The sequence below is a fragment of the Gossypium arboreum genome, chromosome 12, assembly GCF_025698485.1.
Source record: "Gossypium arboreum isolate Shixiya-1 chromosome 12, ASM2569848v2, whole genome shotgun sequence".
Taxonomy (NCBI): Eukaryota; Viridiplantae; Streptophyta; class Magnoliopsida; order Malvales; family Malvaceae; genus Gossypium; species Gossypium arboreum.
This window is the reverse complement of record NC_069081.1, coordinates 114,723,862-114,849,352: the sequence shown is the minus strand read 5'-3', so window position 1 is coordinate 114,849,352 and position 125,491 is coordinate 114,723,862. Positions and strand designations below refer to the sequence as shown.

General features: G+C 32.9%; 10 protein-coding genes, 1 long non-coding RNA gene and 1 other non-coding gene across 16 annotated transcripts; 9 read left to right on the top strand and 3 right to left on the bottom strand.

Moving 5' to 3' along the window:
- The first annotated feature begins 7,435 nt into the window (after positions 1 to 7,435).
- LOC108478594 (21 kDa protein-like) lies at positions 7,436 to 8,318 on the top strand. Its single transcript, XM_017781058.2, has one exon. The coding sequence runs from the start codon at positions 7,500 to 7,502 to the stop codon at positions 8,178 to 8,180; it is 681 nt and encodes a 226-aa protein (XP_017636547.1). The 5' UTR covers positions 7,436 to 7,499; the 3' UTR covers positions 8,181 to 8,318.
- Positions 8,319 to 17,766: 9,448 nt separating this feature from the next.
- Positions 17,767 to 21,657, bottom strand: LOC108480007 (scarecrow-like protein 22). Of its 3 annotated transcripts, XM_053022898.1 has the most exons (3): positions 20,852 to 21,657; positions 18,420 to 20,752; positions 17,767 to 17,915 (listed from the first exon to the last, which is right to left on the bottom strand). In XM_053022898.1, exons 1-2 carry the CDS (start codon positions 20,885 to 20,887, stop codon positions 18,446 to 18,448), a joined length of 2,343 nt encoding a protein of 780 aa, XP_052878858.1. In that variant the 5' UTR covers positions 20,888 to 21,657; the 3' UTR covers positions 17,767 to 17,915; positions 18,420 to 18,445. The 3 variants fall into 3 exon arrangements, with proteins under 3 accessions (XP_052878858.1, XP_017638390.1, XP_017638391.1); XM_017782901.2 differs by lacking the exon at positions 17,767 to 17,915 and having other exon boundaries at positions 18,049 to 20,752; positions 20,852 to 21,655; XM_017782902.2 differs by lacking the exon at positions 17,767 to 17,915 and having other exon boundaries at positions 18,049 to 20,752; positions 20,871 to 21,655.
- A 4,654-nt stretch (positions 21,658 to 26,311) lies between these two features.
- LOC108478994 (uncharacterized) lies at positions 26,312 to 27,709 on the top strand. The gene is made up of 4 exons (XM_017781440.2): positions 26,312 to 26,565; positions 26,650 to 26,842; positions 27,205 to 27,260; positions 27,358 to 27,709. The coding sequence occupies exons 1-4, from the start codon at positions 26,449 to 26,451 to the stop codon at positions 27,523 to 27,525; spliced, it is 534 nt and encodes a 177-aa protein (XP_017636929.1). The 5' UTR covers positions 26,312 to 26,448; the 3' UTR covers positions 27,526 to 27,709.
- A 628-nt stretch (positions 27,710 to 28,337) lies between these two features.
- Positions 28,338 to 34,143, bottom strand: LOC108477164 (uncharacterized). 2 transcript variants are annotated; one of them, XR_008275714.1, is made up of 6 exons: positions 33,710 to 34,143; positions 31,825 to 31,902; positions 31,660 to 31,744; positions 30,275 to 30,363; positions 28,868 to 29,232; positions 28,338 to 28,760 (listed from the first exon to the last, which is right to left on the bottom strand). XR_008275714.1 is itself a non-coding variant. In XM_017779630.2 (5 exons), the coding sequence occupies exons 1-5, from the start codon at positions 34,007 to 34,009 to the stop codon at positions 29,089 to 29,091; spliced, it is 696 nt and encodes a 231-aa protein (XP_017635119.1). In that variant the 5' UTR covers positions 34,010 to 34,143; the 3' UTR covers positions 28,338 to 29,088. The 2 variants fall into 2 exon arrangements, 1 of the variants encoding a protein (XP_017635119.1); XM_017779630.2 differs by having other exon boundaries at positions 28,338 to 29,232.
- A 14,785-nt stretch (positions 34,144 to 48,928) lies between these two features.
- LOC128285916 (small nucleolar RNA R71) lies at positions 48,929 to 49,035 on the top strand. Its single transcript, XR_008276463.1, has one exon. It is a non-coding gene; the product is annotated as a small nucleolar RNA R71 (small nucleolar RNA).
- A 13,771-nt stretch (positions 49,036 to 62,806) lies between these two features.
- Positions 62,807 to 64,192, top strand: LOC128285635 (uncharacterized). The gene is made up of 3 exons (XR_008276152.1): positions 62,807 to 62,886; positions 63,356 to 63,442; positions 64,069 to 64,192. It is a non-coding gene; the product is annotated as an uncharacterized LOC128285635 (long non-coding RNA).
- A 14,546-nt stretch (positions 64,193 to 78,738) lies between these two features.
- LOC108478309 (L-lactate dehydrogenase B-like) lies at positions 78,739 to 80,507 on the top strand. The gene is made up of 2 exons (XM_017780755.2): positions 78,739 to 79,535; positions 79,883 to 80,507. The coding sequence occupies exons 1-2, from the start codon at positions 78,927 to 78,929 to the stop codon at positions 80,324 to 80,326; spliced, it is 1,053 nt and encodes a 350-aa protein (XP_017636244.1). The 5' UTR covers positions 78,739 to 78,926; the 3' UTR covers positions 80,327 to 80,507.
- Positions 80,508 to 94,315: 13,808 nt separating this feature from the next.
- Positions 94,316 to 94,645, top strand: LOC108477869 (putative lipid-binding protein AIR1). Its single transcript, XM_017780347.1, has one exon. It carries the CDS (start codon positions 94,316 to 94,318, stop codon positions 94,643 to 94,645), a length of 330 nt encoding a protein of 109 aa, XP_017635836.1.
- A 1,741-nt stretch (positions 94,646 to 96,386) lies between these two features.
- On the top strand, positions 96,387 to 98,484 carry LOC108477197 (NADH dehydrogenase [ubiquinone] 1 beta subcomplex subunit 8, mitochondrial-like). The gene is made up of 4 exons (XM_017779668.2): positions 96,387 to 96,581; positions 96,685 to 96,771; positions 96,918 to 97,013; positions 98,296 to 98,484. Exons 1-4 carry the CDS (start codon positions 96,444 to 96,446, stop codon positions 98,350 to 98,352), a joined length of 378 nt encoding a protein of 125 aa, XP_017635157.1. The 5' UTR covers positions 96,387 to 96,443; the 3' UTR covers positions 98,353 to 98,484.
- A 4,131-nt stretch (positions 98,485 to 102,615) lies between these two features.
- Positions 102,616 to 103,702, top strand: LOC108477021 (36.4 kDa proline-rich protein). Its single transcript, XM_017779431.2, has one exon. It carries the CDS (start codon positions 102,762 to 102,764, stop codon positions 103,434 to 103,436), a length of 675 nt encoding a protein of 224 aa, XP_017634920.1. The 5' UTR covers positions 102,616 to 102,761; the 3' UTR covers positions 103,437 to 103,702.
- A 2,628-nt stretch (positions 103,703 to 106,330) lies between these two features.
- On the bottom strand, positions 106,331 to 107,147 carry LOC108476671 (14 kDa proline-rich protein DC2.15-like). The gene has a single exon (XM_017778941.2). The coding sequence runs from the start codon at positions 106,983 to 106,985 to the stop codon at positions 106,566 to 106,568; it is 420 nt and encodes a 139-aa protein (XP_017634430.1). The 5' UTR covers positions 106,986 to 107,147; the 3' UTR covers positions 106,331 to 106,565.
- Positions 107,148 to 116,943: 9,796 nt separating this feature from the next.
- Positions 116,944 to 120,122, top strand: LOC108478479 (protein NRT1/ PTR FAMILY 6.3-like). 2 transcript variants are annotated; one of them, XM_053022523.1, is made up of 6 exons: positions 116,944 to 117,179; positions 117,316 to 117,493; positions 117,823 to 117,862; positions 117,995 to 118,569; positions 119,061 to 119,650; positions 119,841 to 120,122. In XM_053022523.1, exons 1-6 carry the CDS (start codon positions 117,068 to 117,070, stop codon positions 119,888 to 119,890), a joined length of 1,545 nt encoding a protein of 514 aa, XP_052878483.1. In that variant the 5' UTR covers positions 116,944 to 117,067; the 3' UTR covers positions 119,891 to 120,122. The 2 variants fall into 2 exon arrangements, with proteins under 2 accessions (XP_052878483.1, XP_017636428.1); XM_017780939.2 differs by having other exon boundaries at positions 116,954 to 117,179; positions 119,061 to 120,122.
- The last annotated feature ends 5,369 nt before the right edge of the window (positions 120,123 to 125,491 follow it).

Sequence of the window (125,491 nt, the reverse complement as noted above, 5' to 3'; positions counted from 1 at the left end):
CCTTTTGACTAAATTGAGTGCTCAAACGTCAAAATTTTCGAATAAAATTTTTACGAAATATTTTCATAAATTTATAGACTATAAAATATAATAAAATAATTTTTTTTTTTTTTCGGGTTTGTGGTCCCGAAACCATCGTTCGACTAGACCCGAATCCAAGCTATTACATTTCTTCCCTTTAGGGATTTTCGTCCCTAAAATCTTACCAAAAAAGTTGTTCTCTACTTTCACGAGTCACTTATATCTTTTTCTCACAACTTACAAAACAATTCCACACAAGCTCATACTCAAGATTTCCTATAGCTTTTCCATAGTTGAGGTATAAGCCTCTGAGCTCAATTTGAAACACCGAGACCGACATTCTTGGAACTATAAACTTAGAAACATACAACTCAGTCACATCGGTTGAATAATATATCTGTACATACTAAAATAATCATGCGACTTCCATCATCAATCTTTCACAATTCAACTTGCATCTCCTTTTTCCGGAAATGAGAGACATCCCGATACTGAAATTCATAATATCCTTTATCATTTTCTTCCCACTATCATAATCGACAATAATAATCTCAATACATTTGATATTCGGCTTTACCCTATAGACAATTCGACATCCTTTGAACGAATAAACAAGATATCGCTTGTGAACTCAGACTCAATTCTCAGATACCCGAGTTTCTCAAGATCAAATCTTACTCAATTAATAGTAATAGAAACCGAAATCAAATCCTCCTCGCAATTCCAAATTAAAAGTCGAATCATGCAGTACTTGTTTAATTTACCACTTATAGCCACATTTCTATACTCGATCATCAACTGCTTAGAAACTTTACTAACATGAATCAAATGATTCCAACTTCATAGATGTGGTCTTTTATTAATCAGATAACTATACTTATAACATCTCTCGAACAAGAGAAATCCAACTAATATGTTTCCATAACATACTTTCAAGAATAAAACCCATCATTTCGATTGTACGACTACTTACCAAAGAACACGTAACAGTATTCTCGAACCGAGAATAAACTTAAATGCACATAACTCAGATTTACTTTTGCGAATAACCATTCTTTACCCTAGAAATTTTAAAAAATCTCGACATTGAAATCCCCACACTTCTATGATCGAGCCGTAAGCTTAATCATAATAGATTCTAATATCGCAAGTCAAAGATTACTCGTAAAGATAAACCAAGCTTGATAATTCTCAAACAAGAACGATAGAAAAGCCAATATAAGAAATTCCAAGATATAAAGATTATACCGTAAATCGAGAATATAATCCATAAGAAAATAATAAAGATGATCCAAAAATCCTCGAGAAAACCGTAGGAAACTACATCAGTATGCTTTAGAATTTCTCATAATAGAGATAATATAATTCTCGCATATATAAACCATAATCAATAGAACATCGAATAATCTTACATAGATTTTTATCACAACTTCATTCCAATATATCGAATAGAAATCAAGAGATGGGAAATGTAGATCATAACTAATCGGACCAATAGAACTTTTCATCTAATATCACAGTCTCCAAAGATCCTCACACAAGAGAATTCCCACTCGAAAGGGATAACTATACGTATTCCCGAATAGAGGAAAACATAGAATACTCGTAAGAGAAAGATAGCCATCACTTTTGTTTAATTGAATTCATCATACTCGGACATCCGTGCAAGTCCGACATTATTCCTCTAACTAATTTCGCTTCGCTAATCTCATACTATTCCATTTTTGTACTCTTCTGGTTTCACTTTTGCAAGCTTATGCAACATATCTCTCGAGAATCTCATCGTAGAAATCTATTCGGTAAGGGCGAAGATTGTAAAGCCTCTAAACTTTTGACTCTCAAGCAAATACATATTCAACAACAAGATAGCTTTACGATATTGATTCAAACATTTCAAATTTCCAACTTGTTATAAACACATTTTCACATATCTCAAGAATACATGTAACTTTATTTCATGCGAATATTAGCTAAACATAAGTGAATTTATCATAACTCAAACTTTTATTTCTTTTCTCGAATTATCCTTAATGTTTTATCAAATTCCATATTTAGTCTTAATCACTTGCCAATATTTATCAAATTGGAGAACGCCTTATGGTTTTGAGTACATCGCTACTTGATGCCATAGTTCAACTATGGTCTTGTACTAGCTCTCATCCATCTGTGTTGATGCCGTGTCCCGCATGTGTCTTACATCGACACATGTAACCGTGCCGACGCATGTCTCATACATGTCTTACACTAGCACATCTCGTAGCCGACGCATGTCCCGTACATGTCCGACATCGGCTATCATCTCGAGGCCGATGCATGTCCTGCACATGTCTTACATCGCTCTCATCGTGGGTGATGCATGTCCTGACATGTCTTACACTAGCCCTCGCCTCAATGCCGATGCCATGTCTCATACATGGTCTTACACCGCACACAAATCTCATGTATTGCCATGGTCCAACCATAGACTTTTCCGTCAATTCATTAGTGAACGATCGTACTCATTCCCTCGCTCCACCCAATTTGATCTTTCATTACAACTTTCATGCTATTGTGACATTTATGATTCTGTAACTGAGATTATAAAGCATAACATTATTGCATATTGACTTCATCAATCTAGACATAAATGTCAACCTCATGTATATATCGATTATTAATCATGCAATAAAAGCATTCATACATACATTCTGTCATTTCAAGAAAATTTCTTTCTTTTCCTAAACACTTGGCCAAATCAAGTTGGACATTTAACATCGTATGAATACTAACATGCATAAAAGCATTTTTCACAACTTAACTGTGTTTTACTCCACTATTTCACATTCTTTAACTCAAGAGTATCACATAGTGAATACTAGTTCATATGAAAATCATGAATATCTTTTCATACCTTTCCCATTTTTAGCATGTCACAAGCATGATTCAATAACCTCAACTTTACTCTTATCTCTATCAAGATTTGCTCGGTTCGAACTCATTCCTGTCTTAATCAACAGCTTTGTTAGGGTAGAGATATCACACTATCACGAGTAATACTATGTCATGTATAGCTAGACTCTCTTACGCTAGGTTAGTCCGAGAACCGACTAAACCATGCTCGATACCACTAAATGTAACACCCTCGCCAGCATCCGACGCCGGACGGGTTCGAGGTGCTACCGACTTTTACTAACACTTCCATACTAAACAGGCCATGAAATCTCAAATAATTAAAACTTTTCTTTTCACATGCAATTTGTCCCTTATGCGAGCTTACGAGGCCCAATACATGCATTCGGGCTTCAGACCCAATCGAGAACTCATGAAAAACTTAGAAAAATCTCTTGCGTTAAGGCTTCACACGCCCATGTGCTCAGCCGTGTGGCTGTGAATAGTCTAATTATCAAGCCTTTTGTCACTCTCACACCACATGCATAGATACATACTTATCCAATAACACACAACGTGGCATAAATGAGCTCTTAAACATCTACAAACATGATATGCTCAAGTTATTTTCTTATGTAATAAATATTATAGAATTTGCCCATATCATTACCACATACTAGACATAACTATCATTACATCACAAACCATTCATGAAGCATTATTAACTATTTACCAATCACTTAATCCTGCATTAGTTACTAGCTCATCAATGAATCTCAATTCAATCTCTAGGCATACATGTTGTAAGCCACATCACAAGAAATAATAACATAAATGCATAAGAATAATCATATGGGCCCATAACGTCATTAGCCGACATAGGCCAATTTACATGACTAATACTACCTTAATAACAAGCCAATGCCTTTGGCTAAATCATAATATTACATACTCACATTAAAACCCTATACATGCCATAGACTCAATCACTTGAGTTTACTTATCCGATAACGTTAACTCGATAGGGTGATAATATCTCTGACGGCCTCCAACCCGAGCTAACCTGGAACTCTAGAAAACATGGGAAAGAAAGGGTAAGCTTTCGCTTAGTAAGTTCATATGAAAACAATAAGCAACTCATTAACTTGTTTTATCAATGTTTACAACATATTTTCAAGTTCACTACAAGCTGTCTTTCTGAGCAACGGTCACTAAATTATTTATATCTGGAGCTACGAAACTCCGAATTAAGTTCCGTTAATTTTCCCTGAAACTAGACTTATTTTCTTTTTTCCATAAAATTTCCAGAATTTTTGGTTAAGCCAAATAGTACAGTTTATTAGTTAAAGTCTCCCTGTTTCAGGGTATGACCACTCTGACCCCTGTACACTACAAACCGAATTTCTCCTGTACAAAATTCCAACGACCATTCCGTTTATTCCCCATAAAAATAGACTCAATAAGGAATCCATTCATGTAAGGTATAACTCTTAATAATTTTTGTACAATTTTGGTGAATTTCTAAAGTTAGAACAGGGATCTCGAATTCATTCAGACCCTGTTTCACAAGAATTCAAATATCAAACAATATGGAATTCTTTTTCTTCCTCTGTTTCTTTCATGTGAAAATAGACTCATTAAGCTTTAATCCCATATTTTATTCTGCCTCTAACTCATTTTCCACTATTTTTAGTGTATTTTCAAAGTTACACTACTGCAGTAACTCAAATCTATCAAGGCTAAATTACTCATTCATGATCATTGTTCATAATATTAATACAACACCATTTTATCCATCATGGTAAGAATACATATTATGCATCATAGATCATCACATATCAAGGCATTCTCATAGGATTAGTATACATACTTGCACAACTCGTAACATAACTCGAGTGCATACTCACCAATGACTTACCTCATTGAGACCATCATTAACTCTTTCCTTGGATTGCCCGTTGAACACTTGGAATACTAATTAGATACTCGGAAAAGCCTTTGCACATAAGCGCTTCAATTGTAGCTAAAGCTACCTCATATCTCATGACATTTCAATGCTCACTCTCGAGCTAGTCATCTAGACTCATAATTCCTAGTGACATGTCACTCGATCCTATTCTATTCCTAAGGTTCAAACGGATTTTTCCTCGCCTATTAAGGCTTTGTCTTATCATATTTCTATTAATTACATACACATTAATATCTGTACAATTCATGTAATGATAACATTTAAATACATGTATAGCATGGTATTGTTTACATACTAACTTACCTCGATACCACAAATGTGAAAAGGACATACTCGTCCATAAATCGATTTCTTTCCGCTCTAGGTCCAAGTCTCAATTTTCATCATCTATAACATCACATTTAGCCTACCAATCAGTCACAATATTCATATGGGTCTAAAATCATATTTTTACAAATTTTCATTTTGACCCCTAAACTTTTGCATATTTGCACTTTTGCCCCAATGCTCGTAAATTAATTTTTATTCAATTTCTATAAGGTTTAAGACATGCTGAACATTTTTCTCTTCTATGGCAACTCCAAATTTTAACTAATTCACACACTTATGACCAATTTGTAACTTTCACAATTTAACCCATTTTGACATTTTTACCGAAATTCATTGAATAAAACTCATATTTAACACATCAAACATTCATTATCCACTATAAATCATCAAAGCACAACCATATCATGAATGGGTAAATTTTAAACTCTAATTTCTCTTCAATCAATTGGTAGAAATAGAAAATTTAAGCTTCGGGATCTCAAAATACGAAAATCATTAAAAACGGACAAAAACCATACCTATATAAGCCATAAAAGCTTGGCGAATGGAGCTCATCCATGGCTGCTATTTTCTGTTCTTTCCCACGGTTGAAGAAGAAAGAATGAAAAAATGATAGCTTTTATCATTTGTGTTATTAGGTTATTTTAATTAATTTACAAAATTACCCTTTTATTTCAACCAAATTTCAAAATACCAAACAAATATCCATTCACTAACTTATTAAAGGAATAATTGTCACATAAGGACTTTCAATTTAAAACTCATAACAATTAGGCACCTCATATATAAAGAACTCAACTTTTGCACTTTTTACAATTTAGTCCTTTTGACTAAATTGAGTGCTCAAACGTCAAAATTTTCGAATAAAATTTTTACGAAATATTTTCATAAATTTATAGACTATAAAAATATAATAAAATAAATTTTTTTTTTTCGTCGGGTTTGTGGTCCCGAAACCACTGTTCGACTAAACCCAAAATCGGCTATTACATTTATAATTTTATAAAAAATATTTTAAAACTTTTAATATATTTTTACAATTTTAATAATTTTGTAATAATTTCAACTAATTTCTTTGCAATTAACGTGTTTTTTTTATAAATTTTATTTTTCTAGATTTTTAAATAATTTATATTTTTTCTAAAATTTATATATATTTTTATGATATTTTTATGTATTTATTTCTAATTTTATACTTTTAATGTGTATATGCATTTAATAAAAGAAAATATTTTTTTTCATAAAGACATCATCTAATTGCGCTTTTTGATTGGTTATAAGTTTTTTTTTAATGTCTATTAGAAAATGGACTAAAAATATAGGAATAAATTATATTAGGATTATCTTAAAAGCATAGTTTTTAGGCACAAATGAAATAGTGTCACATCATTAAATTTTAAATATAACAAAGTATTATTATACACTCATCTATATCTACTATCTTCTCCAACTTAATTTAACTTTAATGGAATTACTTAAAATAATTAATATTTTAAATTATAAACAAACATATTTTTTTCTTTTACAATTTTTAATCATTTTATATTTTTCCGAAGTTAATATTTTTTTCCTTTTTTGATTTTAAGTTTTCTATTTCATATTATATATTTTTTAAAAGTAAAATTATATTGCTTTGAAACTTCGTAATAAGAATTATATAAATTTTAAAGTTTCTTATGTTATTTAATTTTTTATGTTAATTACTTATTTTTTTCTTTTTAAAAAGAAAAATAGAGTGGAGGGTAGGTTGAATATGAATAGGTGTATAATAATAATTTCATGTTTTTAAATTTTGATAATATGACTAAGTTTTATTAGTACTTAAAAAATTTTAGGATCATTCTAATATAAGTTATTCAAAAAAATATAAGAGAAACATAATTTTAGTACCAAATTGTGAAGTAAGTATAATTTAAATACCAAATTGAAATAAAAAAATTAGATGTCAAAGTGAAAAACAAATATACTTTAAAAGTTAAATTGTGAATTAAGCCTAAAATTATTAATATATATTTTAAAAAATTATATTTTTTATTTAATTTAATAATAATATATCACATTATCATTTATTTGAATGCATTGACAACAAATATTATACTTTAATATTTTACATCATCTATTACAAATTTGTTTTTCTTTCAACCCTATCAAATAAAATAACTTCTCATCACGTACAAAATCCAATTTGTCTCAATCCGATTTTAACCCCAAAATATTGGCTTCATTTGCTACCTTTCTTTTATCAAGCTGTTTTTGTTGGAACCACAGTCATGACTCGTGAGCTCCTTCTTTTTTCTCCTTCCTATAAATTATGTCCTCTCTCTTCCCAAACATTTATCAATCTTTCAAGCTTTTCTCCAGAAAAAGAAAAATTAAAGAAATCAAAATGGCAGTTAGTCCACACTTTTCACTGGCAGCTATTTTCACCTTATTTCTCTTTACAACTAACCCAAACTACTGTCAAGCATATAGAAAAGTTCTCAGCTCTGACACAAATACAGAGTTCATCAAAACTTCCTGTGCTGCCACCACCTACCCTGACCTCTGTTTCGCCTCCTTTTCTAGCTACGCAACCGAAATCCAAGCCGATCCCAAAATATTAGCTACCAAGTCCCTCAATTTGACACTTAACACCACGCTCTCGGCTTCCCAAAACCTGACGGAGCTCTGCAAAACGCAGGGCATAAAGCCTACTGAGGCTGCGCCTCTTCACGATTGCGTGGAAGAAATAAGTGACTCGGTCGATGAACTAACAAAGTCTATTCCTGAAATGGAAGAGATTGAAGGCAAAAGCTTTGCTTTCAGAATGAGTGATATCCAAACATGGGTTAGTGCAGCTTTGACCGATGAAGATACTTGCATGGATGGTTTCTCCGAGACTACAATGGATGGTAATGTCAAAGCCTCTGTCAGGATTGTAATCGAGAAAGTTGCACAGTTGACAAGCATTTCCTTGGCTTTTATCAACCAGTATGCCCGCACCAAGAAGTGATCTGTTATTTCAAAAGCATGTACTTGTACAATTCATTTCCTATGCAAATTGTATTTCAGCTTTTTTTCTTTTTTCTGACTTGTTTTACTTATCGATTAGCAAGGCTTGCAATAATAAGTATGAAAATACAAAGAAAAAGGGCGTTGCTAGTTGCTGCATGCAACTATTTCCACTTTGTTGAGCTTGTGGGTTGTTTAGAAGTTGAAGGCAAAATGTTGTGTGGATAATTATGAATGTACGCGCTAAATACAGAGGGCCCATGGTTCATCGCTTTCACTTTTTCTAGCAGGGCATAGCCAGGGTGGTGAGCGGGTCGTGTCCCTCTTAATTAAATGGTACAATTACAATTTCAATATTTTCCTAATTTTAATAATTTAATTTAATCTTTATTAGTCTTTTCATTAAAAATTCCAATTTTGAAAAATAATTTTTTAATTTAAACCATTTTAAAACAAAATTTTTAGCTCAATCTCTGAAAATTACTCCCTATAAAATCCCTCTTGTTTTACTATAAATATGGCCCGGCTGAAAAAGACAAGTGGGTAAGAGATCACGTGCAAGTCTCTTCTAATAAAATGATAGATAGCAAAACAAATTCTATCGAATAAGGGTTTGGAATTGGAGAATGAAGCTGAACCTTGTCTCCCCAATCCAGGGTCCTACTTATCACAATAAGGAAAGCCCAAAACAACATGCTTCCCAGGGAAACCGTGACACTTTTTGTCACCTTAGGGCTTAAAGGGCAATGGTGATCACATCTGTCTTGTATTTATTGATTCACATACATGAAACTATACACCACGTGAACATTGAGAGGCTACCAACAATTCATGGGACACTTAACACGAACATTGATTACCGACTTCTTCATCCCTGTTTATGTATCATAATTGTGTTATAATATAAGTTAATAATTTATAATATAAAAATTTTATCATATTTATAATATATTCATATTAAAAAAATATTTGCCACAGTCAAATTTTAAATTTAATATTCAATTCCAAATATATAAATTTTTATTATTTATTGTGATTGTTGAATTTGTCGAACAACAAAGTCAAATCATAATTGTAACCGTGTTTTAGTGGGGACCAATCGTTCAAAAGAGATCATGGCCGATAATGATCACATTTGGCTGGAACGAAATATTAGCCATTCATTCTTATGTAGAAAAATAAAAGTATAATGCGCTATTTATCCGTAAATGTTTATATTTTCTCAATTTTAATCTTATCTTTCTCTTCAGTTAAATTTGAATTTTATCTTTTAAAAATAATCAAATTTGATCATTAAATTGCTATTTTTAACAAATTGAGATTATTTATAAATTTTAAGATTTTTTTTACTTACGACTAAATCAATATAATATATAAAAATTAAGAGCAAAATTTATTATTATACCGATTTTTTAACGGTCGCATCACCCTTTTATCAAAGGTTAAACAGCACTTAACGAAAATGTACCAAAAATATGGTCTCAATTAGTTGGGTGACCAAAAACTAGGTGATTTATAGTATATTTATCTATTCTTAAAATTAAAACTCGAGTCATCCAAACTTCACTAAAATAAAATATGGTTATTATATTCGAGACTAGACACCAAGTCTAAATGGCTTTACCACACATCTTCTCGAAACAACGTGATTATTTGTTATTGAGGATGTTACAAACCCATTATTTACTTCTTTCATACTCTTACCATACCAGTTGCTTTTTAACTCAACTACCATTGTCTTAGTCCAAAAAGGTTTACACCAAATTACATAAAAATTTGTTGGTTTTTTAATCGTGTTGTTTTCCATACTTGTTACAACAACCTTGCAACTAAATTCAGACAATATTTCATAAATAATGTATTAAATATTTATTTCATTTAAAAAATTATAAATTATCACATTAACGAAATTAACAAAAATTAGTATTGCCAATAGCTAGGAGGAGTAGGAGAACTATGAGAAGGATTCAGTCCTCCCGATACTTTTCTCTTTATGATGATATTATATACGGAAGGTGGAATAGGAAATTTATGAAGAGGATTCGATCCTTTTTGTGTTTCTCTTTTCACGATGACATCATTAATGGCAATAGGGTTGAGATGAGAATTGTCAAGAGGATTTGGCTCTCTTAGCGTCTCTCTTTTTATGATGATATCATTAATGACAGTAGGACTAAGAGGAGAATCATGGAGAGGATTGGTCCTCCTGATATTTTAGCTAAAAAATTAGTATGAATTATGTACTAAAACACATATAAATATTTTAAATATATACTCTATTAAATCATAATTAAATTTAACATTATATATGCATCTAATTCTTTAAATTATATTAAAAAACTGAAATCTAAAATTTCCAATTAATATTATAGATGTTTTGGAAAGATATTTAGTAATTAGTTTTTAATATAAATACACTCGTGTTATATTTGATTAATTATTGTATTGGTGAGTCTCATTGAATTTAATGTAATATGAATGTCTCAATTATACTCTCTAATTCTTATGGTGTTGTTGAGAATTTGAATAATTATGTAGGTAATTTCAAACAATTACTCTTAAATCTAATTACATTATGAATTTTCAAAAAACTCTTACTTGATTTACGTTTAAGAATTTATTTTATATATTTTTTATAAAAATGTAATTATATTTTATTTTATTAATCTTATTTAGAGTGAAATTCTATTCACGAGAGATAATTTTCATATCTTTTGGGCTACTAAATTTTAACTAAATTATATATTATTTATTGTTAATTATTTATATTAATTTTAACTAAATTGTGATTCAAACTCAAATTATTCTTGAAAAAGTGAACACCTAACCAATAGTCTACAACTTAGGGTTCAATTTTAACTAAATTACATCATATTTGTTATTAATTATTTATAGTTAACTAAGGATCAATACAACAAATGAGTATATGTTTAATATAATTAAATAAAATTATATAGTATGTTTATTCTTTTTGTTATTTTATTAGTAATAGTCTTGTTGAGTAATTTTTGAATTAACATATGTAATATACAATGATTTGATTTTAATTTTTATTATTTGTTTAAATTTTTTCTCAATTATTATAAATAAATTTTATAATTTAAAATTGTACAATTAAATTTATACTACTAAATATAATATAAAATTATAATAAAATTACACTGTATTAATTAAACACATTTAAAAATTAAAATCCATTGTAATGCTAAATGTGTATTATTACCATAATAATGCACATTATTAAAGACAAGCACGTGTTAAATGCTTAACACCGTTATAAGATTCAAGAGATAGAAGTGGTCATGCAGTCCACTGGACTTTACCACTGGCTCACTCCAACTAGAGAGGAACCGACAGTGTGTGGCGAAAGCAATGGGGGAAATGGGCTTCCTATCTTTCGTTTAATTAGGTTTTCCTCTATTTGGGCAAGGCAGTAATATTAAGTTTTCTGGGTTTTTTTTTTGTAAGACGGGATAGGAGCAACTTTTTTTTTTTTAAGTGATGGCATTAAACTCTCAATTTTTTTTTTATAAAAATAACCTTAAAATATTAAATATTTTCGAAAATGATCTGAAAAAATATATATACACAAAAATAACCAATTTGTTTCGGTGAAAGTCGATGTCATTTGACTAACTGGCGGGTATCACCTCCTTTTTCCCCAATCATTACCTAATCATCATTTGTAAATAAAAAATAAAAAATAGTGTTGCCACTATGTTAGGCAACACCTGTATGTATTTTTTGAAATACCCATTAAGAATACGGGTATTAACAATGAGAAAAAAGAAAAAAATATTTTTTAATGTGTGTCAGCCTATTAGGCAACACCGGTCAAATTTATTAAAAATATATATTTTTTCAGTGAGACAAAAATTATAAAAAAAATTGGTGTCGTCGCCATGTCAGACGACATCAGTGGTTATTAGGGGAATTTTTTTTAATGGGTGTCGTCGGTGTATCAGGCGGCGCCAATGACATTTTTTTAATTAATTGGTGTCGCCATGCTATCAAGCGGCACCACCCACTATATATACCGTATCCCCGTGCAAAATCTGTATATGTTGAAGTGTTTGGTTATTTTTAAAAAAAAATTGTTTAAGAGAAGAAAAAAAGAAAGAAAAATTTGTGGTTAGTAGTAGTGGAAAAAAAAAAGATAAGTGTTCAATAAAAAGGAAGAAAATAGAAAAAAAATGCTTTTTTTGTGTTCGGTGTTAAAAATTAGGGGAGCAAGATTTATTTGTGTTGGTGTTTTAGGGGGAAATTGTGATAATTTTAAGGTATGTTTGAGTTCACGGTGATGTGATAGCGCTCGGAGACCCACAAATTTAATTTGCCATGTGGGGGGAGTGCACCATCATCTTAGAAGATGTTGCATTACAACCCGGGCTCCCAATTAACAATGGTTATTCGGTCATGAGTTCAAGTATAATGTTCAAACTTGCACAAGGAAAGCCTTATCAGTTGATGGTAGTTATGCGGTAAAGTTTAATGCCACAAGAATATGATGTTTTATAAACCTCATACATAGTTTAAGATTATAATCATTGGGAAAAAGGGGTTTAATCAACTTATTATTTTTCTCTATCAAAGTAGCACCCTTAATCTCATTGTCCAAAACCTATGTTAGATGGATGTGGAGGCAAGAAGACTTTCAAAGGGGGAGTGACTGTGACGGTGGAGAAAAGCCAAAACACTACTCGGGACGGCAACAATTGTAGTTATTAAAGTGGTGCATGAAAGAAAGGGTAAAGTGAAAAAAATAAAACAATTGAAAAAAAACACAAAGAAAAAAAAAAAAAGAAAATATGGTGGGAACGTGACCGCCACTATATCATGTGATTATTCTAACTACAGTTAATGTTATTATCATACAACTTAAAATAATAATAGGGATTATCATATTTGAATCTATTATTCATGTAACTAGAACTAACACGTCGACGTCAGCACTAAGAATGTGGATATTTTGTGATGATGTTTGAGTTGATACTTGACAGCAGGGTAGGGTTGGTAAAAGCAAAAGGATTTTGGAATATTATAAGATGAGAAAATACTAGCTTTAGATGGAACAAAACTGTCACTAACTATATAACTAAATGTTCGAAATCCATGAAAAAGACCTCCGGTAATAAAAATTTCCAGGGTTGACCTTAATCAGATGCTAATCATCGAATCCATGCAAATTGTGAGGAACAAGACGATGGAAGTATAGATTAAGGAGTTGGGACTGAGTTGTATGGTTCAAAGCAAAAGAAAATCGGTCCATCATGTGATGAGACACTGATATTATTGGAGAAAATGATATTGCAGCACTGTCAGACAATAAAGGGTAGTTGGAGTTAACTTTTAGCCTTCGAAAAATTGGATTTTAAATTAATTTAGATTTAGAAAACAATGCATATTAAGTAATAATAAATAAAAATATAATATTTATTATGAGAAAGGATTGTATGAAACAGTGACGCCACGTCATCTGTATTATTTTTTAATAGTTTTAAATCACATCAATATTCTTATCTTGAATTTCAGTATTTTAATTTAGATTTAATTTTTTTAGGATAAAATCCTAAAATTCAAGATAAAAGTACTGATGTGGCATAAAACTATTGAAAATAGATACAGATGACGTGGCGTCATTGTTTCATACAATCCTTTTTCTATTTATTATTTATCAAATCTAAGAATTTGTAGGATGTTTATTTAAGAATTTGAAATTTTGAGAAATTTATTAATTTAGAAAATGCATACTTTTTACACTTACAATTTATACAGATATTAAATACTAATCTAAATTTTGAAGTTTAAGTTCCCAAACATTGTAAAGTTGGTCCAAAAGTTAACTACTTATTTACCACGTGGCTATTAATTAATAATACGATCATTGATAAACATTGACCAATATAAATGAATGTTTACTTTACTAAGATTTATTTTCTACATGATCCAAATACTATAAATATCTAAATAATTATAAAATTATATAATAAAAAAAGTGTCGCGCACCATCATGGACTAATATATATGTATTCAAAATTGTGTTCCCATCTACTTCTTAAAATAATTGTTTTCTTATCTCTATAATTGCTCATCTCACGAGTTGCAACTTAAATTCAAAAAAAAAATTAAAATCTAAATTCATTTTTGGTTAATTTAGCCTGACCCAAAAGCTTATTTCATTAATCAAAATATTAAAAAGTAAAAATATGTTTTAAATTTATATTTATATATTTATAATTAATTACAATTTAAAATACTTTTTCCCATTTAAATCGAATTCAAACTAGGTTAAACTAAAAAGGACTTTTTGTCGAAGCCCATCCTTAGTTGGATCGAGCTTTCCAGCTACCATGCCTTTGGACAATTGCCTTTTACAAAATCAATTGATTTTTTAGACATTTTAATGATTCTTTATGATTTATAGTTTTTTAATAATTTTTACAAAATTTAAAATTTTTCATATTTATATGAATTTAGATAAATAATTATTTGAATTTAAATAAACATTGATGTCCATTTGTTTAGGTTTATTATGGACATGTTTTTTAGTATTTTTAATTTATTGAATAATTTTGACAATTTTTTAATATTTTATAATATTATTACCTACGTCTAATATGAGCCTGAACAAATTATTTATCCAAATTTGAATGAAGTTGACATTTATTTATCTCGATCAACGTTTGATCAATGTTGATCATCACTAATTAATGATCAACAATCATGTTATCGATCAATAGTTATGTCATTGATGACATATGAAAAAACTAAATATATGACACGTTAACATCCGTTGAGCGGGTCACATTTTTTTTAACACGATTAATTTTTTACATCAAAAACTATAATCATGAAATAATGTATATTCTAAAAACGAGATAAAAAATATTTAAGTATAAAAAAAAACATAAATAATTTAGAGACCATAATCATTAAATAAACAAAAGTATGCTCGGAAAAATATTTTTTTCTAGTTTTAATAGATGAAGAGTCGAGAGATTTAGCGGTTGATGTACCTGAACTCAAGCATCTCTATTACACCGGAGATGGCAAAGCAAAACCCGAAACAAAGATGGTCTAAAAAATATATAGGATTTGACGGGTGGCGACCCACTCAACATTGCTTTAGTTGGCCAACATGATTGAAGTTTAGGAGAGACAAAAGCTGGTTTTATGTCTCATAAAAAGCATCTATATATATATATATATGTTTTGTACAACCCATATCCCTCACTCGTAGGAGACTTGTTGATGACAAAAGCAGTTCCCCCACTTGAAATAACTAAAAACTACCCACCAAAAAAAGCTTCTACCTTTAACTGCTCTGTCTGTCGTCCATCACTTGATCATAGGAAAGGATCTGCAACAATCAAAGACAACTTTTGAGCTTCACTAGTGCCTTGCACGTGGATTGTCCACAATCCTGCAATGCCCGCTGTTGATAATCAAGAATACGTGCCACTAAATTTGGTTATTTTTCTCTCAAATTTCTTGAGCAACTAGCATACATGTTATAGACATATGTATGGTATTGTTGACGTGAGCAACTAGCATGACTAATGTTTAGAATGTGAAGTGGTACAACAAATGTAGTTATAAAAAGAGGCGTTTATTTGCCTTTAAGATTGTAATTAAATGATTTTGGGAAGCACATCCGCATCTAATCAACCTATTTTGGCCAATAAATATATTATACAACATAAAGAATGTAGGTACTTAAGGCTAGAAATTGGGAGGAGCAATAGGCCAACTAAGTCTGGCTTGAGGCCAATAAGGACTCAAAAATTCAACGCAAATCTAAATATCTGTTTCTAATTTGGTTTGATTGGGTGATTTTGATTTAAACAAAACCCATTTCCTAATTCACAAGGTGGCGTATTGGCATGGGCCTATAACCAAATGTGAAGATACCTTGCTTTATTCCTGATAACAGGAGAGGAGAGAAATGGGCATATCATGTAACATGTGCTATATTCATATTCACATTCTCATACAGTAATAGTAGCTTTTACCATCCATACACGTGGCATGATTTTTATTTGAACCGAAGAGGACCACAATTGCACTGCAAGGGCCAAGCCAAGGCTAAAAAGGGACCTTAAAAAATCTCTAGTCGTTTTCATCTTACCGTGCTACATGCGCTATACTAAAAACGCAGCGTTGGACATTATTGTAAGAGCACATCACATGGATCTCCATCTGTTATACCGTTGGTAAAAACTATAAAGCTGTGAAACAAGTGAAGCCAAGGAGGCTATAGTCGGCTTCAATCATCTGGGCTGGACCAGCGCCGCACCCACCTCAAGTGGCTCACAGCTAGCTGTCATTTCTCTTACACTTTGATTGGGCCATATTACTCCAGGTCCAGGCACTTGTTTTCTATTATCCTTTCAATAATAATAAATAGTAGTGTCCGCTTACTGGAACTACAGAACCCAGGGACATCGGACAGGAATAAAATAAAAGTGTCGGTCATCGATGGTATTTGCTAGGCTACGACTTCCTTCTCAATGAAAACAAAGTTTTACATTTTAGAGAAAATAATAGGCAAGGATTTATAATTTATGAGCTATGATTAATCTTTGTCGCCATACGTACTCAGCATGTTCTGAAACTAGTTATCTCCAACAGTTTTAAATTTACTGTTATGTATTTTTATAAAGTATTTTATATGGTTTAAACCACTTCATATGAATAAAAAAGATTAAAGTAGACGCCTCCACAATGAAAAAGATAATAACCAAGCAATCAAACATGACTCCATGTGACCAAGATTAGTAGGTGTCCAATAACTAATCAAAAGAAAAGAAATGGTACACCAAATTCAATGTACTAAAAGACAAGTATTTGTATGTATGTATATATATTAATACCAACATTATTCTAAATCTCCAAACCTAAAATAATTATCACCAAACAACATGCAGTACTCACTAAAGAAAACTAAGAGAACAGCCTTACGTGTTTGATGAAATACATGCAAGACAGCGCGACAAAAAATACAAGTACTCACCACAACCATATGTTATTTCGCAGGTAGGCGGCAAGCATGATTATTTAACAAAATTCGACCACCAAATATAGTTAATCTTAGGTGTCTTTGTGTTTATTGTATTCTATCCAAAGATTGCAGCCCATCAAGGGTTTGTTTCTTGTTTAGGTTCTTTCTTAGGGGAAACAATCAAGGAAGGAGCTTTCGTAGAGATGGTTGGAAAGAACTCGAGGTTCGACCTAAAGATCATTTAACTACCCCCGAAAGCCTGAATTAACTACCTCTTTAACAAACCAAGAATCTGACAAGATCAAATACTTTTTTAGAATTGGAGAAAGATCACTTTTTTTTTACCAAAATGAAGATAAGATAAGATTTAAGCAAAAGTGGTAGCTCTAATAATGGTGATCCCGCAAATGATATCAAAGAATAGAGAATCTGGGGATGCCTTTGTCTGATATTCCTAATTCTCAAATCTAAACTAGATTATAACTACACATTAATGAAGGCGGTAATGGTTGACTGAGGATCCAAAGCAAGATATAGGCATTTCAATGAGGCAGCTTGTAAAGCACCTAGATAAGGAACCACCATGTCCCCACAAGAAATCTTTTCTACTCATAAATGTTGGAACAATAAGGGGGTGTGGTTTATTCTGAGAGTGGTTAAAGGCCAAGGGCACCCCCACCTTGGACAAATTTTCCTGATTCTTTGCTTGCTTTAGCACCACTTCCATATTATCACCTTTCAACAAAAATAAGTACTCTAATTATGCACAAGAAAGTATGCATAATATGCAACATGGTAGAAAAGAAGGAATTAGCATTCAAGCATCATAAACATTATTTGAGAACTTCTGAACAGCGCCCCAGAAATATAAAACGAAATTCCAGTAAGTTGTATTTGCAATTTCAGAAGTGATTGTTGTCAAATATACAACAACTGTCACCACCTTAACCAGGAAATGAATCAGCTTCTCACCAGAAAAACAAACAAACAAAAGAAACCAGAATACCATAGCAGCAACATCAATATGTCCAAAACAAAAGGCACATACTAGAGTTTTGCAGTCAAATGTTTTCTTCTACTGGGAATTGCATCTACATTAGACAAACAAGTAGAGGGGACTCACAAATACGACAATGAATGAGTATTAAGTCATAAAAGCTGAAGAATTTACTGATTATTGGCTTAATTAATTCTTCCAGATAGAGTTTGATAGATTGTGAGATACTAAAATAAACCAACCTCCCCTGCCTGTCTGAGTTTGCTACTCAGCACCTCCAAGCTGAAGCTGAGATAAGATTCCTCTGCTGCCAGCAAAGAACAAGTGAAGCCTGGCGCTTCTCAACATGAAATCCCCTTACTTGAGCTCTCTTCACCACACAATCTGCCTGAGTTTCAGTGAAGTTACTGAATGTTACAGGGGTGAATCCAGCTGAGGAAAAAAGTGTGCTCCAAAGAGGCATCTTCTCAGGTGTTTGCAGATGCCCCAGCACGCTGCTTTCAATTCTTGGTACAAAAAGGAACCTCTCAATCTTGTTCACAGCATCAGATGTCGCATTACCAGCATCAAGTGATTCTAATAGGTTTGTATATGACTGAAAGGCATGGATCACGTGTTGTGGGAATGTCAGATCATTTCTATCACACCCTTGGTCTAAAGACACCACAATTTTTGGTGAAAGCTGCTTCACAAAGCGCATAAGATGGGGCAAAGCAGAGGGCCGATTCGAACAAGACCAAACAGGGAAATTCACAGCAATTGCCTCATTTCCATTTGATTGAAACATTGGCAAAGAATGAGGGTTCTGATCTAAAGAATCGAAATTAACCACCTCAAGCTCAAAACTTAGACCAATTTCATTAGCAAATTGCATAAGAATATCACGCATAAGCCCAAGCTCAATAGAATGGTGCGTTGAAGGGGAGGCAAAGGCAGTAATTCTCAATGAGGGAGCTCCTCTACTCCTCATGGGAAGCTCCTGCATAAAGGAAGCCCATTGAGCACCAAAACCAATATCAAAGTCCACAATGTGAATCCGATCAGTATCATCAAGAGCTTCAAGGATAGCCTGATTGCAAGTAAAATTAACGAATTGGATGAGCGGAGAAACTTCAGAGAAGACCTTGTAAGCCCCCATTTTGAAGATAACATCGAAAGCGGTGGGGCTCCTTGGAGGCGGGGGAGAGACTGGGTTATTCATGAGGAGGAGTACTTGTAAAGCCTCCTTGAAGTAGAAAGCAGCCCTTTGGAGGGGCATACCTACAGGGGAGACCTGGTGATTGAGCCGCGCCAATATCAATTGCGCGTGTGAAAAATTCCCAGTCCCTACCAACTCAGCAGCCTTGTAAAGCTGGTCCAACAATGTGGCTTGTTGTTGCTGGTGTAACTGGTACTGATGCTGTGGCTGAGCCATCTCCTCTCCTGGGACCAACACTCTCTTCTTTTCGACCATCAGCGGCTGCTGCTGAGGAACATACTGGACTCCCTGAGAAAACCCCATATGCTGTTGCTGCTGTTTTCTCGTAAATAACTCATGCCCGGGATCAGCGAAGGGGAGTTTTGGGATCTGAGAAGAAAGTTCTAAGTTACCAGAATTGAGGCGCTGTGGTAAAGGCTGGAAGAGGTGATGTTCTTGAGCCAATGGCAGGAAAAAGTTCGGATATTGGGGATGCTGTTGCGGACCAATGAAAATCCGAGGTTTCTCTTCTTGATGCTGCTGTTGATAAAGGATAGGCAAAGAAACAGGAAAGCCAAAATTGCTAGCCGGAGAGCTAAACAATGGATTTTGAATGTTACAATTGGACCCAACAGTAGCACCGAGAACCTTGCTATTGTTAACAAGCTCAACTGAAGAACAACTTGGTTCATTCTCATTGTTGGCATTCGGCACAAACCCAGAACCAGGTAAACCACCCAAATTAAGAGCAGCATTTGAAATCCCATTACCAGAACTAGAAGAAATTAGGCTACCAATTGGGTCAGAAACTGGACCCTGATCAACAGCCCCCACCCCTGCATTGCCTTCAAAATCAACACCCTGATTAGGACCACTACTCCCACTTTGAAGCAGCTGCTTAAGACCGAAGGAAGGGTCATCCACCTCACCAGCGATCCAACGCAGAAGCGAGTGATCTTGATTCAGAGACACGGCTGACTCAGACAGCATAGTCTCCCAATCTTCCAATCCGCTATTGCATCTCTGAGCGCCTCCAGGCCCTGGAACAAGGTCTAGTTCACTCGGGATAGGTTGAAGCTCCGAGGCCCATTCTTCCTTGCTATTATTGTTTGGAGCTGTAGTCTCAGGTGGTGCTATGGTGGCCGCCGTGGTGTTGGTATTTCCGGTGGAATTGACTCCGCCTCCAGAACCGGTGGCTCCGCCGTTAAAAGAAGAGAGAGTGGATGCTGATGTGGGTGGGCTTTGGCTTCTTCTTAAATGAAGAACAGAAGTTGGTTCTGGTTCGTTGTTGTAGTAAAAGCCGTTTCCAAAGTTAAAGCTATTAGCTTCTCGCTGCTTTATCCACTTGTTTTGTTGACAAATCGAAGCAAAACCCGGGAGTTCCACCGCCCCTTTAGCCTGTAACTCAAAGTGCATTTGTATTGTAATACAAACGAAAAGACAAAGACACGCTAAGTTTTTGGAGAATCAGAGAAAATAGAAAGACAATATTTTTACCAAGAGCAACATAAAAAACCTTTCTTTGCATGCCATAAAATCAATCTCCCCCAACTTCGACCAAAAAAAGAAAAGAAAAAAAGACCCATTTCACCAAACTAGCTCCTTTTGTCATCCGTCACCTTGTCCCTTCTCCCTCTTAACCTCCATCCTTATTTCCCCCTCCCCCCTTAGGCTTGCCAACAATCTATATTTTTCAGTTCCATCAAAGAAATTATTTTTTCCCTCTCTTTTGGGGGAAGTTAATGGGCTGAAGCTGCTGCTTGTTGGTCCTCTTCTACCCTTGTGTCGTAGCAGTACTGTGTACCCTTGGCTGTTCTGCCAAGGATGCGTGTATCATAAAAAAAGGAATAAAGTGCCCTTCCTCTTCCCCGTTTCTCTCTCTGTATTCCTATCTCTCCATCTCTTTCCATATATTTTCCTCTTTTGGCTTGCTTTTTCTTTAATTTTTTTGAATAATTATTTATCTGATAATAGAGTGTTAATTACATGCCCAGATTTAATCAGATTGTGTATGTAGCTTAAGTAATACTTATTAAAAAAATAATAAATACATAATAAAAAATAGGTTAAACTCTTAATTACTTGATTCCATACTTAAAAGCTCAGCACATTTCATAACGTAAGTGGTAATCTGCAAACTCCATATGATCTTGACCTTTTGGACTTTGGGGCACACTCTTCTATTGTAATTTACACAACAGGTCCCTCCTTTTTTTTAGTATTATCAGAATAGAAAATATAGGTAGCTTTTTGCTCTTTGGCAGAAACATTGAGGTAAACTATCCAATCTATATTCACTTTTTTCTTGGGTTTTATAAATTTCGTTTACTTTTTCTTTTTTCTATATATATTTTTTTGTTGGTAGTGGATCAAGAATATTTGATTTGATTAATGACTGATGTAGAGTTGTTAGAATTATTCTTTTTACCAAAAATAAATATAAAGGCCTAATAATTAAATTTACTTACTACTAATCCGTAAAACAGTGAAATGAAAAATGAAAATCTTGTGGCAATGACCGTGGCAGTGGCAGGCACATCTCTGTAATGGACTTTTCAGACTGCTAAGGTGGAGCTAAAGGCAGGGCACCCAAATCAATGAAAGATTTACACTTGTTTTTTCACCTACACTGACAGACTGACCCCTTGTTGTAACATGTAATGAAGGTAAAAAGTAAAAAAAATTAAAAAACCAAAAAGTTAATGTTCTTACTGTCCCTCAATTACCCAATCCTTTCTCTTTATTACTTGTCCAAGTGATTTGGTAATTTTGATTTGCCCCTATGATGTATTTTCTTCTGGGCCTGTCTCCTTCGCTCTTTGCAGTAGCTTTACATCTCTGCAACTACAAGCCCATATCATTGGCTTGTGAACATTGAAGGGCCCTCACCTTATTGAACACTTCAATTTTCGAAGTCAAGCCATTTTGATTATGACCCTTTTTCTTTCAATCTGCTTTGCCAGCTAAAAATGAACAAAATATCTATTGCAAAAGAAACCCTTCATATATTTTCAGCTTAAAAGGTAAGAGCGCAATGACTGGCGGTGTTGGATTTGGGAGTCAAGGCAATTCTCTGAAAAGATAAGCTCCCTTGTCTACACACTTCTTAAACAAAACAAGATTTAGGGTAATTTGTGTAGGGAGGAGGGGACAAAACTTCTTTGAAATTTATAGGAAAAACATGATATGGACATGTTTGTCAGGGTGAAGAAGGGTTTTTATTTTATGTCCAGCTCCATGTGATGCCTAACCAGACCCTCTCTCCGTCCATCTTATGAACTGGAAAGTGACACAGCTCTAGTCCTCTTTGTCCCCACAACAGTATTTTTTTATGGGTTTTTTCCCTATTTTTATTGGTTTCCTTTCCTCTCGTTGTTTTCAGGATTGTTATGAAGACATGACTTCACCAGGTCTCTTCCCTCTCATCAAGGCCAAATATTGAAGGACCCCAGTCCCACACCTTCCCCCCCTTTCTAATTTACATTTTCATAATAATATAAGATCTTTAAAGTTGTCTACCAGTCCCCATTGAAGATCTTAATGATTTTATTTATTTTTCTCTGCTTGCTGGCTTTAGAAAAGCAACTATAAATAACATGAACATACATACATACGCTGTTGTTATTGACTTTCATTCACCTTAATGAATTCATGAATCTACAAAGAACCAAATCTCAAGAGTTTTAACAAATAGATTCAATCATCATATAGGATAGAGGAGTAGGAGTAGGAGAGTAGGACCATAACAAAGCAGATTTTTTTCTTGCTGGAGTTTTCACATCATAGACCAGTAAACTTTCAAGATCTTTTTTTGAATATTATAATGTATGCCTTTAAATTATTTTGGATTTTTCATTGGAATGCTTAAATCTATGTTACCCATCTTTAATGACCTTTCAAACTGTAAAGCTGTAGCCTTTTTGTTTATAGTAATATTTTAATTCATGTAACTTTGGTCAGCTTTTTAACCATTATGATAATGATATATCAGGACTGGCTTTAAGCCTGAATAAGGTAACCAAATAAAGTTGCATTCAACCCTACTGTTTAATTAATTAACCAATTACTATTACCATACATATAAAGTTGAGAATGACCACATTTGGGACCAAAAGAAAAACTAATTAATTAACCAATTATTGCTAATGACTAGAAAGTGATGGATGGCTTTAGTAGATAAAAATAGGGCATGATGAGTTGGGTGCATGTCGGGGAATGGTCACCACTCACCAGCAAATTCATTAGCTTAACAAAACTCTTATAACCAAAGTGGTAACAAAAGGAGGAGACAAAGCTTTGCTTTCGGCTGGGTTTTTGCTTCTTGGTTTGGTCTAAATTTGCCTTTGCCTCCATTGCATGCTTGACCTTTCTTTCTTCCCCTTTGCTAAATTGTTTTGTGGATGTTGCATACTATTTGTTCCCTCTGAAATGAAGAGATTAAGTGCCTTTTTCTCCTTGTTTGTTTCTCTAACAACAAAAAAATGGTCTGAAAATGATTAGATTTGGTCAAGTAGAATAAGTAAGACACTCAAAATGAATCCTCCCAAGTCTTATATATTCGTATCCAGATAACAGGAAGATATAGACATTACTAGAAGGGATATCGGTTCATATATTTTCTTTGGGTGCCATCATTCCCATGTAAAATACGAGGACTGGAGAAGAAGGATAAAGATAGCTTTGGGCTCTCTTTTTTTTTTTTTTGAAATGTGGTTCAGCATCATTTGATCTTTGCTTTTAACATATTTCTAAAGCAGCCCACAAAAAGTTTGCTGCCAGTTTTGCTCTTAACTTGGGCTCCAATATTGGATATTCCTCTTTTTCTCCCTCTACGTTTTGCTTCCGGAGAAGCACGGAAATGACAATCTTCTGCTATTAGTCTCTGTACTCTGCATAAATTGTGAATTTATTCTCTATATTTTAATTTGGTTAAATTTTAGTTTTTATACTTTTTAAAATTTGAAATTTCAATCCAAACCAAATGGTAGTAGTTAAATCCATTTGGTTAAACTTTACTATTAGTCTTGTACTATGCCTAAAGTTGTAGATTTAGTCTATGTTCTTGAATTAAATCATTATTAGTTTTTATATTTTTAAATTTTAAAATTTTAGTTTTAACATAAACGACAATCTTTAAATTCATAGTTGAATTTTTTGTAAGTAATATGTGAAAATAACAAGTTGATATGACATTATATATATGATAATATGTTGCCACATCATATTTTAGAAATAGCATAACTTAATGAATTTAACTGTTTGATGGGGATTACAATTTTAAAATTCATAAAATATATGAACTTAAAATGATCAAATTAAAGTATAGGTATTCGATCCACAACTTACACATAATATAGGGACTAATGACAGTATTTAACCGATGGCAAAATCTTAATTCTATTACACAGTAAATGACAAACATTAATGAACTCAAGGATTTGCATGTAATTAAATCTTTTTCTCTCTGCCTAAATAACTGAGCAAACAGGTGAGTCATTAGTCTATGTTTTACTTTAACAGGGGTTGCCTCAATATTAGGATCAAATCAAACTCTTTATCATATGTAATAATTGATAAGTGTGACCATATGAATCTGAACCACCTAACTCTCGCCCTTGTAGCTACCATCTACCAAGTTGCATAAGAATTTTAGCTTCGGGTCCCAATTGGAGACCCATTATATGCAAAGGTGCACTGGATTCGGATGTGTATACATTAAGTTGGTGAGGCTCATGTTTCTCACCCTGTGTTCCGAGCCAATATGTCTTAATTCAACATGCCATGGACATAGAGAGACAAAAACTGAAACAAGAGGAAAGAGACCATAGAATCGACATGGACACTTGCTGAGGTGGTCCGTGTGAAGGGCCCAGTGACTGACGTGGCAGCATAAGATTTGTAAATAGCATGCGGTGAATGCCATGTGGCATGAGGGCGCTATGGTGGGGGAACTTGACCCTCCTTGTCCCTCCTGTGGAAACGCAAGGGGCGGTTTGGCCATGCAGCTTTGCCTTCAAACCATTGGCCTCTAACCCTTCCTGGCTTCCTCCTCCATTTCATTGTCGGTCCCATGTGTTCCATGGAGTTTGATTCAGACAAAAAAAGACCCCCAAAATTTAGACTTAAAATTATCCCTGACGAATATGGTTTGTTTACGTATGAGTTCCATACATTAATATATACACACACACACTCATAGTCCTAATCATCATCCTGTTCATAAATAAACGTACAAACGGATGTTACTCATGACTGATCTGAAAATCACTTCTTCAATTTCATCAATTCTCAAGGTTCATGTTTCATACATGTCCATGCGTGAGGAGTCTAATAAGTTTGTGATCGTGAATGAAAAGATAAGAACATAGGTACTCCAATCTAACTTTACAAGGTCAACTAAATTTGTGATTATCCTAAATCTAATTCCATCAGTCGATTCAAAAAGTATGTAATTTCATCGTTTAAAAAATATTAAAACATTTCATTGTATGTCTATTTCTTGGTCATAAACGACACTGCTTCCACACCTTCGATAAGAGAAACTATGTATGAAAAATGAAAAACAAATAATCCAAGGCCATGGGGTAATATTTCTGCCATACATTTTAAGGGTGGGGCAAGGAGTGGACTTCCTCATCACAAACACATGGTAGGACCTCTACTTATTTAGAAATCTCACAAATTCGAAGAACTTAATTAGTTCACGTAATTGTTATTAAAGAAAAGTTATTTGACAGTCAAAAAAATTATTTTATGGTGATATTTGAGAGTACATCACTATAATTCTTTCCTTCTTGATTTGGAATACGTCCCCTAAGGTGATTTAAAAAAGGGAAAAGTAAGGGACAAAGGGAGGCCCCCTAATATCTTGAATTTGGTTTTCAAGATTCATCATCCGAACACCTGCATGTTCTCTTAAAAGAACGGATTTCATTTCAGTACAAAACATGCATTTAATGCGCCCTCTTTGATAACTTCTATCAGTACAAATACCTGGAAAACCTAACACTGAACTCACACCCCCAGACCACATACAATCTTTTTCTCTGTTTCTCAAAGTTCTCATCTGAACTAAGCTATCTTTCATCATACAAATGTATTCGCTAGGTTTTATCTTATTTCTCCTTTGTCTTCCTATGCATGCATGCGATGCTCGTTGTCTAGGTTATGCTGCTGAAGGTATTGACAATCATGCCGATTTTCTTGCCAAGGTTAGCGCATAATATATTTATATATAGTGATTACGATAAATATGTATATATGTGTGACTTATAGTTTATATACGTTAAAACCAGGATGTCAATAAGTTGAAGCTCCACGATCAACTACAGATGAGGTCTTCAATCTCAAAGGAAGTACAAACACAAGAATATGGGGTTCACGGAATAAGAAAACAAGAGAATGAGACTGATGCAAATGATATGAAACAAACACTTTGCAACTTACTTCTCAAGGCAAAAGAAGCTGTTGAAAATGCTATTTCATCAGGTTATTTTTCAAACTAAGACGTCCTTTTTGTATTTGGAATAGTTTATCTTCTTATTTAACAGGAAATATGAGAGACATATCCTTTTGACTTACGCTATGAAATAAAATAAAAACTGGAAAAAGACCATCATTATTTCATGCTACAATTGAACTGCTTTAAGCTTTTTGCACCTTTCATTATCCTTTCAAAAGTCGTCCAACTTGGTTTCGCTAAGGAAATTTCAGCAGTGACCTAAGTTCTTAAAATATAACGTGTTGTTGCGTAATCATAGACCTTAGTTTTAGCTTTAGTGTTAAACAATGTTTCATATTATTGATGATGATGATGGCGCAATAGCAATTTTGCTTATATGTTCATGCAGGATATGAAATTATCTTGTCTTCTGGGGTTGATTTCCACGGCATGGCAAAAGTAGAGGTAACTACAACAGTTTTACATTAAGTCATAAATCATGCATTTTTTTAGTATGATTAATATTCCTAAGATTATTTACTGCTTGTGTTGAGTTGGGTAGGGATTGAAGAGAGTAAGAAGGTCAAGGTCCATGTTAGGAAATTCAGGTGGTGACACTGAGGAAGATGTGGGTTCCAAGGAAAAGGATATGGTGGATGGGGACATTGACGACGTTATGGATTATTCACAACCTCATCGGAAACCTCCTATTCATAATGAAAAAAACTAGACAACACTCGTTAATATTACCCAAAATGTTAATGTTTCGTACCAGCTTCTAGTTTCATTTAAAAGAGAACCAAGAAAAGGTTATTATGGTTTCTCCCCTAAAACTACCATCTTTTGGCTACCTGTTCAAGGGCGTTTCGTATGTTATTTTATGGTCAAAATTGAAATATATATGTTAAGTCCAAGCTCCACTGGAACACTATGCAAAAGACACTTGAAATTGCCAAATGTGTTCAAAAACCTCGCTGTGAAGACGGCTTATCAGAACGTGGTGATTTAAAGCTACTGTTGTCTAGACCTTATGGCCTATTCTCCACCCGTCTGATTCGACCTAGTAGATTCAATAATTCAAATTTGAGATAAATTTTAATAACCCAAGCAGATTTGAATAAAATTACCGTTCCAACCAAAAATACCTTTTAATAATCTCTATAAAGATAAATATCCAAATTATATATGAATTTTAGCTAAATATGCAATGTTATATATAAACTAAAGTTTTATTTAATTTTGTATATGAAATTTTAATTTGATTCATTTTTCACAAATTACAAACACAATTATTAATATAAAATCATTTTATGTTTACAAATTGCATACATAAATAGTTTTATTTATTTCTTTAAATATGTATACTTGTATCAAAATTAAATTTTATATATCTATTTGAATCACAATCAAAATTTCGTGTATAATTACACACAGTTAAGGCTCATATGTCACATCAAAATTCATGTGTATTTTTTAGATTTATCTCTTCTATAAATGTTCTTTTTTAACTCACCTGACCTAAATCTAAACGAGGAAAAAGAGTTATTTGGACTCAAGCTCAAACCAGCGTGTGCGCATACATATTATTATATATACTGACGTCTAATACAAAGATTATGCATGTACAGACTGATGAGATAAAGTGTTCTCACCTCCCGAAACTCCTGCATCTGTTTTTCATAAAAATAAAACATAATCCAAACCAACACGAGTTTCCCACATTTACATGGCTGAAACATGTTGAGAGAAGAGGACTAAAAACCGAGGCTTACATGTTTATTTAGGTTACGTTGGAGGAGGATGTTAAACGCAATGAACTGGAGCCCACTCTGAACTGTCCAAACGACAGTCTGCAATGTACTGTCCCCTGTATAGAATTCAATAACCAAGCCCAAAATTGTGCAAAACGTGGCCATCTGTAAATCATGTGCCACCATTGCCAAGTAATTGATCTCGTAAAACAATCTGGAAACGGGTTAAAATGCATCACATTACTATGAAAGAAATGTTCCCGAAATTTCAGGCTCTGATCCCTAAGAAATCAAATTTTCATTCCTATCTAACAATTCCACCTTACTACATAACCAAAGTACATGGCTGTCTCCGGAGGACTTAACATTTCCAATTGCGCAATTGACTTCCAAAATTTGATAACCAAAAGAAACCAATAAAAGATAAAGCATCATTCTCGACCGGATAGGATGCCCATGTGAATGGATTTTCTTGAAGGCTTTAGTAAGTTGTCTTGGGTTTAATTTCTTTTTATTTAGTTTGTGGAATCAATGGTAGATAATTAGGTACCACTGCAGCTGACAATGAAAGGTTTGACAAAGTTTATAAATTCAGAGGTTCTGATTCCCAGCTTCAAATCAACCTCGCCTCCACCCAACCAGAAGAAATCTGGAACAAGCTTTACAATGGCTTCATCTAAAATTACCTGCAATCAGTTTCAATTTTCCCGTTACTAAGAGTATGATGAAAAGCATGAAATCTTTCTTCCTGCCTTTCATGGTGTATGCATGCATGGCCATGTCTGAAGTCATGCATTTTAGCTAATCACACAGATCATACCATCAATATGAAACAATAAACTTGGCTTTTTGCTTCTTTATGAAATTTGTAATATAGTATCTCAATTCTGATTGCTAATCACCCCTTAATGTGGACTGTCACTTTTGTATTATATGAACTTAGTCAGTTTCAGGTAAGTTACATACCCTACAGCCTACATGATAAGAAAAGAAACTTCATTCTAGCACCTAAAATTTCAAAGCATCTTAGGCTTCCATCTCTAACAGTTTATGCAAGCTGTCGTCTTATGCAAAATGAATATGCTGATAAACTCCGCAGTGCATTTTCAATGTGACAGACTGACAGGAAATTATTTGAGCTGACATTAGGAACAGTGGACCAGCCAGAAAGCTGGCAGATAGATTCAAATTCATGGACAAGGAATTCATGTGTTGCTATTCTCAAATGCATGTTACAGACTTAATAAGTACTTGATTTTACTTGTTCGATTTTGTATATAAACAAGCCAAACTGGTCCTAAGCATGATGAGGATGGATATCTACCCAGGCAATTAAATCCTCAGGGCCCCATGTGCTCTTCCTACAGAAGGACAGGGATCGAAGGGGGGTACTGTCTAAAAGACAGGTGCCAAGAACATTTTTACACAACAAAAGCCTCTCAAAACAATGAGATTCCTAAAAGAAAAATGAACCAACATTTTTATTTGAAACTTCTGTTCTTGTTCCCTCTCTATTTTATTGTTCATTATACCATAATACAAATTGAACATAAATACTATATTGAACAATTCCCAATACATTTCATTTATACAGTAACAGCATACCAAGTAGAAAAAACAAACAATACAAAATCAATATACTAACAAAAAACAAATAAAAAAACAAAATTCAATACATTAGATGTTATGTAAAGCTAGCATACAAAGGTTTGCATAAAGAGCACTTACTGGAATGTCAGTTTGCATACCGATGCAAGTAACTGCATTGTGCTCATAGCCAGTCAACTTTATTGATGTTTCCTCAGGAGCAAGTCTCACTGAATTATTCAAAACATGTAATAATTAACTAAATATTTCGGAGATCCCAGCATTAAATAAATCTTCTAACCATAAAGAGAATTATAGGAGCCAATATTGAACCAAAAGTTGATTGGTTTCTTCAGCCCATAAATGAAGGGAAAAAGATGACAGCATTAAGAAAACATTAATCAACAACTTGACCATACAACAGAATAATCAAAAACTTTACAAGCTGGGTTATGAATACATCTTCATAGATGATTTAACAAAATTCAAACAAATAGTTATTGCTGTTGAATCAGAAATAAGGATCACCAGATAGTTATTAACATTAGCAAAGTCATAAGCACCATTGCACCATGTTAGTCAACAGCTTTTGCCTACAACCCAAAAATGTGACGTTGAATTGGTCACAGCTTGCAGTTTATTACTCCTTAGTTCTCTCTCAATTAATCATTCAGATGATGGTGAAACTAGTCCTCGAAAACAACAGTAAGTGAACTAATGTTTAGACCATAAATGTAACAGTAAGTTGGTGATAACTTGCAATTTATTACTCCCTAGCTTTCTCTTAATTAATCATTCAGTTGATGCTGCAACTAGTTAAATGACAATAAATGAACAAATTTCAGCCCCCGTTTAAATAAATTCTTTTTTTCTGCGAGGGATGCAAACAGCTTCAGGTTTCAACTACTTACGTTTGTGTCTACACTGACATAAAGTGCAGGCTACCAAATATAAGCAAACAAAGCTCTTGCAAGTCAGTGGTAGTAAGAATGCATTATTACCAATACAAATTCATTAGCTCTTCAAAACTGAAATAATGAAAAAGAAAAAGAAGGTGACAGCAAAGACATAAAAGGAAGGTCCATGAGACTCTGACAATTGATTTATAATATGATTCATCCTTAGCAAATTATAAGGCAACTGAATGACTAGGTTAACAAGAAAATAAGCGAAATTAGGAATCCATAGCTCTTTCCACACAAAGAGCTTAATCAAGACTTAAAGGCATCATGTATTAATGAATGAATGATGTGTACTGGCACCAACCTGCCAGAATTTAATATTAAAACAAACTATAATCAGATATGCCAGGATCTTTACACCAGACCAAGTTTATCTACTCTCTGCTACATATATGTGCTTTGAATCATCATTACAGAAACAAGTTTGTATTGGGTTTTTAGACATAAATAACTCATTTCAGAATGGCTAGAATAATCTAATAATAATTTCAATGAAATACCCTTGAGTAGGTGTCTTTTTTTTTATCATAAAGAGGATCACAGTTCACAAATAAATAAACTTACAGTTAAATTTCTTCTTTGATATCTTTCCATTGTTGAGTGTGTAGAGAAAATTTTTGACAGTTTCAGCGTTGAATCTAGCAGTATACTGCAAATATTAAAGGGTTCAAACGTAAGATCCTTTCTATATGGGGCATCATGTTGGTACATAGGGAAAAAGGAAGTTACCTGAACTACAACAACATAATACTTTGAATTGTTTCGATCACTACAATCAATTACATTGGACGGGGCTTGAGTATTAACCTGAGCAAGCAAAGCAGCCTTAGTATGGAGCCTGACAGATTAAAATGAGCAAATCAGACTTATGGTCTTTTGCACTAGAAAAAGAAAAGTCGCCACAAAAATGGGAGTGGAAGTAGGTGGGTGTCAAATATTTTGAAGGTATGAGTCGTATGACTGCCTGTATTTATTTTCATCTGTATCTCCACTACCCCTGATTCAAGAGTATGCTCTGGATGCTTTGCAGTTTAGGGTGTATTTTGTTCATGTAATGTAACATTCCATCTCGTAATCTCAAATATCACACTAAGATTACCTTGTTTGGATTCGAAACACCCCCACCACCCCATAATCTCACTTTTCCAAGTAGCATCAAGATGCCAGAATATAGGGTGTAATCTCAATACCCCTCTTCCCCCAAGTTATCTTAGATTCCGAGCATAATCTGAAATTTTGGAAAAATTTACCTTTTTTTATTATTATTTAAATCAGCGTAGTCCTTTTTTTTCCCAAATAAAATTTTAAGTCTAATAAAAACACAAAAACCTCTCTTTTATATGAGAACTATTTGAGAAAATTTTAGTTTCACTTCTCTTTTCATAATAAAAGCAACCACACTCTCGAACACAAACAATTGATAAACCATATAAATAAGTTATCATAATTAGGTTCAATTGTTCAAAACAAAAAAAGGTTCAATGGTTGTTCGATTGAATTCATGTGATAAAATTGAGGTGTAATAAAAGTGAACTTCATAAGTTATTATAATTATATGGAAAAATTGACACTAAAAATGTAAAAGGAAGTGAACTTGCAAAAAACTTTCTTTCAGATAATCTTACATTCCAACAATCAAACACCAAAATCCTACATTCCAGCCAAATGAACCAAGCAGGGTATCTAATATACCTAGTAATCTTACATTCCAATAATCCTATTTACCCAAAGTAATCTTACATTTCTTCAACCAGATGCCCCCTTAGTGTTTTAACACTCCATTAACAACCAACCACTCTTAAAAGCATCTTCAACAATCCACATGAAACCCCTTACTACAGAATCTTTCTCTTCAAACATGAACCAATTAAGCAAAAACCAAGACAGGTACTAATATATTCTTTATACTCCATACGAATATGACTTTGAATGCTAAAATGCATTACTTGAAAAGAAAATAAAAAAGGAACTGAAGCATAAAATGGCAATATTTCACTGTTCATATCAAAACTTCAAGCATTTGATCATCCTAACAACATATTCTCCTCAAGACCATTAAATTTCTACACGTAGAAGGGGCAAGACCATAAATCATATCACCTCAAAAAAGCCCATCTCAAGTTGGTGATGCAAGCTTTTACGGCCGCACAATATCAACCATTTATCCAAGATGACAAATAGGCATTTGCATAGCATTTCTCCTCCTTAACTAAAGCAAACCAACTTGTTCACCTTCTGACACAATCAAAATCACATTCTCCTATCTGCTGCTACGGCACTTCAAATAATCTTTCTTCAATTATTTAAGTTCAATGTAAGCAATATATGCATTATTATTATACATAACTAAGATGGATAGTCTTGAAACTTCATATGAATTAAAAAATTTTGAGTGTAGATTCACTGCTTAATTACTTCCTAATCTCACATTTATCGCTAATTAATTGAATCCAATGACAAAAGTCGAACTAATGACAAGGAAGTACCAGAGCAATTAAAGAAATTCACACAGATTCACTATCTCATACTCGTAGCTAACTAAAAAAAAAGGTACTAAAATGCAACTAATTGATCGATGATTATCAGTTCGAAGTAAAATAGTAGAATGACAAACCAAAACGATGCTTTTGCAAAGATGGTGAATAGAGGCGGCACCGAGAACGTCGCGGCGGGACTCGAGAGGCCAGTCGTAGTAATCGGAGGCGACTCGCTTGAAAATGAAGTCGTTGACGCCATTGGATCGTAGAATATTAGAGAGGCAAGCTTCAACATCGGAGCTAGCATCGCTGTTAGTGAGAGGGGATGAAGAAGGGATAGGTTCAGCATTTTGAGGCAGGTGAGAGAGCTCTAGCTTCGATATTCGTCGAAGGATTTGAAGCTGGACTCTCTCTAGCTCTGCCAACGCAGCCTCCATTTTCACAGGGGAAAGATCAAAGTAAGCAAACAGCTACTATTAGTATTGCCCGCGGTTTAAAGATGCGGGAGAGAGGGACTTGACGATCTCAGGGGACGATTGGTACGATCGATTTGAATTGGTGGTTATGGTTGAAAATTAAAATATGGGCTGGGTCGGATCCGCTTAAAAACGTTTAACTCATATTTTAAAAATTGCTTTTAAAAATAAAATTTGTTCTAAACATGGTATTCTAAAATAATAAATTTATATTTAAATAATATTTAAATTAGTTAATATTATGATATTTTAGTAAGAATATAAAAATAATTTATTATAACTTATTTTTAATATTTTAATATATGAAATATAAATTTGAAATATTTTAAGCAATTAATATTAATTATTTATAAAATTTAATTAGTATATATAAAGTATATTTTAAATATTTAAATATAATCATTAAATATTTGTAATCAGATATTAACAGATTTGTATTATTTTAAAAATATTTTTTATTTTTAATTAGTGATTTAATATATAACCCATATTATATAACATTAGCATTTGTAATTTAAAGTTAATGAAAATTGGGAGAAGAAAAATAGAGGGGTAAAAAAGTAATAATGCTTCCATAAGTGTTTTTGGCTAAAAAAAGTTAAAATTTTCATCTTACGAGTAAAAGTGCTTTTGAAAAGTCACTCATTTCAGCAAAAAATTGTTTATTTAGCACAACTTTTCTTCAAAAAGTATTTTTCAATCCAAAAGTATTTTTTTAAAGTATTTCTAAACGCCACATTACACAAATGATTTCACCTATTAATAGGTCTACTAAATATGTATATATAAAATTAATTCATAAAACTAACTAATTTTTAAAAGATGAAAAAAAAATGGTTGTGCGATAGTTTATTTGTGGCTTGGGATGTGGGTATTTGGTGTTTAGTGGTGAAATCTGATAGCCAGATTGTGGTGGACCTTGTCACGGCTGTTATTGGAGAAGAGATGTTGGAGCTCGTAACAGTTGTTCGTGGCTTTTTGCCTCTGTCATGGCAGGTATTAGCACGTCATGTTCTGCAGGGAGCTAATGTGGCAGTGAATGCTATCACCAAGCTCGTTAAGGATCACCTATTGGCGTTGCAATTGGTTTGGCATCCTCCTTCGTCTATCAAACTCATGGTTGAATGGAAAGAGAGACCATTCTTTGTCAATGACGGTTAATTTTGGCTAGCTTTTAGCTAGACCTAATAATGAGTCGGGTCATCTATCCTCGTAACAAGATCTACTCATTTCTACCCATATTTTGAGCTAGAATTTGTGTTTAAAAATTTTCCCATGGATGACATGCATGTGTTTTGATGTCTAATGGTAGAATATGAATGCTCAATGTGTAATAAAAGATTTTTACTAAGTGATTTTTTGGTGAAATTGTCAAAAAGGAATGTTTTGTAAAAGTTACTAAATGATTCAGCTAGGCTTAAAATGCAAGAAAATTGAATAAAAATAATTTTACGAGCCTAAGGGCCAAAGTGCAAATATATAAAAGTTTAGGGGTCAAAATGTAAATTTGTAAAAGTATGATTTTTGGACCCATTTGAATAATGTGACTAATTATTAAGCTAAATATGGTATTATAGATCAAGGAAAATGAGATTCGAGCGTAGATTGGAAATGAATGAGATTATGGACTAAATCAAAATATATAGTCGTACTCGAACCCGAGATAAGTTCATGTGATTTTAATAATGCAATATTGTATTCGAATGCTAATGCTTCGATATTACACGAGTTGTAAGTATATATATGTGAATGATTTGATATTATGTGATTATTTTGATGATATAACATGTTCTTGATGTTTTGTTATTATGATGAAAATGTTGCAATGCGATGTGATTATAAGATATTGCTATGTGAATGAAGCCACAATTCGAGTACGTCCGGTAAAGGTTTGGAAGTTTGATGGAATATGATGTTTCTTTGAAATGAATAAGTTTGCATGTAAATAATATTTCGATTCTTTTTATGTTATTATCTTTTGTAATTATATGAGATGTGGTTGCCTATAGAATGATCAATTGATGTAAACTACGAATAGGAATTGACTAAGAACGAGTTAGTAAAATGTTGAAAAGTGAAAAATTTTCTGATTGAACCTTCAGAATAGAAGAGATACAAATGATCCATTATGAGTCATGTGTGTAGTACTAAGTGCAGGCTACTACATGTATCAAATGGTTAAGTCACGTGTGTAGTACTAACTGTAGGCTACTACGTGTACCAGATTGATAGGTTGCATGTGTAATACTAAGTGCAGGCTACTATGCGTACCCGTTAACTTCGATCACGTGTGTAGTACTAAGTGCAGGCTACTACGTGTATCAAATGGTTAAGTCACATGTGTAGTACTAAGTGCAGGCTACTACATGTACCAGATTGATAGGTCACATGTGTAGTACTAAGTGCAGGCTATTATGCATACCCGTTAACTTTGATCACGTGTGTAATACAAAGTGCAGGCTACTACGTGTATCAGATGGTTAAGTCACGTGTATAGTACTAATTGTAGGCTACTACGTGTACCAGATTGATGGGTTGCATGTGTAGTACTAAGTGCAGGCTACTATGCATACCCGTTAACTTTGATCACGTGTGTGGTACTAAGTGCAAGCTACTACGTGTATCAGATGGTTAAGTCACGTATGTAGTACTAAGTGCAAGCTACTACGTGTACTATATTGATAGGTCATATGTGTAGTACTAAGTGCGGGCTACTACGTGTATTAGATTGATAGGTCACATGTGTAGTACTAAGTGCAGGCTACTATGCGTACCAGAGAGCTTCAGTTACAAGGGTGGTATATGCACGGCCACCGGGTATCTATTATTATTCCGATGAGTTCAACGAGAAATTTACTAAGTGAAAATACATATGTACATGACTATGAGATGAATAAGTGCAAATATATCTATGTGAAAAGTTGTGACCAATGTGCTCGATAGTTGAGCGAATCTTTTGGTAAGATAAAATGGAGTAAGTGAAATTATGTAAAAGTGAAATTTTGTAATAAAATAATTTTGGACAGCAGCAGTTGTGTGACTTTGAAAAATCACCAAAAATGATAGAAATTTAATTAGAGGTTTAATAAGATATTAAATAAATCTTAATGAGTCTATTTTCTCATAAAAGAAACGATGAAGGCAAAAGAATTTCATATTCTGTGATAATTGGATTTTTGTGAGACAGGGTCAGAATGATTTTGGAATCCCCTGTTCTGATTTAGGAAAATCATTAAAAATTATACAAAAATACTTATGAGTCATAATTTGTATTCTTAAAATCCTTAATGAGTCTAGTTTTTTGAAAAATTAGCGGTTCTCAATTTGGAGTCCCGTACCATGAGATAAATATTTTTTAGTGAAGAGAGGTCAAAACTGTTAGATAGTGAAATAGGGGTATATTTAATGAATAAATTGTACTTATTGGCTAGGCAAAAAATTCTTAAAATTTTATGATAATAATATATATGAGTCTAGTTTCAAATAAAATTAACGGATCTTAATTTTGAGTTTTTTAGCTCTGGATATAAATAAATTAGTAACTATGACTCGAGAAAATAACATGACCAGAAAATCAGCAAAAGTGTAGTTATGATTACATTTTCATGGAATCATGTTGATAATTTGCTTATTATTTTCATATGGACTTACTAAGCTTTAAGCTTACTCCTTCCTCTCTATTTCCTTAGTGTTCTCAGGTCAGCTCGGGGTTTGAGACCGTCGGAAGTAGCATCACACTATCAAGCCAACAACTCTGGAGTATTGTCATATGTATCTTAAATACTTTCAAGTTAGTGGCATGTATAAGGACTAGTTTTTATGTTAGATGTTGTTATGATTAGCCAAATGTATCGGCTTATATTGATTTATTGTATATCGCCATGAGATGTGGCTGAAATGGTTATGGCTTGTAAGCCTAATTATTCTTGCTATGTGTTAATGTTTGTGATGTGTTTATAATTGGTTGTTATGAATGATTAGTATAACACATGTACATGATTAATGCTCTAAGACCATTCGAGGTGGTCGTGGCCATGGAATGAATGTGTGGCATGGTAGTAAATTGATAATGATTGAATATGGAAAATTGTAGAATGTGAATTGGAATGTCTAACTTGGTGTAACATGTGTATAGGTAATAAACACATGTATGACAACATGTAAATGCTTTAATGGAATTTTACTAAAGGATAATTAATCATTAAATTGATGTTATAAGGTGTGTTTATAATGTGTATAAGTATGGGAGAGAATTAAGGACAACATAAGGCTTGGAAAATAGCCTAAGTTCTGGCTACACGGGCTGAGACATGACCATGTGTCTCAGCCGTGTGGAGGACACGGCCTAGCACACGAGCTCGTGGCTTGGCCGTGCGGATCAATTTGTTTTTCTGACGTCATAAACAGAAAGTTACACAGCCTGAGGACACGAGCGTGTTGAAGACACACGAGCGTGTCCTTGTGTCCACATGGGCATGTGACCCTGTTTCATGAAAATTTCTCTAAATTTTCCCAGAGCTTTCTAAAGTCCTCGGTTTAGTCCCGAACCACCCCGATATATGTTTTAGGCCTCGAAGGCCTGCATAAGGGATGATCTACATGTGTTTGAATAGTTTTAATTTGGATGAAATTTTATGGCCTGGTTTTGTATGTTTGTGAATGTTTAAGTCCGGTAACGCCTCGAACCCTATCCCGGCTTCGGATACAGATAAGGGGTATTACAGTTTTATGAACCACTAAACTAGACTACGATCACGACTAAGGCAAGTGCACCATCGAATGGTAGTATAGTTACGGTGAGTCTAGAGTATCGTATCCACAATGACCAAAAGTACTAGTATTAACTTTCTTTCTATTATTTAGCCTAAAATATAAGGGATTTGTTTTAATCTAAAATTAACTAAGTAATTAACTATTGAACGTGATAGAGAGTGAAGAAAGTAATCGAATAAACTAATAATAAAGACAATACCCAAGGAAGAATCCACTTAGACTTCACTTATTATTCTGATTCTGAATCTAACGATTTATTCACTTGTCTTGATCCGTAGAAATCCCTAAATTATGTTAATATCTCTTTCAAGACTAAAAATAACTGACTCTAGGTTGATTAATTGAAATCTCTTTCTAATTAAAACCCCTATTGTCGCATTAACTTGATCTATGGATTCCCTTATTAGATTTGACTCTAATCTGACAGATTTATGTCGCCCTATTTCTAGGGTTGCATGCAACTCCGCTTACTTATATGAGATATACTCTTAAACAAGAATTTTTGGTCCACTGAATAAGCACGTCAACTTGAATTAATATCTTGAAAATATTAAAACAAGAATTAAGAAAACATAATTATGAACAAGAACAAGCATTTATTATTAAATCAGAATATTAAATAACAAGATTTGTCTTAGGTTTCATCCTCCTTAGGTATTTAGGGAGTTTAGTTCATAATGTTGTAGAAAAACATCTCAAAAATAGGAAAATAACAAAACATAAAGAAATCCAAAAACTTCAAGAGAGAAATTGGAGGGAGATCTTCAGTCTTGTAGGAGATCCTGCTTCCGAGCTGAATCTGTTGGCGTTCTTCGAGTAATTCCTGTGTTCTATTCTGCGTCCCCCCTTAGATCCTCTCATCGTGTGTTTAAATAGACTTTGGAAAGCCCAAAATAGCCCAAAATTAGCCTTTTCCGAGTAGAATTAAAATAGGTATCGATAGGGACACGACCGTGTGGTACGCCCGTGTGATGGTGTTTAGGCCGTGTACAATTCTGATATGGTTTTAAGTCAACACGGCCATGACACACGGGCGTGTGGATTACCCGTGTGGAAGTGTCTAGGCCATGTGTAGCACTGAAATAAACCTATTTTGTCTGTTTTGGGCCTTTTTCTTTCACTTTTCTCTTTCCGATGCTCATCTGGATATAAAACATGAAATTAAAGGATTAGGAGCATCAAATTCACTAAATATTATGATAAATCATCTAAAAATATTCCAAGCAGGGGGTTAAAATATGTTACTTTTGAGGTTTATCAAATATCCTCACACTTAAGCATTTGCTTGTCCTCAAGCAAAATCCTCAACTCACAATTAAAATGCATTCTTCTCAACTTATAATTCTTATCAATAATGTTTCAAAATAATTCACAAATAATCATACATTGAGAATTCAACTAAAAGAACATCAAAGTTTCAAACAATCCAAGTTGAGCATTTTAATCATAAAATCGTAGGTATTTCCCTTTTATCTAAATAATTACCTTTAATTCCAAATCGACAAAAGTTAACATCCTCACTAAAGATTCACTCAAATCACTTAAAGTGTTTAAAGTTCAACAATGAAGCACTCATTAGTCAAACATGAAAAGTTATTACCATAGGCTTGCATGAAAATCAAATCTCCACCGCTATAAATGAGATGATACACAAATCAAAAGGTTTTTAGAAGGGTTGTAATGGGGCTTGGGTTAAAGGTGTGGAAAAAGGCTGAAAAAGAAGGTTGGAATCGAGATTGAATTAATAAATTAACTAACCAGAAAACTAAACTAACACTAAATAATTACATCAATATTAAAGATAAACATGAGCTTCTTCTCAGAATATGGAATCAAATACTTAAGCTCAAAACAAAAAACTAATAATAATCAACATATATGTATACTTTACTTTTTTTTTTTTTTTTAAAATGAATGAATGAATAATGAGATAAAATTATACAATTAAAATAAAAGAACATAGTTAGGCAATTAACCAAATCAAATCTCGACAAAAAAGGGATCAATAAAATAGAAAAAATTCTCAACGAATCAAAAAGTATGATGTAAGGGTTAAAATTTAGGGTAAATTAAGAAATAGTTTGTTAAATTCAAAGGGGTTCACTAAGGGGTTAATTATGAAGTAGGCTTTTTGTAGGGTAAGTGGGTTAAAACCTAGGTGCCTTTATCATCTCAGTATATCAAATCAAAAGTGTGGTCTCGACATGTATAATCGAAGCAAGTTCTAGAATAACAATTCAATATTGACACACTCATAACCAATAATAAAGTGAGCACAAAAAAAAATGTATGCTCTAAAGGCTCAAAATCTCACAAGAAATATGGCTTTTGATGTCAATCTTGCAATTTTCAAACTTCAAGCTAATACCTCAATTTAGTGAAACAACCTAAAAATTTTTATTCCAAAAAATAGACTTGTCAAGCTTGATTCTATAGTATCTTAAAGTTTAAACCATCAATGCATAAGTATCTATGAATTTAATATAAAAGATATCAATGAAAATCACAAATTAATAAGAGTTTATTCTAAAAGTAATATGAGCAAATTACTTAACCACAAGGCATAAGTCAGGGATTTTCAAATAATCATATAAATAACCTCCCCACATTTAAAATGTACATTGTCCTCAATATACAAACAAATATAAATCATAATAAAGACAAAATATCATAAGATAGGGAGATGGTTGAAATTACCCTGAATGGTGGATGAATTTCCCATACTAGTGAAAAGCGGAGTTGTAGATAAATGTAGGGGTAGTGCAAAATTTTGAGTAACTGATAAGAAAATAAACACAATGCTTGAAGAAGATTAAATGGTTACTCGTTAAGAAACAACCATAATAATTGAAATCAAGTTCAAAATATGAAAACAAAATAAACATAAAAATAAAAATAAACATAAAAATAAACATAAAGAGAAAAATAAAAATAAAAATAAACATAAAAATAAATATAAATATAAAGATAAATGGATTCAATGGTCCTCATCATCAGACTGATCCGTGTCACGAGTCGGTGGCGTTGGAGGAGCGATATAAAGATACTGACAGATCTGCTGTAAAGTCGCATTAATACCGTCGAACCTCTGAGCATAGTACTGACGAAAACTAGCAAATTCCTCGAAAGATACTCCTAGAGAGCTAGCAGCAGAGGGAGCATATCGATGACTCGATGGTGGAGGCTGTGGTGGGTCCTTGTGGTAGGGAGGAACATCATCAGTGAAGTCCTCTGGGTCATGCTGACTGTTAGGCTAGACTAGTCTGTACTATGGGGGGTCCACTCCACGTCGCCGCTCGATCATCCTCATATGATCATGGTCGAGATGCCCTGAGAAGACATCTAACCTACTAGGGTAAGGGTCGATGACTGCTCCGGTGTGTCGAGTAAACTGAAATGTCGAGCAAGACGAGTCACATAAGGGCAGAGAAAGATGGGGCCCTTCTTACGGTGTTCAGTCTCATTGGGGCAAGCAAGTGCAATGAAATATGGCACATCAAATACATGTCCAGTAGTCATGCTCCACAGGAAATAAGCGTCGTAGGTACTAACCACTCCTGTGCTCTCTCTAAAACCCGTCAAAGTGTGAGCTAGAAGGGTGTGAATATACCGTAGGGCTGGAGAGAGGTGCGTCTTCTTCGAGTGACTCACGTCATAGTTAGTCAGGCCACATATGGCTCATGATGGACTGACATGACTTGCTGGACTGAAAATATGGCGCCGAACTCTAAGGTGAGCTCCGAATAGGTGGGCTCGACGATGGTGAAGAATCTATCCCATGGGGCTGTGGTAATAATTGCGCCACATCGTCAACCAAACGTACCTGCTCTAACATGGCCCAACCAATGCAGCGACCCACATCGAGGGGTCGTACTCAATGAAACTGGTACAGTTCCTCTGTAACGACCCAAAATTTAGGGGTATCGAAAAAAATAAATTTTCGGGTCATTATTTCCGTACAATGAATTCGTAAATATTTACTAGAAATATTTACGAAGTTAGTAGTGTGGTTATTAGATTTTGGTTAAGTAAATTTAGCTTAATTAAGGTTAATTAGGTATAAGGATTAAATTGAATAAAGTGTGAACGTTTAATTATAAACTATAGAAAATTGAAGGACTAAATTAACAAATAAGCCTTATGTGGCAAGTGTGTGGTAAGTATAAATACATGTGTATTATTTTAACTGGTACAAATATATGTATATATATGTATTTGCTTATTATTTAAGAAATAATAATTATAATAAAAAATATAATCTAATAATATAAATTAAAATAAAAGAAATAATAAAAAGAATAAAGAAACAATAAAGAAAAAGAACAGAGAAATGGAACGAAATCAGAAAGAAAAAGAAAGGAGAAAAGAAAAAGAGAAAAATTAGGGTTTTGAAGCTTAAAGCTTAATTTGGTAGGTTAATTTAGTCTATTTTTTTTGTAATTTTGATGTTTTTGGAATCCTAGAACAAAGCTCTACTCAAATTATGTTTAAATTTAGGAAGTTAGTGAATTTTTAGATGTTAAATAAGTTGAATAAATAGATGAATTATGATATAAAGTGATAGAAAGTCAAGTTAGAAGTGGGAGAAGGACTGAATTGTAAAAAAAGATATAAGTTTTGTTATAATAGGAACTAAATGGTCTAAATTGTAGAATTGATGTTTTATGTTGAATATGAAGAGCTAAAACTTGTTTAAAGTAGGTATTAAATGAAAATATGAGGTTTATTTAAAGAAAAAGAATGATTATGGTGGAAAGACTAAATTGAAATTTTTGTAAAAATTACATGGAAAATAGAAAAGTGTGTTATTAAATGATATGTATTGATGATTTTAAATGTTAATTTTTCTATAGCTAACGTAGCACCGGAAACATCATCGAAAAAGGGAAAAGAAAAAGTAAACGAAGATAACGAGTAAACTCGAGAACCACGGTTTGTATTTCTATAACCAAACTTAATAGTTATTTTGATACATATTATTGATATTATGTATGGCTATTGAAATTAAGGTAAGTATTGATATTGTGGTATAGTGTTGAATTATGAATATTTGAATTGAAATGTATATTGGTTGATGATGATGAATTGAAAGTGAAATGAAAACCCTATTCACAGTGTCGGGCTAGTCGGATATAGTTGGCATGCCATAGGATTGGAAGTGTTCAGGGATATTCTGACTTTGTGTCAATGAGATACTCAAAGTGTCGACTCATCATGCTCGCTTCGGATTCATTCCGATGAGGTACTCTATGTACAATTCTTTCGCTATTATTCTTTATTCTTTATTCTTTATTACGGTGTATTCCGGCTTCAGCTAATACAACACTGTATGCTATCCCGGTGTGTAGGTTGGATCCGTGTATCCGTCTGAGTCCGAGTTATGTTAATAGGGGTAAATTACTGCACTGAAGACTGAATGATACTGGCTGAATTGAATATCTTATTGGTTTCGATCTTAATGATAAATGTTATTATGTAATTAAGACAATTAATTGAATGTTCATTATGCATTTATTTAATACTTAATCTATGGTTTAAGTATAAATGCATAAATTAAGTATTGGTTTATAGAAATACCACTGAGTGTATACTCAACATACGGTTTGTTTCCGTGCGCATGTTAAGTACAAAGTGACTAATGTCTCAACATCCAAGGCAACTCCCGAACTCAAATACTTGGTGATGTATCTTATCTTGAGGAATGGTATATACCTAGGTTATCTTAATGTTATTTTGAGTATGAATATTGCTAGTGTAAGGATGATAAAGGTTAGTCTATATAAGCAAAATTTATGTTTATAAAATAGGCAATTATATAGTTTATTTTGAATTGATTTGAATGGTACTTAAGTACAAATTTTGAAGTTACTTTGTTTAATGGCTAGGTAGTAGTGTGTTAATGTAAAATGCATAATATTGGCATAGATTGGCTGATTGGTTGGTTTTAAATCGTATATAATTGTGTTTAAATGCAGGTAATGAATGAAAGAGTGAGAAAAGTGACCTAAAACGGCCTATTTTCGACCACATGGTTAGACACGCGGGCGTGTGTCTAGGCCGTGTGTGACACACGATAAGCCCACGGGCATGTGATATGACCGTGTGTCCCCTGCTTCCTTAAATGTAAAGTCAGGATAGTACACGGGTAAAAGACACGGCCGTGTGTCTTGGCCGTGTGAAGGACACGGGTTTTAAGCATGGCTGTGTGTCAAAATTATATGAAAATAGTCTAAAAGTGGTGAAAAATCAGATTACCACATGGCCTAGCCACATGGTCGTGTGCTCCTCTGATGTCTAAGAATTTGCAAGTCAGATTTGTCCACGGGCTAGCCCCACGACCATGTCTTAGGCCACATGGACGTGTGCCCCTATCTTCAAGGAAAAGTTTCCAAAGTTGCCAGTTTAGTCTCGAACCACTTCCAAAGCATGTATTGGGCCTGTAAGCCCATATTAGAAACTTTATAGTGAAATTTGAAAAGAAATTATCTAGAATACAAGTTTATGACTCGATTTTGTATAAATGTTAGTGTATAAGTCCGGTAACGCCTCGTAATTCTATTCTGGTAACAGATACGGGTTAGGGGTGTTACATCCTCTTGGGGGCCGCAGATAATCTGAGGTAAGGATGTCGAACCTCAGCAGAGGCGCTCAAGGAAGTCGCCCTCGAGGAAGTTGCGCTAAGATCCTTCCGCTTTTTTGAAGCGGGGATGGCGGCTTTGGACTTGCCGCGTGTGTTCGTCATAATGCACCTATACAAGTAAAAGAAAGTAAATAAAGTAGTACTTAAAATAAAAAGAATCAAGTAGGCCTAAAATAACAAGTACTCCTAAACGATAAAGAAACATAAAAATCTAGAAAGTAAAATAACAAGAAGTCAACTGAATAAATTATTCTAAGCTAAAGATAAAGAACAATAGAAGAAGAACAGTAGGTAAAAAATATGTAACCAATGAGTAAGGAGTTAAAAATTAATAATCAAAAGTAAATCAAAACAGTGAGATAAGCAATATGATTGTAATGAAAACTAAGCATGAGAATGAAGGTTAACATATTCGACAACTAATTATCAAAAATAGGAATAAATAATAGAGAACGAATTATCAACAATCGAGAATCATATAATGAGTACGCTGAAAATAAAATAAAATAACAAATAATAATTAAAGAAAGAAAATAAAGAAATAAAGAATGAAAATGAAACAAAAATAAAGAAAAAGTTAAGGAATAACAAGAAACCAATGGGAGGTAGTTTGAGGAGGGTGGGGTCTGTTCGGGTTGGCATTGTGCGCAGGAGGAGAGGGGAAGTGTGGATGTGGTTTGGCCATGCTGCGGTGGTGCGGTGGTTCGAACGGGGCTGGTTTGTAGGGTGTGAGTGGGACAATATGGGGATAGAGGATGAGAAGGAGAAAGGGGAAAAGAAAGGGGTGGGAGAAAGAAGATGATGGGAATGGGGGAAGAGAGGGTTAAGGAGGGAGTCGTGAGGGAGGAAATGGGGGTAGGTGGCGGTGGCTGGAGTAGGAAAAAGGGTAGTGGCAGCTAGGGTTGATTTTGAGTGAAGAAAAAGATGAAAAAGAAACTAGAGGTTAGGGCTTTCAAGGTGACACAGTCATGTAACGGCCCGTGTTAGACCACGCGGCCGTGTCACACACCCGTGTGTCTCGAATTTCAGTCCGTGTTTGTCAAGGAAAATAATGGCCCACTCGGCCTTGGACACACCTGTGAGTCCAGACCATGTGGTTCACCGTATCGTATGCCCGTGTGCTACGTTGTTCGCTTCTCCCACGCCCGTATGTCCGAACACACGGCCGTGTACCTTGCCCGTAGAGCTCTCTGACTTGTTTAAAATTTCAAAACATAGCTCAAGCTTTCATACGGCCATGTCGTACGTCCGTGTATCCTCTTTTAAGCCCGTGTCTTTGTTGATTTTTAGGGATTTAAGCTTCAGGGCTCACACGGCCTAGGACACGCCCGTGTGTCCAGGCCATGTGGGTGTAAAACCTGCACTTAAAACATGAAAATTAGATAAACTAAGCTATTTAGTGGTGTTAGTACTCGGGTTGCCTCCCGAGAAGAGCTTATTTAGAGTCTAAGCTTGACTCACCTCATATTTGCATGGTTATGGTGGTTAACAGAGTCGAAACTCTTCTTTCCTGCTATCAATTTTATCAAAATAAGGTTTGAGTCGAGTACTGTTTACCTTGAAAGTACCAAAATCAGTATGTGTTACCTCGACTATACTGTATGGGAAGACATTTAATATCGTGAAGGGAATTGCTCTATTAGGCTTAGAATTGGTGATACAAGGGTCTACATCATCCAACAGTACCTTGTCCCCAACCTTAAATTGATTCATTTCATCGGTAGGCTCGTCATAGATTCGTTTTGGTTCCTCTTGTACTCTCGGTTTCTCTTTAACTTGTGTCAACCATTCATCTAGTTCCTCATTCTATAATCTTTGTTCTTCAAGAGACGTCCTGTTGGTATTGAATGAGTTTGACCATGGCTCCATTACGTCTTTAAGAGGAATTTCCTGCACAGAGAGTTGAGTTGTAATGATACTCACATCAAAATGACTTGTAATATCATCTCTATCACTAGAAATTTTAATAGAATCACGAGCTTAGAGAATAATTGTGTCATCTCCTACATGAAGTGTGAGTTTACCTATTCCAACATAAATGATAGATCTAGCAGTTGCTAAAAAGGGTCTGCCTAGAATTAAGGGTACGCCACTGTTCTCATCCATGTCTAAGACAACGAAATCGACTAGGAATATGAATTTGTCAATTTTAACAAGCATATCTTCAACGATACCCCTAGGAAATCTAATAGTTTTATCAGCTAATTGTATGCTCATCCTAGTTTTTTTAGGTTTCCCTAGTCCTAGTTGCTTAAACATCTTGTAGGGCATGACATTAAACTTGCACCTAAATCAGCTAAAGCATTATTAAAATTCGAACTACCAATTAGACAAGGAATTGTAAAACTCCCTAGATCTTTCAATTTGTTGGGTAGCTTGTTTTGCAAAATAGCTGAGCAAACTGCATTTAACTCCACATGTGATGACTCATCTAATTTCCATTTGTTTGCTAAAAGCTCCTTTAAAAATTTAACTGCGTTTGGCATCTGCGAAAGAGCTTCAATAAACGGTAAGTTAAAATGTAATTTTTTAAGTAGTTTAAGGAATTTACCGAATTGTTCATCTGTGTGGTCTTTCCTTGCCGCATTGAGGTATGACACACGAGGTCTATATTCTTTGCTTACCGGTGTTTGTATACCATAACTCACCTTAACCTCATCATTTCTTACTATAGCTTCTTGCCTCGTTTTAGATTTAGGTTCTGCTAACCCGTATTTGTCGCGCACAGTGATGCCATGGAGTTGCTCCATTTGGTTAGTTTCTGTATTACTGGGCAAGCCACTTTGCGATCGTTCAGAGTTTAACTTAGTAAGCTGACCTATTTGAGTTTTGAGCCCTTGAATCAACATTTACTGACTTTCATGTGCTATCTCGATATTCTGAAAACGAGTTTTTGACACCGAGATAAATTTTGTAAGCATCTCCTCAAGGTTCGGCTCTTTCTTCTGTTGGTAAGGTGGTTGTTGAAAACCTGGAAGGTGTTGTGGCCTTTGATTCCCTTGACCACCCCACGAAAAATTGGGATGGTTCCTCCAACCTGTATTGTAAGTGTTATTATAAGGGTTATTTTGAGGTCTAGAATTGTTACCCATATAGTGGACTTGTTCTCCCTCGATGCTGGAGTTGAAGGATGGATAGTCTGTGTTATGCATCCCTCCTCCATTTAAATCACACCTCATCACTGGATGTACCTGAGTAGAATCATACAAACATCAATCTTTTTATCGAATAGTTCTACCTGGTTAGATAGCATAATAATCGCGTCGAGGTTGAAAACACCAACTGTTTTTGTCGGCTTCGTTCTCATGACTTGCCACTGATAGTTGTTTAGTGACATCTTTTCAATAAATTCGTAAGTCTCTTCAGGTGTTTTATTGTTCAAGGTTCCACCGGCAGCTGCATCAATCAGTTGCCTTGTTGAGGGGTTCACACCGTTGTAGAAGGTCTGAACCTGTAACCATAAAGGTAACCCATGGCGAGGGCACCTTCTCAATAAATCCTTGTATCTCTCCCATGCATCATAAAGTGTTTTTAAATCCATCTGCACAAAATAAGAGATATCATTCCTCAACTTAGCCGTTTTAGTCGGCGAAAAATATTTAAGCAAAAACTTTTCGATCATTTGTTCCCAAGTAGTGATTGACTCTTGTGGTAATGAGTTCAACCACTGTTTAACCTTATTCCATAATGAAAAGGGAAACAACCAAAGGTGAATGCCATCTTCAGAAACGCCATTTATTTTGAAAGTATCACAGAACTCTAAGAAGTTGGCCAAATGAGTATTTGGGTCTTTATCCTGCAAACCATCAAACTGAACAAACTGTTGAATTATTTGTATAGTGTTAGTTACAGTTCAAAATTATTTGCAGCAATTGCAGTTCTAACAATACTCAATTCAGCCCCCGCTAAATTAGGCTTAGCATAGTCGTACATAGTACGAGGAGCAGGATTCTGATTCACTGGATTTGCGGCAACCACAAGAGGCAGTGGATTATTTTGATTTTCAGCTATCTCCTCGGTAGTATTGGTATCGTCCTCGTGCTCTTCCTCTATATACTATAGACTTCGCCTTATTTCTGTTCTATTTCTACGAGCTGCGCTTTCAATTTCATTGTCAAAAAGTAGAGGTCCTGACGGGTTTCTTCTAGTCATAAACTATAAGAACCTGCCAGAAGTAAATAAAAGAAAAATTAGTAAATTAAAATAAAACAAAAATAAATTGTAAAAAAAATAAAAACGGCTAAAGTAATAAAAATTAAGAGTTCCTAATATCATAGTCCCCGGCAATGGCGCCAAAAACTTGATGGTTATTTTATGAACCACTAAACTAGACTACGATCACGACTAAGGCAAGCGCAACTATCGAATGGTAGTATAGTTACGGAGAGTCCAGAGTATCATATCTATAAGGACTAAAAGTACTAGTATTAACTTTCTTTCTATTATTTAGCATAAAATATAAGGGATTTGTTTTAATCTAAAATTAACTAACTAATTAACTAATGAACACGACAGAAAGTGAAGAAAGTAATCGAATAAACTAATAATAAAGAAAATACCCAAGGAATAATCCACCTAAACTTTACTTATTATTCCGATTCTGAATCTAACGATTTATTCACTTGTCTTGATACGTAGAAATCCCTAAATTATGTTAATATCTCTTTCGAGACTAAAAACAACTGACTCTAGGTTGATTAATTGAAATCTCTTTCTAATTAAAACCCCTATTGTCACATTCACTCGATCTATGGATTCCGTTATTAAATTTGACTCTAATCCGACAGATTTATATCGCCCTATTTCTAGGGTAGCATGCAACTCCGCTTAATTATGTGAGATCTACTCTTAAACAGGGACTTTTGCTCCACTGAATAAGCACATCAACTTGAATCTATATCCTGAAAATATTAAAACAAGAATTAATAAAACATAATTACGAACAAGAACAAGTATTTATCATTAAATCAGAATATTAAATAACAAGATCAGTCTTAGGTTTCATCCTCCCTAGGTATTTAGGGAGTTTAGTTCATAATGTAATAGGAAAACATCTCAAAAATAGGAAAATAAAAAAAAATAAAGAAACCCAAAAACTTCGAGAGAGAAATTGGAGGGAGATCTTCAGTCTTGTAGGAGATCCTGCTTCCGAGCTGAATCTGTTGGCGTTCTTCGAGTAATTCCTGTGTTCTACTCTGCGTCCCCCCCTTAGATCCTCTTATCGTGTGTTTAAATAGACTTTGGAATGCCCAAAATAGCCCAAAATTTGCTTTTTTCGAGTAGAATTAAAATAGGTCTCGACAGGGACACGGCCATGTGGTACGCCCGTGTGATGGTGCTCAGGCCGTGCGTAATTCTGATATGGTTTTAAGTCGACATGGCCATGACACATGGGCGTGTGGTCTACCCGTGTGTCTCACACGGGCATGTAGATTACCCGTATGGAAGTGTTTGGGTCGTGTGTAGCACTGAAATAAACCTATTTTGTCCGTTTTTGGCCTTTTTCTTGCACTTTTCGCTTTCCTATGCTCATCTGGATATAAAACATGAAATTAAAGGATTAGGAGCATCACATTCACTAAATCTTATAATAAATCATCCAAAAATATGCCAAGCATGGGGTTAAAATATATTACTTTTAAGGTTTATCACTATAAAATAGAGGAAATAAAGCAGAGTAAACATTTAATGCTTAGTAAGTTCGTATAACAGGAAATTAACTTACCATTTAATTCACATTTAAGGTAAGCTAACTAAACATGCTCAAACCAATTTGGCCAAATGCCTAAACACATATCCTGATCAAACATGTTAGTCATGTATTTCAAATGAATATCAAGAAACATGTATGAGTTCATCAAATATCAAATTTCCATATTCATAAACTTTCCACATCTTATGTTCATATATAAATTCCATGTATTTCACGTATATACAGGTAGTGATTCACTTTTAAATTCATATATTTTCTCATGTCAGGATTTTACCCACTGAATCATTTAAAATATCGATGGATACATGGGTAGTACACATAAAGTGTACAAAATTATAATCCGTTAATTCATGTACATGTCTATTTATACAAACATGTAAATGGGAAGCTCTTCTTAGCCATATAACGGGAAGCTCATATGAGCCATGTAACGGGAAGCTCCGAAGAGCCATTAATGGGAAGATCACACGAGCCAATATCGGGAAGGTTCAAGCGAGCTAATATCTGGAAGCTCCAGAGAGCCAATTAATCGCGAAGCTCATGAAAATGCCTTTAATGGAAAGCTCCGAAGAGTCATATATCGAAGAGCTGTGGTGTGTCCACAACACATGTAGTATCACAACCAATCGAGATATTTCGAAGAGCTATTAACAGGAAACTCACAAGAACCGTATAATGGGAAGCTCATGAGAGCTAATAATCAGATGCTCTTTCGAGCTGTGGTGTGTTCGCAACACATGCAGGACCACAACCAATTCGGGAACCCTGTATCCATCGAATCTCATTTATCCAAATGAGACTTATTATTTATCGGACATTGTTGGATATGTGATCAATTTCTTATATATGACATTTATACCATTCAAAAACATAATATTCAATTTAAACATATAAACATACACAGTTTAGTTACACAAATTTACCTCGATAATTATTCGTGTATGCAAAATCTACTAATCCTACACTTTTTTTTTCCTCGATCTGACTCCGTATTTGGTCTATCCGGATCTATACGAATGAATTTAACATTAATTTAATACAATTAATACTCAATTCAATCTAATTCACACTTTAGGCAAAATTACCATTTTGCCCCTACTTTTAATTAATTACAATTTCGTCCCTAGACTTGGAAAATGAAATTCATGCAATTTAATCCTTATTCCAAGCCTAGCCGATTTTTACATGTAACATTAATAGCCCATGTATTTCATAAAATTCATAATTTTTCCATGAATTTTACATATTTATAATTTAATTCCTAAATCAAAATTTCATCAAAATTCGCTTTACAAATGTTGTTTATCTATCAACAACCTTTCATTTTCTACCATAAAACTTCATAATTCAACTATGTTCATCCATGGAAAAACCCTAGTACTTTCATAACTTTACAAATTAATCCCCGAGATAGCTAGATTAAGCTATTATGATCTCGAAAATATAAAAATTACTAAAAACAGGACAAGCAACATACCTAATTGAGCCAAATAAGTTTGCTCAAAACCCAAATTCCATAGCTAGGGTTTCCATATATTTTGATTTGGGAAAGATGATGAAATAAGATGATATTAGATTTTTATCATATTTAATTATTTCTCTTTCCAATTTAGTCCTTTTCTTTTCTTAAATTTTCAATGATGAATCATCACACTTATCTACTAACTCCACTAATTGGTCTATTCACCATATAAGGACCTCAAATTTTGAATTCCATTGATATTTGATACGATATTTCAATCATAATGCAGACTACGAAATAATATTAAATTAGTTTTCTTTTTGAACTTGGATTTGTGGTCCCGAAACCACTGTTTTGATTTTTATTGGAAACGGACTGTTACATTTATTTTAATGTTTTGATGTATTACATTTTTTAAATTTATTTTTATATAAAAAATAATCTAAAAATTAATACGGATGGGCTAGGCCAGACTCAGGTTTAGCATTTTTATCTGGGTCGGGCTTAGGTAAAATTTTAGGCTTATTTTTTAGGTCGGATTCAAGCCTAAAATTTTACATTGATTCGAACTAAACCTGGCACATGATTAGGTTTACTTTTAGCCTAGCTTTTTCTCTTTTTTGAAATTAAAAGCTAGCCACTTTTATTGAAAAAGGGAGAAAAAGTTCTTTGGAAAATGCAAAAACAAAAAAAGAAATCTAATTGTCAAAAACCATGGGCACTACCCCTGGTTTTTCACCTTCCAATGGTCAGATAGAAATAAAAGAAACCAAGAAAATAAACAGAAAAACAAAACCCTAAAAAATGTTCCCTCTTCAATTTTTATGTCGTCGTACTTTTTTTCCCTGATATATTTTAGCTTTTAGATTTGCAATCTGCATTGTATCTTTACTGCTTCGATCCATCCATTTCTGAGTTCCTCAGATTTCTTGTGACCCATTCCCTTATCCGGACTCAGCCTTCTCTTGCAATAAACATTTCCTTTTAGTCAATTTTCCTATATTCTCTGGTTATGATGGCCTCAATTTCTGGTGGTGTTTCTTCAACCCAGAAGTGTGGCGTTGCTCTTCCTCTTCCCCATGCAGCTAGCGCATGTTTTTTGTTAAAAAAAAAGGTTAAATATATAATTTAGAAATTTCGTTCTACTTGTTTTTTCTTTATTTTTTCTGTGGGTTAATTTCCATCAATGTCTTCAAAGTATGGGTTCATTTTTAAATTAGTCTATAAACTTTAAAATGTTTTAACTGAGTTCTTAGATTCAAATTAGGTCATTACATAACAAATGTTACCATTTGTCTGCAACACTCATTTATTTTAAATTCAAATTAGGTCATTCTATAACAAATGTTTTGAAATAGTTTGGGTTCAAATCATCGTTGTAAAAAAAAAAAAAAGATATAATTTAACAAATTTTATTCGAAATTTTGGTTGAACATGCTCCAAGTCCCTATGTTTTTTTGTACTTTTGGATTTTAGCCCCTCTACTTTCCTTTCTAGAATTTAATCCCTATACTTTTCATTTTTTAAAATGTAAGTTCAATTGTTAACATTGTTAACAAAACAATTTTAGCTGTCAAGTGGATCTGAATTTTTAATTTTGAAAAGTAGAGAGAATAAATTTTTAAAAATAAAAGTAATGGGATTAAATTCTAAATGGAGAAAGTATATAAGGATTTGAAACATATTTTAACCATCAAAATTTTACTTTATAATTTGTCCAAAAAAAAAAACAATCAATCAAACACAAAGAGTGAGTTGGAACCAGACTAGTAGATATATGAGAAAAAAATTTTTACTTCTAGTCTGTAACACCCCTTAGTCACAAACATGCATGCTTATCAACGACCCATCATTGTGCCAACCTTAGACCCATGTTTCAGAAATTCGAATCACATATCAACCATGTTCATTTTCATATCCATATTCCACCATAAATCATCGTAACATCCTTGTTAAGTTGAACACGTGTTCTCCTACAAGGTTGAGTCGTGATCTGTTAGTTCAGTTTGCAATATAATTTCCATACTGGAGGCATCACAAACATATCACTTTTCCACATTTTCATATATCACAACTTGTCTAGTACTAGGCTCGTGCAACAAGGAGGGTGTTTTTACATCGACAATGACCATGCTCACACATACAATATTAATTTATTACACACACGTCCAAACACAACATATCAACTCATTTACAATAGAGACAACTTACCGTAAAAAAACCACATATCACGAAAGTTTCATAATTCAAAGGAAGTAAGAAGGAACTCACCAGTAACTCTAAAACAGAATCTACTCCACTAGTTATTTGCCTCGATTGCTCGGACCTTTACTAACTTCTTGAACTAAATAAGAAAGAATTATAAACATCAAACCATTTCTCTATTAAAAATGTAACCATGCATGCATGAATCGGTTGCATGCAATCCATAATCAGGAAGTCTCTGTAACACCCCTTACCCGTATTCGTGGCCGAAATAGAGTAGGAGGCATTACCGGAGTTTACTGAATTAATTTTCCATTAATACGAGTTAAATACTATTCATTTACTAAAACATGTCATGGCGTCCTTTAGATGGGCCTCCAAAGCCCAAAACATATTTCGAGACCAAACCAGAATTAAATCAAAACCATAGGAAATTTTTCGCAAAATCCCAAAGTTTTTTTTTTTGCTCAATATAACCCCTTTATAAATATCTAACATTCCCTGCAAATTTTAAAACCGAGACCAATCCAACCAACCAATTCATTTCAATCAATTTGATACCAAATTATACTACTATTATAATTATAGTATTTAACATATTCATCATTCTTTACTTTAATGTATATTTATTAAACAAGTCTTAGTATTTATATAATCATCAAACCTTATACATGCCATATAAATCAAAAAGAAATTTACAAAAGCTACCGGAGATAATCTGGATAGTGTGATCCTCTGTGTTGATCCGATCCTCTATATACTTCCACGTCAATCTACAAGAGACATTGATTACACTCAAGTAAGCTTATAGAAGCTTAGTAAGTTCATAGGCATAAAACATAAATCTTACCAAATATTTATACACTTATACAATATACACAATTATTAAGTTCACCTGTCAACCACAGCCATTGGTGAGTTCTCTTGTATAAACTTACTACCTCTTATCTATTTCTTTTAATTCTTTTGGGCCCATTTGTCACATATCATTCTTTAACCAAATTAGGGAATGGTTACGGAAAATTGAGTACTTCACTTTCACTTTGCCATAGTATAACTATGGTCTTGCGTATGATCACTTATCACCTTTTGAAGTCATAGTCTTGCTTGGCGGTCTTACTTGATCACATTTATCACTTGTCATCGATCGAGATAAGTGTAGCTAAAGCTACCACTTATCACTTATCACTTGTCACTGATCAGATAAGTGTAGCTACAGCTACCACTTATCACTTGTCACTTGTCACTCATCACTGATCAATAGCTGAGGCTACTACTTATCAATTGTCACTGATTAGAAGTACTCAAATCCGACATTCCGCTCAATTTAATCATTTTTTCGATTTTTGGGTTGTTATTTTATTCTCTATTTATCAATAAATATATTTCATCATACATATTACATTATATAATTCATAAAATTAACATATAATCATTAAACTTCAAGCATATGAACTTACCTAGGTCGATTTGCAAAATTTGTGAAAGTTCAGGGACTAATCAGCTACTTTTTCTTTTCCTCAACTTGCTTCGGGTTTTCGATTTGCAGTAAAAATATGAAAAACCAGCTTAAGAAAACCCTTCTATGGTGTTTTTGCTTATGAGAATGCAGAAAAATAATGAGAAATCTAGATAATTCCACTTTAGTCCTAGGTTTATTAAGTAAATTTTGCAATATTCCAATTTTGCCCTTAATTCATCAATTTTCCTGCTGATTTCATGCCTCTTGCCGTCCAACCCAAATAGACCTTGGATCTATTTGCCTTTTAAACCCTATTTCTTTTATCATTTAAGCTATTTAATCATTTCCCATAATTTTACATTTGTTACAATTTAATCTTTTTTATTCAATTAACTATCGAAACTTTAAAATTTCTTAACGAAACTTCAATACTAACTTATTAACACTCCATAAATATTTATAAAAATATTTATGGCTCGTTTTAAAATTTTCAAACTCTCGATATCTCATTTTCGATTCTAATTTTTAAAATTTTTATTTTTAGTACACTATTCGCTATTTCAAAAATTTTCCTAACTTCACACTTAACTTATATTCACTAAATTATTAATATTTTCTACTCATTTGTCAGATTTAGTGATCTCGAATCACTGTTCCGACACCACTGAAAATTTAGGCTATTACAATTCTCCCCCTCTTAAGAAATTTCGTCCTCAAAATTGTTACCTGAAAATAGGTTTAGATATTGTGATCTCATTGATTCCTCTGTTTCCCAGGTTGCCTCCTCCACACCATGTCGATGCCACAACACTTTTACTAACGGTACCCGTTTGTTCCTTAACTCTTTAATATCCCAAGCTAGAATTTTCACCGGTTCTTTTGAATAAGTCATGTCGGGTTGGAGCTCTATTTCTGTATGAGAAATTACATGTGATGGATCTAATCTGTACCGTCTCAACATAGACACATGAAACACGTTATGAATCTTTTCAAGCTCCAGGGGTAAAGCCAATCTATAAGCTACCGGATTCTTTCAATGATTTCATACGGCCCGATAAATCGTGGGCTGAGTTTTCCCTTTCTACCAAACTGCAAAATTTTCTTCCACGGTGACACTTTCAAGAATACACGATCACCCACATTAAACTCTACATCTCTTTTCTTTAAATCTGTATATGATTTTTGCCGATCGGAGGCAGCTTTTAAACAATCTCGAATAATACAAACTTTTTCTTCGGTTTCCCTAATCAAGTCCACTCCTATTAGTTTCCGTTCACTTAATTCAGACCAATATAATGGAGTTCTACACTTTCTTCCATACAGAGCTTCAAATGGCGCCATTTTAATACTAGTTTGATAACTATTATTATAAGCAAATTCGACTAAAGGTAAATACCTTTCCCAGCTGCCGCCAAACTTAAGTACAAAACACCTTAACATATCTTCTAAAATCTGAATCACTCGCTCATTCATTTATGCATGCGAGGATGAAAAACATCTTTGAAATTTAATTTAGTGCCCAAAGCCTCCTGTAATTTACTCCAAAATCTCGAAGTAAACCTCGGATCCCGATCCAAAATAATAGATATTGGAACTCCATGTAATCTCACAATCTCAGAAATATACAATTCCCCTAACTTCTCCAATGAAAAATTTGATCTGACTGAAATAAAATGTGCCGACTTTGTCGATCTATCAACGATAACCCCGATTGAATCTTTCTTTTTCGGAGTCACAAGCAATCCTGATACAAAATCTATCGTAATGTGTTCCCACTTCCATTCAGGAATCATAATAGGTTGTAATAAACCTGTTGGTACTTGATACTCTGCTTTCACCTGCTGGCAGATTAAATATTTTACAACAAATTCACAAATCTCTCGCTTCATACCAGGCCACCAGTACATTCTTTTTAAATCGCAATACATTTTTGTACTACCCGGATGAATAGAATACTTACTATTATGAGCTTCAGCAAGAATATCATTTTTCAATTCTGGATTATTCGGAACACAAATTCTATTACGATAACGCAACATACCACCATCATCAACGCTATATTCTGAACTCAAATTATCCTGAACCGTTTGTCGTTTCAGCACTAGTTTCGAATCATCACTCTGTAATTCACGGATCCGTTGAAGGAATGTAGATTTTGCTTTCAACTCTACTAATACTGAGCCATCTTCATTAAAGGACAAATGAACATTCATTGTTCAAAGTGCAAACAATGATGATTTTCGGCTAAGTGCATTAGCGACCACATTAGCTTTCCCCGGGTGATAATCAATAACAAGATCATAATCTTTCAATAGTTTGAGCCATCATCTCTGCCTCAAGTTTAGCTCTTTCTGTGTCATCAAATATTTCAGACTTTTGTGATCGGTATACACATAACATTTTTCCCCATATAAATAATGTCTTCAGATTTTTAAAGCAAACACAATCACGGCCAACTCCAAATTATGGGTAGGGTAATTTTTCTCGTACGGTTTTAATTTCCAAGAAGCATTTGCCACTACTTTCCCTAATTGCAGTAAAACACAACCCAAACCATTTAAAAATGCATCACTATACACAACATATGGTATACCTACTTCTGGCTGAGTTAACACTGGAGCTTCTGTCAACATCTTCTTCAACTGGTCAAAACTTTGTTGGCACTCTTCAGACCATACAAATTCAACATTCTTCTGAAGTAATCGAGTCATCGGCAAGGCAATCATTGAAAAATATTTAACAAATCAGCGGTAGTATCCCACTAATCCCAGGAAACTCCGCACTTCTGTTACGTTCTTTGGAGTTTTCCAATTCACCACTGCTGACACTTTACTTGGATCTACTCGAATTCCTTTAGCTGAAACAATATGACCCAGAAATCCAACCTCATGTAGCCAAAATTCACACTTGCTGAACTTTGCATACAACTACTTCTCTCTCAAGGTCTGTAACACACTTCTCAAGTGTTGTGCATGATCAGGCTCGGTCTTCGAATAGATCAATATATCATCAATAAATATAACCACGAATCTATCCAAATAAGGTTCAAAAATTCGATTCATCTAGTCCATTATTGCAACAGGAGCATTAGTTAAACCAAATGGCATTACCAGAAACTCGTAATGACCATACCGAGTTCTGAAGGCAGATTTTGGGACGTCACATTCTTTAACTTTCAGCTGATAATACCCAGATCGAAGATCTATTTTTGAAAACACAGCAGCACCTTTCAACTGATCGAACAAATCATCAATGCGGGGCAAAGGATATTTGTTCTTGATTGTAACCTTATTTAATTGTCTGTAATCTATACACAATCTCAACGAGCCATCTTTCATTTTTACAAACAAAACATGTGCACCCCAAGGAGATGTACTCGGTCTAATAAACCCCTTATCTAACAATTTTTGCAACTGAGTCTTTAACTCTTTTAATTCAGTCGGTGCCATTCTGTATGGTGTTACAGATATTGGAGCTGTTCCCGGGATTACATCAATCACAAACTCAACTTCGCGATCTGGTGTTAAACTTGGCAATTCCTCAGGAAACACATCAGCAAATTCATTAACAACTGGCAACTGTTTCAACTTTGATTCAGAATCGTATCAAGAATATAAGCTAAATATGCTTCATTACCCTTCCGTATTAGCTTCTGAGCTGAAAAGGCTAAAATAATTCGAACATTATCTTTCATATTTCCAAACTTAGCCGAAATCATTTCTCCTGTCTGATTTTTCAAATCAATCCGTTTCTCTTGACAGTTCACTACAACGTCATGTTTTGTTAACCAATCCATCCCCAAAATAATATCAAATTCTCGAAAGGGTAACAACATCAAATCAGCAGGGAATTCACAGCTTTTCACTTTCAGTGAACAATTACGATATATTAAATTAACCATCACACTTTGACCTAATAGATTAGTGACTTGTATATCATAATTAGTGGACTCAACAGATAATTTCTTTTGCAGATGCTAGCATAGTGCAAATATATGAATGAGTAGACCTAGGGTCTATTAATGCATAAACAGTAACATCATAAAGATAGAAAATACCAATAATTACATCAGGAGCCGTAGCCTCTTTCCTTGCTCGAATGGCATAGGTACGTGCTGGTGCTCTATTCTCTGATTGACTAACTGGTTCTCTCATACCCGAACGGGTAGCCCCTGTAGCACTGCTCTGGCCCGAACGTCTACTTATTTGGGGAGTGGTTTTCTGTATCTCTTTCTGATCCACTTCATCTTTTTACAGCTGGAGACAATCTCGAATAAGATGATCAGTAGCCCCACATTTATAACAATCCCCTATCTTAGTCCTGCATTCACCAAAATAATGTCTTTCACAATATTAACACTTAGGCCGGGGAGTATTCTGAACACTGCTCACACTTGCTGCAGGTCTATCAAATATCCTGAAACCAGATTATCTTGATCTACCTCTACCTAATCTTCCCGGCACTGATGTAGTTCGACTAATTTCTTCTCTAGATTTCTTTACCGGCAAATCTGAAAATAACTTAGAAGCACCTATTTTAAATGACTCTTTATTTTTCCGATCTCGTTGCATTTTTCTGTTGTATACTTCTTTGAGCTTTTGAGCACGGTCTGACAAAACAACGAACTCTCGTATTTCATTACCCCCAATCATCATTCTAATCTCATCATTTAACCATTTTTCAAATCTGATACACATTTCTTCTTCAGTAGGTACAATGTCTCGAGCATATTTGCTGAGATAGACAAATTCTCTTTCGTATTCAGCCACTGACTTATTTCTCTGCCGTAGGTCAAAAAATTCTCTCTTTTTCTTGTCTAGATATCTTTCCCCACATATTTCTTTTTAAACTCGTTCTGGAAAAATTCCCAAGTAAGCTTCTCTGCAGGTACTACAGCTTTCACAGTTTCCCACAAATTATATGCTTCTTCTTTTAATAATGAGACGGCACATCGTAGATAATCCTCCGAAGAACAAGCCATCTATTTAAAAATTCTTACCAAACTCTGTAGCCAATACTCAGCTTTTACAGGGTCATCATCTGATCTCCCTCGAAAGTCTTCAACTCCAAACTTCCTAAGCTTTTCAATCGGAGAACGTTTACTAGTTTCAATTATTGAAGGAGGTGGAGGAGCAACCGGAGGTACCACAGGTGGTGCAGTAGGGGGAGGAGGTGGTTGAGCCTGACTGCTTTCTTGTATCATCTCCTTATACCACTGATTCATAACTCCATAAATCATATTTTTAAGTTCTCGCTCTCGCATCATAAAAATTGGAATATCATTACTTGTTCCTTGTTCAAGTCCGCATTCTCACATTAGCTTCCTCTGTTCGGTGCGTTCAGTCTATCTGACATCTTTATAATCGAAGAATATCTATAAAAATGACAAAGATTAGATCGAATCATACACATCACACTATCACAGATTTATATGGCATGTATTTCTAAACACTTTACACGTAACACATATTCCGAGAACTGGCTAAACCGGGCTCTGATACCACTAAATGTAACACCCCTTACCCGTATTCATCGCCGAAATAGAGTAGGAGGCATTACCGGAGTTTAACAAATTAATTTTCCATTAATACGAGTTAAATACTATTCATTTAATAAAACATGTCATGGCGTCCTTTAGATGGGCCTCCAAAGCCCAAAACATACTTCGAGACCAAACCAGAATTAAATCAAAACCATAGGGAATTTTTCACAAAATCCCAAAGTTCTTTTTTTTTTGCTCAATATAACCCCTTTATAAATATCTAACATTTCCTGCAAATTTTAAAACCGAGACCAATCCAACCAACCAATTCATTTCAATCAATTTGATACCAAATTATACTACTATTATAATTATACTATTTAACATTTTCATCATTCTTTACTTTAATGTATATTTATTAAACAGGTCTTAGTATTTATATAATCATCAAACCTTATACATGCCATATAAATCAAAAAGAAATTTACAAAAGCTACCGGAGATAATCTGGATAGTGTGACCCTCTGTGTTGATCCGATCCTCCGTATACTTTCACGTAATCTACAAGATACATTGATTACACTCAAGTAAGCTTATAAAAGCTTAGTAAGTTCATAGGTATAAAACATAAATCTTACCATGTAACATTCCGAAATAGGGCCTAAACGGAACAGTGGTTGCGAAACCACAAATTCAGGGTAAAAAAAAAAATTTATTATTATTTTGAGGTTCATGGTATGATTACATGATTGTGTGAAAATTTCGTGATAAAATTCTATGCATAAAGTGCTTAAATTGAGGTTAGGGACTAAATCGAATAATTTGCAAAACTTGCATTCTAGAAGTTTTTAGTATGAAATTATTTTGGAATATTAATTAGGAGATCTTAAATGGTAATTTGACCAATTTTAAGTTCATGGACAAAATTAGGACATGGAAGGAATTTTTGAAAGTTTAGTAAGGAAGGGCATTTTGGTCATTTGGTTATTAACATTAATAAAAAGGTAAAAAAGATGATAAAATTGTATCATCTTCTTCAAGTTACCAGCAGAACCTTACCTCTCTCCATAGCTGGGGTTTCTTCAACTTTCAAGCTTCATAGTAAGTGATTCCAAGCCCCGTTTTTAATGATCTTTACGTTTTTGAAGTCCCGGTAGCTCGATAAAGCTTATGCTAGCAATAATTTAAGTTAGGAATCAAATTTGGAAAAATACCCATAGGTGAAATTTGTGTATTTTGATGTTTTATGATGGAACATGAGGTTTTAAATTATGTTAGACAACTTGTGCTACTTGGTTTCAAGTGAAAACGAGTAAAAAGGCTTAATCGGTAAAAATACCTAATAGTCATAAGTACATGTTAGTGTGTGAATTTGATGTTGCCATAGAAGGGAAAAATGATCAGCATGTCATAAAACATAAGAAAATAGGATGAAGTTTAATTTACGAGCCTTGGGGCAAAAGTGCAAATATGTGAAAGTTTAGGGGCAAAAATGTAATTTTGCCAAAGTTTGAGTAAAGGGTTGTTTTGATAAATGTTGATATTAAATAAGCTAAATTTGCTATTATAGATCAAGAAGAGCGAAATTCGAGAGTAGATCGGGGAAAAGAAAAAGTAAAGGACTAAATTGTAAAGTTTAGTCACATTTTGTATCGAGGTAAGTTTACAGTAAATAAATGCAATATTCTTTTATTTTACAGTATTATTGTCAATTTCCAGCATTTATATATTTATGTTATGAAAATATTTAAAGTCGAATTTAAGGTGAAGTGACAGAGGAGAAGTGTTAGGAAGCCCCGGTTGAACCCTAGGAATGTTAGGATATTAGGGTTGACAGGACAGAACGAAATGAGCCATGTAAGTCCATATTAGAAATATGGCTTTGGAGACAGGATTGAGCCATGTAAGTCCATATTATATATGGCATTGGAGACAGGAATAATTCATGTAAGTCCATGTCAAAGACATGGCATTGGCAGGATATTGATAGACAGGAACGACCCTAGTATCCTTAGTATTCCGAGTGGTTCAACGGGTCAGGATACGAGTTAAATTACAGTGAATTAACAGCAAAGGAAAAGTAGATTATACTTATGAAAAAGGAAAGGTCAGGTAAGAAAGAAGGTAAGGGAATAAAGAAGAAGATAGAAATTGAGAAGTAAAGAAATTTATGATGTTAGATGATATTATGCATAATTATCCATTATGTTGAATGTTGTGATTTATTTGCTTGTAAGCTTACTAAGCCTAGTGCTTAATCTCTTTATTTTCTTCTTCTTATAGTACTTATCTAGCCACTCGGGGATCGAAGGAAACGTCGGAGGCCGATCACACTATCAAAGAAATAACTCGGTATAATTAGGCGTTTTGTTTTGTGTATGGCATGTATAGAAACTTAGCCACTTTTGGTATAATATGAACAATGAATGATGTGTAAATACTTGCTAGTGATTAGCTAATAAAATGACCGATGATATGCATGTTTATTAATATGTATGATTGAATGGTGATTATCACATGAAAATTATGAAAATGTGAAAGTAACCTAAAAACAGATTCAAGTAACAGCAATGACGTAACTTTGAAAAATCACTAAAATTGTATAAACATAGTTTGAAGATGAATAATATATGAAATTAAATCTTATTATGTCTATTTTCTTATGGAATAAGAAAAATAGGTAAAGGTATTATATTTCATGATATATCTGAGTTTTAGTAAAACAGGGTCAGAGCAATTTCTGGAACCCTATTTCAACTTTGGAAATTCACCATAAATTGTAAAAAATAATTAGAAGGTATAATTTATATGGTTATAATCCTTGTTGAGTCTAGTTTTAAGAGAAACAAACGGCTTAGTGATATGAATTTTGTACAGGAAGAAACATGGTTCGTAGTAACAAGAGGTTAGTGCAGTCGAGTTTTGAAACAGGGGAAACTTTAACTAATAAACTATACTAATTGGCCGAGTCAAAAATCTATGAAAAAAATTAGTAGATAGATATATGAGTCTAGTTTCAGGAAAAATTTACGGATCTTAATTTCGAGTTTCGGAACTCAAGATATGAATTTTTAGGTGACTACGATGCAGAATGGCAGCACATTCCAAAATGCTTAAATAAACAATTTAAACCTATTTAAGGGATAGAATAAGTTTAGTAATGCCTCGTGCTCGATTCTGGCAGCAGTCTCGGGTAAGGAGTGTTACATTTATTGGTATCGAGCAGGTTTAGTCGGTTCTCGGAGCAGTTAGTGTGAGAAAAGTCTAGCTATACATGCCATACTTGTATTTTGATAGTGTGACGACTCTGACGATTTTTTTAAATATTTTGTTTTATAGTAATGGATCCGGTAGTCGGTGATGATGATGTAGAAAGTAATGCTACCGCTTCCACGTAAGGCAGCCCATCTAAGAATAGGCCAAGAATAGTTGATCGGGAGGAGTGACTCGAGAAGCTCTCTTCCAAGCTTTGAATGATTTGTTTGCCGAGTTCGTTCGCATGCGAATCCGTGCTTAGACCTCCACCCCTCATGATTCTCGGGCTACCCATGTAGCTCAAGCTTCCCCATCCAGTGCAGTGGTAAGAGAAAACCACCAGTTGATAGAATCAGAAACAAGGGCGTAAGAGTTCCGAGCAACAAAAGATGATGATGCGAAAGAGCGAAATTTTGGTTAGAAAATACTATCGAGTCTTTGACGAATTATCTTGTACACTCGAGGAATGTATGAAATGTGTAGTATCACTTCTTAGAGACTCACCTACTACTGGTGGAAGACACTTGTATCGGTTGTACCGAAGAGAGGGTCACTTGGGATTTCTTTCAGAAGAATTTCGTAAAAGTACATCGATCGAGGTTTATTGACCAGAAGAGAAAGGAATTCCTGGAATTGAAACAAGGCAATATGACGGTGACCGATTATGAGCGTGAATTTGTCAGGCTCAGTAAATATGCTCAAGAATGTGTGTCCACAGAGGCTATCCTGTGTAAAAGGTTTGAGGATGGGTTAAATGATGATATCCGACTGTCAGTGGGTGTCCTAGAAATAAAAGAGTTTGTTATTTTAGTTGAGAGAGCCTGTAAGGCAGAGGAGCTATTAAAAAGAAAAGGCAAAGTTGAGACAGAGATACAAGATACAAAGAAGAGACAGATGAGCAGATCATTTCAGGCTACATCCAAGAGGCCCAGAGAGTTTTCTACCAGATCTAGCTTTTCGGCAGGGCAATCTAGTCAGAATAGAGGTAGCAGATTTAAGGATCCGAAGGCTCAGACCACCTCGACTACGAGTGTAGGTAATGTCAGACAAGATAGATCAGGGTGTCCACGGTGTGGTAGACTTCATTATGGTCCTTGTCGGGCAGGCGAAAATGTTTGCTATAAATGTGGTGCTCCAGATCATTTTGTACGAGAATGTCCAGAAGTGGCTAGCCGAGAGGTAACACAGAGTGCTAGATCCGGAAATGCTCCTACTAGAGGCAGATCACCGAGGCAACCGGGAGTAGGAGCAAGTAACAGAGGTACCTCTAGAGATTCGACTGTGAGACCAGATGTTAGAGCCCCTGCAAGGACTTATGCTATTCGTGCACGCGAAGAGGCATCCTCCCCCGATGTGATTACGGGTACATTTTCTCTACATGATATTAATGTCATTGCTCTGATTGATCCGGGTTCAACTCATTCTTATGTTTGTATGAAATTGATGCCTAGTATAAGTATGCCTATAGAATCTACAGAATTTGTGATTAAAGTATCGAATCCATTAGGCAAGCATGTATTAGTAGATAAGGTATGTAGAAATTGTCCTTTAATGATTAGAGGCTCTTGTTTTCCTACCGATCTCATGCTATTGCCATTTGATGAGTTTGATGTGATTCTTGGTATGGATTGGTTGACTACACATGATGTGATAGTGAATTGTGGAAAGAAATTCATTGAGTTGAAGTGTGAAAATGGTGAAATTCTTCGGGTTAATTCAGAAGAGTCAGATAGTTCATTTCCTATAATTTCATTATGTCCGCCGTAAATACTTGAGAAAAGGGTATGAAGCTTATCTTGCTTTTGTGTTGAACACTAAAGATCCGAATTGAAAATTGAATCGATGCACGTGGTATGTGAGTTTCCGATGTGTTTCCGAAGAACTACCGGGTTTGCCTCTGTTAGAGAAGTTGAGTTTGGTATTGAGTTGATTCGGTACCACGCCCATTTCTATTGCTCCTTATAGAATGGCTCTATTGGAATTGAAAGAATTGAAAGCTCGATTGCAGTAAATTAATGATAAAGGCTTTGTAAGACCCAGTAGTTCACCATGGGTGCACCAGTGCTATTTGTGAAAAAAAATACGGATCGATGAGATTGTGCATAGATTATCGGCAACTTAACAAGGTAACATAAAGAACAAGTATCCATTGCCTAGAATTGATGATTTGTTTGATCAATTGAAGGAGCTCTGTGTTTTCCAAGATAGATTTGAGATCCGGATACTATCGATTCTGAGTTAAAGAGTCGATGTCCCAAGATCGCTTCCGGACTAGGTATGGTCATTATGAGTTCCTTGTGATTCCATTTGGCTTGACTAATGCTCCTGCCATTTTATGGACTTAATGAACCGAATTTTAGACCATACTTAGATAAGTTTGTAGTTGTGTTCATTGATGATATTTTGATTTATTCTCATGATGAGACCGAGCATGCGAGCATTTGAGAACAGCTTTACAAATTCGAGAGATAATCAGGTTGTATGCCAAGTTCGAAAAAGTGAGTTCGTTACGAGAAGTTGGTTTTCTTGGACATATTGTCTCGTGAAGGTATTAAGGTTGATACGAGTAAGATTTCAACCATTGTTGATTGGAAGCCTCCTAGAAATGTATCGAAGTTAGAAGTTTTCTTGGTCTTGCGGATATTATAGACGATTTGTGGAGGATTTTCCATGATAGCTACCCGCTGACGAGACCGCTACGGAAGGATGTTAAGTTTGAATGGATGAGAAGTGCCAACAAAGTTTTGACAAGTTAAAGGCATTGTTGACGAAGCTCTATCTTAGTACAGTACCGAACCGGGTAAAGAATTTGTGATTCTGATGATGCATCCTTGAATGGGCTCGGTTGTGTACTCATGCAGGAAGGAAAGGTAATTGCTTATGCCTCTAGACAATTGAAGCCACATGAGAAAAATTATCGACACATGATTTAGAGCTAGTGCTATTGTATTTGCATTGAAGATTTGGAGACATTATTTGTATGGTGAAAGGTCTGGATATTTACCGATCATAAAAGCTTGAAATACTTGATGACTCAAAAGATTTGAATTTGAGGCAAAGAAGATGGTTGGAATTGCTTAAAGATTATGAGTTAGTGATTGATTATCACCCGTAAGGCAAATGTAGTTCTTGACGCTTTAAGCGAAACTTTTATTTACATTATGAGCTTTGAATACCAATTTAGCCATGTCGATGATGGTTCTATTTTAGCTGAATTTAGAGCTAAACCGGTATTACTTGAAGAGATTTGTGAAGCTCGAAAAGATGATAATGAGTTACAAGCTAAAAGAGTTCAATGTGAGTCGCATAGAATCGATTTCGGATTGGTTCGATGGTTGTTTGATGTTTAGAGACGAATTTGTGTACCAAAGAATGATGAGCTTATTCGGAAGATTTTACAGGAAGCACATAGCGTTCTTTATCTATTCATCCAGCAAGACAAAATGTATAATGATTTGAAGAAATTGTATTGGTGGGTAGGAATGAAAAGAGATATTTGAGTTTGTTTCTAGATGCTTGATTTGTCAATGGTAAAGGCGAACATCGGTACCCTCGGATTATTGCAACTGTGCTAGTTCCTAATGGAAATGGGACGAGTTACTATGGATTTTGTGACAGATTACCGTTAACACTGAAAAAGAAAGATGCAATATGGGTTGTGATTGATAAGCTAACTAAGTCGGCTCATTTTATCCCAATCCGTATGGATTATTCACTTGACAAGTTGGCCGAGTTATACATTTCGAGATAGTTAGACTACATGGAGTGCCATTATCGATCATTTCGCATGAGATCCAAGATTTACTTCACGGTTCTAGAAGAAGTTACAAGAGGCTTTAGGTACGGTTGAGTTTTAGTACGGCTTTTCACCCTCGGAATCGATGGTCGATCGAGAGAGTTATTCGTGTACTTGAAGATATGCTTAGATGTTGTGTATTAGAATTTCAAGGTAGTTGGGAAAAATACTTACCATTGGTAGAGTTTGCCTACAATAATAGTTATCAGTCAAGTTTGAAGATGGCACCTTATGAAGCTTTGTATGGACGTAAATGCCGCACACCTTTATATTGGATGAGCTTAAAGAAAGCCAGATTTACGGGGTTGATCTAGTTAAAGAAACGGAAGAAAAAGTGAAAGTTATCAGAAATTGTTTAAAAGCAGCTTCAGACAGGCAGAAGTCGTATGCAGATTTAAAAAGAAAAGAGATCGAATATCAAGTTGGTGACAAAGTTTTTTTGAAAGTATCCCCGTGGAAGAAAGTTCTCAGATTTGGCAAGAAAGGCAAACTAAGTCCACGTTTTATTGGACCGTTTGAAGTGATTGAGAGAGTCGGACCATTAGCATATCGGTTAGCTTTACCGATTGAGTTAGAGAAGATTCATAATGTATTTCATGTGTCTATGCTACGTCGTTATCGTTCAGATCCGTCACATGTGATTTCTCAAACAGAGGTTGAGATTCAGCCAGACATGACTTACGGTGAAGAACCCAGAAAGATTCTAGCTCGAGAGGTAAAGTAATTAAGGAACAAAAGTATTGTACTTGTGAAAGTACTATGGAATAGACATGGGGTAGACGAGGCTACATGGGAAACCGAAGAGGCTATGCGAAAACAGTACCCATATCTCTTCACAGGTAAGATTTTCGGGACGAAAATCCCTAAAGGGGGGGAGAAATGTAACATTCCGAAATAGGGCCTAAACGGAACAGTGGTTGCGAAACCACAAATTCAGGGTAAAAAAAAAATTTATTATTATTTTGAGGTTCATGGTATGATTACATGATTGTGTGAAAATTTCGTGATAAAATTCTATGCATAAAGTGCTTAAATTGAGGTTAGGGACTAAATCGAATAATTTGCAAAACTTGCATTCTAGAAGTTTTAGTATGAAATTATTTTGGAATATTAATTAGAGATCTTAAATGGTAATTTGACCAATTTTAAGTTCATGGACAAAATTAGGACATGGAAGGAATTTTTGAAAGTTTAGTAAGGAAGGGCATTTTGGTCATTTGGTTATTAACATTAATAAAAGGTAAAAAGATGATAAAATTGTATCATCTTCTTCAAGTTACCAGCAGAACCTTACCTCTCTCCATAGCTGGGGTTTCTTCAACTTTCAAGCTTCATAGTAAGTGATTCCAAGCCCGCTTTTAATGATCTTTACGTTTTTGAAGTCCCTTAGCTCGATAAAGCTTATGCTAGCAATAATTTAAGTTAGGAATCAAATTTGGAAAAATACCCATAGGTGAAATTTGTGTATTTTGATGTTTTATGATGGAACATGAGGTTTTAAATTATGTTAGACAACTTGTGCTACTTGGTTTTAAGTGAAAACGAGTAAAAGGCTTAATCGGTAAAAATACCTAATAGTCATAAGTACATGTTAGTGTGTGAATTTGATGTTGCCATAGAAGGAAAAATGATCAGCATGTCATAAAACATAAGAAAATAGGATGAAGTTTAATTTACGAGCCTTGGGGCAAAAGTGCAAATATGTGAAAGTTTAGGGCAAAATGTAATTTTGCCAAAGTTTGAGTAAAGGGTTGTTTTGATAAATGTTGATATTAAATAAGCTAAATTTGCTATTATAGATCAAGAAGAGCGAAATTGAGAGTAGATCGGGAAAAGAAAAGTAAAGGACTAAATTGTAAAGTTTAGTCACATTTTGTATCGAGGTAAGTTTACAGTAAATAAATGCAATATTCTTTTATTTTACAGTATTATTGTCAATTTCCAGCATTTATATATTTATGTTATGAAAATATTTAAAGTCGAATTTAAGGTGAAGTGACAGAGGAGAAGTGTTAGGAAGCCGGTTGAACCCTAGGAATGTTAGGATATTAGGGTTGACAGAACAGAACGAAATGAGCCATGTAAGTCCATATTAGAAATATGGCTTTGGAGACAGGATTGAGCCATGTAAGTCCATATTATATATGGCATTGGAGACAGGAATAATTCATGTAAGTCCATGTCAAAGACATGGCATTGGCAGGATATTGATAGACAGGAACGACCCTAGTATCCTTAGTATTCCGAGTGGTTCAACGGGTCAGGATACGAGTTAAATTACAGTGAATTAACAGCAAAGGAAAAGTAGATTATACTTATGAAAAAGGAAAGGTCAGGTAAGAAAGAAGGTAAGGGAATAAAGAAGAAGATAGAAATTGAGAAGTAAAGAAATTTATGATGTTAGATGATATTATGCATAATTATCCATTATGTTGAATGTTGTGATTTATTTGCTTGTAAGCTTACTAAGCCTAGTGCTTAATCTCTTTATTTTCTTCTTCTTATAGTACTTATCTAGCCACTCGGGGATCGAAGGAAACGTCGGAGGCCGATCACACTATCAAAGAAATAACTCGGTATAATTAGACGTTTTGTTTTGTGTATGGCATGTATAGAAACTTAGCCACTTTTGGTATAATATGAACAATGAATGATGTGTAAATACTTGCTAGTGATTAGCTAATAAAATGACCGATGATATGCATGTTTATTAATATGTATGATTGAATGGTGATTATCACATGAAAATTATGAAAATGTGAAAGTAACCTAAAAACAGATTCAAGTAACAGCAATGACGTAACTTTGAAAAATCACTAAAATTGTATAAACATAGTTTGAAGATGAATAATATATGAAATTAAATCTTATTATGCCTATTTTCTTATGGAATAAGAAAAATAGGTAAAGGTATTATATTTCATGATATATCTGAGTTTTAGTAAAACAGGGTCAGAGCAATTTCTGGAACCCCTATTTCAACTTTGGAAATTCACCATAAATTGTAAAAAACTAATTAGAAGGTATAATTTATATGGTTATAATCCTTGTTGAGTCTAGTTTTAAGAGAAACAAACGGCTTAGTGATATGAATTTTGTACAGGAAGAAACATGGTTCGTAGTAACAAGAGGTTAGTGCAGTTGAGTTTTGAAACAGGGGAAACTTTAACTAATAAACTGTACTAATTGGCCAAGTCAAAATCTATGAAAAAATTAGTAGATAGATATATGAGTCTAGTTTCAGGAAAAATTTACGGATCTTAATTTCGAGTTTCGGAACTCAAGATATGAATTTTTAGGCGACTATGATGCAGAATGGCAGCACATTCCGAAATGCTTAAATAAACAATTTAAACCTATTTAAGGGATAGAATAAGTTTAGTAATGCCTCGTGCTCGATTCTGGCAACAGTCTCGGGTAAGGAGTGTTACATACCAAATATTTATACACTTATACAATATACACAATTATTAAGTTCACCTGTCAACCATAGCCATTGGTGAGTTCCCTTGTATAAACTTACTACCTCTTATCCATTTCCTTTAATTCTTTTGGGCCCATTTGTCACATATCATTCTTTAACCAAATTAGGGAATGGTTACAGAAAATTGAGTACTTCACTTTCACTTTGCCATAGTATAACTATGGTCTTGCGTATGATCACTTATCACCTTTTGAAATCATAGTACTGCCACGGTCTTACACTGATCACATTTATCACTTGTCACTGATCAGATAAATGTAGCTAAAGCTACCACTTATCACTTATCACTTGTCACTGATCAGATAAGTGTAGCTAAAGCTACCACTTATCACTTGTCACTTGTCACTTATCACTGATCACATAAGTGTAGCTGAGGCTACTACTTATCACTTGTCACTGATCAGAAGTACTCAAATCCGACATTCCGTTCAATTTAATCATTTATTTGATTTTCGGGTTGTTATTTTATTCTCTATTTATCAATAAATATATTTCATCATACATATTACATTATATAATTCATAAAATTAACATATAATCATTAAACTTCAACCATATGAACTTACCTAGGTCGATTTGCAAAATTTGTGAAAGTTCAGGGACTAATCAGCTACTTTTTCTTTTCCTCAACTTGCTTCGGGTTTTCGATTTGCAGTAAAAATATGAAAAACCAGCTTAAGAAAACCCTTCTATGGTGTTTTTGCTTATGAGAATGCAGAAAAATAATGAGAAATCTAGATAATTCCACTTTAGTCCTAGGTTTATTAAGTAAATTTTGCAATATTCCAATTTTGCCCTTAATTCATCAATTTTCCTGCTGATTTCATGCCTCTTGCTGTCTAGCCCAAATAGACCTTGGGTCTTTTTAAGCCCTCTTTCTTTTATCATTTAAGCTATTTAATCATTTCCCATAATTTTACATTTGTTACAATTTAATCTTTTTTATTCAATTAACTATCGAAACTTTAAAATTTCTTAACGAAACTTTAATACTAACTTATTAACACTCCATAAATATTTATAAAAATATTTATGGCTCGTTTTAAAATTTTCAAACTCTCGATATCTCATTTTCGATTCTAATTTTTAAAATTTTTATTTCTAGTACACTATTCGCTATTTCAAAAATTTTCCTAACTTCACACTTAACTTATATTCACTAAATTATTAATATTTTCTACTCATTTGTCGGATTTAGTGATCTCGAATCACTGTTCCGACACCACTGAAAATTTAGGTTATTACAGTCTCCTTCCTCTCAAACCAGTTCTAAAAATCTATACATACACTAATGCAAAACGTAAATTCCCCTTCGATAACAACCTAAAGGTTTTCCAGAAATTACCAGCAAGTTGGTACTTAACAATGGGAAATTGGCTAGCTACCAGAAATCTTCATTATTTTCTTTAATGAAAAATAGTGAACTTAAGAGTTTGCTCACAAACATGCTAGCAAGAAATGAAAAAGAAACTAATTTTCCTACCCATTATCATAGCTATACATTACTTTTATAGACAATCTTTTCTATCAAACACAATAACTACCACTAAATAACCTTATAAGTTGTGAAATGTTGCTTGTTCACTAAACAAGTCATTCAGCTACCTAAACACATCAAATTGTCATATACAGTACTCTAGTTCAATTCTAACTAGGTCTCAACTAAATGTTTGCGATACTCACCAAGCCATCGTTTTCACGCTAAAATACGGAAAACAAGTCTATCGGTCTGCGAACTAACAAGTTTGCCCAAAATATCGGGGTTGGAGGATGATCTCACAAAAGAGTCCACCAAAACCTAGAGTTTTCTAAAATGGCGAATTCCAATGAGGTATTCCGCAATTGAGCATATTGTCAAATCCACGCAATACGCCACCTAAACATTTAACGGGTAATTCACCAAACAACATTTCGATACAGTCTACGCTAGACAGGCTATTACATAATCCATGTATTATGCATAAGTTAATTTGGTCGGTTTTAGTATTTATACTTTTTAAAATTTTAAATTTTAGTAATAAGTGAAACTGTTTTGTTTTTTATTTTTCTTGTACAAAGTGAAATAGAAGACAAACTAAGTTCCGACTGTTCCTCTTCCACAAGCATCAGCTAGTATAAAAAGGTAAATACTTGCTGGTGGAGAGCCTAGAAGAACCACCCCAACTGCTATGTCCTGTGCTAAATTGGCTAAGTGGTCGACGCACATGTTTCCTTCCCTTAGTACATGTCTCACTTCGAGAATCCACCCCTCCTTTATGAACTTTACACAATTTGTAATCAAGGTGTCATACAGTGATCGTCATCAAATGGCCTAGTCAAGAAACGTACCACAAGTGAAGCATCCAGTTCAACTATTAGTTTTGAGATGCCCAAATTTTTCGCGAGGCGCAGTCCTTAATGAACGCCCCAGAGCTCAACTTGTTCGTTGTTTGATGTCCCAATTTTTAGCATAAAGCCCTTAATCCAGCTGCCTATTTGTTTACGTACTATCCCCCACCGAAGCCAATTTGGATCGAGCTTTAACAACCTCATCCGTGTTTAAAATACAAACCTTGGCAGGTAGCTTTTTCCACTAAACCCAACGTGATCCTTGTAAAATGCGAGAAACATTTGAGAACATTGCCTTACGAATATCCTTAGCAAAAGAGATATCATACTCTAATATATTGACCGCGAGTGACAATCTGCCATTAGAAATTGTCATTTCTTCCTTTCTACAAGCCCCATAATATAGCAGTAAATAACATACCCCATAGCACTTGAAAATGTAACACCACAGTCTCCCTAAAGGTTTGCATGAGCCAATCCTTGAAAAGGGTTGAAAATAAGTTTTGTTGTCTATTATGACCAAACTATTGTTATTAAATTTTGTTATCTCTAAAATTCGATGTGACAAATATATTATCGTGTGTATATTGTTATGTTAATTTACTATTTGAATATATTAAATGTTGAAATTAAAAAGTATAGGGATTAGAATGATTCGATTGGAAAATATAAAATAAATCTATAACTTTACATATAATACATTATTAGTATAAGAATTTAATTACTACAATTTAAAGGGTAATCTACAAAAATAGTCACTTTTGTTCGCCTTAGGTTACATTTTAGTCACTTATGTTTGAAATGTTACGTTTTAGTCACTTATGTAATTATTTTGTTACGAAGTGATCACTCTACCGTTAAGTTCCGTTATCTCTCTAACGGTAATCCTACGTGGCAGTCCAACTAGATTTTAAGTGCCAGCTTGAATTTCTAAATGGGATAAAAATAGATTTTTAATTAAAAATTTTAATTAATTAAAATTTTTAAACCTAAACCTTAATTAAAAAAACTGTTCATATCCTCTTTTTAATTTTTCTTCCATCTCTTTTTTTTTTCAATGGGTTTTTCTTTTTCTCATTTGATTGGAAAAACTATTATTAAAATCAAAATAGTTGAAATCAAATTGACTGCTTCATAAAGATGGATTCAATAGAAGGTTCAGATATGTCTTCTTTGTATTCCTCTATCTCTTTTATTCGGTACTGAAAAATAAAAGATTAGATTTTTTATTGTTTAATGAAAACCCTAAATTAAAATTCTTGATATTTTCTTCTACTTTTTGAAATTGTTTGTAAACATGTATTTTATTTTGCGTCAGTAGACATCGCATAAAATGCAACCAGAAACATGTTTCATTCAAGCTAATTTTAAAATTTTCAAAAAAGGGCTGTTACTTTCACTATTCTTGTTCCTAATTATTGTATTTTCTAGTTCTTTCACAGTTCTTGAATAATTGGTTTCTCAATCAAATTTTTACTGATCTGAATCAACTTGTATGTTCACAATCTTTTTGTGGCTATTCCAGATTATTCTTTCTTATTGTTGATTTCAACTATTTTGATCTTAATCATAATTTTTCCAGTCAAATGAAAAAAAAACCATTGAAATAAATAAGAGACAGAAGAAAAATTAAAAAGAGGAGATGAACAGTTTTTTAGTTAAGGTTTACGTTTGAAAATTTTAATTAATTAAATTTTTTAATTAAAAATTTATTTTCATTCCATTTAGAAATTTAAGTTGGCACCTAAAATCTAGTTGGACTGCCACCTACGATTACCATTAGAGAGATAACGGAACTTAACAGTAGAGTGATCATTTCGTAACAAAATAATAACATAAGTGACTAAAACGTAACATTTTAAACATAAGTAACTAAAATGTAACCTGAGACAAATAAAAGTGACTATTTTTATAGATTACCCTAATTTAAATAAAAACCAAAATCTCAAAATTCAAAAAATAAAAAAACTTAAATTGACAATATTAATTTAGGCTGAATATAGAGATTAAATACTAGAAGTAATCATCATAAACTTTTTGCTCATCCCTTTTATTAAAATGAAACAGAAGAAAAGGAAGGCAGACGATTGCATCTCGGGATAGTTGAAAATGAGAAGAGCCCCTAGTTTTTTCATGTTCTAAGATTTTTCCTTCTTTTTCTTGAGCAATGAGCAAGACCAGTTGGTTGGCAAAAGTTAGGCTTGTCCAACAAGAAAATATGATGATGTTGTAGAAATGGGGAGCAGTTGAAAGTCCTCTATTACGAATATCCTGGGAAATTTCTATTTCCCACAAATATTTAATTTTTATCAAAACTAAATAATATTTGAAAACTTCAATGTCTTAAATGCAATTTCGTGGTACGTAATTAGTTATCTAGAACTCAAATTAGGTTGCCAAACAAGGTGGTTTGAACTTTCTTCCAATGTTATAAATAGCCGTAAGAATAGGAAATGAAATATTGTGGTAATTAGTACCTAAAAATTACGACATTAGCACACATTTTGTCCTTGTTAAAGACTCACTAAACTGCTTTTCTGAATAAGTAATTCAGATTGACTTACTATAATATTGACTAATGGTAAGCAAAATTCGATTCGATTTAAAAAATTTGATAAAAAATTTAAAATTTAAATTAAATAGTTTAAGTTATTCGAGTTAATCGAATTATTTGAATCAATTCAAATAAAAAATAAAGTTTTTTGGTTTAACTCGAATATGAATTACACAATTCGAGTTATCCAAAAATCTAAATAAGAAAAGACAAAATTACGTCGTTTTGATAAATGTTTACCCATTAAGTCAAAAGATAAAACCATTATATTATTTATGTAGTTAAATAATCTTGTATTTCATCTACTAGTTAAATAATCAGTTCATATAAATGCAATATTGAATATAAATAATAGGATTCGTTAACTCGACTTGATTTGACTCAATTTGATTCAATTTGGAAAAAAATTTAAATTGAGTTTAATTGCTAAAATAAAATTTGTCAACTTAATTAATTCAAAAATAAATTTAACTCGATTTAATTTAACTCGATCGAATATAGATCGTAATTATTTTCAAATCAAAATTTAAATTTAAATGTAAAAAGTTGATATTAGCGTTATTTTCATGCGTTTACACGGGGATTCGTTTCAGCAAAATATAATAAAATATCAAAAGCAGATTCGTTCATTCTCACTGCCCACGGATTTGGAGGGAATGAAATTTAGTACGGTAGCAGGAGCCCGCACCACGTGACGCGACATGCACCGACTATAACAACATTCAAGACGCCATGTGTTGGTTCCATCACGATCATCATCGTAGGAGGCATACCCATCCATCTTTGCCTGCGCCATCAGTCCCTGACTCCCTGTAATTTAGAGAATATCAAATTCACTCGCAATTAAACCTCGTGTTTTAGTTGACAAATTTTAAAGACTTCATAAATTTGGGGATAATAAAATAACATTTATACTATCTAATAATATTAGAGAATAAAATTATTTAACACATGTATCGAAATAGTGTGAAATTATAAATATGAATAAAATTTATTATAAGAAATAAGAGTACTTTAAAAATAAGCACTTATTTGATAACTTATTGAAAAACTAAATCGAAAAAAAGTTAAAAATATTTTTTAATTTTTATTCTTTTAAAATATTTTTTAATTTTTATTCTTTTAACATTATTCGCTAAATATTTTATTTTTAAAATTATTATTTAATAATTGATTTAGTCTTAACTTAATTGACATAAGTATTATTGTTAATGCAGAAAATGTGTGTTTAATTTCACTGAAATGGATTATCCACTTATATTTAATTACATTTTGTACTTAATTTTAAGTAGTATACCAAATATATTTTATAAAAATACCATTTATCGAACAGTAAGAACGCAACGGTCAAAATACAATGGTTGAAAAAAGAAATTCAGAATTTTAGGTGTAGCAATTAACAAATAATTAAAAACTGAAAAAACTTCTAGTCAACAGTCAAAATATAAACGTGGAGGAGGATTGTGAATTATGGTTTGCGTTGCATGGAACCTTCGATAAGGAATAGCGCGTCGACACTAGGTTAAAGAGAATTGAAGGTTGAATTAAATGGAATAAAAATGCGCAAGAAAGAAAGAAGGGAAAGTCATTGACAGAAAATAAGGCTGTTCACATTCTTCTTCTCCACTTAACCCCTTTTTCTTTTTCCATCTATAAATCCTTGACTGGCAAGGCTGAAAGGAGTCCATAAACAAATTTACTTATTGCATCTTCAATTATTTACAATGCATCACAGTGCTTCAGCTTCTTCTTTGGGTCCAGGCGGTCTAGACTTGTCTCAGGCTTTCTTCAAGCCCATACAAAATACCGCCTCACCTTCCTCCACCAAGCGCCATACCAAGGTCTCCGTCATTGGAGTTGGGAATGTCGGCATGGCAATCGCCCAAACCATCCTCACTCAGGACTTAGCAGACGAACTCGCCCTCATCGACGCCAAGGCTGACAAGCTTCGTGGCGAAATGCTAGATCTCCAACACGCCGCTGCCTTCCTCCCACGTACCAAGATTGTTGCTTCCGTTGATTATGCCGTCACCGTTGGATCGGATCTTTGTATCGTCACTGCAGGAGCCCGTCAGAACCCTGGCGAGTCTAGGCTGAACCTGCTGCAGAGGAACGTTGCTTTGTTTTCGCACATTATACCTCCATTAGCAAAGTACTCACCAGATTCGATTCTCTTGATTGTTTCGAATCCCGTGGATGTGCTAACTTACGTGTCCTGGAAGATGTCTGGATTCCCATCGAATCGGGTCATCGGTTCGGGTACGAACTTGGACTCGTCCCGATTTCGGTTCTTGATCGCTGATCACTTGGACGTCAATGCTCAGGATGTGCAGGTCAGTTTGATATTATTTTTTTTTGGAGAATATTAAGTCTTTTTCCTGGCTACTATAAAGTAAGGCATTTGGAATATACCAAAGACATAATATCTGTTCTGTTAGTGGGGTGATTTTTTTTTTTTAAAAGATTAATCACTATAACGCCACTAACTTTAGTTTACTTTATTATTTCTTAAGCAGCATTACTCTCAATTCTCAAATATCATAAAATTTTCAAGGCATTCGAAGGCTATCGTGATCGTGACATTCATATGTTGTTGAACCTTTTTTATTGCGTTTTCAATAGAAACTTTAAAAGTTAAAATTTAATGTAATAGTTAGTGAGCATTATAAAATAATTGCAGGCCTACATAGTTGGTGAGCATGGTGACAGCTCGGTTGCACTGTGGTCTAGCATTAGTATTGGTGGAGTGCCGGTGTTGAGCTTCCTAGAGAAACAACAAATTGCCTACGAAAAAGAGACGCTTGAGAACATCCACAAGGCAGTTGTTGAGAGTGCATATGAGGTGATTAGCCTGAAAGGGTATACGTCATGGGCAATTGGCTACTCGGTCGCTAACTTGGCTAGGAGCCTGCTTAGAGACCAGAGGAAAATCCACCCAGTTTCGGTCCTTGCAAAGGGTTTTTACGGAATCGATGGTGGTGACGTTTTCTTGAGCTTGCCCACACAGCTGGGCAGGGGAGGAGTATTGGGTGTCACCAATATTCATTTGACGGATGAAGAGATGGAGAGGCTTAGGGAATCAGCTAAAACTATTCTTGAAGTTCAGAGCCAGTTGGGAATGTAAGCAACAAAAAGGCCTTTTTAAGTTTAATTAACACTGCCATAAGTGATCTCTGGTCTATTCTTCGGTTTAATATAATTTGGGTTTTTTTGTTATATTATTGGTAAGGCCTCGTTTTCTCTTTGTATTGCCTTATCAATATCTTTGCCTTCCATTTTTCGGAATAATATAAAATCTTTAATTACTTCTCCATCCCAAATCACTTGCTAATTTCATCATGAGACCGAGGAATCTTTAACAAATTAAAGATGTGTTATTAGCTTAGCTAATGTTGATGTTGTTGTAAATGTTGCAGAGTTAAGGTTATTTTAATGTATTATTAATTAACCTTGATGTTATTGTAGAGGGATTTCTCAAAATTAAAATTGGTATATAATGTCTCTCTTTAATCTTACTATGTAGATGAAAACTTCCATTGCACTAAAGATCAAATAAAAAAGCACGACAAAAACACATTACTCTCCTATCTAAGGATTAGAGAGCTGTGAGTAATCCTAAGCATTATATAAAACAGAATAGATATGATAAGAACTTATAATGACATTAATATTCAAAAAACAGTTCTTAAATATTTAAAAATAATACATTTTCTACTAAATAAGAAATAATCAATAACTATTATAAGATTTTTTTTGAAAATATTTATTATATAATATATTTAAATTACTTTTATTGTTTTAAATATAAAATATTCTTACATCTAAATTTTAAATTTATTATGAATTAAATAAAAAATAGATTTTAACTCAATTTGGGTATTCTTGATTTTTTAACTAGTGAAGAAGTTACTGGTTTGCACTTGAAAAACAATTTTGTTATTCCTACTGAAAGGAATAGAAAGATTAAACACAAAGTAACGTGAAGAGAAAAGTAATGAGAGAATTAACACACAATATTTGTTATTATAGTTCAGATCAATGATCCTACATTTGTGGAGCCTTGTGTCGTGAATAATTTTATTCAAGAATCGTCAGGATCACCTATTGGCTTGAGGCCAATCTATCATTACACAAAAAGTAATTGCAACACCAACACCGACTCCAATTGTCACAAATCACTCACCCCAAATACCCCACAATACAATTAATAAATCTCTCCAAATAATATCTAAAAAAGTCACAAAATAGCCACAACAACATAGCAAAGTTGTTGACAAAGACACTAAAAAAACACTTAAGTGACACCATCACAAGTTCTCCAAAAATACTCTAAAAGATTAGAATAATAACTCAATCATTATCCAATAAATTCATGGTCATTACAAGAATTGATTGAAACACTCGAGAGTCCTAGTCAACCAAATCATTGTTACTTTAAATAAGTCACAATTTTATAGGCCATAAATAACTAACATCAAAGAGACCGAATGCTCCTCGTGGCCCAAACAAAAAAATCGTTCTCGTTCGGACAAAACAAGAAATAAACATATTAAAAACCAAATTATTTATGTTTTGTAAACTATCTAAATATCTCGATTTAGTTAATTTTTTATTTCTTGCTCAGCTCTACAGGTATCCCTTTTCAAATAAACTAAACCCTAAATGAGACTACAATATTCGCTATTAATGATATAATAAATTTTAACTCTCTTTATTGATATGTTTGTTGAGTTTTTACTTCCACTATCACTAATATCTTTTTTTTTGAAAATAATATCTTTTCTTTTATTGATGATATTTGTAAAAGTTTTTTTTTAAATAATTGTTCGATTGTATTACTTGAAGAAGCAATGATTAGCTACAAAATTACATCAAATTGCATTAACAGCTTATTATAAAGAAATCAAATTATATTTATTTTTACAGTCTGATATGATTTCTGTTTCCATCTCTACAACACTCCATTTAATTAAAATATTATAACGTCTCTTAAATTCCTTTATACTCCATAAGAAATATAAATTTTTTGAATGACTGTGCGAAATATAATTAACAATACTGATGAAATTGATATTAATTTTTATATGATAAAATAAATTCTGGGATATTTTCAATGGGTTGAAACTTGTGTTAGATCAGGGGATTAAGAGAGTTTTAATTCAGACAGACAGTCTTGAAGCAGTTAACATCATTTAGGATGGAATAGGCAGGGTATAATACCCCGAAAATTTATAGTAAGATATTATCCTTGATATAGTAAAATAAGAAAATAAAGTGACAAAAAGGGAAATTTTGAGTTATGTCAAAATTGAGAAGTATATTATGATATATTAATTCAAGAAAGGACTAAATTGTAAAAGTGAGAAAAATTTTGTTGCACAAGAGTAAATACTCTAAAATTTGAGGGGTTAAAGTGTAAATATGAAAAAGTTGAAGGACCAATAGTGTAAATATTTTAAGAGTGGAATGATCTAGAAACTAAGGAAATGGATGAATTAGGACCAAATTGAATAGGTGAAGAACTATGAGGGACTAAATTGTAATTTTACCAAATTAAATGATGACTCAAGGATGGAATTTTAAAAGATAATAAAGGGCAAAATGGTCAACTGAAAGAGAGAGAAATCTAGAAAGCAATAATGATGTTGGAGATATTTTAGATTAAATAAATAAATAAATAATAGTTTATTATATTTTAATTTAATTTTTAAATGATATTTTATTATTATTTTATTATTATTTTATTTAGTATATATAAGGAAAGAAAGATAAAGAATCATCATCTTTTTCCCATGCACCCAACGTATGAAGAGAAAAGGAAGAAAGAAACTTTCTTTTCTTTACAATTTGGTCATTTTACCAAAAATTTACCATTTTCACCCAAAAATCAAAAGAATTTCCATAGCTACCAAGAGAAAAAAATGTTAAGGAAGCTATGGGAAGTTAAAATATCAAGTTGGATTCAAGAAATGGAAGCTGAAGGAGAGAGAAAATCAAGATGAAGATTGAAATCAATAGAACAAGGTAAGAACATCATGATTTCAATATATTTTTAAGTTTGATATTATTGAAAAAGCATGGGATTGATGTTAATGTAGAGTTTCCTTACATATGATCCTATGTTCTTGATATGTTAGTGAAGAGAAAATAAGAGAAAGTGATGAAAAATAGTGTAGAGAAAGAAAATAAGGGTGTTATAAACATGGTAATTAATATTTTGCACTAAAACAGTTTTAGACAGCAACAGTAGGCTAATTTTGAAAAATCACCATAAATTTTTGAAATCAAATTTGAGGATGAACAAAACATGAAATTAAATCTTATTGAGTCTAGTTTCTTATAAAAGAAACGGTGTAAGAAATGGAATTGTGAATTATGAGGAATAATAAATTTTGTGAGACAAGGTCAGAGTGAATTCGGGTTCCCCTGTTCTGACTTTATAAAATCATAAAAAATTTGATAAAAATAATTATGCAATTTAATTTATATTATTATAATTATGAATGAGTCTATTTTCAATATAAATAAACGAGAACATCATTTGAATCCTGTACGAGGAGATAATTAATTTTTAGTGAAGAAGTGTCAAAACTGTCAGACAGCAGAACAGGGCTGACTTTAAAGAATAAACTGTACTTATTGGATTAATAAAAAATTATGCAAATTTTATGGCAAGAATATATGTGAGTCTAGTTTCATATAAAATTAGCCGATCTTAATTTCAAGTTCTATAGCTCAAGATATAAATAATTTAGTGACTATGATGCAAATGGACAGTTTTGAATATACACAAAAGTAAATAGTGAAATTATTGATAATGTTACTTGTAGCATGTTATATAAATTAAGGATGTGGAATGGAGAGAAGGAGGAGGAAAAATATGTATGAATATTCATCTAGCATGGCTAATTTGCATATTTTAGGCTCAGGGACTAAATTGAATAAAAGTAAAACTTTATGGGTAATTTTGTAAAAATTTCAAAAAATATCAAATTGCATGAAACGGACTATTTTATTATTTAAATTACAAAATTGAATGAAATTATTAATTTAGTTCAAGATCGGGGGAAAACATGTTTTAGGGATTAAATTGAAAACTGTTGAAATTATGGAAAATTATGATATTTTATAGAATTCATGGACTGTTATCAATATGTATGAGAATAATAGCTGAAAATAAGGATTAAATTGCAAGAATTTTATTTTCCTGACCCTAAGGATGGAATCGTTATTAATTAAAAGTTTAGAGGCAAAATGGTAATTTTGCCTAGAGCATTAATTAAATGCGTTAGACTATGAAATGAATGAAAATAATGATCAAATTTATTTATAAAGATCCGGACGACTCAAATACGAGACTTGATCGTGGAAAAGAAAAGATATCGGATTAATGAAATTATAAACACAAACAAACAATGAGGTAAGTTTGTGTAACTTGAATTGTATTTTTAAATACTTGAAATATGTGGTTATGTGATGAAAATATGATTTGAATGTTCATTCATGATAATTGATGAAATATTGATAATATTCGATATAAATTGAAAATAAATCCCGGTTGAATGGAATGGAATTGATGGATCATTGGAAAAGAATTGATGTAAAAGGATTTAGCCCGGACGGGTGATCCTATCTGATATAGCCCTCCGAATAATACGTGTAAAATGGATTTAGCCAGACGGGTAATCCAAATTAGGTCTGAATTTAACTCGACTGTAATTTAGATCCAAGCTCATTAGAGTAATTGTCGCTGTGGATTTAGCCTGGACCGGTAATTCGACAATACTCTATGAGTTTATATTACTGATTTAGCTTGGACCGGTAATCCATTGTAAGGATGAGGTTCATGAGTGTGCTCTCGAAATGAAATGTGTAAGACTATGGTTGAAAGATACCATGGCAGCGTGACATAAAATGAATAAGACCATGATTGAAAGATACCATGGCAATATGACGTGAAAAGAATAAGACCATGGTTGAAAGATAACATGGCAACATGACAGGGAATGAATAAGATCATGGTTGAAAGATAACAGGCAGTGTGACATAAAATGAATAAGACCATGGTTAAAAGATACCATGGCAACATGACAGAAAATGAGTAACACCATAGTTGAAAGACACTATGGCATCATGTCAAAGATAAATAAGACCATGGATGGGAGACGCTATGACATCTGTTGAACAATTGATATTCAGGTAATATGTATCAGATGACGAATGGTTATATGAAATGGTTGTGTGAAATGTTTACAAGAACTGGTCATATGGAAATATATGTACAAAATAGTTGTATGAAATAATTATGAAGATAGATAAACGAAATAAGTATAAGTACATGGAATATAATTTATGTTAAGTTTGATATAAGCTATTACCGAATAAATATACATAAAATATATGAAAATGATGGAGCATGAAATATTGATATAATGAAATAAATGATATATAATTATGAAAAAACGGTAAGAGAATGATATGTTTCATGACATGTACATATATGATTATCTTTGATATGTTGATACGAGGAAATTATGTAAGTAAAGACAATTATTAAACTCAAGGGTGATATGACGAGAAAATAGGTATATCAATGTTGAATTTATATGAAATATGTGCAAGAATACTAACAATGATATTGTTTGACGCTTAGACAAGTGCCAAGCTATTGATTGAATGGTAACATATTTAATTATAAGGAACATTGAAATGGTAAGTACTTAGATGAAAATATAATTTAAGATTTTGGAAAAAAGTAAAAAAAATAAAAAAATTCTATGATCCTGATTTAATTCCGATTGGTTTCTAATGTATGTTTGGGGCTTCGAGGGCCCAATAGAGAGATGTTATGATTATTTTCAAAATATGAATAATAAATGACTCAGAATTATCTGAAAATGTTCAGTAAACTACGGTAAGGCCTCGTACCCTATTCCGGCAATAGATACGGCTAGGGATGTTACATTTGTTGGTATCAGAGCTACGATTTAGTCGGTTCTCGGACCAAACGTAGTATGTGTGAAGTCTAAAAACACATGTCATTATATAATATGTGATAGTGTGATATCTCTCGACTCTGATGAGATTTGTTTTACTTATAGAAAGAGATGCTTTTCAACCAAGCTGATCCCGATAATGCTAAAAGCGATACTCAAGTATAAGAGTAGAAAGTTGATTATGATGAACCGATAAAAAAAAATGGTATGAATAAATGTTTTATAATACATGTCGATGATGAATATTATGTTATATGTATTCTTAAAAGTAAATTATATTACTACATGAAATATTGTGCTGATGACTAAATTAAAAAATATATAAAAGTAATATATGAAGTACATGATAAGGATTATTAGAGAATTATGGATGAATAGTGAATTTTGAAATATATTACATGTATTAAAGATACAGAAGATATAAGCATATGAATTATTGGTACAAGGATTAAATTGTAAAGCATGTAAAAGTATTATGCGAAAGGTGTAAAAGTGATATGCGTGCATGAAATAATTTGTCCAAGTAGACAAGATTAGAACTACTAGGATATTAAGGGACCTCAGCATGCTCTCTGATTACTAGCACGTTAGTGCTCTCTGGTTATTAGCACATTCAGCACATTCGTACTCTCTGAATAGCACTTCAGTGTTCTCTGTTTAATAGTGCATAATAATGCACCTCTGTATAAGTCCCATATATCTAAATTGTTCTATCTAGTCTAGTAGGCCTCTGCTAAGTAAAAAGAAAACAATTTTCGTTACGAGGTAAAGGATTATCTCTGAGTAAAAATGTTAGCTATGATGAAGCAGAACTCGTAAAAGTACGGATAAATGTTTTATAGTACTTGAGAATGATAAATGTTATATGAGTAAATACATGGAAATTTAAATATGAGGCTTTACGATCTATATTATACAATGAAATTCATGAGATTAAGTTCAGAAGTGGAAAGTGAAAAGTTCAATGGTTGAACAATCGATAATGCAGTCGGAACTGAGAATGAGTTAATAGGTAAAGATGGGTTCTGAATAGAGATATTAGATTTTTCTGAAAACTAGTTGAGATATACAGTATCACTATTAAAGAAAGAAGTTATTTATGAGAAAATCAAATTATTCAAATATGATATTTACAGGATGGTTAACTGAAAATTTCGTCTGAATTTGTTTCTTGAGTAAACTGAATGATATGAAATTATTGATGACTATACTAGTCAATGGATTGGTGAATAAATTGCAAAAATATTTGAATATAGCTGTTATAAATAGGTATATTACAGTAAATTTTTTTTGGGGATTTTATATGAATATCTATATGTACTGATATTTTCAGAGGTATATACAATTATTCATGTTTGGATGCTATAACCATTATATGGAAAGGTTGGATAAATATGCTAACAGACAAAAATTTCCACAAGTCTAATTGATTCACAAATGGTATTACTATATCTTTCTTTGGTTTTCCAAGCCAATATATGTGATAGAACACTTGATAGTAAGATTCATATGATATTATTTTCTATTTCTATCGGTAGAAACTCTGAAAGGCAAATATGAAATATTGAATTGAAAATAAATTTTGAAATGAAAGGATAGAGAATGGATATAAATGATAAACTAGGTAAATATGTACAGAAAGAAACTATAGAACTATAGAAATAATGAAATTCATGATCAAAAGAAAACAAGGAAATTTCGAGGACGAAATTTATTTTAAGGGAGGAAATGTAATACCGAAAATTTATAGTAAGATATTATCTTTGATATAGTAAAATAAGGAAATAAAGTGAAAAAAAGGGAAATTTTGAGTTATGTCAAAATTGAGAAGTATATTATGATATATTAATTCAAGAAAGGACTAAATTGTAAAAGTAAGAAAAATTTTGTTGCACAAAAGTAAATACTCCAAAATTTGAGGGGTTAAAGTGTAAATATAAAAAAGTTGAAGGACCAATAGTATAAATATTTTAAGAGTGGAATGATCTAGAAACTAAGGAAATGGATGAATTAGGACCAAATTGAATAGGTAAAGAACTATGAGGGACTAAATTATAATTTTACGAAATTAAATGATGACTCAAGGATGGAATTTTAAAAGATAATAAATGGCAAAATGGTCAACTGGAAGAGAGAGAAATCTAAAAAGTAATGATGATGTTAGAGATATTTTAGATTAAATAAATAAATAAATAATAGTTTATTAATATTTTAATTTAATTTTTAAATGATATTTTATTATTATTTTATTATTATTTTATTATTATTTTATTTAGTATATATAAGGAAAGAAAGATAAAGAATCATCATCTTTTTCCCATGTACCCAATTTATGAAGAGAAAAGGAAGAAAGAAACTTTCTTTTCTTTACAATTTGGTCATTTTACCAAAAATTTACCATTTTCACCCAAAAATCAAAAGAATTTTCATGGCTACCAAGAGAAAAAAATGTTAAGGAAGCTATGGGAAGTTAAAATATCAAGTTGGACTCAAGAAATGGAAGCTGAAGGAGAGAGAAAATCAAGATGAAGATTGAAATCAATAGAACAAGGTAAGAACATCATGATTTCAATATATTTTTAAGTTTAATATTATTGAAAAAGCATGGGATTGATTTTAATGTAGAGTTTCCTTACATATGATCCTATGTTCTTGATATGTTAGTGAAGAGAAAATAAGAGAAAGTGATGAAAAATAGTGTAGAGAAAGAAAATAAGGGTGTTATAAACATGGTAATTAATATCTTGCACTAAAACAGTTTTAGACAACAGCAGTAGGCTAACTTTGAAAAATCACCATAAATTTTTGGAATTTAATTTGAGGATGAACAAAATATGGAATTAAATCTTATTGAGTCTAGTTTCTTATAAAGGAAACGGTGTAAGAAATGGAATTGTGAATTATGAGGAATAATAAATTTTTTGAGACAAGGTCAGAGTGAATTCGGGTTCCCCTGTTTTGACTTTGGAAAATCATAAAAAATTGGAGAAAAATAATTATGCAATTTAATTTATATTATTAGAATTATTAATGAGTCTATTTTCAATAGAAATAAACGGAAACATCATTTGAATCCTGTACGAGGAGATAATTAATTTAGTGAAGAAGTGTCGAAACTGTCAGACAACAAAACAGGGGTGACTTTAAAGAATAAACTGTACTTATTGGATTCATAAAAAATTATGAAAATTTTATGGCAAGAATATATGTGAGCCTAGTTTCATATAAAATTATCGGATCTTAATTTCAAGTTCTGTAGCTCAAGATATAAATAATTTAGTGACTATGATGCAAATGGACAGTTTTGAATATACACATAAGTAAATAGTGAAATTATTGATAATGTTACTTGTAGCATGTTATATAAATTAAGGATGTGGAATGGAGAGAAGGAGGAGGAAAAATATGTATGAATATTCATCTAGCATGGCTAATTTGCATATTTTAGGCTCAGGGACTAAATTGAATAAAAGTAAAACTTTATACGTAATTTTGTAAAAACGTCAGAAAATATAAAATTGCATGAAATGGACTATTTTATCATTTAAATTACAAAATTGAATGAAATTATTAATTTAGTTCAAGATCGGGGGAAAACATGTTTTAGGGATTAAATTAAAAACTGTTGAAATTATGGAAAATTATGATATTTTATAGAATTCATGGACTGTTATCAATATGTATGAGAATAATAGCTAGAAATAAGGATTAAATTGCAAGAATTTTATTTTCCTGACCCTAAGGATGGAATCGTTATTAATTAAAAGTTTAGAGGCAAAATGGTAATTTTGTCTAGAGCATTAATTAAATGCGTTAGACTATGAAATGAATGAAAATAATGATCAAATTTATTTATAAAGATCCGGACGACTCAAATACGAGACTTGATCGTGGAAAAGAAAAGATATCGGATTAATGAAATTATAAACACAAACAAACAATGAGGTAAGTTTGTGTAACTTGAATTGTATTTTTAAATACTTGAAATATGTGGTTATGTGATGAAAATATGATTTGAATGTTCATTCATGATAATTGATGAAATATTGATAATACTCGATATAAATTGAAAATAAATCCCGGTTGAATGGAATGGAATTCGATGGATCATTGGAAAAAGAATTGACTGTAAAAAGGATCTAGCCCGGACGGGTGATCCTATCCTGATATAGCCCTCCCGAATAATACGTGTAAAATGGATTTAGCCCAGACGGGTAATCCAAATTAGGGTCTGAATTTAGCCTGGACTGGTAATTTAGATCCAAGCTCATTAGAGTAATTATCGTTGTATGGGATTTAGCCTGGACTGGTAATCCCGACAATACTCTATGAGTTTATATTACAGGGGATTTAGCTTGGACTGGTAATCCCGCTGTAAGGATGAGGTTCGCGGGAGTGTGCTCTCAGAAATGAAATGTGTAAGACCATGGTTGAAAGATACCATGGCAGCGTGACATAAAATGAATAAGACCATGGTTGAAAGATACCATGGCAATATGACATGAAAAGAATAAGACCATGGTTGAAAGATACCATGGCAACATGACAGAAAATGAGTAAGACCATAGTTGAAAGACACTATGACATCATGTCAAAGATAAATAAGACCGTGGATGGGAGACGCTATGACATCTGTTGAACAATTGATATTTAGGTAATATGTATTAGATGACGAATGGTTATATGAAATGGTTGTGTGAAATGTTTACAAGAACTGGTCATATGGAAATATATGTACAAAATAGTTGTATGAAATAATTATAAAGATAGATAAACGAAATAAGTATAAGTACATGGAATATAATTTATGTTAAGTTTGATATAAGCTATTACCGAAATAAATATACATAAAATATATGAAAATGATGGAGCATGAAATATTGATATAATGAAATAAATGATATATAATTATGAAGAAACGGTAAGAGAATGATATGTTTCATGACATGTACATATATGGTTATTTTTGATATGTTGATACGAGGAAATTATGTAAGTAAAGACAATTATTAAACTCAAGGGTGATATGACGAGAAAATAGGTATATCAATGTTGAATTTATATGAAATATGTGCAAGAATACTAACAATGATGTTGTTTGACGCTTAGACAAGTGCCAAGCTATTGATTGAATGGTAACACATTTAATTATAAGGAGCATTGAAATGGTAAGTACTTAGATGAAAATATAATTTAAGATTTTGGAAAAAAATAAAAAAAATAAATAAAATTCTATGATCCCGATTTAATTCCGATTGGTTTCTAATGTATGTTTGGGGCTTCGAGGGCCCAATAGAGAGATGTTATGATTATTTTCAAAATATGAATAATAAATGACTCAGAATTATCTGAAAATGTTCAGTAAACTACGGTAAGGCCTCGTACCCTATTCCGACAATGGATACAGGTAGGGGTGTTACACAGGGATTTCAATTCTGCTTTGGTAAGGAGAATCCATACATTATTAAAGTTTCTAAGGCAATGGAGTCTTCAGTATATTTCTTGAGAAGATAATAAACTCGCAGACAAGATCATTAAAACGGTATGAGACAGAAGAATTGGTTTACGGCTGGTAGAAGATTCCATCTAAATGACTTCAATCATGTTAATGTTGATTATCTGAGATGTATTTATTTTTCACAACAAAAAACCTCGAAATACACCAATTTCACTAAAATGTTTTAAGTCTAGTCAGGCCCGACTTTGGGGTTATTTGAGAGTGTAGCCCAAAAAATATTTTTTCAACTTTTATGTGGAAAAAAAAAATTAGACTAAAATAAATTAATTAAATGACTAAAGCTTTTAATTTTTCACCATAAATACTTTATCTCTTAAGATCTCGAATTTTTTTCAACTTTTATTATGTTACATTTTGTAATTTAAAAAAAAAAAAAAGAGGCCTAATTTATTATTTTACCTCAGGCAAAAAAAAAATGTTAAGAACGGCATGAATCTAGTATCATATTGTTTCAAGTTTGAATTATTTATAATTTTTATATTCAAATTGACTTTAAGTTTGATTCTTAGTGATCAGGTTCTGGTTTATTGTATTCACATGTTAGTCTTATTTGTTATCACTTCAGTTTATCACAGATGTAGTATATATGATCTTATAGTTTTTAGTTGATTCAAAACATCTAATACAACATTAAGATTAAGATGCAATTTTTACATTTTTTTCAAAGCATTGGTGCATAGGAATCAACCAAATATCATCCAAAATGGGGAAGAAAAGTGATCATTGGTGCATAGGTATCAACCAAATTTCATCCAAAATGGGGAAGAAAAGTGATCACTATGGAAAGGTTGTTTGGAACAATTATATTTGATTTATTTAGTACTCATAGATGAAAAAAATTCTGATTACATATATAACCAAAACCTCAACACTTCGTAGAATCGATTTTTCATGCATGGCAACCAAGACCTACACCATTGCCCAAACAGAAAAAGAGTAGATAATATGGGCAGCAATTATTAATAGCAAAAACGGTTTGATTAACAGATGTAGGTTCTGGTTGGGTGTAATCCACAGGCATTGAGCAGTAGCTCCAGTTGAGCGGTAGCGTCGACGTCGACAAGACCCAAGGTATTGACCTTGACGATAGCGCAAAGGCAAAGCTCTGCATCAAGAGCAATCGAGTTTTTAATGAGGCTGCAACGTTGGGCCATCTTTAGTACGAATTGCCCCAAGCCTCAACACGTCAACGCAAACATTCACGTTATAGTTTGGTGATTGGGTTAGTGTAGTAATATCACCGTTGGCCATTGAGAAAAACAGCAGGTTGAGGGAGACAAGTAGGGCAGTGCTGAGCCATGGAAGCCATTTGTCAAAGGAAACACAAATTGGAGTTAATTTGTGTGGAGATTTGAGTCAAAACATTAATTACAAATGCTGAGTGACTGAAAAACCGTTGACTTCAAACAGGCTTTTATAGATGGGAGGTAAGGAACAGTTTGGGTATTAAAAATACCAAAATGTGGTCGAAATGGCCAATCTGGAGTGCTAATGGGAATTTTTATGAACCCAAGTCAAACGAGTTGTTGGCTCGGATCACGATATTCGAGTTTTTTTAAGCATGGTGACAGACAATGTTAGATATCGCTAACGACAAAGCACAGATTTAGGAGTAGGACGAAAGCATTTGCATTACAAATTTTACGGCTACACCTATGCTTACCATCACGTTGCTTTTAATAACATCGAATCTGAGTCGACAAAGGATCGACCGACGTGTTGCCACAAGGCATATTCTTTTGCAGAAGCTCGATGGTGTGTAAAGATCTAACCTACCTACCTAAACTTTTGTAATCAGAGATGAACATCATGTCAGGTACTCTGATGCCGATGTTCTCTTTCATTACTCGACACCTTTTATTTAAAAATGTGTTTTAACTGATATTATATATAAACATAAAACACTCACTAAGCAAATTGGTAAACGTATCTAACCTATATATACATATATATCCATTATGTTTTTTTTTCCCCTCACCAGTCGCCATACTTTTATACGGTCCGACAAAAGATCGATGAACTCATAATAATCTAGTGAAAGTAGATGTTAGTTTTTTCACATAAATTAGACGCAAATACAACACTTACCTAATTTTCACAACATCTGGTTTTACTGCTCAAGTAAATTTATACATGTATTGTAAAGGTTAGCTCTAATTTAATTGACAGGCATATTAATTTAAATAGTGTTATACCTGACTTCAACTAGCTAGGTCCAGTGATGGTCATCTCTTTTTTAACAACCTAGTATACACTTTCCTCGCTGGTTCTGCCGACCATCAGGTGTTGGGCGTAAAGCATAGGTTTAGCCGTAAGTTTAGCAATGCAAATGCTTTCATCCTAAAATAATGCATGATCTTAGCTTAACCTAAAACAAAACCTAGGGAAATTATAAAAAAACGAAAATCAAAGCATCTAAAGCCTATCGAAGATCGTGATTCGAAATTGGCCATATTGGGACTCCATTTTGTATTTGTTTTTTTAAAACCCAAACTGTTCCCTACCTCCCATCTATAAAAAGCCTCTCTGAACTCAACGTTTTTCTTCAGCTCGACCAACCTTTGCACTAATTAAGTTCAATTTGTGTTTCCTTTGATAAATGGCTTCCAAGGTTTCAGCAGCAATCCTACTTCTCTCCCTTAACCTGCTCTTTTTCTCAGTGGCCAACGCTAACATTGTTAAACATACCGAATGCCCAAAGAATAACGTGAATGTTTGCGTCAACGTGTTGAAGCCCGGGGGAATTCTTGCCAAAGATAGCCCATGCTGCACCCACATTCAACATTTGGTAGCTCTTAAAGCGGAGCGTTGCCTTTGCCCTATCGTCAAGGCCAATAACTTGGGTCTCGTTGAAGCCGACCCTACCGTTCAACTGGAGCTACTGCTCAATGGCTGTGGATGTCGGCCAACCAGAACCTACTACTGCTAACGAAACCGCTCTCACTATTCTTGTCATTATCTCCTCGTTTATCTGCTTGGGCAAATGGTCTAGTCTAGGTCTTTTTTGTCATGCATGAATCATCGTTTGTGCGAATAATGTTCTTATGGACGAGATGGCTAATGGTTATCACCTTCCTTTCCATTGTCGCGATTCTGGTTATTTATGTAATCAGAGATTTTTCTTTTTTTTTTCATTTATGACCATGAAATAAAATGTTATGGATATAATTATTTCAATCTGTGCATTTCACGAAACCTTTGCATACGACTTTGTCTGTGATCAGTTTTTTTTTTTCTCATTTTGGATGATATTTAGATATAAATCTAAAAATTGCAAATCATCATCTTCATTAGATTTGCAATTCCTAATGAATATGATTTGGGAGACTCTTCTTGGAATATTATATCACTAAATTGTTTCTTTCATTTTAAGATCGGATGATGGACTAATTAATGTCCTCTTAATTACATTTTCAATTAAATTATCCGATAATTAAGGAAAAAAAGATGCGATCACTTAATTAACTAGATTGTAAAATGACCTTTTATTTTATTACTAGTATTTGGTTTTTAACCTTTTTTTATTCTATTAATCTTGGAAATTAGATAATGAGATAAAGCTTGTTATTTTAACAAGCATTAAAAGAAGGTGGGTTATAGTTTCATATTTGATCCTGAATTTGTACCCAATTTATAATGTGGTATCTATATAAAAAATCGTTCAATTTGATGTCGTGTGCTAATTTACCCTGTTAATTTTATTTTTTTCATTTGGGATTATTATTCGTGATAATAATGGTTTCGCTTTTGGTGGCATTGTGAGTTATAAGGGGATCATATGAATACATAGTGGGCGGAGTTAAGTGCGTTGATTGAGGGTATCACTTTGGCCCGCTCGTTTAACTTCGATAAGGTCATCTTTGAGTCTGATTCTGCGAGCTTAGTCAATCATTTTCTAAAACACCATGAAGACATTACGATCTTGGGCCATCAGATCAAAAAAATTAGAGGCATGATTGAGCTATTCGGCAAAGCCGATGTTAAGTGAATTGGACGCGATAGAAATAAAGTGGCGAATAACCTTTGTAAGCTTACCTTGAATAACCAGTGTAACTTGTCTTTTGATATGGAGTATCCAAACGATATTCATAATTATATAATTCTTCTTTATTTATTTTAATTGAGGTAGTGAACTTTGGGTCCATTTTTGTCAAATTCTTTATTTTTTTTTTCATTACTTTGGCAACAAATGGATGTCAAATGTATATCTCTTTAAATTTATTTGCTTTCATGGATGACATGTTTGAATGCCATATGTGATTATACAGTTGATTTTGGTTAAACTATTAATTCCTAATTCAACAATTATAAAATTAATTTTTCTAAAATATTTTAAATATTTAAAAATCATAAAAATAAGAAAATAAATAAATAAATAATATAAATATAAAGATTCATTTTATAATTTATAACAATAAAATTAAATATTTAAATCTGATTCAAATATTCTTTTAATCGATTTTATGATGGCTCAGTGCTCCTCTTATTTCATAATCTCAAGTCGACCATTAATTTTTTTATACAACTATTGTTGTAGTATGATTATGATCTCTCGTACATAAACAGGTCCATATTGAAGGACAATGAGCCCGTTCCATTTTGTTTATTCCCTAATACCACTGATGGGCCTATCAAGTTGGGTGATATCGAGACCCAACACTACCATACATTAACTTACCCAATAGGAAACTACTGTTCAGTTCTAGAGAAAGCGAAGGGAAAAAAAAATGGCAGGAAGATTGAGTAATGTAGCATCAAAGATCATGGGCGGAAACGGCATCGTTTCACGCTCCGCTGCCTCCTCTCTCCGTCTCCGTTCCGGCATGGGTCTCCCTGTTGGCAAACATATTGTGCCCGACAAGCCTGTAAGCTTAATCAATCTATTGTTTTCCTGATTTATTCCTTGACTATATTAAAACAATTCACCCAAAACCCTAAAATAGTTTCACATTGTTTTTGACGCTTCAGCTTCCTGTAAATGACGAGCTAATGTGGGACAATGGAACTGCCTTTCCAGAACCTTGCATCGATCGAATCGCTGATACTGTCGGAAAGGTAATAAATTTTTCGAATTTTTAAGGTCCTTTTGGTGATTATCGTTGCGGGATTTTGGATTAATTAAAGAAATTGAGTTTCTTTTTTCCCTCCCTTGTTTATTCTTATGTTTGATTTTTTATTTTATGTCTTCTTTCTGAGAATAGTATGAGGCATTGGCTTGGATGTGTGGTGGTTTGAGCTTCTTTGCATCGTTGGGATTCTTAGCTTGGTGGAATGATAAAGCCTCTAAGATTCCATTTGTAAGTTAAAAAAAAAAAAAAAAAAAAAAAACAATGACTTGATTGTTTGATTTTGCCTTGGTTCAGTTCAAATTTCCTTATAGCTCTTAAATTTCTTTATGCGAGTGATATCATTTTGTAGCTTTGGTGACGATTTTTTGGTATACCCCAAATTGGAAAAAGTAGAAATAGAGGATATTATTGAATCAAATGCCATGGTACCATAGTGTCGCTCTGTTTGTCTGCTTAGAAAAATTGAATCTCATGCACAAGTCAGTGGCGATCATAGGATTGGGGATCGGTTATCTGAATTATTATACTAACTACACACGTTAGAACAGAATATCTTTCTTTGTAGACGATTCAGGACTCTAGCCTGTTTTCAACAATCTTTTATAGCTCTAAGAACTTTGCTCAAGTTTATGATTTAAGATCCATGTCTTTGGTTCTCCTAGCTTCTTTTTCTAATGAACCCTTGCCTTTGGAATGGAGACTGCTTTTGGCTGTCTGCCTTCATCAAATGTTGAGTTAGCAAAGTTGACAATGTATTTTGGGGTTTGCAAAAAAACCCTTGTAGGATAGTTTCCTTTTATTCCTATACATGGGGGATGCGAAAGTACTTACCATCTCACCTCCACGGATATCTCAAATGGTTTGTTTGATAAATAGCAGAACATAAGCTCTCTGTAGAGGTACTCAGTATGACATTGCTCAGGACAGCAGTATATTTGATATGCATTTGTTAAATTTGGTTTAATATTGTGTTTGCTTGCAAGGACTAATTAGTTTGTTATAATCTTTGGCTTTGCTTGGTAAGGTTGAAAGGAAAGGAAAGATGAAAAATTGAAGGAGAAAAGTAGAAATATAGAAAAAATATATTTTTCTTTCCATTAGGGTGCTTGGCAAGAAAGATGGAGAAATGGAAAGGAAAATTAATTTTCTTCCATTCATTCCTTGGTAGAATCGAAAAATTAGAGGAATTTAAAAAAAAAAAACATTTAATCTGGTAAATATGCGTATACTTAACTTAGATTTCTCTCATTCCCCCCCCCCTCCTTTCATTCCAGTTTGGAATGATTTATTTTTATGCTTTTGGATTGAAAATAGTAAATGTTTTTTATTTTCTTTCCTCTCACTTTTCTTTTGTATCAAGTACATTCAAATTATTTTGTTTTCACTTTTTCACTTCCTTTTTCCATCCATTGTTTTACTTTTCTCTGCAACAAAGAACGCCACTAGAGTTGTGTTACTTGTTGGGAACATATTTTGATATACTCTTTTTTTTTTTGCAACTGTTAACCAGGCACCTAAAGTATATCCATATGACAACCTGCGAGTGGAGCTTGGTGGAGAATCATAGGTAGATCTGTATGAGCAATTGTACGGTTCTTGTTGTCACTTGTCTCCCCATGTGTTTCATTTTACTTCTGGAACTCTGAACAGTTGAATAATGGATTGTGGGTTTGTTGCTGAAGCAAACATTTTGAACAAATATGCATTTCCTCCTTGTCATTTTAGGATTGGTGCTAAATCATGAGAGAATCAGAATATGGTGTGTGTGTGATTATTGGTGCTAAGCCATTTTTATGTTCATCAATGAATGGCAAACAAAGGGTGAAATTGCTTTCTCTGCTTTCCTTTTTCCAATGAAATCTGTTTTCCCACATATTATAAATTTATAATATGACATGTCCATTCCCACGTCTCAATGCGGAACCATTTAAAAATTACATACTATGTGTTGATTAAATGGAATCATTGTTTGAATTAACTAAATATATAGAGCAGGAATTAAACAAAATTATAAATAACATTGCGCCATTTCTGTATTAGCTATGAACTTGCAAATTCAAAGTAGCGATTGTACAGTAACTACATGGTGTACCTTAGGCTGTATCATGCTAGGGACTTGATCATAAAGATGGAAAACAATTAAGGACTTTTTTTTATACAATTCATATGTTGTATCACCACACAAATAAGCCTACAGATCTAATTTTAATCTCGCCATAGATGAAATTACTTCAACCAATAGGTTTACTTTTGATGGGAATATCATAATTATATTTCTATGCAGATGTTGTGTCCACATTATTCAATGATTGTTCTGTTTTTGTTAAGCCAGCCAACTTGAAAATCAAGTGGGGTTTTACAGAATCCAGGGATCCAAATCTGGGGGCCATGCGCTGTAACCAGAAACTGGAAATCAGATATAAAGTTGGGATAAGATCATTAGTGTGTAGTAAAAAAAATGTAATGTGTTTTTAGGATAGATTTAAATAAATAAAAAGTTGGCAGAAAGTATTATAAAAAATTATAGTTTATTAGTTTTAATAAAAGTTTAATATATTATTTGATATTTGAGTTTGACATTTTGTATTAATTTTAATTTAGATGAGTACTTATATTTGACAAAATTATTATAAATTTTAGACTTAAATATAATAATAAATTTTAATATTTAATTCGAATTTTAAAATTAAATTTGATGGAAACTAATTGATAAATAGTAGTGTACAAACATCATCATTACAATTGTATATATTTAAAATAAAATTAGAAGAAATGATGGCATGCCCATACAAATATTTTAAAAATACACATATATATATTTACCATTTACAATTTAAAATAAAATCACTAAAAACAAACAATTAGAAAAATAAATCAATAAATGAGGTATTTTGATTATTTAGCATTACAATGGTACTTTTAAACAGTAAAAAAAAAAAAAAAAAAAAAAGAGCTATCATCGTTTGTTTAAAATAGTGGAATGGGGTCAGCGTATTTTTCCATTTAAGAAGTAATTTCCAAACAAAATTATTCATAATAACAACAACATCATCGTTTGTTTCATTACCATTTATGGATGATGTTTTTTAATCCTATTATTTCCGAAACATGCGCATCATCTATGTTTCAGTATTGTCCCCAAACCCCCTCCAATTATAGCTCATTGCTTTAAATTTTTTACAGAAACCGTTTTCCCTAAATAATCATTTAACTATGTTTTGATAGTATATTTTTCATATGAATCTCCAAAACTGGTTTTCTCCTCCAGTTCCAGAAACGGCACCTTTAAATTCCCAGGAGTAGTCATCAAAATTATTATCACCGTTTACTAATTTGGAACCCAGATCTATCTGAGAGGAAAAATGTCCATATTCACTTGGATTGCTAGTCAGATTTAAAGAAGCATTTGTCTCAGCTTGGCTATACCAACTTGATATAAGATCATTGATGGATATAAGATCAACATCTTCATGTTTCAATGGATCCTCACCAAAGATGGACAGGGGCAATGCTCCTCTGTTTTTCTTCACAGTTTCCTCATTCCCCTAAGCACATTAAATGGAAGATGAACAGTGACGAAAGAAATTTTATTTCAACCCATTTTTATTGCGTAAAATTACTGCTTATGTGGACATGACTAGGTATGCCCGTTTGTGAATTAATTGGATAATTAAAATGTTTTCAGATAATGATTAAATTGTAAATATTTTTATATACGTGATCAAAATAAAAATATTTAAAAATTGATTGATTAAATAAATGAATAAATTCTAATTTATTTATAATAATATCCGTTTTGAATTTACTATTCATGTTTTTAATTATCTTTTATCTCATATTTTATTTTTCATGGATTAGTTAAAATTATCATGAAAAATGAATTTAAAATTGAATTTTATTTTACAAATTAGATTTTCAACTTTTTAGTAGTTTAAACATATTATGAGCTACAGAATTTCGAATTAGGCTCTTATTCATCTTATTTAATGAATTCAACCAAAAATAAAGTCAAGAAGGTTGGCTTAAAAATTTGTAACGTAAATTTGCCAATAACCTAGAAAAACTCCTTTAATTACCCCCGGCTGCTGCTACATTATCATTCTGTCATACTGCCCCATCAATGTTCACTTTCCACCAGACTTCAGGCGGTCTTGTCCACCATTAGGTCGATGATCACATTGGTTCCCTCCATCCAACTCCAGCCCCTCACTACCCCGACTCCTAATGACCTCTAAATTCAGCCTTTGGCTCCTCCTTTGCACAACACTTTCCATATCACAGAAATCTTCATCGAAGATTAACCTATTACATCTTTGCCATAAGTTCCGGCAAATGGCTTCAAAGAGCACATCCCAATCCACAGCATCATTGGCAAAATAATCCGGAAATCGCAGATTAACAAAAACCCAATCCTTAATTTCCATCGACAAAAATTCATTCATATTTTGAGTTATCACGACCAATGCCCAAGTAACAACAACAGCACTACAAATTCTCATAACATTATTTGCATCCTCCATTATATTCAAGCAAAACGGGCACTCCCCATTCATTTTCACGTGTCAGTAAACCCTTTTCGCATTCGTCATAATTTTACCATTGCTGAGTAGCCATAAGAAACTTTATCAATGGTGTCAAAGCTTTCTTTGGTAATCACTTTATATAGGCGAACTGAACTGAGAATTGTCGTCTAGTATCCCATACCCACCTTAGGTAATCATCTATGTCTAGATGTAGATTTGATCATGTTCACTGCTATATTAAAAATATTTATTTATTTTTGTAGATTCCAACTACATTACAATAAAATTGAAAGAGAATCACAAATAATTCACGTACATTATGACTCGAACTTATTTTAGTTGTTTAATTCGAGATTTGTTTTTTCAATGCAACTTATTTAAACAATGTTTAACCTTAATTTAGTTAATGCTGTTAATATTATAACAAGTAGGACGCGAGTACCATCTACAGAACCTAATTAATAAAAAAATTGAAAACAAAAGACGAGCTTTCACATGTTCAATTATTAAAAACACAGCAACTGCAAAGTGCAAACGCTTAGCTAGTTCACGAATGACTTCTGCTGTGATACATTACTTAGGCTGTACCATCTACTGATCTTACAAGTAAGCACAGCATAATTAATAGAGGATGCTTGGCCGTAACTATTCAGGTCGAAAATTTATATATTGCAAAAACATTTTATGTTTCCTTTTCGAAAGATGCAAAAGCTGGTGGATATTGTAATTTCAAATTATTAATTGGTTTTAGATATGAATAGGGAATGTACTTAACCCTTCTTAAGTTATTTATGCTTGGGTGATGTTCCAAATTTTTATAAATTCCTCTTTGTAGTAATGAAATGATATTAGTTGAATGTTTTAAAGAACAAAAAAAAAAGATATTCATAAGTACTCTTCCTCCACCAAAATCTTTTATAGAAATTATTTCTCTTCCTTCTTAATAAGATATCACAACGAAATTGCAGAATCTGACGAAAATAAAAAAAGAAATTGCAGAAGTAACCCTAGCAAAGGCTAATAATATTAAAGTAATGGCAAAGGTTTTCAAAACGATGTTAAAGGAAATGAAGTAACTAGTGTAAGAAACAAACAAATAAGTAGGTCATAGAAATCTGCGAAACTGAACCTCTACTGTTCCGGCTCAGAGATCAATCACTTGTTCACGGATTCAAACTCAGCTGTTCAACAGTCACGGACAGGACATTGTAGTTTGCAAAAAACTTACAACCTTCCAAAATCTTCAATTTGTTTTTCAATTTCGTCTCTTGGGAACCGTATCCTCCATGTTTTTTCTTTCAGGTACCTTCTTAGGGGTCTCGCTGTTTTGAAACTCTTAGCCATAGTCACGGGTTACACTGACACGTTAAAGTTGAGCTATATATAGTTTCCTTTGAATTTCATCCAATCCTATCAAAACTCAAACGGGGGGAATATCTTGGAACCCTAAGTCATGGGTTGGAAGCTTACGGCCATGTTTTTCATCTTGTTGATTTTCATGTTTGTATCGTTGCCACCCATTTATGCTTGTGCTCCTTGTACAAGTCCACACCCCCCCTCATACCACCGCCCAAAACACCCGGGTCACCCTAAACCTAAGCACCCACCAAAACATGGAGGCGCCCCAAAGGTAGAACCGCCATCCAAAAAGCCGCCAAGGCCACCAGTTATTGTCCCACCAATACCAAACCCTCCCGTTACCAACCCTCCTGTTACAAACCCACCACCTTCTTCTCCTTACCCACCTTCTGGTGGAGGGGGAGGCGGCGGTGGAGGAGGTGGCGGTGGCGGTGGTGGAGGTGGAGGTGGAGGTGGTGGCGGTGGTGGTGGTGGGGGTAGCACTCCTGCTCCACCAACTACCCAACCAACATGCCCGGTTAATGCACTTAAGCTAGGACTGTGCGTGGATGTGCTTGGAGGATTGGTGCATATTGGGTTAGGAGACCCTGTTGAGAATGCTTGCTGCCCAGTGCTGGGAGGTCTACTAGAGCTCGAAGCAGCCGTTTGTCTTTGCACAGCCATAAGGCTTAAGCTCCTAAACCTTAACATCTTCATTCCCCTTGCTCTTCAAGCTTTAATAACTTGTGGGAAAAACCCTCCACCTGGTTTCATTTGTCCTCCTCTTTAAGCGCCACATTCATTACTTACTAGGCTATCCGTCACACTTTCTCTCCCGACGCACACGAAAAAAGACAGTCAGATAGTCAGTTCAGCATTTAGGCAGGGTTGCCACCTTGGTCACCTATTCTTAACTGTTTCATTAGCTACCAAAAAACCCGTTGAAATTGTGAAAAGAAAATCTGTACTTTTCCGTTATTAGGTTTGAGTTGGGGTCGTTTTATGATTTCACCATTGTTGTTGTATTTTCAATTGATTTAGAGTTTTTTCCTTTAATCTTCAGGGCTGGAACTTATAGAACTTGCATTCGAAAGTATCATGATTTAACTCAACTAAAATGAATTAATAATCTTGGGTGGTACTTAACTTAGAAGTGACCTAAATGCAATACATTCAGTCGCTTCTTTTATATTATGATTTACAGCTAATTTTTAAAAAATTTTACAGTATTTATGTTAGATATTAGAGAAGTCTATACATATTTTTCCCATAGTAATAATAATTGACGTAATCGGCTTTGCAAGAAAATTTAACGTAATTAGACATCATGGTAGATAACATATATTCTTCAACTACTTATAGTTATGGACAGGCGAACTATTTATGGAAGAATCTATTGTAATAATTGCACTTAGAGAGAACATTATTATCTTCAAACTCAATAATGCCACTATTATCGTTAGAATAGCAATTCATCGACATTATCTAAATAGAACTTCGTTGCTTGTGGACGTCATTTTCCTTCGAACGAAGACGAAAATAGTTTCAGTTTTAGCATTAACTAATCAAATTTCCAATGCCTCAAAGTTCAACCTAAATCTCAAGTACAATAATAATTAATCAGGATGAGTTGGATATCCATCTCAGCTCTCAAAAATCAATATCTATGACATGGCAAAGGTGTCCTCCCCCCCCCCCTCCTTTTAGTAAATTTTGTATTTGCATTTTAGTTATTATAATAGTACATGCATGTATCGAGGAGATTATGAAAACTTAATTATTGGATTATGATGGTTGTGGTATTAGGTTATAATAGGAGACAAAAATCAGTTCACGGGTCTTGCTTTAAAATCCTTTTTTAGGTTATATTTTATTTTAAATCTTTTATATATATTTCTAATTATGTTATAGGTGTTAAAGCAGATAGAATCTCGTTTTTTATCACTAAGATTTAATAGGTGTAAGAATGGGATTGGGAGGGTTATTGGCTATTATTACCTCCCTTTGCGTGGGGTTGGAGTGCCCGTTTTCTTTAAAGAATCTTAATGCAAGAAATTAAAGGTTAATGGTAATGAATACGACATTGGTCTTATCCATGGTAGACAATAATCATAATTTTCCAATTTCATATTGATGTTTAAAATCTAGTTGTCGTTCATGCTTTTTTTTTTTAATAATTTATTCCTTTCAGGTATTGCATTATGACCAGAAACTTACCATCAAAAACATAATAACAAGGTAGTGATGTGATATATTACATTCTTAAAACAACTAGTATTTATGATTTTTAAAATGAGTATAGAAAAAATGCTTAACTAAATGAAATAAAATACACATGATTATATCACTTTTTATAATGTAATCATAAAATTATCACTTCCTAAGTAATCAACACGTTTAAAGGAAGACCATTGTCTTGAAATCTCTGGAAGGCCAAAGGAATCTTTTGCCTTTCTTTTGGTGCAGTGACGGAGGCTGAGGTGAAATGAACCTTCTTTTTCATCATTTCCTTTTTCTTTTTCCTCGTTTGAGAACGCGTTCATATTAGTCACGGGCTCCAAACTGTGCTTCAGTGGGTGGTTCTACCGGCTCTCAAAACCATGAGCCATGAGCCATACCACTCTCATTTATTTACTTTCTTGAAACCACTTAGTACTAACTAGAAAAGTTTATTACTATATTATGTACCCATTAAATATCCTATATTTTTAAAGGTAGACAAAATATCAAACGTAAAATGAATATTAAAAATATTAAAAATGTTTATAGTTATGTTATCAATAAAAGTATCACTAGATATTTTTATTAGGAGTTAAATTGTATTTTATCTCATTTAAAATTAAATAAATTAATAATTTTATATATTAGATTAAAAAGTAAATTTAATTTATTATGTTAAAAAGTTTATCAACTTGTACTATTAAAAATTAGCGTTGCTAATAGAATAATTAAACAATAGCACATAACATGTTACTTGTACCTCATGTTAATGTATATGTATATATAAATTTTAACAATAAAAATAAAAAGAAATAACAGAAAATCAATCTATTTTTAATTTAATATTTCTGAATTAATTTACTCAATTTTTTATGAAAACAAAAGGTTATCTTACTCATACTACTTGGTTGAATGGTACTTTTAATTATCTCTCCCACTCCAAACAATAAACGAGATGAGAACCGTAGGAACGATTGAAACCTCTCGTCCTAATTGTTTACACTTGTCGGGCCCTTTTAGTGAAACATGTCCCAGCTGTTATTTCTCAGACCTTCACAAAATCTGAATCGGCATTGATATGCGAGCATGTTCCTCCTCCCTTTTGCTTCTTTTATTACACGACATATTCCACACTTTTGCCTTAACCTTCACGAGGTTTAATAATTCTGGTACTTTATAATTCTTCATGACCACAGGAGGTTTTAGATATCATGTTATTTAATTGAAATAATAACAAGCTGGTTACATAAGGGTTGCACTAAGATACTGACAAGTAACAAAATAGAAAGGATAATATAGGAGACAAACCAGGTGATCTCAACCTGTAGAGTAAAAAATAAACAAAAGAAGAGAATGCTTCCTATATACAAAATGTTTTCGCCACTAAAGTCACGGCCACGGGACCAGATACTGTAGCATTAGAGCATTGAGAAATTAGACATGCTTCTACTCTGTGATGAAACATAGCTGAATTATACTAATATTTCATTCCCCATGAAGATACATAAATCCAAAGAAATTAAACATCTTCTTTTTTATATGGTGTTACATTTATTCAGTATCAATCCAAAAGGAAACAACACTACAACATCGTAGATTAAACGACCAGTTACCGAGAAAACATTGATCACTTCAAACTGGGCCTTAAGAACATCAAAACCACGCAGCACTAAGAAGAGAAAGAATTTAGAGAACTGATTTAGCGACATTGGAAGCCAGAGGGTACTTTCTTTGAGCAGACATTAAGAAGCAAACTGAGGGAAAGTGGGACATTAAGGTTGATGCCCAAAATATTAGCTTTGATTGCCGTGCAAAGGCAAACGGCAGCTTCAAGATCAGCAAGACCTTGGATGAGAGAGCAGCAGGGTTGAACAGGAGGGGTACCAATGGTGACGTTGAGCAAGCCACGGAGCAAATCAGCACATACACCGAGTTTAAGAGCATCTCTAGGGCACTTGCCAGAAGAAGATGGGGAGGGAGTAGGGTTTGGCTTTGGTTTAGGTTTAGGTTTAGGTTTGGGGTTGGGGGAAGGGCAGGAACCACAAGCACTCACCAGGGAAAAGAAGAGGATGTTGAGTGCAAAGAGGAGGGCTAGTGATGCTGTTCTTTTCGAACCCATCTCTCTGGCTCAAAAAACCCTAGCTAGCTAACTTGCTTTTAAGTGGAAGAAGTTAGTATAGGAGAGAGAGTGTAGCAAAGGATGGAGAATCTAGAGTGCAGGGTGGGGGGGGTTTTATAGTGACGGAAAAGGAGGGTAAGTCGGTTGATTTTGACGATAGCTAATTAATATACATAGTAAAATGTGAATGCATATATTTGAAGTTATTGGGATTTTATTTTATTAACGGCCGACATAAAATTATGATTTTAGGTGGCACAAGAATAAGAATTTTGGTGTAAGTTTGGATGTTTGTGATTGCGAGGTGGGGGAGCAAATTGCCATGTTACGTCAATCATTCAATCTCTGCTGAAAAAGGCCCATTATTCGAGGTCTCCCAAACCCAATCTCATATGAAAGCCCAAATAGAACACCACCTATCTTTGCATTGGCTCCTCTAAGTTAATTGGATCAAAGCCCTAATCAATGAACTAAACTAACAAAGGTCAAAACTATCTTATAAGACCCCATAATTTGCCCAAGTGAGAGATTTCATCACCATCGTAGAATTCTACTTTTGAACATAATAGAAATAACATGAATGCAACATAATTTTTTATACAATATTAAAGGTAGGAATGTAAATAATAAGATTTGAATTCATATTAAATTGACAAAATTTTTAACTATCACTCCATTCAAATTAAAACATGCATTGAATTTTATGTAAATATAATAGCAACATAAAATATGACACAAGTGATAACTCTTATGGGTCAAAGATGTAGAGATAGAACATTAAACATTTCTAGGACAAATAGTATATATTTAATATTTGATGCCATGACTGTGAAGCGAAAACACGAGGGTTTTTCATCTTCATTGATATATCATTTTCTATGTTTGATAAGTATGACATCCATACATGAAGGTCAGATGAGGTGTTGGCCATATCTGTGAAGCGAAAACTCGACTGACTTGGAACTTCTTTCATTTTCCTTCGATCATTTCATCAGTGTCTTTAACTTGCATTGTGGAGCCAAAACTAAATGCTTTCTCTCTTTTTTTACTCTTTAATTAACATCCCATTCATGCCCGAGAAGCGAAAACTCGAGACTTGTAATTACTTTAATCTCTTTTTTTTTTCTCTCTCTCCCACCCTTTAATATTAATGGCTGTGAAGAGAAAACTCGAAAACATGGAATTGAAAACCAAAAAAAAAGTTGACTACTTACAGTATATTTTTCTTGATTATCAATCAATGTGGGGAATTTACATTAAAGAGTGTTTTTTTGTTCTTCATATTTACATTGAACTCTGTGAATAAACGAATATATATATTAAACAATTGTAAATACCATTTTGATTCTATTATTTTAAAAAAAAAAGGGGCAAGCTTGATATACTCTTATCACGTTTATCACATTTTTCCAAATTTGTTTATTTTAATTTTTTGGTTTTGATTTTTGAGCCATGTTTACCCTCTTTTTTCTTTTCTGCCCTTTAATTTTAAGCTAAAAATACATAAATGGCCACCTTTGATAGTGGGGGAGGGTGGGAAAATGAATCTGTACCGTGGGACATGCATTCCACTTTCCCTTGTTTCCATTCCTTAATCTTGTATTATATTAGCTTGGTTTAGGGTTTTCAACACAATGGGATCAACTTTTTGAATCTTTGATAATATAATTTAAAGAAATCGAAAATGGATCCGAATCCAAAAAGCTTAGATCAGTACATTCCCAACACATGGGATCATGCTTTAATTATGAAGAAAAATAAAATTGTTGTTGGCGAATGGCGTCCACACAATTATTGTGACTTCCCCAGTTGGATAGAGGTGTTTATGGGTCGGGCCGGGTAGGGTTCGGGCTGGGCTCAACTAAAAAATCATGCTCATTTATTGGGCTCGGGTCCGGCCGGGCCCAAAAAATGGGCCTAAAATTTTTTCCAAGCCCGACCAAGATAAAAATACTAAAACCCAGGCCCGACCCGGCCAGCCCGTATTAATTTTTATATTATTTTAAATATATATAATACATCAAAAATACAAAAAATCAAAATAAATATTTTTCAACAAATTAAAAATAAATTTTAAAACATATGTAGACTTAAATAACACTAAGATAAATGCAACTTAACAAGCAAATGCTTCTAAAATAATAAAAATTAACAAATGCCTTTAAAATAATAAGAAAATTAACATAAAATAAATTTTATACAATATCCAAACAATATCAACAAAATAATAGCAACATAATAGTAAAATAGTAGCAAAATAAGGAGAAAACAATAAGAAAATAACATTCAAAAAAATATATATATATATGCAGATTTTTTTTGTCCTTTAGTGATTCGGGCCGGGCCGGGCTGGGCCCAAGCTAAAAATACCTTACCCGAGGCTCGGCCCATTTTTTAAACGGGTCTTATTTTTTTGTCCAAGCCCATTTTTCTGGCCTATATTTTTGCCCAAACCCTCTCACATTTCGGGCGGGCCTTCGGACCAGGTCGGGTAGCCCAGCCCATGCACACCTCTAGTTGTGGACTTCCTTAGGCATTAGCTTAATTACTAGCTTCCATTGCTCTAATTATTACATAATCAAACTCCTTCCTTGCATCTCTCAACTCAGCTTCCTGGAATCTACATCTTCCTCTTTTTTCCTTACATATTTTCTTTTAACACTTGTGATTATCAATAATTGTAGATATACTCTCTCTTTTTTTTTCAAGAAAATGGGTTACATAAGAGCTCTGACTCTTTAAAATGCAAAAATGACGCTTTAAAATTTATAAAATTATATGTTTGTTATGATATTCACTATTATCGACTTATAATTTGATTGGGTTCGGGTTGAATTCTACACAGTTCGCACATCGGACTCGCTTGACACCATGGGTTTGTAGATAAAGCACTCACACCTGCATGTAAGATCGCACAATGTGACATCGCACACTATCACATAGGCGAACCCCTATCGTATAAACACGTGTTAAACCTAGAATAGGGTACGTGTTGATATGCATAGAACCTACTAAGATATCACATTAATGAATAGTAATCATATCATATAAATACGTAACTTTACCATCTAAAGAAGGGAGAGAAAAACACTCAACAATGTTATACATGGTAAGATTGCACTCAAGCCTTCCAAAATTGATACAATAATTTATTTAATCCTTTGAAAAATTATAAATATATAAGTTAATACAATGACAAAATTATATTTTAACTCTCAAAAAATATAATTTAATTTTGACCTCTTAAAAAAAAGGTTTTGTCCGTTTATGATTTCAATATTTCACTAAAAATGGCTTCCGAAAAATAAATTACTTTTCTGAAAAAGCTAATATTTTTTGGTGTTTGGATGAATCCGTGTAAAATATTTTTGGTTGTTTGATGATTTATTAAAATATTTCATAAAAGTTGTTTTAATGAAACAACCATACATTTAAGATTCTATTGAATTTTCATTATTTAATTGAGTTTATTATATATATATATATATTTATATTTATATTGTTCTTTGTAAAACAAACATGACATAAATATATTTGTTATAAAATATTATACTGCAATTTCCTTTTAACAATCAAAATTTATTTTATAATAAAAAATATTTTGTAATAATCAATGTCATATATAAACTTAATAATAAATAATGCTTAATTAAAACTTAATTTAAATTATATGAGAGTACATATTGACACATTAGAGTTATAAAGGGATAAATAAAACTAAGCATTATTTAAACAAATACTCATATTTATATAATTAAGATATTCATATTTTTATACTAGGTTAAAATATGTCATAAGTCCTTGTACTTTTCAGTAAATTTGAAATTTAGTTCATGTACTTTTATTTTTAGGTTAGTCTTACTTTATAGATATCAAAATTCAAGTTTAGCTGTTAGTATTATTAAAAATATTTTGTTAAATTCATGTTCATTATAACATCATTTTTTTTGCTGCATGAATATCGAATATTTTTTATTAAAAAATGTGACATCAACAAAATTAACAAAAAAAAAAATTAACAGTGCTTACAATAGGGTTTGATTTTCAAATTTAAAAAGTAGAGGGATTAAATTCTTAAAAATAAAAGTACAGGAACTAAATAACACAAATGACTTATTTTTCTTCGATTTATAAGTCATTTTTTGTTGATCAAGCTGTTTTCATGAAACAAAAACAAAAAATAAAAAAAATATTTTTTCGAAATCTAATTTCAATAAAACAAACAAAGCTTAAATAACACTATAATCTTATTCTGTTTTATTTGACCGAGTAAATTAGGGTTGATTAGGATAATTAAAGTAGAAAAGGAAAAGGTAGAAATTTAATATTGATCAGCTCATTATATTCCAAAACCTATATCATTAAGGAATTAAAAATAGCTACCTTAACTATATATCAAGCTACAATGTTGGTCTTGACCACGTATCTGAGTTAGTGTGTCATCTCATAATCAAATCAAACAATGTACCAAAGGATACGATAAACATGTCGGTTTAATTGCCACATCAGATATGACTTCGTGTTGGTTTCAAAAATATTAACGCGTGGTGGACGATGAAATCTTTGGTTAACCGAATTAAGTCCGAATATTGTTCTTTTTTTTTTTTTAGGGTCCCGATATTGTCTTAATAATGATAGTTTTTTCTTGTAATTTATAGTCTCCAATTAATTTTTATAGGTTAAATTTTATTGTTAGTTTTATACTTTGTAAAAATTATGAATTTAACTTTTATATATATATATATTAATTTTAATTATTTTATTTTTGAATTTTGAAATTTTAATTCATATTCAAATAATAACAGTTAAATTTGTTTGATTAAATTCTATTATATTAGTCACGTACTATATATAAAGCTATAGGTTTAGACTATATTTTTAGTTATATTATACTTTTCAAATTTTAAAATTTTAATATTGACACAAACAAAACTTATTAAACCTATTAACTAAATTTTTTCTAATAAAATGTGATAATATATTAATCGTATCAAATTTTGAAAATAACAAAATTTTATAAATTTAATAACTAGAGCCTAAAACCAACATATTAAAATATAAAGACTAACCCATAACTACTAATTGATAATCAGTTTGTTTGACTTATAAGAGATTGTGCTGTCCATCCATGAATTGGGATATAAGTTAATATTCAAAACCAGTCGCATGCTCTTTTATTTTTTATTTTTTTTAGGGTAAAACCACTAGCATGCTTTCAATGGGAAACTAGGGAGGGACCCTCTCTATTTATTTTTCTTCTATGTTAATTAAAAAAGTGGTGTAGCATCCAATCATAATGTTACAACTGGATTAATTGATTCTCTCTCATCTATTATAGGACTGTTTTAATGAGAAATCAGTATATTCCATTTTTGAAGTTAATAAACAGCCTATGTGACTTAGCCACTTGTTCATATTGTCTACTATAGTATATGCATTGGCTCTTGGAGAACTCCAAGGAATACATGAAATGTATTCTTTATTCTACTCTACACACCATCCTTAATAATACAAACATTTAATACTTTATACCATAATTGTTATCCATTTGTGACCCTTTCTTTCCTTTCTTGGGTTGTCAACGTGAAGCTATTCATTTGCTTATAAAAATTAATATGAATTAAAGAATGAAATTAATTATATGGTATAAACTATAAAGCTATTGAATGTCATTTGTAGTTATCGGTGGATATATATGCCTTTAATTTCTGAAATATATGGTTGCATTAATCACCTTAATGGTTCATGATTATATTTTGGTTGACTTTTCTTGATAAAAATAACATTATAAAATAGTTTATAATCCATGAAGAGAAGGTTTTATCAATATTTTTAAAATTCTTTCATGTTGGTTTTAATTATCCGCTAGTAAATACACATTTTGCCATTGAAGTAATATATATATACAAGGGTGATAATTAAAAAAAAAAAAGCACCTATTTGGAAAAGGCCGCCACCATGAAACCGACCAATGAAGTCTTTAATATTGACTAAAATTTTTTTGGTCGATGGGGGGTTTAAAAAATTATGGATAGTCAACCCTAGGGCTCAATCAGTGGTGGAGAATCCACCCCAAAAGAGCCCACGTAGAATCTTTGGAATCAGACGTGTCACGTGTTCCAATGGTAGGGAGGGGTAGGTTCTTTCATTACCAACAACTGCAAATATGTCTTTTCCAGATTCCAAAAAACACTCTTAAATATTAAAAAAAAAAATTTAATGTGAGAGTAATATCAATTCAATAAATGAAATTATAACAAGGTCCTTCTAGTAACAACCTATAAGCAATACTCTTCTTCTTATAGCTTCATTTCCTAACATTGACTCTTCTTATCAGCATCATTTTTTTTCAATATTATTAAAATCCGATGAGTTGAATTGAAATTAACTAATTTCATTCTTCAATTACTGTAATATGATAAATTTATCAATAATTGTTTTCAACTTGTAAAATATTCAGTATAGAATAAATAAATAAAAATTTAGAAAAAACGCTTGAATTAATTTTTTAAAATATATTTTGTAGTGTTCTTTAAACCGGATTAGATTGGTCAGTCAAATTAGTTGGATCTAGAATTGGTCAGCGTATCAGACTGAATCGGGGTTTTGAATCGATTGATTCGAGAATCGGTATAAAAAGATTGAATCAAAAAAAATCGGTTGAACCAGGAGGTTGAGCCGGATTTTTTAATTTATTATTTAATTATTTTTAATAATTATTTTAATGGAAAGTAGGTCCACATTAGCCCTTGAACTTTTTTCTGATATATTTTGAACCCTTAACTTAAAAATTATTATTCATTTAAGCCCATTGTGTTAATGGCCGTGAAAACAATAGGGATAATGTAACTTTTGACCCTTGAACTTAGCAAGTATGTCCACATTGGCTCCTGAAGTTGACAACTAGGTTCACTTTGATACGTCTACTTTTTTTTTTTGGTTCATTTTAGCTTTTGAACTTGACAATTAAGTCCATTTTGATCCCTAAACTTAAAAAAATCTAAAACTTTGATAATATGACACTTTGAGTTTGAAAATTTTAACAAAATTTAGATGATGATGTGGTAGAATCTCAGAGTTTCATATTTAGTACAATTATTAAAATATTGAATATAAAACTTTAAGATTGTACCACATCATCTAATTTTTTTAAAAAATTTTAAACTTAGAGTGCCATATCATTAAAGTGTTAGATTTTTCAAGTTCATGGATCAAAATGGACCTAATTGTTAAGTTCAAGTGCTAAAGTAAACAAAAAATATATATAAGTATCAAACTGAACCTAGTTGTCAAATTTAAGAGTCAAAAGTTACATTGTTTATTTTTTAGTTGAATTGATTCAATCAATTGAAATAACAAACTGATGACTTGATCGGTTCAATCACCCATTCGATTTAAAAAAAATTTCTTATTAATTTACAAGCCCATCCCGGTCCAAAGCATTAAATTCAATGTTTTTTTTTACAGTAAAATTTTAGAATTTTTTAGGTTTTGGCTTTAGCGTCATATATGATAAGAGTTTAGGTTTTCAAAATTAGTAGTCATAACATGATGCTTAAGTTTTGTTTGTGTTTTATTGAATCATTTGAAATTTTTTCTAAATTTTAAATTTTGTTTTTTTATTGGTTTTTATTTTGAATTAGTTGAATGGTCCGGCTCAATCGGTTTGGTTCCAACTATACTTCTAAGATGGGCCGTTCTTGTCAATAATTCTTTGTGGCAAGATATAATTATAAGCCACCGTCCAACTTTCAATTAAACCAAATGTACGATTAATTCCCATAAGACAAAATAAAAATCTAATTTAAGGGTGTTCATCACCAACACTTTAAAAGATTAATTATCAATTGACAAATTTTATTCTTATTTAATCTATTATTTTTAGTTGAATTTAATAAATAATTATAATATACTAATTATACGTATATTTTATAGATATCACCTTAGTCAGCATTAGATTAAGGATAGCATTAGCCATTAAGCAATTAAAAACGAAAAAAAAACTATACATCAAGTTTAACCGCGTGCTTAAACTCATTATTTTAACATTTTAGTTATATTTTAAATTTTTTAGGAGAAAAAATTAAAAATAAAAAATTTAATTTATTATTCTCATATTAGAAATGAATAGAAATGTGGAATCACGGTTTAGTTATCATACATAAATATATATTTGTATAAAGTGGATGCAAAAGAGAAATCGGGAGCAGGAGCATCCGGAGAGCTTCATGTGAACGTACGGATGCACCCATAGCCCTTTTTAACTTTTTCTGATTTCACCCCATCCTTTCATCTCCTGCACCAATATTCGCTGATTAATTGCTAATCAAATGCAATAGATATATAGCTGATATATGTCTCCCTCTCATGCATTTAAAACAATTGGACACATATTTCAACTAAAAGCTCCTTTTGTGGCTATGTTCTTAATTTACTCGTTGCTGGCCTGGGTCGTCAGTTTCCTTTCCAACGGAACCTACCATTTTTAGCTTGTGCTATTTTCGCATTAATATTGGCACACTGTTAGTGCATTTCATACGTTGTTATTATTCCTATGCTGTATGAGTTGAGGAATTCATAGTTAGGAAGTATAGTGATGTGTAGCTAAATTATGAATATGTGCATATGTAAAATAAAGTCGAGGAAAAAAAAAAAGGGTTATCCATGTTATCAGGTATCTCCTGGCCAACAAGAAGTTATATATGATGTGCCTAAATATCTTTGTTTTACCTAAATAATGAATATTTGCATATGTAAAAAGACTTAAAAAGTACCGAGTAACATGAACTATACATGATTTACATATTTCTTGATAATTGTAGTGTTTCATATATTTTCAAGCATAGTAATGAAATATGGAAAAGTGTAATGATGCATTGGCGAGAAACTCCAGGGTATTGGGAGATTGGGATAAAGACTCTGATAACCACTCTTTTCGTATAAAAACAAACATGAGTCCTTATCATGCATGTAAGAAATACAGTGAACCCATGGGCACTAGCTAGGTGGCTAGGGAAAAAGTAGAAATAGATTTTGACCTTCAATTCGTATAAAGGAAGGAAGCTTTCTTTTCATTTTATTTATTAAAATTTCCCAGCAGCTGGTATGGCCATGGGAATTGGATGGTGTTCATAGCAAATGAAATTTGAACCGTTAATCAAAAGATTTTGTGTCATGGATCTTTTCTAACATGATTTCCTACACTTTGAGATCGACCAAATTAATGTTGCTTTTTGCGTGACTACTAGTCATTATTAATTAATGTGAAATCTGAAAGCAACTTGCATTAAATACATATCAGTCCCTTTTAGGTAAAAATATAATAAATGAAGAGTTTATTATTGTACCGAAAATCTTTAAAAAATCTGATTGCTAGGTTAATGCAGACTTAAATACAAATATTAGTTTAGTGATTAGTTTTTTTTAATGGCATCAAAAATTAAATTGCAGCTGAAACTAAAAGTTTATTAATAAATACCAAATAAAGGTTGTCCCAAGTTAGAAAACTTTGGTTAATGGAAATGAAGACCAAAGGGTGGTGAAGTTGCCAATCCTAACACAATATCGTCTTTGGTGCACTCACTTATCATGTACATCATTGCGTATACAATATCCAAATATCTATCGTTACAACTTGCCAAAATAGTTTGAGTAGATTATCATATTATTTGGTGATTCTGAACCTCATGGATTGGTTTTTATGGGTTAAAGGTTGTTTTTGTTAATTGATAATTATTTTCATGCTCAAATCCGATGGTTTCAAAAAAAAATTTCTTGAGCCGACCTTTCATTCCTAACTACGTTTCAAAAATTTCAACTTTGGAGTACATGTATCAATCATTTGTGTCCAACAATTAGTTAAATAATAGCACAACCAATCAATGTAGGCCAAAAGTGTCATTTCCTTCAAATTGGACCTTTTATCTCACATGTTGGCCTCAACATGATTGTGCCACCACCCAAGCATCCTTCACTTTCCTCTCTATAAATAACCCCTCACCACCCATTGCTCCCATCACTACTCCTTTCTATCAAATTCAAAGTTAGCTTTTTGCAACCATTGTCTCACCTTGTATCGAACAATGTCCCTCCCTGTAACACAAGGGAAAACCCTCCCTGATGCCTGGGACTACAGGGGCAAGCCGGCCGAGCGGTCCAAGTCCGGTGGCTGGGCCAGTGCAGCTATGATTCTAGGTATTTTATCCTGCACCTCCTCCATTTGAATGCTTTAGTTTTTGCTTTTACTTTTTTTTTTAAATTTTTGTAGGCGTTTGGTTTTGAGTTAGCTAAGCAGATGGGGTTTTCTTTTGTTTGTGTATATCTCTATCAGGTGGCGAGGCATGTGAGAGGCTAACAACGTTAGGTATAGCTGTTAATTTGGTGACGTATTTAACTGAGACTATGCATTTAGGGAATGCTACCGCAGCCAACACAGTGACCAACTTCCTCGGCACCTCTTTCATGTTGTGTCTACTCGGTGGCTTCATCGCGGATACTTTTCTTGGCAGGTTTGGCCTCTTCTCTAACTCCAACTCTCACCACCACATTTTCTACTTTTGCATGCACTTGGCGGATACAAGAGGGGCTGGCATAGGTATTTGCCCCCCCTAAAATGGAAAATTTCAATTTAGGCCCTTGATTTTTTTAAAAAAATAAAATAGTAAAGGTAAAATTATAATTTGGCCCCCTAAAATTATAAAAAATATATTTAATTCTTTAAAAATTATAAAGATATATACTATTAAAAATTAAAATTTCATTCGGCCCCTAAAAATTTGTATTGGCTTCGCCTCATTGCACCACTCTCAGTTAACCATGACTTCTCTCCTATTCACAGATATCTCACCATCGCAATCTTCGCCACCGTTCAGGCAACTGTAAGATTCATTTCCTTTGACCTGAAGATTAATTATTTTCTCATTTTCTTTAACCTGCTACTTCCGTGTTTAACTTCCCACCTTAAATGAAAAGCTAAAAGTTCATTAATCTTTAATTACTTTATTGAGCAGGGCGTCACCATATTGACCATCTCAACCATAATCCCAAGCCTAAGGCCTCCTAAATGTACCAGGGACAACGCAACAACTTGCACCCCAGCAAGCGGTATACAACTCATTATTCTCTACCTAGCTCTCTACCTGACCGCCCTTGGAACTGGGGGACTCAAATCAAGTGTCTCGGGGTTCGGGTCAGACCAGTTCGACGAGTCGGACCCTGAAGAGAAATCCCAGATGACAAACTTCTTCAATTGGTTCTTTTTCTTCATAAACATAGGCTCACTTGGTTCAGTCACCGTGCTGGTGTACATCCAAGACAATTTAGGACGTGAATGGGGCTACGGTATCTGTGCTTGTGCAATCGTGATAGGGTTGGTGGTGTTTCTATCGGGTACCAAGCGCTACCGTTTCAAGAAATTAGTGGGGAGCCCATTGACCCAAATTGCCGCAGTGTTTGTAGTTGCGTGGAAGAAGAGGCATTTGGAGTTGCCATTTGATTCATCCCTGCTTTTCGAAATTGATGATGCAGTTGAAGGATTGAATAACAAGAAGAAGAAGCAAAAGTTGCCTCATAGTAAGCAGTTCCGGTTAGTATTCTTTTTGAAAACCAATCTTTACTTTTATTTCATTTCTAAACACGAACAATCAAAGTGTAATTATTGAATTTCCTCTATTTTTTTCATTGTATAACATATCTGGTTTAATATTGACTGTGAAATATATAGGTGTTTAAAGATGAAATGATTAAAAAACATGCAGATTGAGACTTTAATATGTAAGTTAGAGGTAATATTATTCAATGAGGAATAGAAAGAGAGATCACTAGGAACCAAACTAGATCAATCCTCACAAAATCTTGTATTCAAACCATCACTTTACACCTTCACCATCCCCAGTTAAGCCTATTCACTTGCTTTACATCACGCGCTATTAATAGTAACCATATCTTTTTTGACACTTGTGGACATTCTTTAATTAATTGCCTTTGATATATGGGTCATAATTAAAAAAACACATTAGGATAACCTTTTATTTATTATTGGCTAATTTTTTTTTCGTTGCTTGGTATTGTGTACAGTTTCTTGGATAGGGCAGCGATCAAGGACCCATCTGTGCCTGAGGCAAACAAGTGGAACTTAGCTACCTTAACAGATGTTGAAGAAGTGAAATTGGTGGTAAGGATGTTACCTATTTGGGCAACCACTATCATATTTTGGACCGTCTATGCCCAAATGACAACCTTTTCCGTGTCTCAAGCTACGACCATGGACCGTCACATTGGCACATTCCAGATCCCACCAGCGTCACTCACAGTTTTCTTCGTCGGCAGCATTCTTTTGACTGTCCCAATTTATGATAAAATCATTGCTCCGATTGCAAGGAAAGTGCTTAAAAACCCACAAGGGTTAACTCCTTTGCAAAGGATCGGGGTGGGTTTAGTATTATCCATTATAGCAATGATAGCTGCTGCACTAACGGAAATCAAGCGATTGAGGTCCGCAAGCTCACATGGACTTACAAATGATCCATCAGCTCAAATCCCAATGAGCGTGTTCTGGCTGATCCCCCAGTTTTTGCTAGTGGGGGCTGGGGAGGCCTTTACATACATAGGGCAGCTCGATTTTTTCTTGAGGGAATGTCCAAAAGGGATGAAAACAATGAGCACAGGTTTGTTTTTGAGTACTCTTTCATTAGGGTTTTTCGTTAGTTCTGTGCTAGTTACTATAGTTCACAAAGTGACTGGAACCAAGCATCCATGGCTACCAGACAATCTGAACCAAGGGAGGCTCTATGACTTCTACTGGCTTTTGGCAATCTTGAGTTGTTTGAACTTGGTAATTTACTTGGTGTTTGCTAGGTGGTATGTGTACAAGGACAAGAGACTTGCGGATGAAGGGATTGAATTAGAAGAAGCAGAAGCTACCTTCCATTAATATGGATATTGATAATAATGTTTCTCTGGAGTTGGAGTGAACAAGTCACTTTCATTAAGATTTTGTGTCTGTAACTTTGTATACAAGTCCTTCGGTTGACTTCAAAATAAGGTTGAAGCCCTCTTTACATGTACATATTGAATATGGTAAAGAAACAAGAATAATTTCAAGCGAAGAAAGTTAAATTCTTTGCTTTTGCTTCAAAATTATTAAGTAGTACTGTGACTGGCACTTTTTTTTTTGAAGGAATCTGCGAGTAGCACGTTGTTTGATAGATTTGGGGAACTAATATTTGATACCCAATACTTGAAATCCATCTTTGAAATGTGATCTCCCTAAGAATTAATCAATCATTGATGTGATGTTAAATATCTTTCTGAAACTTAGAAAGTAAACAAATCACCTTGGATCAATCAAAGGGGATTGAAATTATTATAACCACAGGCACTAGTAAGGCTTGACTAGGAAAAAAGAACAGTAAATTTCATTCAACACTACCATCCAGATATATCCATCACTAAACACTACAGAGATAAATCTTTTGATGGAAGATTTTTATATGATTTTAATAAACTATAAAAATAACATGTTTTAATCTCATGCTTAACATGTCTTTGGGTAATTTATATGGCTTTTTTTTAAGGTAAAACCACTAGCATGTTTTCAATAGGAAACTTAGGGGGGACCCTCCCTATTTATTTTTCTTCTATGATAATTAAAAAAAGTGGTGCAGCATCCAATCATAATGTTACAACTGGATTAATTGATTCTCTCTCATCTATTATAGGATTGTTTTAATGAGAAATCAGTATATTCCATTTTTGAAGTTAATAAACAGCCTATGACTTAGCCACTTGTTCATATCTTGTCTGCTATAGTATATGCATTGGCTCTTGGAGAACTCCAAGGAATACATGAAATGTATTCTTTATTCTAATCTACACACCATCCTTAATAATACAAACATTTAATACATTGTACCATAATTGTTATCCATTTGTGACCTTTTCTTTCCTTTCTTGGGTTGACAACGTGAAGCTATTCATTTGCTTATAAAAATTAATATGAATTAACGAATGAAATTAATTATATGGTATAAACTATAAAGCTATTGAATGTCATTTGTAGTTATCGGTAGATATATATGCCTTTAATTTCTGAAATATATGATTGCATTAATCAACTTAATGGTTCATGATCATATTTTGGTTGCCTTTTCTTGATAAAATAACATTATAAAATAGTTTATAATCCATGAAGAGAAGGTTTTATCAATATTTTTAAAAATTCTTTCATGTTGGTTTTAATTATCCACTAGTAAATACACATTTTACCATTGAAGTAAAATATATGTATACAAGGGTGATAATTAAAAAAAAAAAAGCACCTATTTGGCAAAGGCCGCCACCGTGAAACCGACCAATGAAGTCTTTAATATTGATTAAAAATTTTTTGGTCGATGGGGGTTTAAAAAATTATGGATAGTCAATCCTAGGGCTCAATGAGTGGTGGAGAATCCACCCTATAAGAGCCCACGTAGAATCTTTGGAATCAGACGTGTCACGTGTTCCAATGGTAAGGAGGGGTAGGTTCTTTCATTACCAACAACTACAAATATGTCCTTTCAAGATTCCAAAAAACACTCTTAAATATTAAAAAATAAAAATACAGGTTCATAAAAATATTCTGTCATTTATTTTAATGTGAGAGTAATATCAATTCAATAAATGAAATTATAACAAGGTCCTTCTAGTAACAACCTATAAGCAATACTCTTCTTCTTATAGCTTCATTTCCTAACATTGACTCTTCTTATCAGCATCATTTTTTTCAATATTATTAAAATCCGATGAGTTGAATTGAAATTAACTAATTTCATTCTTCAATTACTGTAATATGATAAATTTATCAATAATTGTTTTCAACTTGTAAAATATTCAGTATAGAATAAATAAATAAAAATTTAGAAAAAACGCTTGAATTAATTTTTTAAAATATATTTTGTAGTGTTCTTTAAACCGGATTAGATTGGTCAGTCAAATTAGTTGGATCTAGAATTGGTCAGAGTATCAGACTGAATCGGGGTTTTGAATCGATTGATTCGGGAATCGGTATAAAAAGATTGAATCAAAAAAAAATCGGTTGAACCAGGAGGTTGAGCCGGATTTTTTAATTTATTATTTAATTATTTTTAATAATTATTTTAATGGGAAGTAGGTGCACATTAGCTTTTGAACTTTTTTTTTATCCATTTTGAACCTTGTACTTAAAATTTGTTATTCATTTAAGCCCATTGTGTTAATAAACAATGGGGATAATATAACTTTTAGCCATTGAACTTAGCAAGTATGTCCACGTTGGCCCTTGAAGTTGACAACTAGGTTCACTTTGATACGTCTACTCTTTTTTTGGTTCATTTTAGCTCTTGAACTTGAAAATTAAGTCCATTTTGATCCCTAAACTTGGAAAATCTAAAACTTTGATAATATGACACACTGAGTTTGAAAATTTAAAAAAAATTTAGATGATGATGTGGTAGAATCCCAAAGTTTCATATTCAGTAAAATTATTAAAATACTGAATATAACACTCTAAGATTATACTGCATCATCTAATTTTTTTAAATTAAACTCAGAGTGTCATATCATTAAAGTATTAGATTTTTTAAGTTCATGGATCAAAATAAACGTAATTGTCAAGTTCAAGTGCTAAAGTAAACAACAACAAAAAAATACAAGTATCAACTGAACCTAGTTGTCAAATTTAAGAGCCAAAAGTTACATTATTTATTTTTAATTGAATTGATTCAATTAATTGAACCAATGAACTGAAGACTTAATCGGTTCAATCACTCATCCGATTTTTAAAAAAATTCTTATTGATTTACAAGCCCACCCTGGTCCAAAGCATTAAATTCAATATTTTTGTTTTTTTTTTTACAGTAAAATTTTAAAATTTTTTAGGTTTTGGCTTTATCGTCATATATGATAAGAGTTTAGGTTTTCAAAATTAGTGGTCATAAAATGATGCTTAAGTTTTGTTTCATTTGAAACTTTTCCTAAATTTAATTTTTTTTTGGCTCTATCGGTTTGGTTCCAACTGTACTTCTCAGATGGGCAGTTCTTGTCAGTAACTCTTCGTGGCAAGATATAATTATAAGTCGCCTTCCAACTTTCAATTAAACCAAATGTGATTAATTCCCATAAAACAAAATAAAAGTTTGATTTAAGGGTGTTCATAAGCAACACTTTAAAAGATTATATAATTATCAATTGAAGAATTTTATTCTTATTTAATCTATTATTTTTAGTTGAATTTAATAAATAACTATAATATACTAATTATATGTGTATTTTTATAGATATCACCTTAGTCAGCATTAGATTAAGGATAGCATTAGCCATTAAGCAATTAAAAACAATTGGACACATATTTCAACTAAAAGCTCCTTTTGTGGAGATGTTCTTAATTTACTCGTTGCTGGCCTGGGTCGTCAGTTTCCTTTCCAACGGAACCTACCATTTTTAGCTTGTGCTATTTTCGCATTAATATTGGCACACTGTTAGTGCATTTCATACGTTGTTATTATTCCTATGCTGTATGAGTTGAGGAATTCATAGTTAGGAAGTATAGTGATGTGTAGCTAAATTATGAATATGTGCATATGTAAAATAAAGTCGAGGAAAAAAAAAAAAAGGGTTATCCATGTTATCAGGTATCTCCTGGCCAACAACAAGTTATATATGATGTACCTAAATATCTTTGTTTTACCTAAATAATGAATATTTGCATATGTAAAAAGACTTAAAAAGTACCGAGTAACATGAACTATACATGATTTACATATTTCTTGATAATTGTAGTGTTTCATATATTTTCAAGCATAGTAATGAAATATGGAAAAGTGTAATGATGCATTGGCGAGAAACTCCAGGGTATTGGGAGATTGGGATAAAGACTCTGATAACCACTCTTTTCGTATAAAAGCAGACATGAGTCCTTATCATGCATGTAAGAAATACAGTGAACCCATGGGCACTAGCTAGGTGGCTAGGGAAAAAGTAGAAATAGATTTTGACCTTCAATTCGTATAAAGGAAGGAAGCTTTCTTTTTCATTTTTATTTATTAAAAATTTCCCAGCAGCTGGTATGGCCATGGGAATTGGATGGTGTTCATAGCAAATGAAATTTGAACCGTTAACCAAAAGATTTTGTGTCATGGATCTTTTCTAACATGATTTCCTACACTTTGAGATCGACCAAATTAATGTTGCTTTTTGCGTGACTACTAGTCATTATTAATTAATGTGAAATCTGAAAGCAACTTGCATTAAATACATATCAGTCCCTTTTAGGTAAAAATATAATAAATGAAGAGTTTATTATTGTACCGAAAATCTTTAAAAAATCTGATTGCTAGGTTAATGCAGACTTAAATACAAATATTAGTTTAGTGATTAGTTTTTTTTTAACGGCATAAAAAACTAAATTGCTGCTGAAACTAAAAGTTTATTAATAAATACCAAATAAAGGTTGTCCCAAGTTAGAAAACTTTGGTTAATGGAAATGAAGACCAAAGGGTGGTGAAGTTGCCAATCCTAACACAATATCGTCTTTGGTGCACTCACTTTTATGTACATCATTGCGTATACAATATCCAAATATCTATCGTTACAACCTGCCAAAATAGTTTGAGTAGATTATCATATTATTTGGTGATTCTGAATCTCATGGATTGGTTTTTATGGGTTAAAGGTTGTTTTTGTTTATAAAGATTTTGATGTTATTAGATAAAGGTTGAGCAAAACATTTATAAACTTTAAAAAATTTAATATATATGAAAGATATCTTTTATGTACTAAATTACCTAAAAAGGCTCTTTTCTATGCATATTTATGGAAATGGGCCTATTATATCATTATTTACCGAAAAGGGTTGATTTTTACAAAACGGGCTTACGTGGCTGCATTTTAGGAGGAAAAGCTAGGAAATAGCTCCTTTGAGGAAGCGTTTTTCACCACGTCAGTAAAAAACGTGCTTACATGGCAGTGTTTTGCTGACATGGCAAAAAACGTTTCCTCAAGGGAGCGGTTTGCTCTGTGTTTTTAGATGTTAGGGATATTTGCATGTTTAGTCCCTATGATTTTTTAGTGTTTTTAGGGTTAGGGTTTTGGTAAAATAAGTTAGGGTTTAGTATTTAGGTTTTTGTTAAAAACAAGTTAGGGTTTTAGAGTTTTAAGAGTTTTTAAAAATAAATCAGGATTTAGTGTTATTTTATAAAGACTATTTAAATTAGGGTTAATAGTTTTTAAATAAATTAAATTAGGGTCTTAAATAAATTAGAGCTTAGGGTTTATGGTTTTAAATAGATTAAGTAAATTAGGGTTCTTGGATTTTAATTAAATTAAGTTATTATTTAAAATAAATTAAATTAGGGTTTATATTTTTAAATAGATTAAGTAAATTAGGGTTTAAAATGAATTAAATTAAGGTTTAAAATAAATTAAATTAGTGTTTTGGGTTTATTAAATTAGGGTTTAAAGAAATTCTACAGTAGTTCCTGAAAAGATAATTT

What these genes read in the sequence shown, in the direction of transcription:
- LOC108478594 (XM_017781058.2), top strand. Translation starts at nt 7,500, where the DNA reads ATGTCCTCTCTCTTCCCAAACATTTATCAATCTTTCAAGCTTTTCTCC.
- LOC108480007 (XM_053022898.1), bottom strand. Translation starts at nt 20,887, where the DNA reads ATGGCATGCAAAGAAAGGTTTTTTATGTTGCTCTTG. An exon ending in GGTTTTTTATGTTGCTCTTG is followed by an intron (nt 20,753 to 20,851) that starts GTAAAAATATTG and finishes TTTGAGTTACAG; the next exon opens with GCTAAAGGGGCGGTGGAACT.
- LOC108478994 (XM_017781440.2), top strand. Translation starts at nt 26,449, where the DNA reads ATGTATTCGCTAGGTTTTATCTTATTTCTCCTTTGTCTTCCTATGCAT. An exon ending in ATGCCGATTTTCTTGCCAAG is followed by an intron (nt 26,566 to 26,649) that starts GTTAGCGCATAA and finishes CGTTAAAACCAG; the next exon opens with GATGTCAATAAGTTGAAGCT. An exon ending in ACGGCATGGCAAAAGTAGAG is followed by an intron (nt 27,261 to 27,357) that starts GTAACTACAACA and finishes TGAGTTGGGTAG; the next exon opens with GGATTGAAGAGAGTAAGAAG.
- LOC108477164 (XM_017779630.2), bottom strand. Translation starts at nt 34,009, where the DNA reads ATGGAGGCTGCGTTGGCAGAGCTAGAGAGAGTCCAGCTTCAAATCCTT. An exon ending in ATTATGTTGTTGTAGTTCAG is followed by an intron (nt 31,745 to 31,824) that starts GTAACTTCCTTT and finishes TAATATTTGCAG; the next exon opens with TATACTGCTAGATTCAACGC. An exon ending in GTATGCAAACTGACATTCCA is followed by an intron (nt 29,233 to 30,274) that starts GTAAGTGCTCTT and finishes AACTGATTGCAG; the next exon opens with GTAATTTTAGATGAAGCCAT.
- LOC108478309 (XM_017780755.2), top strand. Translation starts at nt 78,927, where the DNA reads ATGCATCACAGTGCTTCAGCTTCTTCTTTGGGTCCAGGCGGTCTAGAC. An exon ending in TCAATGCTCAGGATGTGCAG is followed by an intron (nt 79,536 to 79,882) that starts GTCAGTTTGATA and finishes AAATAATTGCAG; the next exon opens with GCCTACATAGTTGGTGAGCA.
- LOC108477869 (XM_017780347.1), top strand. Translation starts at nt 94,316, where the DNA reads ATGGCTTCCAAGGTTTCAGCAGCAATCCTACTTCTCTCCCTTAACCTG.
- LOC108477197 (XM_017779668.2), top strand. Translation starts at nt 96,444, where the DNA reads ATGGCAGGAAGATTGAGTAATGTAGCATCAAAGATCATGGGCGGAAAC. An exon ending in ATATTGTGCCCGACAAGCCT is followed by an intron (nt 96,582 to 96,684) that starts GTAAGCTTAATC and finishes TTGACGCTTCAG; the next exon opens with CTTCCTGTAAATGACGAGCT. An exon ending in TCGCTGATACTGTCGGAAAG is followed by an intron (nt 96,772 to 96,917) that starts GTAATAAATTTT and finishes TTCTGAGAATAG; the next exon opens with TATGAGGCATTGGCTTGGAT.
- LOC108477021 (XM_017779431.2), top strand. Translation starts at nt 102,762, where the DNA reads ATGGGTTGGAAGCTTACGGCCATGTTTTTCATCTTGTTGATTTTCATG.
- LOC108476671 (XM_017778941.2), bottom strand. Translation starts at nt 106,985, where the DNA reads ATGGGTTCGAAAAGAACAGCATCACTAGCCCTCCTCTTTGCACTCAAC.
- LOC108478479 (XM_017780939.2), top strand. Translation starts at nt 117,068, where the DNA reads ATGTCCCTCCCTGTAACACAAGGGAAAACCCTCCCTGATGCCTGGGAC. An exon ending in CAGTGCAGCTATGATTCTAG is followed by an intron (nt 117,180 to 117,315) that starts GTATTTTATCCT and finishes TATCTCTATCAG; the next exon opens with GTGGCGAGGCATGTGAGAGG. An exon ending in CCTCATAGTAAGCAGTTCCG is followed by an intron (nt 118,570 to 119,060) that starts GTTAGTATTCTT and finishes TATTGTGTACAG; the next exon opens with TTTCTTGGATAGGGCAGCGA.